A 144179-nucleotide genomic window follows, 5' to 3' on the forward strand; every position below is an offset into this window, starting at 1 on the left:
CCTTCATTTAAGCGATCATTCTAAACACAGATGGGTTTCCTGAAAGTTTATTGCGAAAGCACAAGGTAGTAATTAAAGGTGACTTGCTGATTGGTTTCCATAGCGCACTATTTCTTTCTTGTTTTCCTGAAGCGGGTGTTTTTGTTGCTTTTTTATTTTGCACTGACTCAAATAGGTCTTACGGCGAAATGAGATTCGAAAGGAAGCGACTATACCCTTAATCAGCTTTTGCCTAGCGTAAACTTGTGAAAGACGGAAACCTTCATCGGGACTGGACGTATTTATGAACGGTGAAAAAGTTCCTTGGACACTCCATGTCGTATGACGCCAGTATGTAAAAGATCTCTGATGACACATTTGGTGTTCCCCCAATAACATTAAAACTTGGCCATACAGCGTCCAAGAGTGATCCGGTTTAGCCTGCCACCTGGTTATGACATCATATTCAAATGCTCGCTCACAGTAACTAAGGATACACGATGATTATTTATTTATTTATTTATTTATTTATTTATTTATTTATTTATTTATTTATTTATTTATTTATTTATTTATTTATTTCCATACAGCCAACTGTGGACTACCGTTACACAAACTACTTGCCTCTCTTTCTTAGGCTTACACCTTTTTGTTTACATTGTAACCAACGGTTTTTCAACCTCGCGCTCCTTTCCGGCCATTCTTCCGACGGGGTATGATAAAAGTAGCATCTCTTCACACAACCATGTTGATAAAGAAGTACACAAACGCACACTAAGAAATTACTGTATCAGTCCTTATGCCAAAGCCTATGCAGCAGAATGTTTTAACCATTACTTGTTGACCAAAGTAGGTAACTGGAGCCTATCACCGGTACGCGTGCACTTCACTGAGTCAGCAACGTGGAGAAGTACAAGCCGAATGAGGGGAAGCGACTAGCGCCCTCTGCACAGGTATTTCTAGCACGGCAACTGCGCTAACGGCGGACAAGCCTTGACACCCGTTAGTTAGGCCAAGACCTAGAATTTATTCCGACGTGTATGACCAGCATCGAAACTGAAAAAATGTAATGTTATCACTTACAACGCAATGACTGTCGAAATATCGTTTTGGATTTCATATTTAAGCACTTGGTGGTGAATATAAAAACATCGCGCACACTGCAGAAATAAGCTGCGCAAGTGTAAAGTATGTTACAGTACGTCCTCAGGACGGGGGTGAAATATACAACATATAATAGTACGGCTCGACGAAGAGGGAATCATGATGGCCATCTTCTGATCACTCAGGGAAGCAGCAAGACAGGAGTCAAGTAGACATTAAGACGTTCGCAGGAAGTGGTGGTCTTGTAAGTCATCATGGAACACATAGTGAAAAGTGGACATGCAAGTGTAAATTATGTAATAGAGAATTTCCACGTGGCGAGAAGCACAAGAACATAAAAGACACCTCTACAAACGTTCTGAGGAGAAGCTATTCAAGGACGAAATGTGCAGGGGTACGCTTTAACAAAGAAGGAATCTCAGCCCCCCGTGGTGAAAACTGCACCAAGTGTCAAGAATGTAATAATACGTTTTCACGAATTGTTGATCTCGAAAGACACAATTCCATTCACTCGGAGGTGAGACTACACAACTGTACAACACGCAGTTATACGTTGTCACGAAACAAACTAGGAAATACCCTATATAATAGTGTTTCTCTGTACCTGCTCACCTGATGAGTTTAAACTGCGCATTGTCACTGCGTTGCAGGAAGCCATAGTTTAGGGAATTTACAGCGCTATTTATTTTATATTTGTATTATTTAACGATCTGGTTAAGTTGTTTTCCCAGCATTAACTCTGCTGTCAGACATTATTCATAACTGACTTTTGTTAGTACTGTTTACAGGAGGTCCGTTTAGATCGAAGGTTATACCGGAGTGGTGGAAACAATTGTGGAGCATTAAGAACGTAAATGCTATTTCACTGCCATGTGCTGCGTAAAATACAACATTTTTAGCTAGGTGGCAACCACCTTTGTTATGGAGATCATGCTCCCAAGGCGAAGAGCACATATTTTAGTGGCATAGTATGACGACGTGAATGGTCAGGGATGCTGTAAAGAAAGAAATAATCTCTAGACTCCCTCTTCAAAATTTAATTCAGCAAGTATTGAAATTGTAATTAATTAATTATTTAATTGATTGATTGATTTCTTCAACACTGGTGTTAAAGAGTAATGTGGGCTGTGAAAATAATATCCTTCGATACCTATTGGTTTCAACTTAGAAGGCCTTCAGTTTGAAACAAAAAAGGTGAATTAAATATTATCTTGTGTTTTTCCTTGAAGCTGCTATTGTTTGATCCTTGGAAAAGAGGTTAAGAAATTGGAATACTACATATGTGTGTAGTTATGCAGCGGATTTATTCAGACTAGATTTAGGAACATATAAACAGTACATAGAGAATATCTCTCTATAAACTTATACAAGACATTCCATTCTTGCTGATTTTGCTTATCGGTGGGTTACTTCCTGCACGATTTGAATCAATGACCAACATACTCCTGCTCCAGCTCTGGCTCTCTTCTGTACCAAACAATACTGAGACATACTCTTCCCCAATGCCAGCATGACTTTCTGCTCAGTACTGAGGTCCAGTTCCAGTGGCCTTCATGATTAACTCTTGGATCTGAAACAATGCAATAGGTGTTAATCAACATGGGCATTATTCCTTTTATTCAGCTTACGTAGGTTATATCCTTTTCAACTATGGTAAAAACGTAAATTTCACTAATATTTTGTAGATGATCAGGTAAAGATAGATCAAGACAACGAATATTATTTTATGTCGGCTTCCCTCGTGTATTTTTCGACACTATTTTATTTACAGAACTGCCTCCCAATGGAGGTAGCCCCAAAGATCTCAGAATACCCACATGACAATATTAATTAGCATTACAATTATAATTACAACATTAAAATATAATAATATGATGTAAAATTTCAAACAACACCTAGAGGTGCGGATTAAAATGGTAATTCAGAATTTCACAACTCTTCGTTAGTACTATAGTGACTATCTCATGTCGTACGGAAGTTGGAATGTGATTTTTTCTTTATCCACCTACTCAGCTTTTTGAAGACAACATCGAATCGGATAGAAGGGTTAATTGATATGCCATGCCTAGTGGTGTTAGAATATGCAATGATATCAACTCTTCTATTAGATCATCTAACGAAACGCATGGAAATTCTTCGTGCACTTGCCACACTTTCTGTCGCAAAGCATTAGCGATGTGATGGTGTGAATTACGTAATAATGTTCCTCTATCACAGAATCCTAAGACATGTCCATGTGACTCGTTCTCGGTGCAGTGCCTGCACCGGGTACCGTCTAAGGATCTGTCTGGAATGGCCCGGAAAGCCGCCACGTTTGCGCTCATTTTAAGGCAGGTGATCCATTCAGATGTGGATAATCCAGCTTTGTTAGAAATCCATTTGTTAGAGTCAGATACGTTTGTGACTTCAGTACCGCTACCTCGTCCAGGCAATGTCTTCCAAGTTTCAGATTCGCGAGTTATTAGATCTTTACGAAGCTTCTTAACTGATGTTTTCGATGAAACTTCAGGTTGAGGAAGACTAAGATGTTTACATGAAGCTTGAAGTTCATCTTGAAGTGGGCGTATGACATTGATATATCGATTACTTGCTTTAATTGAGGAGATACATACGTCACAGTGTTGTAAAAAAGGCCTCTGATGTAACTCAAATAAATTCAAGGCTTCTCACATTCTTGTTACTACACAGCATACTATTGCGAATATCAGCAGGTAAAAATAAACATTACTTTGACAAAGCTTCGAATTAATAAATCAGCGTTCTCCAAGAACAATTTTCGCAGTTGATGTAAGGGAGCCATTTGCAAGGAGTAAACAAGCTATATTTATATATTTATTTTCTGGTGAGCGCGTAACATTGGAGAAGACACCAAAACCTCCAAGTCATTATGTTCCATAATTATTTCACCCGGATTAAATTTTACTTCATCATTAAAAGTAACTCCCAGATATTTTACGGTTTCATTAAGTTAATGAAATATGTCTCATGGAGTAAAATGAGTGCCTCCTTTCCTTAACAATTAAAAATGATTTCCTGTTCGTTGAGCTTCCCTGTATTTCAGAACTACATGTCGCTTCTCTAGTACGAATCTATCAATATCGTTAACAAATAGGTCCGACGTTAATGGACGGCCTCTCTCCACTTCAGCTTTCACGATTGTTCCAACTTCTGCAAATTCACGGCACCACTTCCATAGCAGTTGGCAGACTTCACTTCCTTTCCGTTTACAAAGATGTTCCTCCTGATAATGCTGACAGGTTCCACGTAGTTTTATCCAGAGGAAAAGGATCACCACTCTGTCTGTAACTTCACTGTTTTGCAACTGTATCACTGACTTGTGAACTTGCGCAGCGAAGTAATGAATACCCCTAGACAAATAAACCACTAATAATAATGTTATTGATCTTACGTTCTACTGACTACTTTTGCGGTTTAAGGATACGCCGAGGTGCTGGAATTTTGTCCCGCATGAGTTTTTTCACGTTCCATTAAATCTGCCGACACGAGGCTGAGGTACTTGAGAACCTTCAAATACCATCGGACTGAGCCAGGATAGAATCTGTCAAGTTGAACTCAGAAGGCCAGTGCTCTACCATCCGAGCTATTCAGCCCAGTAAATAAACCACGACAATGTAGCATTACCCAGTTCTCCGCTGAACAAAGAGATTACCTTTCCATCACCCAGCGCACCCCACAGAGAAGCGGGTTAGTAAACTACGGTACGCATGCAAGCAACTAACCTCAGTCCAACTACTGGTATCAAGGAAAGCTGTTCACGGGTTAAAAACAAAAATTGTATCAAAGTTACTTACGTGCCAACAAGAAAAGCCGTATTCATAATATATTATATGTGTCATATCACCGATTCACAATCACTGACAAATTTACACAACGTAAACTTTTGTACATAATCCACATATATAAAGATGGGTGCATGTATGTGTGTATGTTCCATCATAACTGTAGAACGCATGGGGCAATCTCAACCAAACTTGCTATACACATCACTTACTATCAGGAATAGGATACTATGGGGGTTAGGCACTTCCAGACCTTTTAGGGTAGGGGGGACAGGTAAAAATAATCGGAGAAAACCAATATTAAGTGACAAGTCCATAGCTAAGCTTTCGGAGTCGTCCAGATGAATAGTGAGATCCCGGATGCCCTTTAAATTCAAATTCATCCCTCATCGGCTTTGGGGAGGGGCAGGAGAGGACAAGGGGTCAAAACGGAAATGTGAAAAATGACGGTGTTATGAATGTATGTGTGCAATTTCCTGCATAGTTCTCAACCTAACCTGGCACACAAATGAATGACTATCAGAAAACAAATGTATACTGTGGGGCTAAGACACCCTTAGCACTTCTAGGGATGGACCTATGGAGAGGGTGTCGTGTAATACATTAATCGAAAACAACCGATATTAGGATTGAACCCATAGTTTTCGGGGTCGTTGATTTGAATAGTGTTATTCCAGACGCGGTTCAAGTCCAAATTCATCCCCCATCGGCATGGGAGTAGGGATATAAGATATGAACAAGAAAATGTCCGAAATGACCGAGAATATGGACGTATACGTTCCAGCATAGCTCTCTTCGTGCTCATATAACTTGCTATCTGGAAAAAAACTCTGGGGTAAGAAACCCGCTAGTGGTGAGGGTGGGGAGAGGATGACATTTAAAAATAACCAGAAAACGACTGATAGTAGATAGTTTCGGGGTCACTAGGTTGATTAGTGACAGTCCCAATGAGAGTCGGAATCGTGTATATCGCGGCGCGTAAACACATGCAGTTGTCACATACTGTTGATATTTATTTGAAAGGATCGACCATTTCCCAGACAATTTGGGCTGCCAAAAGAACAAATGTTAACGCCAAACACAATAATCTCAAACTAAAATTTAAAATTAAACACATAACAATAACTCTAAAACGAATAAATAGTTCTTAAAATATCAGTCACCATCACAATAAAGAAATCTACAAAAAATCACTTCACACCTAATTAAAAGGTACCTAATACAAATCCAAAAATTAAACATTCAGAAAAGTACGCGGGCAGTGCCGGGTACTACAATTAATATAATATTACTTATACCTTGTATGCATTGTTTAGCCTCTGTGGTGTAGTGGTTAGTGTGATTAGCTGCCACCCGCGGAGACACGGGTTCGATTCCCGGCTCTGCCACAAAATTTGAAAAGTGGTTCGAGGGCTGGAACGGTGTCCACTCACCCTCGGGAGGTCAACTGAGTAGAGGTGGGTTCGATTCCCACCTCAGCCATCCTGGAAGTGGTTTTCCGTGGTTTCCCACTTCTCCTCCAGGCAAATACCAGGATGGTACCTAACTTAAGGCCACGGCCGCTTCCTTCCCTCTTCCTTGTCTATCCCTTCCAATCTTCCCATCCCCGGCCCCCGCAAGGCCCCTGTTCAGCATAGCAGGTGAGGCCGTCTGGGCGAGGTACCGGTCATCCTTTCCAGTTGTATCCCGACCCAGAGTCTTAATCTCCAGGACACTGCCCTTGAGGCGGTAGAGGTGGGATCCCTCGCTGAGTCCGAGAGAAGAACCGACCCTGGAGGGTAAGCAGATAAAGAAGAATATGAAATATACATTCCTAAGCGTATGCGATAGAACACTCGACGTATGGTAGGATGGCGATGCACGCGCATTAGATTGTTCACCGTAGTCGTAGTAGCACACTTCGGTACTCGCGATTTTTGTCACTCATTGAAATCTAGAGAAAACTTTAAAAAACCACACACACACATGAATGAAGCTTGACCCGTTATGCTTCGCTTCGTTCGCTATATATACTGCAAGTGGACAAATAATCAGAACATTTTCTTATTGAAATCTCACATCCAATATTTAGATTCATCAAAAAGTAGAAATGGGATTTCAGTACTTTATATGATTATTAATCGATATATTGAAAATAGCAACTGGACTTTCAGTTTTGCATGGAGTCTAAATTGCTGAGACAAGGCCTAGCAAATTTTTATTTTTTAAAATCACAGGTATATCAGACTGATTGGAACCATGATCGCCGTACTGGGAAGCTAGTGACAAAGCCATTCGGTTAACACCTTCACTGCAAATTTACTGCCATAGTTTAAATCAGATGTGTGACATACAGTAGCATACATAAAGACACTTGGAATTTATTGCGACATGAATGTCCAACATCGTAACTGAAAACTGTACGGTCAGCAGTCTTTAAATGACGTAACAATAACATATCTGTGTTAACAGCTCTTAACTTTGTCGCTTGAAACAAGCAAACTGCCGAAATATTGCCCTGGATATCGAATTTATAGAAGTGTGTTTAACGAACTGGTTGAGTTGTTTCCGAGCATTCGGACGACATTTTCAGGAGGTTCCTGTAGATCGAATGTTTTCCGGATAGGTAGAAGTAATTATTGGGAATTAAGAATTTAAACAAAATTTGCTTTTTCTGTCCATGTGCTACATAAAGTACACAAAATATGTTGTCAGCTGTGTTTTATGGAGATAATGTGCCCAAGATGAAGAGTATGTATGTAAGTGTCAAAGTATGACGATATGAATAGTCAGTGATGTCGGAGAGAAGGACATAAATAGTGAATCTGCAGACTCCCTCCTCAGAACGTAGTCCATCAAGTAATGTAATTTTAATTGAATATCACGCATTAACTGAATAATTGAAAGTCAATTCTTGAGTCCCTGGCATGTGTACCTCCAGGAAGTATTTTGTACTTAAAATGTTACAGGTCTTTAATTTAGGTGACCTGAATAAACAAGAAAAGGTAAACAAGTATGTAAGCAAAAAGCAACGTATTATTTTTTAATAACGAATAATTTGTTTTAAAAAGAAATTGTTTAGAAAGTTGAGGCTCCCAAATTAATTGCCATTCCTCAAATCTGACTTTTTTCACTTCGTTCACAACAGTTTCAGTTGGAGGATAAACCTAAAATACGTGAGCTTTGGATGAAATTTTGCCTCTTAGTGTCATATTACTTTAGTGGATAAAAATGTTAGGCGAGAGTTTATAAACAAATCACGTTATCAATTACATTTTACAGCATTAGATTCTTATCTGAATTTAGTCCCCTGGAGTAGGCTTTTGTATTTCATTTTTAAATTATTCAGTGAAATAGTATAATTAGGTCTAATCTTATGATTTTAAAAGAACTTAAAGTATGACGACATTATTATCCAGAGAAATCCAACTCAAAGTTTTAAAACTGTTTCAGAAGTCTCCTGCCTCCTATAATGTTCTTTCCAATGCTGTAACTTATTATGGCTTTTTTAATATTCCTCTTAGCTACCTTCTCTATATTTTCTGCTCTGGGATGCTTTGTAGGTGATACTTCTTTCTGTTTTAGATCTTTAACCAACACCACACCGGCTCGAGTGTGTTTAGGAATACTAACACCCAACTGCTTCAGAATTTCCAATTCCACACCTAGGATACAATTTTATAATGGCAAATACCATCTATAGCACAAAACCTCAATGTTTTCAGTCCTACATTACAATTTTTGGGGGATATTATCCATATAATACCATTCAAACTCTCATTTCGATTTTGCGTTTTGCCATGGAAAGAATGCCTTAGCGTGTCACGATCGGTTAACTTGGAACATATTGGATTAACAGCTTCAATTATATGATCAGACAGTCTATTTTGGGTTTATCTTTATCCATTTTGCTAGTTGCCACTGCATTTTTTGAAGTAACACCTACTGCCTTCACATTTGGGGCATTTGCAGTGCCTCATTCCTGACTGTCCATTTTCAGGTTTACCCTTATCCAATGTGCTAGTTGCCACTGCTTTCTGGAAGGAACATCTACTAGCTTCGCATTTGGGGTATTTGCCATGCAGTGTCCTAATCCTGCCTGCAACTAAATGATACAGCGAAGTCTATAAGGCTTCAGCCGTTTCCTCCACATTATTTGTAGAGCTCTTCAGGGCTATTATAGAATATTTTTGCATTTTATCTATAGTACTGATGTTGCCACCTAGACGTTTCTCGTTAGATAAACCGTTGAAGAGCTCTTCCGACTCGCTTCTGGTAATGAACAGGACGCTCCAGTTTTTCAATATCTTTACCATTGTGTGGTCCATATTAATTACTGTTTTGTAGCTCTTAGAATCTCCATCGTCGAGGTACTGAGTTTATTCCAAGCCTCTACTTTCCTTTGAACGCAGAAAAGTACTTCCTGCTAGTATAGCCAGTATAGTTTCGACAACACAGAGAACTGTACTCTGCCTTCCATGTGAAGTATGCTGGAGATTATTTGTCATCAAACACGTGCTTTCTACATAAAATGTGTTTCTTCATCACTTCTAGGACCAGAATGTTACACGTTTCGCTCATATTACGGTAACAACTCCAACAAGTAAAGTTCCATCGGCAGACACTGCACAATCCCCTGAGATCTTAGCCAAATCACATGTAGCACATAACATTGTCTCTTTAGGTAACTGTGTCATCATTCCATTGAAAACAGGTATGTGTTTATCATGATGATGACGATGATATCATCATCTTCATCACAGGTTGATTCTGGCTTTCGTAAGGTCCAGTCATAGCTGTGATCTCCATACCTCTCTCTCTCCCTCTTGGGCCCTTTTCTTTACGTCTGCACACCTTTCCTTTCCTTTCCCAATGTTCTCTAAAAGCTGGTATCTCCCCTTACCCCTTCCTCGTTTCCCTTTCACCTCCGCTTCCACCGCAACTCGTAATAAGGAATCACGTCGTAGATTATGTCCTATCCAATTTTACTTTCCTTTCCGAACCACAGCTAGCATGCTTCTCTCTTCTGCCACTCTCTTCAGCACTTCCGTGTTAGTTATTCTGTCTTCCCAGGTCACTCCTTCTATTCTCCTCCAAATCCCCATCTTCTATGTTCTTCCATTCGCAACTTGCAAGTGTTTATAGTAAGTATTTTTCTTAGGAGGAGGAGGAGGAAGCAAGTTCGTAAATAAGAAAATGTTACCATCTCACTGTGGCCACAACCTCTTTCTCTAAATGCACAAACTGCACTCCTATTCACTTCAAATGTCTTGTCCCTTCTCACACTTCTGTACATATCTGGAGCAGTTCCCACAAAGTGCAAAGTATGGCGACATGAATAGTCAGAGATGTTGCAAGGAAAGAGATAATAGATCTCAAGCTTTTTCTCCATGCCAGCGTGTCATTCTACTCAGTAGTTAGCTCTAGTGGTATTGATGATTAACTCTTGGATCTGAAACAATTCATCAAATACTGTAATTTAAATTGAATGTCATGAATTAATTGGATGATTAAACGACATTGGTGTTACAGATGAATGTTATTCTCTGATACTTGCTGGGTTCAACTGAAAGAAACGTAAAACCCATCACTTTATCAGAACATTACAAAATGAAACAATTACGTATTCTGATACGTTTCTCTTTAAAGCTAATATTGATTTGTCCTTAAACTTGGAAAAGAGGATAGGAACTTGAATTCTACGTTTGTATATATTTATGTGCAGATTTATTCAGACTGTATCCAGGAACACATAATCATATAAACATTTATATAACCTAATTTCTTCCTTCCTGATTTTCCGTGTTCATGGGATATTTTCTGCGTGGTTTGAGTCGTTGACAAACATTATTCTGCTCCAGTTCGGCCTCTCTTCTGTTTCAAAAAATATTGGGCCATGCTCTTTCTCTATTCCAGCATGACTTTCTACTCAGTAGTTAGCTCCAGTGGGCTTGATGATTAACTCTTGGATCTGAAACAATTCAATAGGTCTTATCAACATGAACATTATTCCCTGTGTTCAACTTACTTAGGTTATATCATTGTTAACTACGGAGAACAAAGTAAGATTTACTAATATTTTGCAGATGATTAAGTAAAGACAGGTCAAGTTAATGAATGTTGTTTTGTGTCGTCTTCACTCATGCATTTTTCGATACACCACAAAAGTTAATAAACCATTTCTCACGGCATAAAATGAGCGTCTCATTTCCTTAACAATTGAAAGTGACGTCCTGTTCGTTGAACAGCCCTTAACTACTTATATTACAGGCTTACACCTCTGTTTTCTTGTACGAATTTATCAATGTCATTAACGAATGGGTCTGATGTTTATTGGCAGTCTCTCTCTCCTTCCCCTTTCACAGTTGTTCCAACCTGTACAAATCCATGGCACCACTTCCGCATCTTTCCCTCTACAAACACATTCCTCCTGTAAATGTTGACAGGTTCCGTGTATTTTTACCTCAAGAGAACGGATCACTGTGTAGACTCCGTCCCGTCACTCGTTCCATAAATTTACAATGTTGTGGCTGTCACTGTGCCAAGGTTCAGGTTTACCGACTTGTGCACCTGCGCACACAATATACCGGTAGGACTACAAACTATCGGGCACTTAAGTTGGAGCGAGCTTCGTTTGTTTATTTTTGAGACAGAAACTGGTGAACTTTTCGACTTACCCTCGTACACATGCATTTAGTTCCGAGTTCCGAAGGCCTCGAATTCGATTTTCGGTGGGGCTGGCCCGAGGTCCACTCAGTGTACGTTACAACAACTGAGGAGCTATTTGAAGGCTGGATAACGGCATCGGTCTAGGAAGCCAAGAATAACAGCCGAGGAGATGTATGGCACTGACCTCGTGCAATTCCGTAATTTGCAGGCTTTCGGGCTGAGCAGCGGTCGCTTCTTAGGCCAAGGCCCTTCTGAGCTATTGCGCCAAAGAGTTTGATTTTTGTTTCTATATACAGCATAGGGCAGTTGCCCTTCGAGACCGGTTGCGCCAGCGGGTTACTATTACGTCCAGTCTGTGTGCAAACTGACAAACGGTGGGCAGAAATGGTTAAAGCATTAAGTGCTTTGAAGCATACCGTGAAAGGTAGACTTGGGTAGTTCTCTGGAAGTGTGTTGTCTTCTCATATTACGAAACCGCTATTTGCTACAGTTGAGATTGCCATGTCATAGGCATTGTCGATAAAGAAAAACGAAAAAGTGAGTGCAATTGAGCAGAAGTCCAAGAGACACTGTTGTTTACGACTGTCCTATTTCTTATTTTATTTTTACAACTTGCTTTACATTGCACCGACACAGATGGGTTTTATAACGACGTTGAGACGGGAAAGGGCTAGGAGTGGGAAAGAGGTGGCAGTGGCCTTAATTAAGGTACAGACCAAGCATATGCCTAGTGTGAAAATGGGAAACCACGGAAAACCATCTTCAGGACGGCCGACAGTGGGGTTCGAAAACACTGTCTTCCGAATACAGGATACTGGCCGCACTTAAGTGGCTGCAACTATCGAGCTCGGTGTCCTATTTATAGAACGACACTTCATTGCACTAAAATATAAGAACCGTATTGAATTAGGTTAATACTCTTAAAAGTGAACTTATTTTGTGTTAAAACTTCGATTTTCACTATTTCGCTAGGGAAGAAAGTTGGTAAATAATGGATAACGGTATTTCTATCTGTAAAGTCCAGGATCGGCCAAGCCAGAGATACATCTACATCTAAAAATTAGACTTCTGAGTTGTTAACGTATTTTACACTTTGGTCTATGGAGCTGAGACTGCTACCATAAAGAAAAGAGAAATGGACAGATTAGATTCATTTGTGTTATGGACATACAGAATGATACTACGGATCAACTGGACAGGTAAGGCCTCAAACGATGAGGTAATGAGGCGAATGGAAATGTTTGTCCAACCCTTGTCCCGTTTCCCTACGGGGTCGGGTATGAGGTGAGATGAATTTGTCGTGGCGGTTTTTTATGACCGGATGCCCTTCCTGACGTCAACCTCATCAGAGGAGTTAATGAGAGATGAAATGAATGACGTGATATATGATAGTAGGGAGAGGGTGAAACCCGGTGCCGGCACATAGCCTACTCCTGTCGAATAGCACCAAGGGGTCTGCTCAAGGCTTAACGTCCCCATCCGACGGACGAATCACCATCAACAGCGTCATATGCCCTCACTCCATATGAGCACTGCGGAGAGGTTTGGAATTTAATCCAGGCTTTTGGCACGCAATCTAGTGATTAGAAATTGTATACCACCACCTCCCCTACCCTGCCGGCCAACATTCTGATGGTGAAAATTTTTTCGACCAACGGGACTCGAACCGGCTAACCTCGGTGTCAGACCGTTTTAGACTTCAGCGCCTTAACGATCATGGCCACCAGGCGGGCTAATGAGGCGAATGGAAATATGAAATATTAAATACTGTCAAAATAAGAAAGCTCCATTACCTCGATCATGTGATGCGAGGAGAGAAATATCATCTGCTGCAGCAGGCCATTCAAGGGAAGATACACAGCAATAGAAGACCATGAAGAAGACACATTTCTTGGATTGATAATCTGAAAACTTTGTCCAACTGTTCACTACTGAACTGTTTCGCGCTGTATCATCTAAAGCAGGAATCTCTACGATGGTAGCCGACCTTTTAAGGGGATATCGCACTTGAGGAAGAAGAAGAAGAAGAAGAAGAAGAAGAAACTTAACATGTACATCATAACCCATTCTACCTTTGGTTCCACTTCTTGTCTGTTATGAACGAAGGTATCACGCCAAATGTACTTGTCGTGAAAGTTGCTATGTGAATAGAAGGTAAACAGGAAAGGAAAGTAGCCCGAAAACTATTAACAATATTCCTAAGCAGAGGGGGTTTGGAGAAAGCTTTTAATTGATTTTGCACGCATTTACACAACGTTTCAAAACCGATCGGTTTTCGAAAAATTTGCATAGCATAAAATCAATGATAAATGTTGAACACTCTTAGTTTAATTCGTTTCTTGGTAAGACAATATATCTGCGGATTTTCGTTTTCAAAAGTGCAAAAACGATTCATCATTAATGATGTGACTATACTAAGTGTGATTCTTTCCCCGGAAATTCCACAATCGACTAAAATACTGCGATAGTACCTGATTTCAAGAACTACAGTAGGGCACCTAACAAAATCCTACCATTGACAAGTACAGTTACTGTAGACTACGGAGTACTACGCTAGATAGCACCAATGCTGCGATGGTACCAAATTAAATTGTCACCAATAGATATAACAGTTTCATAATTATATTTTTTATTGCTTCCCAATGTATAGATTGTCGAACATAACAAAGCATACCATATCAACAATGATTAGTAAGAACAAATAGCAGTAGTAGTTAAAGTGATAACGAATTGACCACTTGATCGCTAAAATTGAGACATCTAAAAGTATGCTATTAGGAACTCCGAGTTTCGCAGATGTTTTCCACAAAACGTTGTAATTATTCTATGGCGCCGATTAACAGTCCAGTAATTTTAAACGCTAGAAATTATGTAGGAGATATTTTGAAATATTCTATTGTTGGCTCATACTTGGTCGATCCCCTCAGACTGGGTGGAGCTCACTTCAAATCTGATGCAGTTATATCCACGGTCACAGCGCTGTCCTTTCAGGCGGTCGATGGCGATTATGTCGATCCGTCTGTTGCTCCCTCCTTTGGCAAAACATGGAAATTCTTCATACACATCTAGGCCTTGCTGGGAAAGGGTTGTTGCGGTCTTTGTCCGGATTAGGTTTTGACTGTATTTCTACGGAGTTCCTTTTTGGACAAGAATGAGAAATTAGCTACTAGAGGTACCTGGACGCTCTGCTGCAAGTACAAATCGCAATGAATATTTTTAAAAAGTCCAATGACAAATTACTATTATTAGTGCAACGGGCCGTGTTTTATCCTCCTCTTCCTGTCTCCAAGAAATCTTTTTTTGGCACTGTATGTGTGTTTTGTGTGGGTTTTGGGCCAGTTTTATGACCGGATGCCCTTCCTAATACAAACCCTATGTAGATGGCTGTAATAATTGCTGCATAGGTCTGGTAGTGTGGTGTGCTATAAATAGATGGCGATGTGTATTAAGACGAACCAGCGAGGGAACTTAAGCTCCTTGCAGAGTCTCCCAAGCCGGACAGATCAAACGTGATAGGCTAGACTAGGATACCTTGTCCACCAGGTTGGGTGTTAATCTTGAGGCTACCAACCCGATATTGGACAAATAAATTATTACGACACACAACGACAGGATTAGGCGGACTGATTATGGAGGAAGCATGGTGAAAATCGTGTAGATTGGGCTACAATTGTCCAAGAGGGCAAGGTTCCGCTTGGGATGTAGTGTCGAGGAGTCAGTTAATTAAAATCCTTGGCAGGCAAAGAATAGAAATCCTGAGCCTTATCAACCAAAGACCATTATGCTGACCATTCGGCCAAGGAGCTAGACCGTGTTCTATAATAATAAACACACCGGACATAAAATGAGTCACCCCGATGAAAGAGCACACAGGTCGCTTTGGAGCGATGCAGATGGCGTTGAAAACGAGTGGTTATGTGACCCCTGAGCGCTCACATATAACCATGGAAGTGATGTGGTGTGTTTGTGCCAGTCGGTAGTATGGAAACTGCGTATCAAGACGAGTCAAAGCAAAGATGTGCCAGACCAGCAAAAGTGGGTCTATCGTGTCTGAATGTGCCTATATCCACAGAGTGAATGAAGTCGCCCGATTTGTTGTTGTCTCAACGCAGACTGTCTAACACGTCTACTGACAATGACGTATCACTCGTGACCATGAAACAGGCGTAAGAACTGTAGTCGTAAAATGATCCTAAAGGACAGGGACCAGAGAATCATGTTACACTCTGTCAATGAAAATGGGTTTTAAATCCGTCATGAATAGTTGCTGTCAGTATGTGAAGGCCCATCTCACCCAGTTTTTTGGTGGATGTTGCTAAGGGAACTGCACAGAATGAACATGAGCTGGGTATTCATAAAAGCCATTCCTCACAGCTACACGTCTTCGTTGAGGCAAACAACACTGAACGTGGACAGTAGCTGGCTAGAGGCGCGAAGTGTGGTCCGACGAGCCGCGATTTTGCCTGTCTTCAAATTACGCAAGCCATAGACTCCACCGATGGTTTAATAAGGCGTTTAACCCGCAGGGCGTGTGTGGAAGGTGTGGTTCAGGTCGGAGCTGGTTCTGTAATTTTTTAGTACTACATGACTTGAGCCGTGTGATTCAGGTCACAATAAACCTTAACCAGCATGTTTATTTCGACATTTTCCGTGACTGAGTGTTAACCTTCATTCAACATCATCATGAGTATGCTGTAAGCAGTCCCATTTTCTAAGATGACAACAGGCGTGTTCACAAGGCTGCACGCATACCTCACTGGTTTGCGGAACACACCGACACTCTGTTCACCGCCAATGGCCTGCTAAATCCCCGATCTTAATCCCATAGAAAATTGCGTGGGACTTTGGAACAGTAGGTGACAAGCAAACATGAGCATTCCCACAATTTGGTGGCTGTACGCGATGTCACCAACAGCGGATGGCTGCAACTGGATATGGCATACGTGCGGAAACTTATAGACTCCCTTCCTCACCGAAACAAGTTGGTTATCAAAGTCGTAAGCAGTGATTCACGGTATTAGAAGGACGTCTCTAGGGGGTTTCTATTTTTTCCGGTGAGATTAATCAAGGTAAAAGGTAAAAATGTGCTCTCTAAACCGCGAGGTGCTGCAGCTTTTTTAGGCGCATTCACAATGAAGATGAGCTACATGTACAATCTTAATCACACACTAGTTTTAAATCACGGATAGTAACAGAAATCGATCTCGGACCTATAAGGATGGCAGCTAATACCGCTAACTGTTGTTCTACGGAGGCTGGTAATAACCAAGAAAAAAACAGGTCAATAAAGTTTTTCAGATTGAAGAGCCAAAATATATTCAGTGAGTTATGAACTCTATCATACATTTTTCTTTTCTATCAATTTATTTAACATTTGTTCTATTTAAAGTATCAACACACACGTTCTTCTCCTAAACACTAGATTTCACAGCACTTCGTATTACACCAAGTATCCGAGTTACTTTAATTTTGACTATTATTGACCCGGACGGCAACGACTCCAAAGTAACCTAGATTAATGTTGGTTTAGTATATTCGCAGCAAACCACCCGATCGAAGAAATCACCCCAGTGGGGTATCATTTGATAATTAATCATGTAGCCCTATCTCTCTCGAAAGTTTCCCTCAACACTATCTGAAAGTTTGATGGTAAAAATTAATTTGGACTTTCAAGAAATGTTTAAGCGCACTTTGTGGAAACAGTACTATCTCAACCGAGCTCGGTAGCTACAGTCGCTTAAGTGCGGCCAGTATCCAGTATTCGGGAGATAGTGGGTTTGAACCCCACTGTCGGCAGCCCTGAAGATGGTTTTCCGTGGTTTCCCATTTTCACACCAGGCAATGCTGTACCTTAATTAAGGCCGCGGCCGCTTCCTTCCTATTCCTAGGCCTTTCTTATCCCATCGTCGCCATAATATATATCGGTGTCGGTGCGATGTAAAACATATAGAAAAAAAGTATTGTCTCATTGAGTAACAAAGTACTGACTTTGTATACGTTTCCTTTTCTTTGAGCCCCAACTCTGTACACACACATGCCCCCATCACATACACGTTTCCCAGCCCGGATACTTCGAGGAGTTCTGGAAATGATCGATTTCTCTGGAAATCTTGGGAGGTATGAGGTTCTCCGGCAGCTTCTAGGGAGTTTTAGTTTCTAGGGAGCGTTAATGTGGCTCATTAATTGTTACGTTTTTCCAGTTTTTATATCTACCCTTCAGTATCACCACCATTCTACTTCTGTTAGATAAAATTAACATACTTTTTATATCGCTACACTTTGACTCCCGTTAGATAGAATAAACATTGCCTGAATTGGCACAAAGGTAAATACAACTGAGCGAACAGATTTTGTAATAAGTAACCTCAAATGTCGGACAGTGCTGTATTCTCTTTCTCGTACTGTTGCTAAAATCCAGAAATATTCCTGCAGTAAATAAAGATAACCTTAGATAATTACAAAAGACCGAATTTATTTCAAACTCATCCTGAATAGGGAAGTTCTCTCAATTATACTTCACGTACAATAGTTCACAAAATAGTACAATACATAACTTACTTTATTCTGCTCCCTTTCTCCCTAAGGAAGTTAAAAGTCAGACCCTCTCCACAGAAATGTGCGAAGTCTCGCACATGAACATACGACGGCTAAGCTCTTGAGACAGATCCTCTACCTTCAGCTGTAATTACAGAGATAACGAGTAGGCGGCTCACCCGCACATTCTTAAGAGATCCCCATTAGGCCTATGTGTCAACCTCCCACACGCAGAGCTCTTTATGCGACAAGAGTACAGAAACTGATGTCAATGGTATGAATAGTATGGTGTTTAAAATACAGTAATAATAATAATAATAATAATAATAATAATAATAATAATAATAATAATAATAATAATAATAATAATAATAATCACATAATGCCACCACAATCCTCTATTTGTAACCAGATCTGTGGCTTCGTTTAGTTCCATACCTCTTATCCTTAAATCGTTAAAAACTGGTCTAACTATCGTCGTCTTGATCTGCCTTTGTTTCTCTTACCCTCCATGGTCTAGTCTATTATTCTTCTAGGAAGCCGGTTAATGGGTACAAAAGTAATTCTCCACTCTAGGGGAGTAGTAGAAGCAAAGCGAAATATCAAATCTCCGTACAGGCCATGAAGGCCCTTGTAGTGGGAAAAATAAAGGCCCCGTTTATTCAGTCTCAGTTAACATTTAACTGCATGTTAAAACAATTTAACAGTGAACTTAACCAAATTAACATTTAATCAACATTGGTTAAAACTAACAACCTGTTAAACTATCAGTTAACTTAACTGCCTAGGTTCAACCAGTTCAATTCTCTGTTAGCTCAAAATATGGCAGATGCATTAGATGCAGAAATTCTGTATTTTGAATATTTATAATATGACAGGCCTTTTCTAGAAAGAGTTAGAAACAAAAGAGATGATTTTCATACAGTTGTTTCGGGTGCTTGGTCGTATGTTTACTAACGTCAGTGTATCTAAATTGAATTCACTACAAATGTTCTGCCAAGCGTTACTTTTAGCTTTGAGCACGGACCCATTAATTTGCTTACTTTTTGTAATAGGTATATACTTTGAACCTCCCGAAGGTATCACCACCTTGACGAAGGCGAAATATATTTTGCCGGGTGTTTATTGGAGGCTTGCGTGGTCACATGATCCTTAGAGCTCTGCCGGCGGGAGCGTCTGCTCCTGGTAGGGCCACTCAAGCCGGACAGGTCTAAGGTGATGATTCAGACTAAGAATGATACCCTGGTCCTCCAGGTTGGGGGTTCAGCGTAGGGTTAACTCCCCTACCTCGTAAAAAAAACTGTTACGGATACCTTAAGAATGAATAAAGCAGGAATGAATGGAGGCAGGTGATAAAGGAGGCCAAGGACCTACAAGAACTGTAAGGCCGACCAGTAAGTAAGTAAGTACATACTTGGAAATAATTTCCAAAAGAACAGAAATTTGAAGCACGCATTTTCTTCAAAGATTTTATCATATTTGTCTACAGAGCAACTGAAAATTCACAGCCAAGACAAAAAATTCTAATTAATGTTGACTCCACGTGCCTTGGTTTATAGCTTATGCAAACAAAAGCGCATCGGAGTGCGCTCAATAACTGCATGGTTCTGCCACTGCCTTCTAGATTATCGCTGATCGTTACTCTTTTGAGAGTTAACTAACAGTCCCCAGGAAATGTTTGGATAAACACAAGAATCTTAACATGCTTCTAAATTGTTAACGCTATGTTTAAAAACAGTGTGTTAATGTTCCTTTAACTGAGATTGAATAAAGCGGGACAAAGCCTTCAGATATTAAAGAAGATAACTGTTTGAGTTGGACCAGACATACAGTATTTAAATGAAACAAAGGTGAATGGATAATTGATATATTCTCAATTTAACGGTCATAAACATTTTGCCGTAAAATCATCGGTGGTGTTATAATTAATTGCTGGAAAATAGCTGGAACATTTAAGTGATGATAGACCTTGTCTATAGGCTACACTGTAGAAGTATACTGATATTTCTGTGTTAAAGTTACATAAAACGCTCTACACCGAAAATGAGATTTTGACAACACAAGCTGAATTTCAGGCTCTACAGATGTCCTACTAACACGTCCAGTCCTTGAATATACCAAAATATTAGGGTTTAATACTTTTGTATCGTTTACAAAGGAAGATAAAGTATTACGTAATACGAAATCTTGTTCATCTATATACAAAATACATGCTATTAATATAATATTTTAGTAGCACAAGCGGATAGTTTGACAACACAAACAGCCTGTTCAGACGCTAATTTTGTCATGCTGTTCCATTTAAAAGTGTGGCCAGGAATTACTCTTCTTAAGAATATTGATAATAAATTTACGGTAGAATGACTATTACAATTAAGTTTATGATGCCTTAATTCTCATTAAAATTAGTCTCGTCTAGCCGAAAGTCACCTTGTCAGTAGGATAGGGTGGTTCTCCCCATGTCCGGCCGTCTTTGCCCCTAAGTGTTAATCTTCTAGTCACTTTTGTTGTAGCCTGAGTGAGCCTCATGGCCGTATGCCTCTCCAAAAGTAGAAATTTCATGACTAAATGTTCTGACTCCCTGATAGGGAATCAAACTCGCGCCCTCTTGGGTAAACCGAGGTTCCTAAATATCCTGCGTTCCTTTTTTTCATCAGATGACTGACATGTCCCTGTATATTCATGATCAAGGTTTCTTATGCATACAATACCTGAATTTTAACAACTGTGTTGCAGAGCCTGAATTTGGTTCCTATGCTCATTGTCCTTTTGTCGTACGTGTTCTTCGTGAGATGGTGTGCCCGGTCTTATCTTGACGTTAATAGCTTCCTCTTCTAACACACTGCGCTGGATCACATCACCCAAATATCTGAAATTCTTGACTCGTCTTATCTTCCCATACTGAGTGATCATACAGTCTGGTCTTTCACTATTACAAGTTCTGTCTATGGATGAGTGATGGAGTATTGGCCTTGGAGCTCCAAGATCGCGGGTTGAAGCCCAGTAGAGGTAAATGTATTCTGCAAGCGCAGGAAAATTCCATTCGGTGCTACGTGTCGTACGATGTCGGCATGTAAGATGTCTCTGGCGGAACATGTGGTATTTATCTGAGAAAATGTGTTATCCCTAGAACTATACTCCGGAGTCATAGAAGACCCACTTAGAAAATATAATTTAGACAACTATTTGCACGCATACGTTTAACTTCCATGTTATTTCTCCTTTTATTGATCCAGAGTGTAGTATTAAAATAATTTATCCTTTTAGATATAAATTCGATTGTTATGTATTACAAATGAAAAATGGGTGCATAGTTAGCACATTATTACTATTACCTAAATAAACGGTTTCCGAATTATTAGCTTCTACTCATGGATATCAACATAACACCGTTTACTTCAGTTTTTCTGATTACGATTTGATCCTGCCGTCTTTGCACTAACTGTTAATTCCATGTAGATGATTTCGGAGCGGCTGGGAGAACAGATCATGCACATTGTTTGTCTTCTCCTGTCTTTGTTTCTAGGATAGAATATGCATCTACTAGTTTTGTCACTAGTTTTTCAGTGGTGCTTTTATAATTCGTCTAGAAAACCATAAATGCGACTACAAAGTTATTTGGGAATTTTTGAGACACGCCCATTTTCATATGTTCTTAGTAGGAACATGCCAGGCCGTTTAGGAGTTTGTACTGTTCAGTACAGTACTTCAAATTACGTTCGAATGTCCGACTCGTTGGCTGAATAGTCAGCGTACTGGCCTTCGGTTCAGAAGGTCCCGGGTTCGATTTCCGGCTGGGTCGGGGATTTTAACCTTCATTGGTTAACTCCAATGGCCTGGAGGCTGGGTCTTTGTGCTGTTCCCAACATCCCTGTAACTCACACAACACACATAACACTATCCTCCACCACATTAACACGCAGTTACCTACACATGGCAGATGCCGTCCACCCTCGTCGGAGGGTCTGCCTTACAAGGGCTGCACTCGGCTATAAATAGCCACACTAAATTATTATTATTATTATTATTATTATTATTATTATTATTATTATTATTATTATTATTATTATCATTATCATTATTAGGTTCGAATAACGTATCGTTCTACTTCAACGTTTTTCAACTAAATATCTCACCTAAGTGGTGGATAAAGAGAAACATTCTTCAACAGAACATTGTTGCACAAACCACATTGTGGGGTCGTATGCAACCCAAGTAACTCACAATAAATAAAAGAAAACGTTCGATTTTTATTGGTACTTCAACCATCATCCAAACACTGAAGGTAAAGAAACAGCAAGCAGTTACCCTACAGCACGTTCGCGTGGATGATCACAGGATAGCAAGGTCAGTTATGACTCCCCAGTGTGGTTCCAGCGTTGAAGACTCAGTAATAGGTTGCCCAAATAGAGTTCTCGTTTCCATGTTATCTGATAGAGTAAAACAGACGATCGAAATTGGCACACATCCTGGGTAGATGGCGTCAAATAAAAATGCCTGCGTATTGTAATTGAGGCCAAATTATTATTATTATTATTATTATTATTATTATTATTATTATTATTATTATTATTATTATTATTATTATTATTATTATTATTATTATTATTAATTTTGTGACATGTCCTACTGCCTCCCCTGTAATTAGTCTACCCTTCTTGCACCTATACTGCGCGCCATCTCGCCCTTTTTATCGGAACGTTATTTTGCTATGATAAATTTTGTTTCCGGCAATGGTAACCCTTCCTGAATTGCTAAATGTGGCACTGTGTCAAATCAGCGGCCGGCCAGCTAACTTAAAAGACCAATTCATTTTCTCAATAAGTCTCTTTTCTTCATGTGCGGCTTCTTGGCCCTCTCCTAATAAAATTACATGGGGTCGGGACTTTGTACAGCCTATGTTTACGGTCGAATGTTTTCCTGACGTCAACCCTATGAGGAGGGATGTATTGACTGTTGGGTTTTTCTGTGGTGGTATGTGTTACGTGTTGCATGTACTTGAAGATGTGTGTAAAGACAAACACAAATACCAAGACCCCGAGCTTGAGGATTTAACCAGAAGTGAACACCTCTGATCAGGCCGAGAATCGAACCCGCAGCCCTCTGATCCGAAGGCCGCTACGCTATTCACTCAGTATTACGCCACTTGGAAGTGATTCATATCTCTTACCATAGCTTTTATTGTATTGTGGCAGGCAGAAATCCTCGTGCGAGGAACGGGCAATTCCACTAGCTGATCTATAGGTTACATCTTTTAATACATTGTTATATGAATATACGTGCAGCGCCAATTCTAGTGGATGTTGATCAGCAAATGACTTCATCTTTAATGTGGTGTTTTTTGTAAATAACTAGCAATTTTTCATTTTTCATACATTTCGGGGAAGGGGATCAGGAGGTGTCAAAACACGTCCTTGCTAAACACAGTAATAACCTAGAAAATTACATTTAGTATTGCAAACAGTTCAACTAAAATTCTGCCTCGTCTTGAAGAATACTGGTAACAAAGACCTGCAGTCATTGTTAGTGGTATTGGTAAAATATTATATAATTTTTCAAATGTAGGATCTACATTTACCTGAACCCTTTCGGGTGTACCCAGAACATAGACGACAGCATCGGCGATGTCCTGTGCCTCCATGTAGTTCTCGGCGTACATCTTATCTGATGTACTGTCTTTCATATTGTCCCGTTCAAATATCTCGCTTTTCACTAGACCAGGGCTGATACTCTGCAACAAAGAATATGTTCGATAACATTACAATTTCATTTAGCACATCGAAATAAGAGTCAATTAGTCTTTAGAAAACCAATGTTGATATAGGTTCATATTATTATGATATTTTGTACTGATATGAAAGCATATGCTATTTCATACAATGTCGAATTTCATATACGGTAACTATATTTTTACATTTTTATTATTTATTTATTTAATCTGTTTACCCTACAGGGTTGCATTTTCACTCGGACTCAGCGAGGGACCCCGCCTCTACCGCCTCAAGGGCAGTGTCTTGGAGTGTGAACCGTTTGGTCGGAGATACAACTGTGGAGGAGGACCAGTACCTCGGCTAGGCTCCCTCACCTGCTATGCTTAACAGGGGCCTTGTGGGGAAAGGGAAGATTGTAAGGGACATGCAAGGAAGAGGGAAAGAAGTGGCCGTTAGGTACCATCTCGGCATTTGCCTGGAGAAGAAGTGGGAAACCATAGAAAACTACTTTGAAGATGGCTGAGATGGGAATCGAAGCCCCTCTACTCATTTGACCTGCCGAGGCTGAGTGGAACCCGTCCCAGTCCTCGTATCACTTTTCAAATTTCGTGGCAGAGCCGGGAACCGAACCCGGAACCTCCGGGGGATGACAGCTAATCACACTAACCACTACACCACAGAGGCGGACATATTTTGACATACTAAGCAATTAACTGAATAAAATAAAACAAAATGCTTAATCGAAATTTCTGTCATTTGGGCGCCAGAGTTCTCCAAAATGAACCCCTTCAACTTAAATAGAGTAGACCGTGTATAGTCTATACTGGGTTTTGTTACATCCGTTATGGGTCTTACCTAACACTCTGAAAGTGACTAAACAGGTAGGAACTGCATCTAGATCCTCCAATTTCTCCACCGACTGCACCCTCAAAATATTCACAACTGCTGAAAGTCTCTCTAGCCTACATAAAATGATGCTCTAATGAAAGCAACAGCGAGGACTAAACTTCTACTTTTAGTGAGCCCGGTGACCAATAATTAATAAACAGGTACAGTTATTGCCCTTCACTGTTTGTGAACGTCAACACAAACTGCAAAATCTCAGTATCGACCCATAGTATTTTGAGATGACTTCATACAGCCTATATAAATTTACTGATTCTAACACTTAGTTTAATTATACTTCCTCTTGAGCAAATATACGCTGTTGATCTATGCCCTGAATCCGGGCCATAGATTATTAAGCAGTTCTGCCCTTGATCACATAATTATAGCTATCCAAACGTTAATTATTGTCTACCTCGGTAGGCTTAAGCATGCTGCAGAAAGTCTGAGAAAAAGACATTAGGTTATCTCCGACAACAGGGTATACAGATATACAAGAAATGCAGAAACACAAGGCTAGCCAGAATTGGTGGTTGAAACATCATTCTCCAATGAGAACCGGACCAGACCGGTTGAATAATTATTAGAAAAGCAATTTGTAGAGTAATCTGTTAGAACACCCTAATAATAATAAGTACACCGGACTGGCCTCAGTCATGCTTTTATATAGACAACATCTTCCTTTTCTTCCCTTTTTTGCTGGAACAAGTAAATGGAGAGTACCAGGACGAAAACTATGCCCTCTTAGTCATCTATTTCTGAGAATACCCGATGAGTAGGAAAACAATGTGTATTTACTGCACTGGCGGGGAAAGAATAATCCGTCATGGAGGAGGTATATTTCTCCAAGTCAGAAATTAAATCCCTTAATCCGTATCAGAAATATTTAGGGTGCAAGTTTTCAGTAATTCACCCTGTATGTCAATTTCTCGCTAAAATTTCCAAGAGCACGATCGCACTCTTCTTGCAGGTGCCTAATTAAGAACTAATGACCAAGAATTGTTTATATCTTACGGAACGAAAACAACGCGTAATTATTCAGAATAGGTCGTCCGAATGGGTAATGAAATTTTCAGGAGTACCACAAGGCTCTGTACTTGGACCACTTCTCTTTGTTATCTATATTAACGATATATCGACACGGCTAAGACACTGTAAATACCACTTGTATGCTGACGATCTGCAGATCTATTACCATTCCAAAATTTCAGACATCAATCAAGCAATAGGTTATATGAACTCTGACTTAAATAATATCTGTGCATACGCTCATGAAAACTGTATTTTAATTAATCCATCAAAATCTAAAGCTATTATTGTTGGGCAGACGAAACAAATCAGTGCGGCAAAAAACAAAAACATTCCTCCACTAACTTTATCTGGTAAAATTATTCAGTACGAAAACTCGGTAAGAAATCTTGGTGTAATTATAAACGAGAATCTTAACTGGGGAGAGCACATTACAAATATCTGTAGAAAAGTGTACGCGTCCCTTCACCCACTAAAATATCATCAAAATATGCTGCCACTAAACATGAGAATTAGGCTTATAAATACTCTTATTCTCCCTATATTTTCCTACTGTGACGTAGTACTAATTGATGCCACGAGAGAACAACTAAACCGATTACAACGTGCTATGAACTCGTGTATTAGATTTATCTTTTCCTTACGCTATGATGTTCATGTTACCCCTTATTATCGACATTTTTCCCTTTTAAAATTTGAACAATATAGAAACCTCCACGTGGCAGTATTAATCTTTCGAGTATTAAAAGAGAATATCCCATACTACTTATCTTCACAACTCAATTTCCTATCCTCTTTCCACCAGCATAACACACGCTCTGGCAGTACACTTGCTATCCCTCTCAGCAGGTCAGCAGCATTCAGCCGTTCCTTTGTTGCAAATGGAGCTAGAATATGGAATTCTCTCCCCCACAACATTAGAGCCATACAATCCTTAAATTCCTTCAAGTTGTCTTACCGTGAGCATCTCCTCGATGTGTGCTTAGGGTATTTAGTGTCAATCAACTTTTAATTTGTAACGATAGTTTAAGACATGACTAAGAATATTTATAGAGTTTATGTTATTTTGTTTCATATTTTGTTTCTAGTTTGTAATGGTAGTTTTAAGATAATATTATGAATATTGCTCTCAGATGTACAAAGTTAATGAAGTGTGGTTAAGTGTAAGAGAGGACCATGAGTCCTAACTTCGCCACTACAAATAAAGGCAAATATAATAATAATAATAATATGTTGATGGAGCCACAGCTTGTTGTAGGACAAGAAAATATTTGCGAAGCAGCTGGTTACAAAACACCGTTTTAATTTTTCAAAAGTGTATGTTGTATCGGAGTTGAAAGCTTCTTTCCTGACATCCACTCATCTTCGAGATCTTCAATATATTTGATGGTGTAAATGTTAGTCTTGTCAGTTTTTAGCTATCGAAATTTTCATTATATACATCATGGTCAACATCACGTTTTGATGATCTTTCAGAGACCTTGCATAGTATACGCCAAGTTCAAGCACTGATAACTTCGGAACAACGATGCGTAGTCACAAGCAATACGTAATGATGGAAATTGATCTCCTGTGGCTCCATCAACATAAAAAGTTCTTGGTCATTAGTCGTTAATTAGGCATCTGCAACAAATATTAAGATGTGACCTCTCCCCGCCTAAACCAAATTTAACAAGTTCAATGAATACTCGGCGCGAATTTCATTATCGGCGTATTTATCTTGGCGTAAAGACCAGTCCAGACTCATCCGAACTGAGAAAAAAGCATATTTTCCGGACAAGTGACGTGAAGGGGATTATAATTTTTCAGTTTTGGACCTATAAAATTTACCTAATAAAATTAGACCTTTTTTTTTACAATTTGCTTTACGTCGCACCAACACAGATAGGTCTTATTGCGACGATGGGATAGGAAAGGCCTAGGAGTCGGAAGAAAGCGGCCGTGGCCTTAATTGAGGTACAGCCCCAGAATTTGCCTGGTGTGAAAGTGGGAAACCATGGAAAACCACCTTCAGTGCTGTCGACACTGGGGTTCGAACCAACTATCTCCCGGATGCAAGCTCACAGCTGCGCTGAGTCCGAGGGAAAACTGGCCCTGTAGGGTAAACAGATGAAGAAGAAGAAGAAGAAGTAACGCATGTGGACGAAATACTGATTTACTTTTTGCAAGTGGAAATAGCACCTTTAGACAGTCACTTCTCAAATATGAGAAATACTGTATTTCATATGCGATTACCAAACAACCCTGGGTGATGGAGAAGTCCACGGTGGCTCCCTAGTGTAGGGGTAGCGTGCGTGCCTCTTACCCGGAGGAAACAGTAGGTCCATTCAGCCTACGTGATTAGAATGATTAGAATGATGAGCTATCTCACGGTCAGATAGCGGCCCCGGTCTAGAAGGCCAAGAATAACGGCCGAGAGGATTCATCGTGCTGATCACACGACACCTCGTAATATGCAGGCTTTTCGGGCTGAGCAGCGGTCGCTTGGTAGACCAAGGCCCGTCAAGGGCTGTAGTTCCATGGGGTTAGTTATGGAAAAGTTCTGGAAATATATTTGAAATTATCACAAAAATGTCACTTGGATTCACCCACTGTTTCCCTTTTAACGTACGAAAACTTCAGTTTTAGTGACCAGTGAATCTCATTGGAATTTCCGTTAAATTATCATTACCACCGTTATAGTAACCATCAACTGCTTTTCTGTTCATTACTTTCTTGCCTTCTTAAACTGATGTTATTATTTTTCATTTATACAACTCCGAAGTCTACCTTTGTCCACGGGTTTATTTTCATTCCAAGGATGGTTAGTGTGCACTTGTATCCCTATACAGCATGATTCAGCCGCCCCTTCCACTGTAGTTCTATGCAACCCACTATATTCATTCCCACAAGAAGAAGTCTAACGGCGTTAAATCCGGTGATCTGGCGGGCCAAGAAACAGGGCGTCCTCGTCCTATCCATTTCAGTGGCAGTTCCTGATTCAGATGGTTACGAACGAGCAAAGTCGAATTGTACTGATGTGTGGATTATTACGAGCTGCCTCCAGAACGGCCTCTTCTGTTTCACCCGATGTAACGGGTCTATCGCGGATTAGTGGCTGGTTGGAAATCACGCCTGTTGCCCTGAGGCGTCTTTCAACACGGCGGAATGTCGTAGCAGCCGGGTATCGCTTGTCAGGAAACCGTTCTTGGTACAGACGTAGTGCCTCGCACGCGTTTTGTCTTGCTTCCCTATAAATGAGGAGCATGTCAACGTATTCCTCTATGGAAAACATGCCGAATGACAGCAGAGATTACAGTACATTCAGACCCAAACCAGCGGAGCATGCGCAATGCACAAGATGAATAACAGCGTCATTCTACTGTTTGAATGTGGCAAACGTGGACCTGTGATCACGTATTCAAACATCATACAATCATGCAATAATATTTGAATGATGCAGGATTGTAACCGCCGCTGGCACATTCCGTCGATTGCTATGCTTTTGCTATTTTGCTTTACGTCGCACTGACACAGATAGGTCTTATGGCGACGGTGGGAGAGGAAAGGCCTAGGAAGTGGAAGGAAGCAGCCGTGGCCTTAATTAAGGTACAGCCCCGGCATTTGCCTGGTGTGAAAATGGGAAACCACCGAAAACCATCTTCAGGGCTACCGACAGTGGGCGATTGCTATGCGAACGACTAACCACATCCGCTACGCTACACTGCTGGATGCATGTTCGTAGTACGACGGGAGCAGAGTACATACGCCATCCGGTTGGATGTTTAAGACATTAATGACTGCACTGTTACCTAGTTTTATGCATTGATTCCCCTATTCGTAACACCCGGTCACGAGGCAGGACACATTAACATAGTTGCATGGTAATAGGACGTTGCTACTTGTTTCAAGGCGCCATGTTTTGCGAACGAATGACACAACATTTCTCTAGAGTTCGGAATCGTGTGAAAAATGTGCTCACTGAACATTAGTACCATACAGTAAGCCTGCAGGGGAATAGCACCCCCATAACCATGGCATGTTAGTTGGGCTGCAGCAAACGATATTGAAAGGGGCTGCTGAATCACACTGTGTACTACTGTTCAGATCTATTGTGGTATCTGTGTGAAATCTGTGTTTCCTTCTCCGAGTAAAAAGAGTTCTGGGCTGAACAGTTGATCTACGAACATCTCTTTCCAATACATGGTCTGAACACGAACCTGGAACTGGAGATCCGTAAGTTAATGTTAATGAAGCAGTTCTCAGGGTGCACTTCCTTCGCCGATAATGCCTAAAGCAACATTAAACACGTAGCTTTGCGTTACAAATGCCAGAACCCTGGTGCCGATTTAGCGAGCGTGTCCTTTATCTGGAGGCCTCGATTTTAATTCCTAGTCAGTCCAGGGAATTCTGGATGTCTAGAATGGTTTCACCCACTTTCGTAAGACCAACTAGTTATCTGATATCATCAGGCTAATAATAATAATAATAATAATAATAATAATAATAATAATAATAATAATAATAATACTGGCGTGTTTCCTCCGGAGAGGTCAGCTGCAGGTCTTTCGAGCTGACACCCTTCGGCGACCTGTGCATGAAATCTTTTATTGAAGACGACACACTTAAGATGAAATATCTTATTGAAGACGACACACGCACACAGTCCCAAGCCTCGGCAATTAACCTAGCCAGGAATCGAAACCAGGTCCCGCTTGGACCATAGACCAGCTTGCTAATCAATTAGCCGCGTAGCCGTACGTCTTTATGACCACGTGGAGCTCTATTATTTGCCGGCCATGTAATTGGGCAGCAGTTGTCCTGGCAAGCCCCAAAAGTGTGCTGCATATGCCACGGCTTCTTTTACTACATTACTAATGAAATAATGATAGAAGAAGGGGATCTTTTATAGAGAGTGACAGCGTACAATATGTAAAGGCACTTTCGAAAACAAATGTTAAACTTGACTATGAGTATGGCTTGATTCAGAGTGAATAATTACCGTAACTCTAATGCGGGTTCCAAGTCTCACTAGCTCCTTCCTTATGCCTTCAGCGAGAGCGGTGACTGCATGCTTGCTGGCGCTGTACATGAGAAAACCAGGCCTGTTGGAGACAATGTGACCTGCAACACTAACGCAGGGACAATTACAATTACCTCTCTATTATCATACACAACGAGCAAACAAATAACTCATGAGTCGTCAGATATCAGTCCGCATTGCTATAACAGGGGAACAAATATGAATATGAAGACTAGCTTCTTAATTCTTACAACCTTGTGGTTACAGGAAACAGAAACACATGTATAAGACTTTCCTTTCCTCATTCCTATACTAGGATTCAAACTGTAGGAACCTTGATTAATGAATTCAAATAATACAATTAAAAAAAGGGAAGTTCAAATGTTAAAAGGGTGGTTGTCGGGTGAGGTTTAAACCTATTAACAGCACTGCGTACGCCACTGTTTATGACGTGAAGATGCAGCCTCATAATTAGTTTTTCAAGCAATATTACAATAATATTTTGAATTTAAGTGTCTATTGTTTGTTGATTTGATATTTTTTCGAGATTTACCTAAAGGAACAGTTATCTCCGAATGGAAACAATTCATGTGTAATCTGTTGTGCTATTAAAAATGGTGTTTTACAATTTGGAGAGAGTCCCTGCGAATATAAGTAGCAATGCCCTCTAGTGCCAACATACTAATTCCAAAATTGTGATAGAAGTTCAGGCAGAATTTTGATATCACTTCTTCATCACTGAACAGCAGCCCAATCACCTCCCAATTTTGAAAAGGGATGTTGTATTTCTCCTCTAGATGTTTAAAACACAGTTCGTAGGGCCCCTTCTTTTCAGCATAAAGCAACACAGGCCAATATTAAATATTACTATTTGAATGTCTTTGTTCGTTTCTCTCATTGAAAGTAACACGACCAGAAATAATAGACTAATAATCTAATAGTGATAGGAATAGTAATGATAAAGAACTTCGGAATTATTTGAATGCTGAAAATGTGAACATGAATTCTTATTAATGTTCAATCCCGAGCGAGTAGGCCATGCGGTTAGGGTGGCGTAGCTGTGAGTTAGCATTCGGGAGATGGTGGGTTAGAACCCAATCGTCGGCAACCCTGAAGATGTTTTTCCGTGGTTTCCAATTTTCAGAGCCGGCAAATACTGGGGTTGTACGTTAATTAAGGCCACGACCACTGCCTTCTCAATCCTAAACCTTTTCCATCCTTGCGTCACCGAAGATTTGAACTGCGTTAGTGCGGCTTGGATAGGAGCCTTGCCGGTGAACCGCCTTGCCACGCTTAACCAGGACCTCCGTTAACGCCTTGCCGGCTCATCAACCCTCTGTCGCGCTAATATTATACGGATTATACGCTCATGCCCTCTAGGTAGTGAACACCTGAATGCTTTTTATTAACTGGATTTTCTGATTTCAAAATAAATAATAAATAACGAGCTTGGCCTGCCAACACGATCGCTGCCTAGCCAGTAGGTCTACAGATACTGGTGCGCCACATAGTCGGGGCGACGACACCCACAGCCTGCTTTCTTAGCTTTCGTGACCGGATCTGCTGCCTCTTGTATTATACAGCGCCTCAGTTGATCTTAGGAAGACGAGTAACCTCTGTTCCATTCCTCTATCTGTAGACCACCCAGTAATGGAATGCCTAGCTTCAGATTACGAAGCAAACACGCTACTCCTGCTCCACAGGGGTGGCCATTTTCTGACGGCCGAATTCAGAACAGAACGTCGCACTGACACAGGCAGGTCTTTTGGCGTCGATGGGATAGGAAAGGGCTAGGAGTGGAAAGGAAGGGACAATGGCTTTAATCAAGGTACAGTCTGGTATTAAAATAGGAAACCTTGGAACTATCTCCAGCGGTACTGACAGTGGACAATCGACAAAATAGAAAATCTGAAAAATTACTACCGTTTTTAAGGGTTCTGGTTACGGAGATGGTTGTCTGCGTTTCCAGTTCCGTCACTGGCTGATCCATGTTGTGTTGCATAGTTCATGACTCGGCACCGTTGAACGTTACAAGTGAGAATCTCTAGCGCTTGCTTTAATTAGGACAGAATTAAGTAATGTGAATAATTAATTCATATTATTTCGCAAATATTTATATCATGATATCCCGTCTATGTGTATATATGTCATCTCAACAAGAGATCCTAAAGTCGAATATACAGCCTCTTTGATGGGGCTGTAGTATTTAGTCAAAAACATTTTGGAAAATGGACACGTGTTGACACCACACACGCTAGTACAATAAGCTTAATGGCTGCAGTACATTCAGAACAATTCTGATGAACCCTAGTGTAGAAAAATTCCCTGAATTAATGAACCATACGTTGAGTTATTAATTATTACATGCATTTGCCTTGAGTGTCCTCTTTTTATGACCGAAACTTTTTAGTAGGAATGAATGTTAAGAAAACGTACTCTTTAACTCATATGCTATTTGTTTTACGTCGCACTGACACAGACAGCTCATGTGGCGACGATGGGATAGGACAGGGCTAAAAGTGGAAAGGAAGGGACTATGGCCTTTAATTGAGGCACAGCCTGGTATTAAAATGGAAAACCATGGAAAACCATATCCAGCGCTACCGGAAGTGGGCTTCGAACCCACCACCTCTCGAATTCAAGCTTATAGCTACGTCATCCAAAATCAAGGCCACGGTCTCTTCTTTCCCATTCCTAGTCCTGTCCTTTCCCATCATCGCCATAAGACCTGCCAGTATCTGTGCGACGTAAACAAACAAGAAATATCTTAATAATAATAATAATAATAATAATAATAATAATAATAATAATAATAATACCAACTCTTTGGTTTAGGGATAGGTGCCACCCTTTAATCTGGAACTTACATATTCGATTCCCAGCTAATCCAGGGATTTTACTTCTCGTTTGAGAGCCTCGTCAGACCAGCTAAGGGATGTTGATACGAGACGCAGCGGGCAAGTTCAAGAAAGCCAAAGAAAAGACTCAGGATTTCATTACGCTGACCATGTTGCATTCATAAGGCCTGATGAGTTATTATGCCACAAATTTGCTTTGTATTACCATTATAAGTGTTTAGAATTCTTAAGATCGTCTACTAAAAGGAAGGAAAATTAAAATTGAGAAAAACTGGAGATAATTTTATGTCTCCCCATTCGTGGATTAATTAAATATGTATGTACCTTCGACTGTACATCGCTTAAGTGGTTCTAATTTTGTCTTACCTGTTAATGTGTATGATGTGGCCATCGTTAACACCTCGAGACCTCATGTCCTTAACAGCCTCTCGGGTACATAAGCTGAGCCCAAGTACGTTCACATCCAGCATGTTCCGCCAGTCACCGAGCTCTCCATCTGAAATGCAGCGTTCATCAAACATGTTATTGTATGTGTACCTAACATATCAATAATGAATGAAATTATATAAAAGCAAATTGTAAGGGAACTAACTGTTCGTATTTGAGAATAACAGATTTCAATGAAACTAGCGTGAATGATCAGCTAACATATCCAAAATTCTGTGGTAGAAATAATTTCACTGTAAATTAATGCTAAAGTTATAATTAATTGCTGAAAAATATCTGGGTGGCTTGGTGACGATGACGTAGAATGACTTAGCGAATGCACTGTAGAGATACATTTATAGTTCTATTTAAAATTAGAGAAATACTTTATACTGAAACTGAGATTTTGACGACACGAATAGAATTTCACGCTATACAAGCATACTCTTCCGAACACATAGTCATAGAGTATATGATTATGCAGTAGAATCTCTGTTAACTGAAACATTCTTAACGGAAATACCATTTAACCAAAAAGAGCAAAAAATATTTTCTTTTAAAACGAATTAAAGAAATATTGTCTCGTATGTTGCGACAAGTCCGCCTCTGTGGTGTAGTGGTTAGCGTGATTAGCTGCCACCCCCGGAGGCCCGGGTTCGATTCCCGGCTCTGCCACGAAATTTGAAAAGTGGTACGAGGGCTGGAACGGGGTCCACTCAGCCTCGGGAGGTCAACTGAGTAGAGGTGGGTTCGATTCCCACCTCAGCCATCCTGGAAGTGGTTTTTCGTGGTTTCCCACTTCTCCTCCAGGCGAATGCCGGGATGGTACCTAACTTAAGGCCACGGCCGCTTCCTTCCCTCTTCCTTGCCTATCCCTTCCAATATTCCCATCCCTCCACAAGGCCCCTGTTCAGCATAGCAGGTGAGGCCGCCTGGGCGAGGTACTGGTCATACTCCCCAGTTGTATCCCCGACCAAGAGTCTGAAGCTCCAGGACACTGCCCTTGAGGCGGTAGAGGTGGGATCCTTCGCTAAGTCCGAGGGAAAAAGCGAACCTGGAGGGTAAACAGATGATGATGATGATGATGATGATGATGATGATGATGATGATGTTGCGACAAAGTGGATACGGAATGCTTGGACTTTGACCTTCACCTTGACTGCCTCCTTCCCTTCTTTACTGCCAACTATATTTGTGATGTAACGAATCAAAGCCTTGGTGTTCTGTTAATGAAACGGTGACGTGATATAGCGCCTAGAAAACGATGCGAGAATAAAAAATAACCAAAATGAAATAGACGACTCTTCAAAGGAATGAGTGCCTAGTATATGCACTATAGAGCATCGGTTTCTTCGAAGTATGTGCAGTAGCTTGTATTCGTTAAAATAGTTTGTTAACATTATATGTGTATTGTCTTCATTTGTGTTCACCTGCAAAGTCAACAAACGTTTATTAACCTAAGAAAATTACATTTTAACTATTATCCGAAATTTCAGTTAACGAAATCACGCCCCCCTTTTCTTTGTTCCGGTTAACAGAGGTTGTACTGTATAAAAATATTAAGGTTTAATACTTCGTACTTTTGTTCTGAACTTAACATATCTTCGGTATGCAGCCTACTAATATTTTAAGTCCGCTGTTATTTATACAGTGTTTCTGTCAGTTACCATGAAGATTGCCCTCGTTGATGACCCCTGCGTTGTTGATGAGTACATCTACGCCACCCAGATTCTCCTTGATCCAAGCAAAAGTCCTCAGAACATCATCTTCCTTGCTGACGTCACCCTTCACAGCATGCAACTTCCCAGGGGCGCCTTTCAGTGATGCTGCTAGTTCCTGTAAATAGTTCAAAATTATCAGGTAATATGTTGCAAGACTCTGTCATTCTTAAGTTACACAATATATTGCGATGAAAATCGTTACTGATAAATCCAAAACAAAAGTGATGGAATGTAGTAGATTAAGGCCAGGTGGTGCACGTAATGCAGTATAAGGCTTAATGAAGTAGGCTAGAGGTATTTTATTACCAGGGATGTAATACAAGCAATCACAGAAGAAGTATGCAGCAAATCGTAGGTTATCAGCAAAAAACTGCCTTCATGCAAAAAATCTTCTCACCGTGGATATACATGTCTGTCATTTATGACGTGGCACTACATGGAACTGCTTCAGAAAGAAAGAGAACGGAGGCCCTCGATATGTGGTGTTATAAAAATGCTTTAAGATCAGGTGAGTCATTCTGATCACAAATGAAGGGGCACTGAACCGAAGAGACAGCAGTTTGGCGAATTTCGACTCGAAGGGGAGATAGGTTGTTTGGTACGGCTCCTTGGCTAAATGGTCAACATAGTAGCCTTAAATTCAGGATGCTCCGGGTTCGATACATGCTAATCATTCAGCCACGAACCAGAAAATAATAATCAAAATAATACTGATAATAATAAGGAACCTTGTTTTTATATTCAGATGGTTTTCAGAGACGCTGGAGAGCCAGACATTTTATCTTTAGCGAGAAAGGGAAGAGCTACGACGGGTTTGAAATTGAAATATTCCCTGTGTATCGCAAGTTTTGTCGACTTAAGTCAGATAGGAAATATGAAAATGAGGAGCCTGCACAAGTATTTAGGTAGAAACAGTATCTGATTCAGCTAACAAGGGAAGCTTTAGTTACGACTTCGCAGCTTACCTGAAATTTCATTGACAGAATGGATGTCATGTAAGGATATTCTGCACGAAAAATAATCTGCGAGTTTTAATTGAAAGGTCTCGAAGCCGAGGCTGGAATTGTCGCGTGAAATCGCGGCTTTCCAGCTGCAATGGATATCCCTGACAGCTTGGTGACTGGATACGGTGCGGTGGAAGGAAGTGTTATGAGTCAGCTGAGCTCTGCTGTTCGATATCTGCTGTTTTCTCGGAGAAGAGATGATAAAGAGCTGACTAATTCGGTGATTCTCTCAGATTATTTGTAGTGTGCAAATAACCTATTACACATTATCCGGTCCTTACAGGGGTTGCCAAAACCAACTGACATAATCGATATTTCTTACCCTGCGTTTTTCCACATATTCCGACGTCGATTTCGTAAACTTCCAGTTATAACTCGTAGCTAACTTTTACTAGATGAGTATTTCATGGTCGCTTTCTCCCTACTTCAAGCCCACCGTAGCCTTAGTTAACGTACATCCCCAGCATTTACCTGGTATGAAAATGGGAAACCACAGAAAACCTTCTTCAGTGCTTCCGACAGTGGGGTTCGAACCCATTATCTCCTGAATGCAAGCTCATAGCTGCCCGACTCACTCACTCGGTTCCGCTGATGGATCCCTGGAGTTTTGCGTATGTATGTATCAATGCTAACGGAGGGCATTTTGAACATCTCGTATATAAGATAAGATATGCTGGTACATTCTGTTGCTGTGTGTTTCCCATTATTAATGTCTAAAGTCATCCTTCTGTTTTTATTACTTCATGTTTCCTTGAAAACAATGTTTTAACATTTTATTTTCACACCTTGTGATCAGTACAGGCCATTGGGAATTACATGTGAGGGAAAGGGGGGGGGGCAAAAAATTGTACATACAGCAGAAAGTACCCTGAAAGGGTCAAAAACTACAAAATGTTTCTTAATGCTCTCGGAGCAAATTTCGGCAGAGAGGTAAAGGTTGAGAGTTTACCAACTTAAGTGCGGTAATAATAGTTTTTTGAGATTTTGATTCAATACTATACAATAAAACTTCTATCAAAGGAACAGTATTAATAATAATGTTATTTGATTTACGTCCCACTAACTATTTTTTACGGTTTTCGGAGACGCCAGAACAATATTACACATGTATTACAATTAATTAAAAGTACGACGTAATTATGCAATTAAAAATAATTATTTGTCTAAGCCTAAAGCCGCGTATACACTTGAGCATTCGCCCCACGGTTACTAGACTAGACTAGTAACCGTGATTCGCCCCGTATGAGCGTGCGTTGCCGATACGAGAGCGCACAATCACGACCCGCATGCCAGTCTGTTGAGCAAGTTTCCACTGTGTTCGGACCTCGTGTGGACCGAAAACACAGTCTGTGTTTAGGTGTGGCATATTGTTTTACATGACCTGAGGCTACAATGGTGAATCGAAAATTGATCTCTCCAGTTATTGTTATATGTATTTATTGCATTCCTTGAAAACAAAAAGGAGAAAGCGGTGGTGGCAAAGAAAACTGTACGAAGAGAGATTATTTTAAGGTATTGTAATAGAACTCCTCCTTGGGGTTCCACAGAACGGGATACTTGTGGTAGTACCCCAGGAGGATAAGAGAATTATCCTGGGACAATTCCATTTCAACTTGAAATTACTTTCACACTCTTGCACGAGCGAGATCGCATATGCATAGGCGGAAGCAGTCGGCTCATACTGTTCGGGCTACCCCACTCGTCATCAACCGTCCACACTGAGCACGAACGGAGCACGTGCTCACTTTGAGGTACCGACAACATTCGGATCGGGCTGAGGCATCCGGATCCATTCGGTTCGCCCTGTACTCATCTGAGCAAAACTGGGCAAACGCATGCTCATTCGGGGCGAATGCTCAAGTGTATACGCGGCTTAAGAAACTAACCGACACTAAAGGGACCGCCAGACTGACGAATGCGCAAGGCAAGCGGGTGAATTATACCTCAGTGTCCGTAACCTTGGCAAAAAATGCACCCCAGTTACCCTTCCTCAAAGCAAATGCGAAGTGTCCACTACTTGCTCCGTTGCTATACAAACCTGTTAGCCGCGACGAATATTTTGTGCGTATTTCCGCTAATAATTTTGTTAATTAGCTGATAAGACAACAGGACTTATACAAATTGCTTGTTTTAATAATTCCTAGTTCCAGCCGGCTAAAATGGAATAAAAATGTGATGTTTGCTCCACGAAATCGCCGCTACTGTTTATGATGAATAACCAAATGGATAAAACAATTTCCGAATTATTTCATTTCATATGTACTTTTATATTCTTCTGCTTTTCCCAGATATTTAATAAACTGTTCCAGACACATAGCAAAGATATTGTACAAAGATATTGGACTATCTAAGAAAAAGAGAGATCATATTACCCTACACCTCGGGGTAACATGATCCTCTGAACTAAATTTGCATATGGTATATTATGTGTTGTATTTACGTTATATAATTTTTTTAAAAACACTCAATAATAGCTAATATGTGCACCTACACACTGTAATGGTTCAAATCCCGTTACAAGATGATATCTGTATTTTTATTATTGTATGATTTTATCTGTATTTTATTATTATTATTATTATTATTATTATTATTATTATTATTATTATTATTATTATTATTATTGTTACGGAGTTTTTCCGTGGTAGGTAGAGGTGAAAGAAGGTGCGGGTGTGAATAGGTCTCCAGCTACGAAAGCAAAATTAATTTAAAATTTAACAAGGTTATATTTTCTTTTTTAAAACAAAGAAATAACAAGCATGGCAGGTACAAAGTAGCAAATCAAAAAGGGTAGTTACAATATTTACAGGATTTGGGCTTCGCGCCCTGATTTTACACTGCTTGGGCAATCAGCTCAATTTTACCCCAAACACGAGTTTTAACAGAGGGGCAGAAAACCCCATTCATACCTAGGAGCCCTTGCTCCAAATTACACAGAAAAGCCTCCACGAGGCATACAACACTTAATTTTCAAAAGAGCCACTCGCTCTCAAAATTTAAACCAAACTCCACCTTCAAGTTGTCCTCACTGGACATAGACACAGGGGTAAAATACCCAACCTACTGAGGTCTATTAAATAAAAATGGGCAATTACATGACCTCTAAAATAACAATTTGAGAGGAGGCGATCTTGCACTCCTAATACACTTTGATTAAGACCTACTTGGCACTAGGCCGTTAATACAAGGGCTAATCCCATGCTAAAGAGGTGACTTAAGAAAAGAACAATTTGTTTTACATTAACGAAGAATAGGTGGAGAAAATAAGTTCACCTCAAGACAATGTGAGTGGGAGCTCGAGAGGGTTAGCACTCTCTATCCCAATATGCAGCTTAAAAGAGAAGAAAAGATCGTTACATTTTAGGAAAAGGTTACATGGAGGAACGCTTCGCACCCGCCCCGAGAGTTAAACTGCTGAGCTAGCAAAGAAAGAATTTATTAATCGGCCATTACCTTATTGCTGACCGCTGCCGAGGAAAGAGGCGCTTCCCGCCTCCTGCTATGTACTTTCTACACTGAAAGATGGAACAGAAGTGGCCCGGAGACCCTAAAATCAGCAGTTTATATCCTCTCGCGGAAGGTTCTATGCGTTAGGGGAATGAAAACACCCTCCCACAAACTTTTTATTGGCTCGGGTACAGAAACATATCCAAGTTGGGGGAAGATACATCGGATTGGTCGGAAATAACTCAAAGAAATTCAGGATTGGTTAAATGCAAACAAGGGGAAAGAGAGGGGTATACAGCCAACTTAAACAATAACAGAAAAAATTTTAGCAAAGACAAACATTTGAAATAAAAATTTCTCCAAAAAAAAATAGTTCTTTGACTTCGCACTAGGTTGCACTATTGTTGATCTTCAGTAGTGTCCTCTAGAAGAGAAAGTTCACACTTCTTACTTCAAGTGAAACAAAACCACATCAAAAATGACACAGTTCAAAAACTCAAAATTTTCCACGTGGTGACATCTTCTGAGAAAGTAGAGAATTAATAGCGTAGATAAAGTTCAGACTTCCTCCAGCAGAGGAGTTTCAACTGGCGCACATTTTAAATTAGCGGAGTGGAGGTGTACCGCCCGGTACAATTATTATTATTATTATTATAATTATTATTATGTCCGTACTATTATGTTATCTGTGATATTGTTACTATTATTGTAATTATCCGTTTTATTCAATTCGATTTTGCAATTGCCTGTTGCTTGCAAGATTGTACTTAGATGTATGCATATATACGTATGTGTAGAATAACACTCAATACCTGTACAGTGAGAATTGTTGTATATATCAGAGATTGGAAGTGACGTTGTTATATTGCTATACCACTGGCGATTCTGCCAAGTCATCGCCACTCCATGGCTACGGCATCGTATTTATTTAGATATGCGCTCAGAGAGTCGGCCGGCCCGGGGCTATTTCACCACTGGATGTAATATCTGTCGCGTAGGTGGGAGTATGTCATTGTTATTTCTGGAGATTACGTAGCTGTGTCAACCAACGTCTATATAAGGTGGGTGCATATTGTAGCGTCAGTCATTAGTTATACGGATGCAGTACAGTGAAGAAGTCTACTAGATCAAGAGGCCTTAGTTGGTCAGTCAACCAGTGTGAACGAGAGATGGTGAAGACTCAGTGAGCCATTAATTATTGGTCATTGAGAGAGTGAGACCAAATGGTTGGTCCGTCACTTAGTGGAAGACACGGACGCAAGGGCTTACCATGAAGTCAGAGAGGGCAACCCAGGACCTACCAAGAGGTAATACCATATTGACTTACAAAGAAGTCAGATGAGATGGAGAAGAAGCAGTCACAAGGATGTATCACCAAGTTAGGCGTGACACATCTACAGTAAACACCAGATCAAAGGAATACGTCGTAATTACACTAAAATTGTTGAAGGTACAGTCAAGTGAATCAGTGAGGGAAATATTTCGTATAAATTGTTAAATGTCCGGTCAAGAAGAATTCAAATTCATGCCTAGTTTCTTTCAGTTGCAATGTCATGATTTCATATTCTCATCTGTTTTATCGCAACAAGACTCACTATTTTTTATATATTATTTAAAGAATATATATTGTTCTATCAAACGAATTCATAGTTTTATTTCAATGAGAGTAAAATATCTTAACCTCAAAATTAATGGGGAAACCGAACGCCAATCTCCTTTTCCCAGAACTTATATGGTATGTTGTCAGAAGTAAGCTTATTACCCCACACCCTAGAGATAGTCAAGAGTCTCATTCTATTATTGCTGTACTGAGTGGCAGCTGGCGCCCTTCAAATAACGTATGTGTAAGTAAGCAGGTAACAAGTAAGTGTGAGTACAAGGTTCGACGAGTGTGCATTTTATTTCATGAATGTTAATTTTCATAATTTCCATTTTAAATGCAGATATTTAATATTTTTCAGGTTAAATGCAGATTTATATGTTTGTAAAATTAGTCAGACAGTTAGGAAAGTCTCAACACGTATATAATTGTTTTTAACGTACTGTGATATTCGTGCATTTTGTGCACAAATTGACCATAGAGGGATCGTTTTGCCATGGTCTCCCCTGCTATGTAGAGTTGTAGAAAATTATTTCTATATGGAAATATAGCGTTTCTGGATCCATGTCCATATAACATATTTTGTTTTCCTATGAGCGGGGAAAGTGCCCTGGAAGTTAGTCCATACTTTATTGTTACATCGTCTATACTCTCACAAGTGTCCGGCTCCATGGCTAAATGGTTAGTGTGCTGGCCTTTGGTTACAGGGGTCCCCGGTTCGAATCACGGCAGGGTCGGAAATTTTGACCATAATTGGTTAAATCCCCTGGCACGGCCACTGGGTGTAGGCCTATGTCTCGATTTCATAGTCATTTCATCCTCATCACGACGCGTAGGTCGCCTACGGGAGTCAAGTCAAAAGACCTGCACCTGACGAGCCGAAGTCTTCAGACACATCCCGGCACTAAAAGCCATACGCCATTTCATTTCATTTTTTTACTCTTACAAGTAGTGGGACATAATGATTATTATCTGCAAGAATGGTGCCTGGTGTGTATCCTATTAGTGATTTTTGTATTTATAATAAATATTCAGTCTCAGAACCGTTTGTCCCAATCACTCACGCTAACCCTTCATTGATAAAATGAAACATTAATCTAAGATGAAAGATACTTGTTTGTCAGGTTCAAGCGAATTATCTAGGATAAATAAGATATTCCGTAATCAGTGGATAGGATTAGACCTACTCTTTGTTTTAAAGACATATAGCTTTCGGGGAGGCTTGGTGCAGATCATTCGAGTTCATGGCCGAGTTGAGTGGCTCAGACGGTTGAGGCGCTGGCCTTCTGACCCCAACTTGGCCGGTTCCAGCCTTAGCTCGGTCCGGTGGTATTTGAAGTTGCTCAAATACGTCAGCCTCGTGTCAGTAGATTTACTGGTACGTAAAAGAACTTCTCTGGAACAAAATTCCGGCAACTCGACGTCTCCGAAAACCATAATAATAGTTAGTGGGACGTAAAAAGATCATTCTTCTTCTTCTTCTTATTATTATTATTATTTTCGAGTTCACGCCGTACAGGTAACCTTCAGGTCTGTGAGGATGGCGCCCTACCTAAGATGAAATCTATTCGTAACGATAGGTTCAGTTGCATTTTTATCTTTTAGTAAATTATTCGAAAACGGCTTAATATTATGTTAACTCTTTCGGTATCAGATCGTTATACTAAAAATTACTGTCAAGACAATTTCAATTATAAGCCTAATACATTGTTTGATGAAAAACAAACTTCTACTGAGAACTCATATGATAAAATGCAGTGTTCTTGTAACTCAGCTCCGAATTAATAATAATAATAATAATAATAATAATAATAATAATAATAATAATAATAATAATAATAACAATTTGACCTCATCTACCATACCCAGACCTCTTGGTATGTCGCCATTAGACTGCCTGTGTAACAATTTTGACATTCCCTTTTACTCTAGTACCGGGCGAGTTGGCCGTGTGCGTAGAGGCGCGCGGCTGTGAGCTTGCATCCGGGAGATAGTAGGTTCGAATCCCACTATCGGCAGCCCTGAAGATGGTTTTCCGTGGTTTCCCATTTTCACACCAGGCAAATGCTGGGGCTATACCTTAATTAAGGCCACGGCCGCTTCCTTCCAACTCCTAGGCCTTTCCCATCCCATCGTCGCCATAAGACCTATCTGTGTCGGTGCGACGTAAAGCCCATAGCAAAAAATTTTACTCTAGTGGAGGGCAGAGAAAGCGCAACTGTGTTGGGCGACGTATGGCTGAGAGTTTAAATTAATTTGTGTCTGTTAAACACCAAATCTTTGACATTCATTGTACTACATGGAGTGTCGACTGATCATCTTTCCGCCCTTGAAAATTCGGCTACCTCTGTCGGGTTCGAACCAACGATCATGGGATCTAGAAACTGACATTCTACTTCTGATCCACATAGGAAACTAGCACAAAGATGAATAGAGATCATGAATTGCATTCAACACAATAATTGTTACTCGATAGCATATTTGACAGACGGGGATGAAACAGGACTGTCACCAGAAGATTCAAAGTCGTAACAATCAGTCGATAAATTACTTTTTGAATTTTACTTTCTGTATTATGGAGAGAGAAAATTTGTGACCTTGCATGTATATGAAGGATGATTTTGAGAAACGCTCAACGGATTTAAGTAATTATTTCACCCCCAGAAAGTGTATTTCTATATATAAAATCAGACTATCAAGAACGAATCCAGTTTTTTAAAATCAGTCGGAAAAAATTGCGTTTAGTACCCTTAAAATAGAATGAGCTGTCTGAGCTGTTAGCCCTGTTAAAAATGGAGTCCACCAAGTGCACTTAGAATTCAATTTTTTGCAAGTAGGGACAGGTATCTACTCTAAGCTAATCCATCCAGAGCCAGTGAGGCTTGTACTAAGTTCAGCAGCCATTTACAAATTAAAATGCGGTGCAGATAACATCCACAACTTACATTTCCTTGCATTTTCTTTCTAATTCTAGCAGTTTCCAGGAAATTTTTCTGTGATGTCCAATAAAAGGATAACGGTTAAGCTGTTAATATTATCAGACAATTAGTTAACATATAGAATTTAGAATCATGTTTCATATTAAAATATTCACATACATTTATTTTGTAACTATTTGTTAAACAGCACTTCGAGCAGTAGGACTAGGACGTTTGTTCGTCAAGTACGATACAGCTGGGTGGATCAAAATCGTTATTTGCATCAATTAGTGATGCATCTCCTACATTCGTTTTTCGCTTTGCAAGAGAAAATTTACGGTAGAAGATAGGGGTGAAGAAAGAAAATGTGGACCAAACCATCGGATACACACCGCCTGTTCTCTCAGCATTACAAGAAATATTTCCTGGCTACGGGAATTAACACGCTAATTGATATAGAGCCCGACGAGTGAAATGAAACGTGTCACAGGTTGACGAGATAAGTTATTATAGGATTGTTCACTATTGTTACAAACAGTGTTCAAATCTAATTAGGTCTGACTGCAACGTAGGTGAAGCCGTGAGAACTGTTTGCACGGTATGCAGCAAAACAAACAGTACTGGAATTACAAACATGCTCTGAACATCAAACAGTATTGAATGTTGCCCCTGCAACAATGGATGCAGCAAGATAGAGATACAGCTTACACCACAAGGAAGTCACTTGGCTGTCTGCAACAACGCTTTGGAGGTCACATTTTCCGTACACTTCCCACTACCTAGATCTCATCCCTCCCCTCATATGCCTAAAAATTGGGCATGCTGGAAAAAATCAGTTTTCTGGTCAGATGACTTACCTAGAAATGTTCCTGAATTATGAGAAGGGATACAGTCATTTTTCGTGTTCTTACGTCCACCTGTGTTCATCAACATGTTCGGCAATCTAGAGGACCGTTACGAACAGTGTAGAAAATACGATCGGGCACATTTTGAACATATGCTGCATCGACGCAGTTAGATACACGTAAGATACACCTTACAAATTATGATGACGAATTTTGATGTTCATATATTCAGCCATCACGTTCACTTTCAAAGATTCGAGCAAAAACATTGCTAACAACCGTAACAATATACTCAGGGTTCAAACACACATGGTTTGCAATATGTCCTAATAAAGGTCCTTATATACATTCTGTCAGACATTGATCTTACAAGCTATCCATATATCATTCCAGCGGCGTGACCTGTGGCCGTTTGATGGTAGATGGTGAAGATAGTTTAAAAAGTTGTATTCTTAGCTCATTCGGGAGATAGTGTGTTCAAACCGCTCTGTTAACAGCCCTGAAGATGGTTTTCCGTAGTCTCCCATTTTAACACCAGGCAAGGCCACAGTGTTTCCTTCCCATTTCTATCCCTTTCCTATCCCATCGTCGCCATAAGACCTGTCTTGTCGGTGTGACGTAAAACAAAGAAGTATTCTAAGCAGAGGTTATCTCGACTCAATGTTGTAATTTCAGTAAAAGAGGGATTGTAACTATAAGTAATTTGTTTAATTGCTGCAGGATGGAGTAGTTCTGAAAATCTGAAGTAGTTCTCAAATCTTCTTCTTCTACGGCTTTTCCCACACTTGTGGGGTCACGGGTGTGAACTGTGTTTGACGGCCGGATGCCCTTCCTGACTCCAACCATATATGGAGGTTTGTATTCAATACTGCGTGTTTCTGCGGTGTTTGGTAGTGTGGTGTGGTTGTCTGAATATGAAGAGGAGGGTGTTGGGACAAACACTAACAGCCATTCGCCGAGCCAAGTATCAAGCAGAAACGACTTAAATCCCCGACTTGGCTGAGAATCGAATCCGGGACCCTCTAGACCGAGGGGCAGTACGCTAACCATTCAGCCAACGAGTCGGACAATAGTTCTCAAATATCTCTGTTAAAACTAGACCAGTAGGAACCTTGCAGTAAACAACAACCCAATACATGGCAAACTTCACGACACCCTACCCAGCATAAATCACATCATTTGCAAAGGTAAATCATATCAATGTTACCTAGTAAGCTTTCTGAAAGAACCATGTTTTCATTACCAAGGTCACAAACCCACCAATCCATCCCGAGAAATATACCTATTTAGTTTTATAACCTTATAAAATGGAACGTAGGACACCACTCGCGTAGATAGCCTCTGCCATTGGCTGAAATTTACATAGTATGATGTCACTCCCAGAATTCGACACAGATAGACGTCATTACCAACTGCGACACATTCAGAACGCCTAAATCGTTTGTGATAAATGGATATACACAGCTTCGTTCGACGTACAAGCTGTAAATAACCCAATGGTAGTAACTTTTTTAACACCTTATGCCTCACTTCCCTCCGCATATATGGTGGTGAAAATGAAACGTACCTTAATGCCCTCAGCTGGTGCCATTTCCAATGAACTAAGTACGTACTTCCCTGGAAGGGAACGGACATCGCATAGCGCGACCTGCCGGAGTGATGCGAGCCTTCTGCCCCGGGGAGAAGGACTCTAAGTATTATCCAATAAATTGCAATTTCTTTTCTCATACTATTTTGCATACTAAGCCTAGATTGATAGCGGATATATTTACGAGTTTAGACTTACAATACAGTTACGTTGTAGGGGTAGTGAGCCTGCTTATTACCCTGAGGCCACGGGTTCGATTCCCGGCTATGTCAGGTATTTTTAGCTGCAGCTGAGGGCTGGTTCGAGGTCCACTCAACCTACGTGATTATAGTTGAGGAGCTGTTTGACGGCGAGATGGTGGCACCGATCTAGGAAGCCAAGAATAATGGCCGAGAGGATTCGTCGTTCTGTCCATACGACACCTCATAATCTTCAGGCCTTCGGGCGGGGTAGCGGTCGCTTGGTAGGCTATGGCCTTTCGAAGCTGTTGCGCCATGGGATTTGGTTTTATACAGTTACGTTTATTTATTTATTTATTTATTTATTTATTTATTTATTTATTTATTTATTTATTTATTTATTTATTTATTTATTTATTTATTTATTTGCTTTACGTCAAACCGTCTTACGGTGACGATGGGATAGGAAAGGAAGGAAGGAAGGAAGGAAGGAAGGAAGGAATGAAGGAAGGAAGGAAGGATGGATGGATGGATGGATGGATGGATGGATGGAAGTGGCCGTGGTCCTAATTAAGGTACAGCCACAGTTGCCTGATGTGAAAATGGGAAACCACGGAAAACCATAACCAGTCCTGCCGATTATTATTATTATTATTATTATTATTATTACTATTATTATTATTATTATTATTATTATTATTATTATTATTATTCACATTTCACTCGCCGTGGAGGTTCGCTGGTCAGGAGACCGGCTGTTGTCAAGTTCTAAGTGCTGCTGTGATAGGAAGGTTCTTGTCATGCGTCAGGTGTTCAGAATGACAGCCTTTTGCATTTGTGGAAGTGTATTGTTGATGTCCATGTCCTACAAATTTTACGGCGTTACCATGGAGTAGAGGGGAAGAAACGGCAGGTCCTAGGCATCCGGACAAAAATCACACCGGAAAAAAATAATTTTACAATGTATTCTCAAAATTATATTTTATTTTCATTGATTATTTTATCTTCTAAAAAGCTACAACAACAACAACAACATCAGTGCAGCAACTTTTAGCAATGATAAACAGAGATAACAATAAATATTAAGAAGGGGAGATAACAACACGAGCTCTAGAGCTTAATAATTAACAATCGGTCGTGGGGAAGAAGAAGAAGAAGCTCTAGTTCATCTTTCGTATGTGAGGGAGAAGTGAGGCTTGAAACTTTACTAACAATGTTACCCTATAAAATGGCAATCGAAACTTAGACTTTGTTTGTTCAAAACAAAATGACATATCAGAGGGGGATCAAACCCACAACTTCAAATAGTTACATATCAGTAGGTTCACGAATCCTGAACTACAACTTCAATTTTCGATGGCCGAACGGGCTAAGGTCCCTCTTGTTACATCCAAAAGCTTAGCAGCTTTTACACCACGTGGCACTCGTTGTCCTTACTTAACAGGGGAACCACTACACAAAATATGGGTCGGAAGAACCCAGAAAAACAGAAACCTGAAGCTCAGACTCGACGGCCAGGAAAGGGAAAAACAAAAGGTTAACAAAAAGGCTGAGAACTAATGGAATGCTGAACTCACTCAAGCAATCCTGTGACATGACTTGTCATAAAACCTAATGGGGCAGAAGGCCCGTTGACACAGAGGATAAGCCATACTACTTTGGTGACTAGGACAAGAAAAAAAAGAGTTCAAGACCGAAACGCAAGATAGCCTATACATTTAGAATTTGGGACAAATTTAGTCACCAGAAAGCAAAACATATAAGGGAAACGAGGCTACACACACGTACATCCTTAAATTATATGTTACCCACAAGGGGAAATAACACCGTCCGCATACAGCCTAGAAACATACATGAGACAAAACTGACTACAAAACGAACTGAAAATGAAGAAGCCCTACCTTAAAACTAAAGTAACCGCAGCACACCCTAACTGTTACATACTAGAGGAGAACACTAGTTTCTTCCCGTTGCCACATGCTATGTTTACATATTAGTTCAAATAGCTGCCTACCCTACTGCTGCTCCAACCAGTCCATTGTCTTCTGGGAGGGAAACCTCACTCATCACTTACAGGGATGAGATGGGCGCTGATTGGATAGTTTGAAATGAAGAGGCAGTAGGGGCAACTTAGAAACAAATAACTTAAGCCATCTTTGTGCCAATCCGTAAATCGGAGGAATTCTCTACGAAGTTCAACACAATTCGAGTCCCTAGATGGCACACAAAACAAAAGTAGTGACATCTATTAATGAACTTGAAATTTAAGTACGTTTTACTTAGTTCGGCTTGTCTCCGTGAGACTGGTTTCAGGTGTAAGAAGAGTTGGCTACAACTCAGAAGCCGTACAACTATTAGGCCTACCATAATAATAATAATAATAATAATAATAATAATAATAATAATAATACATTATTGATTTTACGTCTCACTAATTACTTTCATTGATGTGCTTTGTTTAGCTAAGGGCAGTGTCCTGGAGCGTGAGACTTTGGGTCGGGGATACAGCTGAGGAGAAGGACCAGTAACTCGCCTAGGTGACCTCACCTGCTATACAAGCATATTTTGATGAAGGTAAAGCAGGAAACATACTGAGTAGGTGCTATGTCCTGAATATCGGACTGACTGGAAGGATTTTAGCTTTAATCCTTATGTGAATGACGAGGACTTATAAATTATGTATGATTGGATTATTGAACTAGTCAAGCTCCTTGACTGCTCAGAAGGTTCTGGGCTTGGTTCTCGGCTGGGTTGGGTATTTTAGCCGTGTTTGATCAATTATCTGGCTCGAGGATTGCGTATTTGTGTTTGTCTCAATACACATAACTTCATACACAATACACACAATATTCCCCGTTGGGTTGGGGATTTTAATCGCTTGTGTTTAATTCCTCTGACACGGGGACTATGTATGGGCTCGTCTCAGTGCTCTTGTCTTCATATACATACAGCATACCATGCTACCATCTACCGCAGAAACACGCAGTAGTGAAAACATCCCTCCTAATAGCACGTGTGTCATGAAGGGCATCCGGCCGTAAAACTGGCTCATATCCCCCATCAACCTCCGATCTCAATACATCGAGAAAATACCAAAGAGAAGAAGAATGATCAAGAAGTGATTTGAGTCCCAGCCAATGTGTGTGCAAGTTATGAAATTAAATTGTCATGGCTGAGATCGCGATGTCAACAGTCACGTAAACTGCAAGCTTGCTTTTATAATAATAATAATAATAATAATAATAATAATAATAATAATCATGGTTTTACGTACAACTTAGCCTTACTACCTTCGCTGACGCAGAAGTGCCGATTTTTTAAAATACTGGAGATCGTTTACGTGCCAATAATAATATTTCTTGCCGAGTGCAGCCCTTGTAAGGCATACCCTCCGATGAAGGAGGATGGCATCTGCCATGTGTAGGTAACTGCGTGTTGTTGTGGTGGAGGATAGTGTTATGTGTGAGTTGCAAGGATGTTGGGGACAGCACAAGCACCTAGGGCCGATTCATAGTCAGCACTTATACATAAGTGCAACCCTTAAGTAATAAGGGATCACTTATAATAAGTATTCACTTATATGAGTTTACATGTAATAGATAGCACTTAAAGAGCACACTCACTGATACAGTAAGTATCACTGGAGATGTGGCAATGCTGTATGTTATGCCCATGCTTCCTGGATCGTGTAGTTCTGGCTACCGAATAGTGGGATGATCAATTTTTTGTTTATCGGAGAACATCGCGCGACTGCGCGCGAAATTTTTTAGGTTTAAAGATCGTCTATATTGTATTTGGTTATCAGAATGGAAAACAAAACAGCGAGGTGAGACGGCACCTGCAAGAACATGCACATAATATAGAACAAGCAGACCGACACAGTTTCTTATCAGAATATGAATGACATGGGAAAAACTTGTTGTGGAATGTGCAAACAACGAAAATGCCCCGAGTCTATTTTTTACTTCTTAATATAATATGTTTATAGTTATCCAGGTACTCGAACCTATACGCATATTCATCCAAATGTACAATATCTATCCTTACAACGCTTTTAATGATTTGACAACAATATCCGTAGCCGTTACGTTGTAATACGCTAATTATTTCCCCAATAAAATGAAAATAGTATGTTTTGATGTGCGATACCATAATCTCAGAAACTTCTGATATAATCCGGCAAACGATTGGTTGATTGACCTGATATAATTAGCACAAATTAACGTTAAAATGAATGGTGGTAGTGCAACACGTTCATTTTTCTTATAACTCAGTATAGTTCTTTACTATTCCATAGGCCCACAGTCTTGATAACTTATCAACTTGTAACACGTTTCCAGTTAATTAAGCGAAATACCGGTAATGATGATGGTGATGTTAATAATAACAATAACCTGAAATTAAGAGGTGGCACACAATCTCAAAACAATATCTTCATTGAAATGAAATGGCGTATGGCTTTTAGTGCCGGGAGTGTCCGAGGACATGTTCGGCTCGCCAGATGCAGGTCTTTCGATTTGACACCCGTAGGTGACCTGCGCGTCGGGATGAATATGAAATGATGATGAAGACAACACCTACACCCAGTCCCGTGCCAGAGAAATTAACCAATGATGGTTAAAATTCCCGACCCTGCCGGGAATCGAACCCGGGAACTTGTGGCCAAAGGCCAGCACGCTAACCATTTAGCCATGGAGCAGGACAATATCTTCATTAATGGCGAGATGGTGAGTCCTCTAGAGGTTATGTTCACTCTCTCAATCAAAGGAACAAGAATATTCATAACTCTCACTTTACTAAAACGAAACCTTCTTTAAATTGTTGGTCTCATTACATATCGACAGGATTTTCCATCTCTACTGTGTGCACGGAAAGCATTCTGTGAATGAAATGCAACATATTCAGCAACATCAATATCTTCCATCTTGCTGCAACATAAGTGAGTCACTTAACCTTTTCCATCCCATGCCCGAATTAACTCGGATGTACTCATGTCACCTGTTGTCCCAAACACGAGTTAACTCGGAGTTTATGCAATGCGCTCTTCTTCACTTCCGAGTTAATTCTGTAGTTTTGTTGTTCATCGCATGCTCTGTTCAGACGACAGTCGATTCCTAAATCACCTTACCGTGTTTTCACAATAATGATGTGCCTTGCGTTTTTCTTTCATAGCTGTCTTTTGAGATGGGTGCGCAAAACAGTAAAGAAAGCATGAAGGAAGACTATATTTTAAACATTTTAGGGGATGATGATGAGTCTGACTTTTATGAGTATAGGGAAGATAATTTGCAGTGAAACAAGATGTAGACATTTAACACGCCATTGTCAAGTTCTGGCAGAAAAGCCAAGAGAAAACTATTGCTAATGTTGTAGTTTCATGACTGTTCAATAGCTGTGTAAGTATTTAAAGCCTATTTCAACCATTGTCGAAACATCCAGAAATATCAGGTATGGGGCATGAGTAAGGCTGAAAATAACTTGGGAGTGTAAAGGTTAAGTGAATGTGGGAGGTCCACTTATAGCAATAAGTGGGACACTTAAGTAGGTAATATGAAATGAAACCTTGCTTATAACGGCCACTTATTTATTAGTGTTGTCTATGAATTCGGCCCCCAGACCCCGGGCCACTGGAATTAACCAATGAAGATTAAAATCCCCGACCCAGCCGGGAATCGAACCCGGGACCCTCTGAACCGACAGCCAGTGCGCTGACCATTCAGCCAACGAGTCGGACGTTTACGTGCTGATGAGTCTGCTTACAATATTGGCGTAAGTCTGAACCCTCAAATACCGCCGGATTGAGCCGAGAAAGAATCCGCCAAGTTGCGCTCAGAAAGCTAGCGCTGTACCATCTGAGCCATTCAACCCGCCAATAGTGTATTTCAGGTGCTCTTGGTAGTCTCAACTTGCAACCTTACACCTTTATTCAATAAGGTTGCATTGGATGTATTATAGAAAACATCCACTCAAAGCCCAAAGCAGCACTTTTTCCTGACGCACTTGACAATAACACAATCTCCCTTCGGAACCACTAACAAGGTATGTGTAAAGTCGTCCTTGGCTGAAATCAAGGTGACCTCGAGTTTACCATTATGACGTAACGTTGCTTGGCACAGAGTGGGGAGAGTTAGCTTCTCTTCTGCTCGTGAGTGTGCCGGCACTGGAGCAGCGTTCCATCTACTTTCCTCGGTAAACTCCCTTCCGCACTTCAATGAACAAAATTGTACACCCATGACTCATTGTTACACTTCATGTATCTGAACAATAGTAGTACTGAGAGACTTGGAACATAATAATATTACTACTACTACTACTACTACTAATAATAATAATAATGGGCGCATGATTAGCTCGGCAGCTTTCGCCGGGCTGAGTGACTCAGACGGTTGATGCGTTGGCCTTCTAGCCCCAACTTGACAGGTTCGATCCTGGCTCAGTCCGGTGATATTGAAAGGTGCTCAAATACGCCAGCCTCGTGTCGGTAGATTTACTGGCACGTAAAAGACCTCCTACGGAATAAATTCCGGCACCTCGGCGTCCCCGAATACCGTAAAAGTAGTTAGTGGGACCTAAAACCAATAACATTACTTTATTATTCAGTGGCTTCCCACCCGTGAGGCTGAGGTTCGTATTCCGGTCGATCCTGGGTTGAGATTTTGATCTGCAAAACCACGTGGCATCATGAAGGGCATCCGGCCTTAAAGGTCCTACCAAAACCAAAATCACACTGGGTTGCTCCCATTGTTGTATGTGTTGAGAGAACACAAGGAAGTATTTTCATCGAAACCGGGCAAAACACATGTGTATGAACACTCATTTTCAGTGCTGGATAAAAGTATATTCGCTGGACCGAGATATCCGATACCACATAAGTATGCAAAAGCAGTAGACAATCAAATAGAAGCCATGTTAGAGGATGGTATTATTGGAGTTTCGAGTAGTGAGTGTGTCAATCCTTTATTGATCGTGCCTAAAGCTACAGGTCTTAGTTGTAGTAAGATTATTAGTGACAAGTATGTTCAGGAATTAGGCACGCCTATGAGGTTATTATCGGATAGCGGATCTCAATTTACATCGAAGAAGTGGAAGGCTGTGATGACAGAGTTAGGTATCACACATGTTTTTTCCCCAATTAGGAACCCACAAGGGAATATGTGTGAACGCACGATGAAGGAATTAGGTAGGATGTTTCGATCTTTAGTTCATGACAAGCACACTGCGTGGTTTGGTTCTTTAGCGTTGATTGAGAAATGGATAAACATGGTTCAGCATGATAATACGAAATTCACCCCATTAGAGGTTCATTTTGGCAGCAATCCAAGGAATGAGCTGACAAAAGTACTAGGTATTACACAGGAACCTCAGCGGGACTCTCAGATATATGTCAGATTAGCGAGAGAGAATTTGATTAAAGCGGCTGAGAAGCGTAGCAAACAGCAGAAACGTCAGGTGTTAGACGAATTTCAGGTAGGAGATTCTGTTTTGTTACGTGTTCCCATGCTCTCGTCCAGTGAAGAGAAGGTGACGAAGAAATTCTTTTTGTTGTATCAGGGTCCATTCCAGATTCATTGTCGGGTTGGTCCTTGTGCATACAGATTGAAAGATGGTAATCGTGTCATGTTGGGCACTTATAATATTCGTTCTCTGAGACGATATATTTCTGCGAATATAGAGTAATGTCTCCCGAGTGTTGTTTTGATAACATTAAATGTACTTGAGCTGGAAAACGTGAATTCATGTATAGGTTGTGAACCAAGACCTGACACCATTGTAGAAGCCATGAGTAACTTAACTGCAGAAGGAAATTAATATAATAATTTTCTAAGTAGTAATGTTTTTGCAATGAAAACAAGAAATTGCTTGCGGCCATCTAAGAGAGGTAAGCCACGTGTGATTACGTGTGTGTGTGGTGTATATATACTATAATCTGGAACTGCCGAACACTTTGATGGTGAAGTGCAAAGATAAGAGTTATTTACCTGTTGTTATGTTGTAAATATTATGAGTGTTGCTGACAAACGTTCGGAAGAAAATCGGCAGGAATTATTACTAATGTTATCTGGTATCGTTGAAACAGACACTCTACAGTGAAATACAAGATTTGATTATGTATGTTTCTTTATTAAGTGTTTGTAAGATGTAATGATGTGTATATCAGCCGTTTTGGTGTAGTGTGTTATTTTCATACATGTTATATCTGTAAATAACAGGAGGGCGTATGTAACCGTCCAGGCTTCTCCAGCCCTACTAATTTAATATAACATCATTTTACGCGATATCATTTGATATCAAGTTTATCCGCCATCGGCAATTATTCGTAATAGCATATGTATTCTACGTCAAGCATTTGTAAATAAGGTTTTTGCAATCATATTGCATATATTATAACATCATTTATTATTGATTATTATATTATGAAAGATAGGAATTTATTATGTATTGGATTTGGTTAATATGTTGAAATATAGTTGTTGTCATTTCATCTCATATTTGTGTATACGGAAACGGTTATTCTTGAGCGTGGAAAATTACATGACTCATGGGTTTAACTCATGAGCCAAGGCTAGTAAACAGCGACCCGCGCGCGAGGCTTGCAAGCTGGTCAGCTACATCATCGCCACGCCTACTGGACTTGTCAAGAAAGAAGAGAAGGGGAGTTGATAATTCAATCTTCGAATCAAATACTTCGTTGTATATGAGTTTTGAGATTTAACTGTTACCAAGAGTGGGGGTGAGCCCGGATATATAGAGATTCTCACCACGAGAAGCACATCCTAACTACAACTTCTGCTCTGAACTTCTACGTGTGAACATCTACTGTGAACGACGTTATTGATTTTTGAAACAGTGTGTGGTCTCTCCGAGACATAGTTATTTTGTACAATGTGTTGTCGCTTTGATACAGTACTCAGCTGCGGGAATGTTATCGGATCTGCGTGAGACGAAACAAGCTTACGGCTTGTGTTATATTCAGTAAATCTTCTGGACGAAGAACTATGTTTAGTTCAAGTCCATGGAATTTGGTACAAGTCTGTACCGTATAAACAGTATAGCTCAGTTGGATTGAGATTTCTACTAACATGGAAAAATTCATATCTCTGAATTTTCTCCTCATACGATCAACGCTGATCAGTTTTTACAAGTATAGGGCCAATGTCTAATTTAAAGACTAGGCAATTAGGGAGTGCTAGTCCAGATAGCCCGTACCATATCAGAGGAGGAAGGAAGGATGTCCATAGAGCAAATTCTACATCGAGAAGAAGAGAACGAGTAACCACGGAAACCAGATGACTTCAACGGAAGCTGCAATTGGTGAGCTTCAATTAGATAAAGCAAGCAATTAGTAAATTCAGTAAAGTAAATTCTAAATTCCTCCAATCTTTAAGGAACTTTTCCGATTCATCTCATTTTTTTGTATAATAAATTCATTTGTATTTTATATTGCGTTAATTTTCTTTCTTAAGCGATACTTAATGGTTAATTATTTAAAATCCTACCCCTGTGATTTAAGTATAAGTCTCTATGCTAGTAAACATAAATTTTGGTTTACAGTTTTGTTTAAAACTGTAACCCTGGCGCCCAAACATCACATAGAGAAATGGGAAACCATGGAAAGTTAATTGTTTCTATTTGCGTGGCAATTTGTGGGCAAGCCACATATAGTTCATTTGATATTCATGTGTCCCAAGGTAATAACTTTCATCTCCCCTAGTGTCTTGATGAGAAGAGCGAACAGTTACAATGTGTTGTGTTTTTATGCCTTTATGTACAGGTTAGTATTATAGTGTGTGTGATTTGTGTAATATATTGTTAAATTGCATGTACATTATAAGACATGGTCTGGCAGAATAGCAAGCTTCTTAGCCTGAGTCACGCCATCTAAATAAATAAATAAATAAATAAATAAATAAATAAATAAATAAATAAATAAATAAATAAATAATGTATGTACAACTCGTCCGCCTCTGCATTGTAGTGGTTAGTGTGATTAGCTGCCACCCCCAGAGGTCCGGGTTCGCTTCGATGAAAAGTGGTATGAGGGCTGGAACGGGGTCCACTCAGCGTCGGGAGGTCAAGTGAGTAGAGGGGGTTTCGATTCCCTCCTCAACCATCCTGGAAGTGGTTTCCGTGGTTTCCCATTTCTCCTCCAGGCAAATGCCGGGATGGTACCTAACATAAGGCCAAGGCCGCTTCCTTCCCTCTTCCTTGTCTATTCCTTCCAAACTTCCCATCCCCCCACAAGGCCCCTGTTCATCATAGCAGGTGAGGCCGCCTGGGCGTGGTACTGGTCATCCTCCCCAGTTTATCCCCCGACCCAGAGTATGAAGCTCCAGGACACTGCCCTTGAGGCGGTAGAGGTGGGATCCCTCGCTGAGTCCGAGGGTAGAACCGAACCTGGCGTGTAAACGGATTACGAACGAACGAATGTACAACTCACAATACAATTGCACATCGGTGAGGCGTCGCTAGTAAATGTTTTTCGCGGTGGGTAGGAGAACAGTGGAACAAACTGCTAGGTCAGTGAACCGAGTACAGTCCGGCTCCATGGCTAAATGGTTAGCGTGCTGGCCTTTGGTCACAGGAGTCCCGGGTTCGATTCCAGGCAGGGTCGGTAATTTTAACTATAATTAATTAATTTCGCTGGCACGGGAGCTGGGTGTATGTGTCATCTTCATTATCATTACATCCTCATCACGACGTGATACCACGTGACGGGAGTCACATCAGAAGACCTGCATCTGGCGAGCCGAACTTGTCCTCGGACACTCCCATCACTAAAAGCCATACGCCATTTAATTTTCATTACATGAGTCTCGCGTTACCGGCAGGTGAAGATGAATTATAGAGAAGAATTTGTTAGTGCTACAGACTACATAAGAATGAGAAAATATAAATACACGGGACGTTAGAGTATACTAGAGGGCGATGTTAGAGCGAAAGGAACTATAGTATCACCAAGACTGACCAATTAACTGAGCAGTCATAGATTCAGTGCGCTACAACAGAGCTGGATGGCAGAGCAATGGACGTAAACAAGCAGTAGTTCCTGGCAGAGCCGAGTGCAATAATATTTTAAACACGACATATGTACAGTATACAATTTCCGTAGGTAGGTACGTCCTCAGTTAACATAATAACCTAGGCGTCACTGAAGGAACGTACTAGAGAAATAAGAAGTGAGGTACTCGTAGTTTGCAATTGTTTTCCCACTAAGACAAGCGCAATGAAATTCCTCCGTCAACCGACTCTATGAGCGATAATTTTACAATATTCAAATCAAGGCTTCTTAGAGTGCAACCTTTTTCTTCTCTTGCTATTTGTTTTACGTTGCACCGACACAGACAGGTCTTATGGCGACGGTAAGAGAGAACTGGATGAGGACTGGGAAGGAAGTGACCGTATCATTAAAGGTACAGACACAACATTTGCCTGGTGAGGAAATGGACAGCATCTTGAGGGCTGCCAGCAGCAGCGTTCGAACTGCCTATGCCCCGAATGCAAACTCATAGCGACGTGATTCGAACCGCGCAGCCAATTCGTTTGGTATAGGGAAAGGTACAGTTGGCATTGCTCAAATTTCCGTCACTTTCATGTTGTTTAAGGTGTGATTACCCAGCTACCGCGGACCACATAAGAGAAACTGAAATTTTATGGACCCTTCCCCCTCTCAGAAAATGTGTTGCAAACTCGTTAAAATGAAGGCAGAATGATAATGCCGATGTCATCAAACACAGTCTAGTGTGAACAACGAAGCTACTTTTGATCAATTATCTGCATTTTTCCTCTTCTACTACTTTTCCCACACCTTGTGGGGTAGTGGGTGCGAACTGTGGCTCTGTTTTATGGCCGGATGCCCTTCCTGACGCCAACCCTATGTGGAGGGATGTAATCACTATTGTGCGTTTCTGAGGAAGAGGGGGGTGTTGGAACAAACAACCAGTCACCAAACCAAACCAAACCAAACCAAACCAAACCAAACCAAACCAAACCAAACCAAACCAAACCAAACCAAACCAAACCAAACCAAACCAAACCAAACCAAACCAAACCAAACCAAACCCCATGGCACTACAGCCCTTGAAGGGCTGCAGATTATGAGGTGTCGTTTTGTCAGCACGACGAATCCTCTCGGCCGTTATTCTTGGCTTTCGAGACCGGGGCCACTATCTCACCGTCAGATAGCTCCTCAGTTCTAATCACGTAGGCTGAGTGGACCTCGAACCATCCCTCAGGGCCAGGTAAAATTCCCTGACCTGGCCAGGAATCGAACCCGCGGCCTCCGGGTAAGAGACAGGCACGCTACCCCTACACCATGGGGCCGGCTAACAACCAGTCACACGCGATGAAAATCCCCGACCGGGTCGGGAATCTAACACGCGACCCTCTGAATCGAAGACCTCAACGATGATCATTCAGCTAAGGAGTCGGACAACAATTAGCTCTGCAGTGTAGGGCTTAATTTCTGATCATTTCAGTATTAGTCACTCTCAACTTTAAGTTTATTTCTTGATTTCAATTTCGTGATTTCAGACACATAAGGAAATTGTTTAAATTTGTTTAACGTCACACCGACGCAGATAGATCTTATGGCGACGATGGTATAGGAGTGGGAAAGAAGCGGCTGTTGCCTTAATTAAGGTGTGTATTAACCAATAGCAGTAAAAAAAAAAAAGGATATCCGCATTTGATACTAAACGTATTTCCTTCTTGGCTCATCTCACAGGAACAACCACTGCATTCATAGACAAAAAAGGCAATGTTCTTATTCTTCAGGAACAAATTTCAACTTTAAATATAAAGATGATAGTTCAAACTCTGGACATAACCTGAGATCACTGCCGCTCCCCCCCCCCCCCCCCCCCCCTATTAAGCCCATTTTCCACCGCTGTGGTTAGTGTAACAGTGCAGGCACAGAGCGCTAGCTCAGCATTGTTTCAACTTGCCACTCAGCACTGCCGTCTAATTATCCTCAATTACTGGGAAGAAGTAATCAGAATGTAGACCATGAGGGAGTCTTACCTCTTTGCTCTGTATAGGTACGATATTAGAACTTACTGTGAAGTGCTGGTAGGTCTGTTTCATTACTATAACTTAATGTATTTAGCTCATGGCTTTTAAAACAGGAAGTGTTCGAGACATATTCGGATCGCCTGGTGCAGGTCTTTCTATTTGACACCCGTGGGCGACCTGCGTGTCTAGCTGTGAGATTATGATAATAAGTTAGGGAGAGAGTGAAACCTTGTTACGGCACGTAGCCTACTGCCGTCGAATAACACCAATAGGTCTTCTTAAGGCTTAACGTATCCATCCGACGTGCGAATCACTATCAACAGCGTCATACGCTCTCACTCGATATAAACAAGCTCTATCTGTCAACGAACAGTCTCCTGTGGATGGACGCATATCTTCGCGAACATCTAACATGTGTTTCTAATAAATATTCATCTTGGCGAATCGTAGAGGCTGGGATCTGACAGAGGTCTGTTTTAAGACCTCTTCTCTTCTATGTTTATATAAAAGGTATCACAGCTGCTGACACCACTTATACCCGGACGATGTACAATTATACTTGCACTGTGAACCGGAAGGACTCTAAAACAACAGACACTTTCAACGAAGTAAAATAAATTTGTAACTGGAGTGACCTCCAAAATTCTCAAGCAATCGTAATTTCGCACCGGAAAATTCGCTCCAAAATCAATAATAATGTGTCTCTTTCAAAATTTTACCTGCGTGAGTCGGTCAATGCACTTAATGATGACAAGAAATAGTGGCAATGGTTCCTGTTTCGAAGAATAATAGAAGAAGAAAAAGAGTTTGGTACTGGCCAGTAAGACATGCGTATTACTTACACAGATTACTGTCGGCTGGAGTAATGTGAAGATCTCCTTTTGGTGACTTAATTTTATTGTTTTTTCAATAAAATCTGTATTCTGGCGCTCTTCCCACACCTGTAGGGTCGCGGGTGCGAACTGTCACACACATGTAGATTTGGCCCTGTTTTAAAGCCGGATGCCCTTTCTGACGCAAACCCTATATGGAGGGATGTAATCACTATTGCGTATTTCTGTGGTGATTGGTAGTGTGGTGTGTTGTCTGAATATGAAGAGAAGAGCGTCGGAACTTATCCCCGAGCCAGAAGAATTAATCAATCACGATTAAATCCCCGATTCGGCCTGGAATAGAACCCGGGACCTCCTGAACCGAAGGCCTAAATGCTGACCATTCATCCAAGGAGTTGGACTTCAATAAAATGTGTATTATATTCACATAACTTTTGAATAGTATATTTATATTTTAATCTAGAACAGTCAAGTTTGTAAAATCGGAATGGTCTACTTTTATGCTTAAAAATAATAGTTTTTAACACACCTGTTAGAGTAGTTTCTAAAATTTCCTTTTACGAATAAAGCTATAACTTCTACTTAGAACATAATTAGCGCAAGTCCCACTCCTCCCTCAATAATTTACAGCTAACGACGCCGGTGATGTTCAGCACAGTAATAACAACTCTCAAAGGCCACACTTCCTTAGGTGGGACTTGACAAACCCCAATATGTTACTGAATTCTGAACGATACATTTACAGCATGTTTGAAAATGAAATGCACGGATACTTTCAGATATTCATTAAGAATCTTCTTAGTGATTTTTACCATTGTAAAACCGAAAAAATCCTGAAAATATTCTCAGTGTTTTTGCAGTTTTCCCCAGTAATAAATGAAGATGACAGTCACTACTGGTCAAGTAAAACTAACAATGTGGATAATTAGGTAATAATATATCGTTACAGGGTTCTTCAAACTTGAATGTTTATTCATTGCAATCGAAACAAGAGGTACAACCCGATGTTCACTGCATATCGGTCGCTGGCAAGACGAACACATGAGTTTTACCTTCCGATCATTTGTACGGGGACAGAAGGAGCACCTCTGCTTATGACCTAGTGCCTCAAGTGATGGGAAGTTTGGATCAACCTTCAAAATATCACTGACTGATAACGGAAGAAACGTCGCTAGTGTGGTATATCTGGGCGTTCTTTTAGGAAAGGTTCAATCAGTCCTATACCCGGATTCTTTAAACACTTTCTTGGACTGTTGTAACTCTTCAGGGTATGCCACGTTGATAAGCCGGCATTGATGCTAGATTGATAGAGCATTATCAAACTCAACAAAATATATAAACTCAACCAGAAGAGTCACGCTGGTGTCCGACCAGCCCAGCATTTGATTGATCTCCCTACGATGGAGCTGCCGGTTAGCCCTTGTCTGCACAGTGCTATCAACTTAATTTATGTAGAAGGGTAAGGACATGACTCCCCTATTACCCAATTCGTTATGAAAACAAAATTCGCCAGTGTCTGAGAACAGTTTGACCGTTGTGGTGTAATAGTGATAATAGCATATGGCCTCCTGAGAGGCCTGAGGCAGGTCTTACTGTCGTTCACGGTCTGTAGGTGACCTGTACCTCTATGAGGGTGGGGCCCAGTGTGAGATGAATTCTAATGTTGAAGAAGGTACAAACACTCCCCGAACCGTCCGGGAGTCGAACTCGGGACCCCTTGGTTCCGGTTGCAGCTCGTTCCACTGTGTTGTCATTACGCTGAGATAACATCTTGGCGTAAAGGTTAACGTGTGAGCGGTACCATTTAGCCACGGTGGCGGACAAATTTTTATCCTCATCCCGAGGTGGTGCAACTGATTTTTTTCGGGTACACCCGTAATTGAGGTAACCTGTATGTATCGATTTAACCACCTGCCAATCATAAATTTCTGATAGAACCGTGAATCGAACCCAGGACTCCGAGGATGACAGTTAACAGTGCTAATAACCATTCCACTACGGAGGTTGTACTTTAACGAAAACAAGCATGATATAAAGATGCTAAATTTTGATCGTGATGGACCCACACCAGTTAAACGGAAGAAATGCATTCCTGCCTGTTTTACCTACATACAGATTTTATTTTATCCTCAGCTTCTGCTTGGCAACTGTGATATTCCCCAGGGTGTGTCACGTGCTAGGAGAGAGAGAGGGATGCCCTTTGGTTGTCAGCCAAAACAAGTGGCCGCCCCATCCCGGTTCGGTTCCGGTCGCAGCTCGTTCCACTGTGTTGTCATTACGCTGAGTTAACATCTTGGCGTAAAGGTTAACGTGTGAGCGGTACAAAACATAGCGGAACTGCTGGGAAAAGAGAGGCTTGCACACCAGAATTAGAACAGCCTGGAGGAAGTGGAAGTCAGGCGACAAGATTCCGGTAAACCGAAAAGGACTGCTATTCCACGTGGCCTTCATTTCTCACTATGTTTATACCTCGCTTGCCTATGTTCCAGCACATTACTGGGATATATTCACCGCACGAGTTATTGTTAATATCCTACGTCCACGTCAACGCATAAAGAGGACTTTTAAGGTAAAATTTACTGTCGCAACCGAGGGAGATAGCTGCACAGTACGGGTCGTGAAGCTGTGATATTGCATTCAGGACATGGTGGATTCGAACCCAACCATTGGCAACCCGGAAATGGCAAACAGTAACTGAGATACGCGGTGGCTAACAAAAAACTCACGTGAACAGAAATACTAACTCACATCTTCAAACGCTGAAACGAGAATACGGTAAAAGAAAATTAAATTGCACAAGCGGTGAACTAATAGTACATGCATATTAACAAAAGTATTAAAAAATGAAGGTTTGAGTATTAGAAGGGAAATGAGTTTAAAATGTTTCCTTATGTATTTTTTCAGTAAAATACGCCGATTTGTTTTACAGTTAAACTTCTAAGCCTTTGAAATACAAATTCTTGGTTTTCAACATTATCTCTTGTGCAAGATTACAAGGGTACTGACTGTAAATAATACCAGTACATCATCTAAAGTGACATATCTCTAAAACCAAATGGAATTTGTACCAGCGAACACGAAACTGGCTTCTGGAATGATTTCTTTGCAGAAAAGGAAAGCACGAAGAATGGGGAGTACACAGTCACAGATAAAGACCAAAGGGAAGACGTTGACTCAATGGAAACATTGGACATTTAAGAGCTAGAAACCTATATTAGTTATATTAGCACCGGGCGAGTTGGCCCTCCTGTTAGGGGCGCACAGCTGTGAGCTTGCATCCGGGAGATAGTGAGTTCGAACCCCACTGTCAGCAGCCCCGAAGATGGTTTTCCCGTGGTTTCCCATTTTCACACCAGGCAAATTCTGGGGGAGTACACTAAGGCCATCCTTCCCAATCCTAGTCATTTCCCATCTTCCCACCGCCGAAAACATTCTTTTAAACCACCAGTAATAACGAAATTTTAGGCCTATATACTGTAAGTTTATAGATCTAGAAAGATGTCCAATAACTTCGTTGAATGTATTTATTTGATGAGAGAAAGTAGACTCCTGTAATATCAAGAGCGGTATACGAATGTATGCCAGTAGCCTAGAAGTAGGCCTACTTTGATTGTAACATGCTGATTGTTCACTTGTAAGTAACGGTGTGCCAGAGCGGGACTGAGGAGGGTGAACTATTGTTGTTATGACTTATGTATGATGTACTCTGATTCAAAAATTTAGTGGTCTTTTACAGGCGAGCTTTTATATCGCGACATACATACAACTTCATTATGGACTACCGACTAGGGTCGCGTGGCTGTGAACTTGCAATCGGGAGATAATGGGTTCGATCCCCGCTGTCAGCAGTCCTAAAATGGTTGTCCTAGATTTCCCATTTTCATAACCGTGCAAGTGCTGGGATCGTGCCTTAAGCAAGGCCATTCGCACTCCTAGTACTTTGCTATCCCATCGTCGCCATATGACCTATCTAAATGGCAAAAAATTCATTAAAGACTGCTTTGCCTCAGTGTTCAGTGTGCAAGCCTCTGTGCATTAACTGTGCGTCTCCACAATTCTTTGTTTTCTGCTAGCTCTGTGGTCCCGTTTAGCTTAGTTCCACACCTCCCGGCATTAAATCTTTAAAGTGAAGCTAACTCCTCTGATGCTAGGTAACTTATCCTCCTCCATTCACCTTACATGAGCCCGCCACTGAAGCCGATTTATACGTACACCTTTATCTATTGAGTTCTTTCCTACTTCAGCCTTTTATCTCCTCATTCCGATTACTCTCTTGTCATTGTTTCCACCTGCTTGTACCAGCAATCATTCTCACTATTTCCATGTCCGTTACTTTCAACTTATGAATAAGATAACCTGAGTCCACAGAGCTTCACCCCAACCCCCCGTACAGTAACATCGGTCTGAAATCAGAACAATTTCTTCCCGCAAGACAATTCTTTCTCACAGAATACTGTCGATTACAACTGCCAGCTCATTGTATTAGCACTGTAGCGCCTTGGTTAAATTTCGCTTAGTATACTACCATCCTGAGAGAACACACATCCCAAATACTTGAAATATTTACACATATTTCACTTTAGTATTCCCTACTTGGCCTTCAGTCCTTAAGGTTTCTTTCCTACAGACATCACTTTAGTCTTGAAAATGTTAATTTTCATATCATACTACATCTCCTTTCCAACTGCAAGATATTAGATTGCAGGCTTTCAGCACAGTCTGCCATTAAAACCAGGGCATCAACACACGCTAAAATTCTTTCGTAATAATATTTGTCGGTTTGATGTCCCAATAACTATTACTTTCTCGGTTTACAGAGACGCAGGTGCCGGGATTCTGACCGACAGATGTTCATTTACGTGCTTGAATATCTACACAGACGAGGTTGGCGTATTTCAGTATCATCGAACACCATTGGACTGAGAGAGGGCAGGCATCGCCAGCTAGGGTTCAGTAGGCTAGCACCTTCGACTCAGCTTAGCCGATATTCATAGCTCTTGTTATACTCTTTAATACGTATTTGTCAGTTACATACTTTGTCAATAAACTTGCGTAGTTCTATTATACCGCCTCTGTGGTGTAGTGGTTAGTGTGATTATCTGCCACCTCCGGAGGCCCGGGTTCGATTCCCGGCTCTGCCACGAAATTTGAAAAGTGGTACGGGGGCTCTAACGGGGTCCACTCAGCCTTAGGAGGTCAACTGAGTAGAGGTGGGTTCGATTCCCACCTCAGCCATCCTGGAAGTGGTTTTCCGTGGTTTCCCACTTCTCCAGGCAAATGCCGGGATGGAACCTAACTTAAGGCCATGGCCGCTTCATTCCCTCTTCCTTGTCTATTCCTTCCAATCTTCCCATCCTCCCGCAAGGCCCCCGTTCAGCACAGCAAGTGAGGCCGCCTGGGCGAGGTACTGGGCATCCTCCCCAGTTGTATAACCCGACCCAATGTCTCACGCACCAGCACACTGCCCTTGATGCGATAGAGGAGGGATCCCTCGCTGAGTCCGAGGGCAAAGCCAACCCTGGAGGCTAAACAGACTAAGAAAGAAAGAAAGAAAGAAAGAAAGAAAGAAAGAAAGAAAGTTCTATTATGTTAGCCCATCGCCATACGATTATTTTTCTTATGTGTCTATTTCCAGTGTATGAAAACCGGAAATGCTTAAATGCGTATTTTGGTCAGCGATATTCGGAATTACCTTAAATTCTTACCTTTAATTGAAATATTTTAGTATCGTGATAGACATTCTGCAAGAGTAGAATTCATTCTCGAATTCCGACAGAGGGCCACGTATTCAACTGTCTTGTCTTAGAAACGTGAAGGTTGCTCAACTTGTTATCACATTTCTCTGAGACTCCATAATCTCCACTATCTATGACAAACAAATTGACTAAATTCTTTCCCTGACCCCGCGATGATAAGACACCTTGTTAGTAGCACATGTTCCACGAACAATATTACACGCTTTAGAAGCAGCGTGGATATTTGAGAAATGGTAATAGGATAATGGCTACTGAACACAGCAGTTCTGTCTGTGATCAATCAATCAATCAATCAATCAATCAATCAATCAATCAATCAATCAATCAATCAATCAATCAATCAATCAATCAATCAATCAATCAATCAATCAATCAATCAATCAATCAATACTGATCTGCATTTAGGGCAGTCGCCCACGTGGCAGATTCCCTATCTGTTGTTTAGCTAGTTTCTTCTTATATAAATTGCTAATAATTTGGAAATTTACTGAACATTTCCCTTGGTAAATTATTCCAGTCATCCAGTCAATTACTCCCATTCCGTCCGCTTCCGTAGAGTAACGGTTAGTGTTATTAGCTGCCGTCCTCGGGGGCTCGGGTTCGATTCCCGGTACTGTCAGAAATTTGAGAATGGCAGGAGGGCTGGTGTGTGGTTGATATGGTACATGCAGCTCACCTCCATTGGGAGTGTGTCTGAGAAGGGCTGCACCACCTCGGGATGAGGACACGAGTTTACTTTACTCCCATTCCGATAAACGAATATTTGCCCCAATTTGTCCTCTTGAATCCCAATTTTATCTTCATATTGTGATCTTTCCTACTTTTAAAGTTTAATAATGGCATTTCATGCCATTTCTTCACTGACAGCTCGGAACATACCATTTAGTCGAGCAGCTCGTCTCCTTTCTCCCAAGTCTTCCCAGCAGAAACTTTGCAACATTTTCGTAATGCTATTCTTTGTCGGAAATCACCCAGAACAAATCGTGCTGCTTTTCTTTTGATTTTTTTGCTTTTCTCGAATCAAGTTTTCCTGGTGGGGGTCCCATACACTGGAACCATACTCTGTTCTTTTTATTTTAGACTTTTTTCTGATACATTTTTCTAATTTTTCTAATTCTTCCTTTGTGTTTCATGAAATTTCTGTTTTTAAGGACGACACACACACCCAGTCCCCGGGCCAGTGGAAATAACCAACTAAGGTTAAAATCCCCGACCCGGCCCGGAATAGAACCCGGGGCCCCTTGAACCAAAGGCAAGCACGCTAACCATTTAGCCATGGAGCCGGACAATTGGTGTCTTACCAGAGACTTGTATGCAATCTCCTTTACATCCTTACTACAGCACCTAAACACCCTCATAACCATGCACAGAGATCTGTACCCTATATTTACAGTTCCGTTTATGTGATTACCCAAATGAAGTTCTAGGTACTTACAGTGATCACCATCAACAATGTAATTAAAATTGAAAAGACTTTTAACCCCGTTTATCATCATACCATTGCTTTGTATCCATCTCACAACTTTGTCGAGGTCTCTTTTCAGTTGCTCACAGTCTTGTAACATATTCACTACTCTATACGGTATACTTTTGCATCCATCTCTTGGTACAGGCCGAAGAAAAGCGTAGCTTCCACCGAAGTCCATGGCTGTGACAATATGGAAGCTGCTGGGGTGTTGGTGGTGTTGAGTAATGACATTCGAAACACCACTAGTGCGTCTGATTGTTATGAAATTTGTTGTCCATAAGTTTAATTGTGCTGCAATAACACTTTCTGGCCTAGTGAGGAAAGCATTGCCAAACTTCCTCACTCCTCATCTTGCCTAGTACGCCTCATTTTGGTGCTGCCATTGGTGTTTGTGGTTTTCCTATAACTGCATAACCTTTGGTGGTGCTATTTGAGGATCCTACCAGCCTCTGGGCTGAAGACCTAACAGATATACAGTATAAAACTTATAAATTGTATCCGTTTTAAATATATGGTAACACCTGTACCAGTCACTGAACCGGAATGAGTTAAGAAAGTGACACACATCGTTTAGGACAGTTAGTAGCGATCGTTGACATTTAAAATCGTTCTAAAAATTCTAAAAACATACTTCGACTGGTAAAGTTTAGATAAACCTCTGTGTGTTAACTAGCAAAGAAAATTTCCTAGACTTGGGCATTTAAACATTTTCGGGCGATCTCTTGATGAGCCATGATGTGTACAGTGGAGGCTTCCTCGCGCCGCGTGTATTGAACAAATGAAATTAAATGAAACTGTGAAATTATTATAATAATTTCGTCTGGCTTTTGCTAGCCTGGTGCAGCCCTTAAAGTCAGACCCTGCAACGAAGGTGGATGATATCTCCAACGTACGGGAAACAGCGTGTAATTGTTGTGTATGGTATGTGGGTTTCAGGACTCTTAGGGATATCACAAATACCCAGCCCCCGAGTTGGGGATTCAACCATTTAAAGTTCATATCGCTGAGCCAATCGGAAATCGAACCCAAGGTCTTCTGAACCGAAAGCCACTACACTGACGATTCAGGCGAAATTATTATAATGGCGTGTGGCCTCCCAAGATGCCTGGTACTGTGGCTTCCTAATAGGAACTGCAGCGCCGTTTCCCTGGAGGTGAAAATGGGAAAACACAGAAAACTATGCTCAGGACAGCCGACGGTAAGGTTCGAACCCACGCGTCCCCCGAATATAGACCTTTGGCCCCATAGATGTAGCGCGATAACACGCGTGGTTGTCCGGCGCCGCGCTGTAGGGGGGCAACGCGTCCACCTCTCACCCGGCGGCCCCGGGTTCGATTCCCGGCTGGGTGAGGGGTTTTTGATTGCAAAGATTAATATACCTGGCCTGGGAACTGGGTGTTTGTGATGTCCTTAATCTTTCTTTCCTCACACACAACATTCCACACTACCGCCATTCCAGTTACACGCAGGTTCATAAAATATGGTGCCAGTAAGGGCAAAAGATCCACATGAGTCGACGCACGGTCACTCCTCTCAGTTATAATAATAATAATAATAATAATAATAATAATAATAATAATAATAATAATAATAGTCTAATAATAATATTAATAATACAAGGAAGAAGAAGTAGAAGTGTAGCGGGTTTCGCGCTTGCAACCTTGGGTATGCGGCTCCACCCGATCAGCTTAAGGAATCAGAAACGGTGACTGTAGGGGGAAATTGTTGTATGTCCGGCGCTCCCTTCTCGCTCCGTCAGCCAGCTGCAAGCGCGCCTGTGTATCATTCTGCTAGCTTCGACGCGCAGCCCTCAGTGCGCGTGCCTGACCATCGAGTGTACTATAAATAGGAGCTCCCTGCCTGCTCAATTGCCCACTTCCCCGGTGTCCAGCTCCAGAATACACCCTACGTCGAGCACGGAGGCTACTCCTCTTGAAAATGTGCTTCGACCAGGTGGACTGAATTTCTGGCAGTACGAGGTTTCACCTCTGGTCACCGCTCCCTTACCTGTTTCCGCTGCCCGTGTACCGTAATTCTTTTACAAGCCATTTTCATTCCCTAATTTACGCAAGCTCCCTTAGTTTCGCTAGGTGGAATTTCTTCAATCAATTGAACTTGCTTTTTAGGAATTCAGGCACTTCAACAAACAAGGACTCTCAAGGACATTTATGTTAGTGTGCCAGATAGTTTTCGACTATCAACGTGTCAATTCACAAAGACTATCTTTTCAAGATAGAAGTGTATATAAAGACTGCAAACCTGTACATATTGTATAAAGACAAACTTTTCTCAAGATTCAATATTCCTTTTTGCTTCAAAATAATTTTCAGTTATTTGTGTAAATATCATAAAGTGAAGCAATAAAAGTTGTGTTTTGTAAATTTCAACTTTGGTTACAACAGAAATTAACTTTAATGTCATATGATTCTGCTAAGCCGGCCACATGGTAGCGTGCCTGCCTCTTACGCGGAAGCCCTGGGTTCGATTCTCATATAGCGCTGAAGTGTGACTGGCACCTTGCCACTTCAGCCACGCTCGCCAACCAGGGCTTAGCTCTTACTCTAGTTCGCATTAGCGGTTTATGGATTATAAAGCACGCAATAAACAGAATGTTTGTGGAATAATCCCTCCGTCTTGGTGTGAGGGGAGCATATAGTATTTTTTTTCTATGTAAGTCTGCTTCATTTTACGTTGTTGACATACTAAAGTAGCAAACAGAGCAATATCTGTTTTAAGGGCTATCATTGTTAGATGGGTTGCATATCCTCATGAATTATAAGGGGCTGGGGGACTACCCAGTATATATCGAACTAGCTGATGTACCCGTGCTTCGCTACGGAATTCTACATTGTATACAGAATTCTATTAGATATAGTGTACACGTCGTGTGTAAGATTTTATTAAATTGCGTAGCTCGTAGCGTTACCCCAGAAACACGACGGGGAAGTCGCTATATGTAGACCGGTTTAGAGAATTTCAAATGTAATGGCAGGCCCCCTTGCCTACTGCCAGTCAAAATCGAGTTGGGCAGTTTTTATTATAAAGGCAGACACCACTCTCCACCCGCCTTTTTTTACATTATCTTAAACACTGTAACTGTGGTATTGCTAAAGTCTTGAAGGATCTGCCAATGGACAAAAAAGCAACATGATAAAAATATTTACGCTGTAAAGTGGCTTTTAGTGCGTGCCTGCATAAGTAGAAATTGAAATGAAAAATTATTAATGATTAATAGTAATGTTTTATTATTGGGATATACCGGTATATGAGATAATTGTCCTGCGTATAGACATCGAGTAAATTGGGTCCCTAAAGAACAGTTTGTTTCCAGACATATCACTAAAATTTGTGACAACTACTCGGAGATTGTTAAGAATCAGGAAGTCTGTGAATGAGCGAGAGATAAAACGATCTCTGTTATGAAAATGAAAATCCACAGCCTGTTTCCAGTCATTTGACTGGGTCAGGAATGGACTGAATGAAGCCCCATCTAGCGGCAAGGATAGGAATTGTGCCGGCTGCCGAAGCCTGTCGCACTCCTCTGGGGCAATTATTAATGGCTGACAAATGAAATGAAATGATATTGGAGAGTGTTGCTGGAATGAAAGATGACAGGGAAAACCGGAGTATCCGGAGAAAAAACTGTCCCGTCTCCACTTTGTCCAGCACAAATCTCACATGGAGTGACCGGGATTTGAACCACGGAATACAGAGATGAGAGGCCGAAGCGCTGCCGTCTGAGCCACGGAGGCTATCTCTGTTGTATTATATTATATTATATTATATTATATTATATTATATTATATTATATTATATTATATTATATTATATTATATTAAAGCAGTAACTTGCAGTGAACCTCCATGCTATGATAGCTGACCGAGTGGGTTTTTATTTCTGTTTCGTCATTTGTTCAATCTATTCATGTTCCTTGCCAATCACAGGCATTCAAAATAAGATAGACTCACACGCAGTGCCCTTGTACTGTCCTCAAATTGAAACGGAGTTAGTTGTATATTATGGTTTTACTGGGAAACGTAAAGAAAAGCCGACAGTGTGAGTGGGCGCCGTAAATCACACATGCACGTATGTAGCGGTTCTTGGATTAAATGCTACAGCTTCCGCCATATTGTGGCTTATTTTATAGGCTCAAAATAAGGACATCAAACTCAAAACCTTGAAAGGATGCGTCAAAACAGAAACATCATTTTCTCGGAAATTATTATAATTATCATATAGTTACCGGGAAGGTCCATTGATGGTAACCGCTGCAGAAGATGTAGTGAGACTGAAACATTACCTCACGTCTTGGGTTCCTGTGCCTTCGGTGAAGCTCTTCGAAACACTAGACATCACAACATCAAGTCATCCATAGCACAGACGCTCCGTGAGAAAGGATTTCAAGTGCATGAGGAAGTCCGTGGCATTGGAGTAAATGGCAGCACGAGAAGGATAGATACGATCGCAATTAAAGGGAAGAAAGTATATATATTATACCCCACAGTAAGGTTTGAAATACACTCCGACCAACCAGAGGAAACGGACCGAGAAAAGAAGTCTATCTACCTGCCTACAGTGCCGTATTATTATAAGAATAAATACGAACTGGACGATATAGAAGTGAGGGGTCTCATAATCGGTGCGAGAGGGACAGTCCCTAAGAAGACGATAGAACTGATGAATACCTTTAACATCAGTACCAAGGAGTTCATAGACTGGGGGCTGAAAGCGCTCAGGTTCTCTTTCTATATTCAGACACCACTTATATTTCCCAGACTGAGACATAATTTACTTATACATTTATTTTTATTTTTGAATTAAATTGTTTGTGTATTCTTTATCTTTGGCAGCCTCCGAGTGGAGGAAGATTTTGAAAATAAAACATATTTATTTTCTGGCAAATCTAATTTTAAGTACACTTGCTTTGCTCTAATGTTTAGTAGGATTAACTGTTCAGGAAACTTATTCACTTATAAGGGTCCCAGAAGTATATTATCCTATGACTTGTTTCACATTTTATAACCATGCAGGACCCCCTTAAGATACACTGTAATGGTAAGTAGCCCATGTGTTAACGAAATGTTCCAGTTATATGCTTCGCAAATTTTAGCACTGTCCGTCAAGTAGTTTTTACATGAAAGAAACCAAGACACGAGACCAAAGATAAAGCATGCGCCCAAACACAGCACATCATTTTCTCAATAACTATCACTGATACGAAGAAAATTCATACACACATTTTTTCTCGGAAATCGAATTTCAGGTATACTTGGTGCACTCCATTGTTGGGTATTCAATTTTAAGGGTTGCAACGTACGCTTTCCTCTGACTATCCTTCCACTTAAAATATAGCGTGATAGTAAGTAGCCTGTTTATTAACCAAAGGTATTAGCTATGAGCTTACCAAATTTGAGCGCAATCAGTCAAGTACTTTTTAAAAATTTAATTTCTTGTGGCTGTTTCTAGCCGGGTGCCGGCCTTGTATGGCATACCCTCCAATGAGGGTGGGCGGCATCTGTCATTTGCAGGTAACTGCGTGTTATTGCGATGGAGGATAGTGCTATGTGTGGTGTGTGAGTTGCAGGGATGTTGGGGAAAGCGCAAACACCCAGTCCCCGACCGAAAGGGAATTAACCATTTAAGATTAAAATCCCCGACCCCGCCGGAAATCGAACACGGGACCCTCTGGACAAAAGACTAGCACGACAAACATTTAGCCATGGAGCCGGACAGTTTCTTAAGTGAAAAAACACAGGCAGGCAAACATCCAAACTTTAAGAATAATTACTGCTGCCATTTTCTTTCTGAAATCACGGTTCTCGCGGGAACCCTTTGATATTCCGCGATTATACATAGCCTATGTTACCTGTAATGATATTATCTTTCAAGCGGTTAAAAAAAAATTCAAAATCTATCCGGTAGTTTCTGAGATATTCCGTTGCATATATAAACAAACTCACAGTCTCTCTTTATAGTATAGACTAGCAGATGTACCCGCGCTTCGCTACGGAATTCTACATTGTGTACAGAATTCTAGGTGAAGTAGTGCATACGTGTGGGTAAGATTGTATTAAACTGCATAGCTCTTTACTTTTCTATAGTACCAATAACATGGGTGCTTAAAAATTAAATTTCAGGCGTCTCTCCCTAAACTACCATATCATCAAGGGCGAATAAAATTATTTATAGCCTAGACTGTAGTTCCTTATTCCCCGATTTTACATACCGATTTTCATTAAATTCTATATACCCATTTTCTAGTTGCTTGGACTTGGCAACAACCATTCATATTAATTAATATCTCTGTTATTATAGCCGTTACGATAAAAATGTATAAGACATAAATTATCGGAAATTTAATTCTCTATAACTTTTGTATTTATCGATGTTATCATTATTAACATAAATATTGGAGAATTAAATTTTAGGTCTTCGCCTAAAGTACCATTTCACTCAGTGTGAATAAAATTATTTATGTCGTAGATTGTAGTGACTCACTGCCCGACTACACATACCGATCTTCATTAAATTCTCTTTCATTTTCTCGTAATGCACGGACAGACAGACAGACAGACAGACAGACAGACAGACAGACAGACAGACAGACAGACAGACAGACAGACAGACAGACAGATAGAAATGAAGGAAAATTAAAACGTGCATTTTCTTGTTGCTGTGGACATGACCGATACAGAAATACCATTCATTTTAAATTCTGTGAAATGTACAGACGAAACTCTTATTTTATATGTATACAATATATGCGTGAAAGTTTACTCAATACCTTTGGTTATCTCTCCGGTCAGTTGGATTACTTTAGCGCTGTACAAAACTACCTCGGCGGACAGTGCCGGATTAAGGTGTTCGGGGGCCCTGGGCTATTTAAAAATGTGGGGCCCCTTCTTCGTAACATCACATAAGACTAGCATACTGAAGTCGTTATAGAACTACTTCCACTTAAATTGATGAATAGGGAAGTGCTGAAATAGACTACAATTTTTCTTTATTTTTCATATTTTACATTTGTCTCATCATCACTATCAAATCGACATCCAAAACAGAATTTAACGTTTTTTGGCATCACTAGGATATTTTCTATCCATTTTACAAGAACATTACAGTCGTAACTTACGAATGGCTCAATCATTAGAGGTGAACTGGAAGTTCTCTTCCTGATACAAAGATATAGTATAGCATGCGCATTCCACCGTGCTTCCGCTGTCCCCTCCCACTAACTTCCTAGACATCTTCCCCCCTTCCACCTCTGTCCGTACTCGCAAGCTGCCAGATTTAAATTTTCGTCAACAATAACCTTTACAATAATTACAGTGCGTAAGTAGCGAGGATTCGTGTCTTCAAACGGTAATTGATTCTAGCAGTGATGAAATACTAACGCGGACAGCTGATAAGAAGGAAGGGAGAGTGCGTGTTCGATATTTTCCGAGTGTAAATATTCATATAGGTGGAGCAGCAGGCCTTTTTTATACAATTTTAGGTTCGACCAAAGGCCGGGGCCCCTTGACACGTGGGGCCCGGGGCTGCAGCCCCTTTACCCCCCCCCCCCTTTAATACCGCCCTCGCAGAAGATTCAGCCACCATGGTCTACCGATGTTGGGATAACAAATAATGGATAGTACCCATTTCAACCAACAGATGGCAGCACTCATCTTGTTATATTTATTTTTGAGGGTCAGACCGTTTTTGCACACATATCGTGAGATAACTATTTTCTTCTTCCGCATTTTTGCGGGTGTGAGCTGTGTCGCACATGTAGAATTACTCACGATTTACGCCCGGATGCCCTTCCTGACGCCAAACCCTATGTGAAGGGACGTATTCACTACAGCGTGTCTCTATGTTGCGTGGTTTTGTGGCTGTTGTGTAAGGAGATATATAATGACATAAACATATGAATCCAGTCTCCGAGCCGGAAGAATTAACCGTACACGTTTAAAATCCCCGGACTGGCTGGGAATCGAATCTGGGACCCTCTGAAATCGAAGGCTGCAACGTTGACTATTGAACGAAGGGGCTAGACCCTTGAGTTAAGTGTATGTATGTTGAGTCATCAGCGCGGCATCTACTTGAATCCCCAATAGTTCTACCATCAGCTGTCATAGATTAACTAGGCGACACTGAAAAGGCTTACTAGTGAAATGAGGGGTGAAGTTGTTTCTCGTTGCTTTCCTCGCTGAGCCAGAATGTGCTTTTGCATATACAGTAAGTCTGCCAAGCCTAGTGAAATGCATGCACCAACCCACCTTACGATCAACACTTGACACCATTCATAACAGGGGCTGGCCTCATAACAACAGTGTTACCAGTAAAGTACCTCAGGCCGGGCTGAGTGACTCAGGCTGTTGACGCGTTAGCCTTCTCACTCAACGTGGCAGACTCGATCCTGGCTCGGTCCGGTGGTATTTGCAGGTGCTCAAATACGTCAACCTCGTGTCGGTAGATTTACTGGCACGTAAAAGAACTCCTGTTCGACTAAATTCCGTCACCTCGACGTCTCCGAAAACCGTAAAAGTAGTTAGTGGACGTAAAGCCATTATTATTATTATTATTAATATTATTATTATTATTATTTATTATTTATTATTATTATTATTATTATTATTATTATTATTATTATTATTATTATTATTATTATTATTATAAGTACCTCAGTCCCATGTTGTCAAGGATGAGGCTGAGAGAGATAAATGAAAGTAAAAGCTTGACCTAAGCTACACCAGATGACGCAATGCCCCGTGAATACTGTATCTCACCAGAGATGGCTCTGGGTAAGAATTAACTGTACTGGAGGAGTATATTGTACGTACCTTAACTTTGTCGTCACGGCGTGCAAGTCCAACCACTTGCATGCCACTTTTGACGAGTGAACTAGCAGTTGCTGCTCCTATGCCAGAACTGGCACCTGTTACTAATGCCACTCTCCCAGACCAACGCTCCATGGCTACTGAAGAATGACTGGCTTGCGAGTTGCCTAGCATAAACAACCAGGGGTGCCCACGCTGCAAACCAAGGTCACCGTACACTCAAGGCAAGATAAAAAGTTGTCTACTCATGCAGTTCTACCGGTTATAAAGGCAGATGAAAGATCTCAATTCACTCATAAATATAACACATCTGGCTGTATGACAAACTGGCTTAGTACTAGCGTACTTCATGAGGAAAGCAAACCGAGGTCATCTGGCACTACGAGATAAAATCTTTATCGCTTAACATATCCAACAGGTTTTATTGATAGATATATCATGTGGTACTGAATTCCCTTCCCATTGCTTTGACTGTGGCTTTCGTACTTGTCACAGTCCGAATATTGAAAATGATACAGAGCTTCAGTTTTGTAGCAATCAGCGGAGAGCTCCTTTATGGAGAGACTGTTGACACGTAAGAGAATAGTGAATAATACATTATTTTATCATCATAAACAGTATAGGCGTATACGGTAACTTGAATACGTACATACCGAGCGAGTGGCTGTGCGGTTTGGGTCACGTAGGTATCAACTTACATTCGGGAGATAGTAGGTTCGAACCCCTCTGTCGGCAGCTCTGAAAATGATTATCCGCGGCTTCCAATTTTCATACCACGCAAATGAATACGTGTTGCCACCATTATGGAATAGCTCGCTGTTTTTTTTTTCTATTTGCTTTACGTCGCACTGACACAGATAGGTCTTATGGCTCGATGGGACAGGAAAAGCCTAGGAATGGGAAGGAAGCGGCCGTGGCCTTAATTAAGGTACATCCCCAGCATTTGCCTGGTGTGAAAATGGGAAACCACAGAAAACCATCTTCAGGGCTGCCGACAGTGGGGTTCGAACCCACTATCTCCCGGATGCGAGCTCACAGCTGCGCGCCCCTAACCGCATGGCCAACTCGCCCGGTAAGCTCGCAGGTTTAGTGATGAAAGGTCAGACATACTCGCACTGCATGGACAGAGAGGTCTACACCGATGAAGAAAAGGCTTAGGCTTCGGCAGACAAGTTGAAACAATTTGTTTACCTAGTACCAAACCTTTTAACGATGACTTAGAAAAAGTGGAGGAAGCTCTGCTCGAAGCTGATGACTCCCTACTCGCCTATGAAATCCAACTTCGAAACTCCTGCGGAAATAACGTCAAATATTGAGAGGCCAAAAACTGAAAAACCCGAGGCCCCAGCGGGGTTTGGGTAACCACTTTTCAAAAAGTTCCCCACTTCTTTAACGAAAGTATTAATTCTATTTTCCGCTACAAGTATTTTCCAGCCTGCTGTAAAACTGCGAACGTTACTATGTTACCCATACCGCAGTCTGACCGTACGTTCCAACAGAACTACAGATCTATCATTTCGGAGAATATTTTCATATCCCATCCCCAGAACATTATTGACGACCTCAATGTGGAGCTAAACGAAGATTTCATCTTCAGAAAAGAGCACGCCATGACTCATCAACTTTTAAGACTGACAGAGGATATCACGAAAATTAAACAGATACACAATAGTTTGTTTCTGGATATCTCACGAGCCTTCGGAAAGTTCTGGCACGACGGACTTATTTGTGAAATGAAACAGTTTGGGTTTCCGGCTCACTTGATCGCTTTTATTACTTGGAATATCTCAGTGGAAAAGACACTATTTACTGCCCACACAATCGCTGCAGGCATGCCAAAGGGCAGAATGATTGCTCCTAGTTTTTTCAGATTATTTATATCCGACATGCCAAAACCTCCGAAGGTTAAACTCTACCTTTATGTTGATGCTGACGATACGGCTTTGTCTTCTGTCTAGTGTCAGGCACCCAGAGTCCAAAGCTTCCTCCAGGACAGACTCTCCACACTGGAAACCTGGTTGGAGCAACGGAGAATCAAAATTAGCGTAAATAATTGTCACGCGACATAATTCACAAAACGATCGTTAAGAAAAGGAAACGGTCTAAATTTCTTTGGAGAAGTTATCAGATGGTCCGCGAGTCCTAATTGGAACATTGCCTCCAATAATTACATGAATAAGGTGCAAGTTATCCAAAACCGCGCACTTCGCCTTATCACAGGGGCTGTTCAGAACACACGAAATGCCGACGACCATGACGAGTGACAGATCGTTACATTAAAGGAGAGACGGGGGAAAATGACTACCAAATTTTACAATGTGTAAGTTGCCTATCATACCAAGGTCCTTATAAACCAAGTAGGAAACTACGAGACCCAAGGTCTCAAACACGTGGTGCCAAAGGTCATCCTTATGTAACAGTGCCTAGCGCCACGCCATACGCTAGCCAGCCATGACCTAATTTACTCAAATGTGCCAGTCATCCATTAAACAATGCAAGTCAGGGAATATAATATTGAGATAAGGCTCTCAAGACTGGTACTGGTCGACAGACCACAATTTTCGCGGCCCCATCGAAAGAAATGGGAGTCTGCTTCTGGTATCCACGATTTACAGCTCCACCTAATAAATCTTCTCATTTCGTATCCTGATGGGGCATGGCTAGTCTCCCGGTGGATAACCCCCTCTCAGGCCAGGAGATGTGTTGCGGTGATTTGAGATATGGGGAAGGGTAATGGGAAGCGGCCGTGGCTTATAAAAAGAACTGTCCCGGCATTCGCCGTAATGAGGAGAAAGGAAAACGACAGAAAAAACATTCTCTGGACAGCCGATCGTGGGTCCAGCCCCACGCCTCCCGAATGCAGAGCTGTAGAGCCGATCCTGCCGCTAAGTTGAAGCCACTCTGCTCGGTTTGTTAATCCTCCAGCAGGCGCGCCTAAACAGTGAAAATGCAACAATACATGTTATTTGCACGCTTCAAAACTTTTCAAAAATTTGATCCGATTACACAAGCACCTTCTAATACACAGGCACTGCGCAAGTTCTAGTATACATGTTCCTGTGAGTCACGGTGTCATCTCCCATATCTTCATCAACTATTTTATGGAAGGAAGACATTTCATCTTTGATTCCTCTTGCATTACGTTTGGGATCAGGAAATACTTTGACATCATTTTTGGTTTTGGTTTTGCATACCTTTGAAAAAAACAGATTTCCTCTACCTGGTGGTTTTGTCTTTTACAATGAACCTACGTTCGTTTTCACTTCCTTCTAAGTCAGATCCGTCCTCTGAAGTGAGACCTTCCTCACATTTAGTTTCGTGATCACTTCATATTCCTCACCTGATTCTGCGCTGTTCAAGTTGTCTTCCACTGGCTGTTCGTGAAGTAATTCGGCTATTTCCTCAGGCGCCAATATCCTAAATAAAAGGAAACTATATTGTAATTAGAGAAACAATAATAAATTGAGTGTTTTAAACGGTGACGTGCTTAAGAGTAGTCGTAAATAATGTAGTCGAAATACTTACTCCATCGGGCGCGCGGGGTAAATTGTAGCCCGCCTGTGACACGTTCGGAATTGAAGCTACAAAACAGCCGTTCTTATGCACTCACGGAGACTCCAAACTATCACATTCAGCAACTAAGGTCACGTTGGAAGAATAGCAGACAAGCAACCAATCTTAGAAAAGCTACAGTGTTGCCAAGTTGAAAAAATTAGCAGTTGTGTACTTTATACCCCACGCGCCTGCAGGAGGGTTAATACTACTTGCTAAACCGAACCAAACCTGAGGATTCCACAGCCCCGAGGAGCCAGGGCCCACAAAGCGGCCGCTGTTCCGCCCGAAGACCTACAGATTACGAAGTGTCGTGTAGCCGGCACGACGAATCATCTCGGCCTTTATTTTTGGCTTCCTAGTATCTCGCCGTCAGACAATTACTCTCTTGTAATCACGTAGACTGAGTAGATGACGAATCAGCCCTCAGATGCAGGTAAACTTGCCTGACATGGTAGGGAATCGAACGAGGGTCAAGAGGCGGGAATGATACCCCTACAAATAAGGGGCCGGCTAAGATTACCGACTAACCTACTAAAAGTTTTAATTCCGTACCCTGATAGGCCGGTGAGGAGAAGGTTAGGATGGAGCGGTCGTACCCTATAAAAGGAACTGTCGTGGCATTCGCCTTAGTGAGGTGAATGGAAAACCACGGACAACCATTCTCAGGACAGACGAGCCGGAATGCGGAGCTCTGTTTCAAATTATAGCTTCTCGATGATCGTTCTGAAACTACTACAGTGCTACTAAAATGTTTTCCTCCTGCAGAGTGATGCCGTCTCTTAAGCTAGGAGATGTGTTGCGGTGGTTTGCGGCGCGGAACCCTACAAAGTGAACCGTCCCGGCATTCGCCTTAGTGAGGAGAATGGAAAACCTTTCACAGGTCAGCCGACGGTGGCATCAGACCACTCGGCTCAGAATTAGCTGGCTCTACTGGTGACTTCCCTCACTTCCCTTGTATTTGACCTACACTATTATCCTTTAAAAATGCATATCTTGCTGACTTAGGATCATTACCTTCCTGTCCAAACAGGTTATTAATGACTCGTTATTACGTTGTGGAAAATGGTTCTATAATAAGTGCCTTGTATCATAAGATTAACGGAAAATCCACTCTATTGCTCCATTCTATGTGCAACTTTGCCCAGTTTACTTGCACCTATATGTTTCCCTTTGCAGCGATTATACTTCATGCCTGGATTTTAGTTGAACATGATGAAATACCAAATCTCCAACAACTTAGTTCACGAATTATAGGTTGGGACGCTGCCTGCTGTCATTTCTTGATAGATACAGTACTTTTCCATCCATCTCTCGGCACAGTGTAGCTTCCACTGAAGTCCCAGTCTCATCCATGGCTGTGACAATATGGAAGCTGCTGGGTATGGGTGGTGCTGAGTAATGACGTCCAGAGCACAGCCAGTGTGTCTGAGTGTCATGAAAGGTGTTGATCATAGAGTTAGTCGTGCTATAATAGCACTGTCTGGCCCAGTGAAGAAAGCAATGCAAAATTACCTCACACCTCGTCTTACCTAGAACGCCTCATTTTGGTACTGTCACTGGTTTTTGTGGTTTTCCTATAACTGCATAGCCATAGGTGGTGCTATTTAAGTATCCAACCAGCCTCTGGGCTGATGACCTAACAGACAGACAGGTTGGGACGAAGAAGAAAGGCTATCTGCGCTACTTGAACAAATGTCATCAAATTGAATTATCATGTTCCTCATAGTTTATTGTTTAATTTTTGTTTTATGTGAATGACGTCACCTCCATATGCACATACGTTTCTCAAATTTTGCCAAGATGCCATTAAGCGACATTGAACTTATATAGTCTTGCGCAGGTTGATTATTCTAAAGTTTAACATTGTTAGAAGGGTCGCTTCTTACATCGAATATGAACTGAAATACGGTGCCTAACGTCGTGATATTGTGTTTGTATACTCCTCGGTGCAAAAGCTTTCCTCGTTGTATTCACGGAATACTTATCTTACTATAATAAAAATATTGCTTTCGTACCATTAGGGGCCCATGACCTAGCTGTTAGGACCCTTTAAACAACAAATATCATCGTCATCATCATCATAAAATACTCCGTTTACCTCACCAACTTAGTAAAGGAGTTACTAATAAATCTAACCTTGCTGCTCAAGTATTACCAGAAATGGTAAAAGATTCCATTACAATATAGCGTCATAACATTTCGTGGTGCTGTCTGAGGGTCGAAGCAGCCTCAGTGCTGATGACCTAGTAGAGTGCCCTGAAGTGATAACGATTGCGGACAGCATTTCTGCAAATCTGTTTCAGAGATTTACCAGCGTAACCAATCAACTGTATCACAACCCTGACCTTTTCGGAATTTAGAAATGTCCTTAGAGAAGTAATTGGGACAAGTGTGCAGACAACATTGTCAAAACAACTGGACTGACTTTTATTTTATATCCTAATCACCAAATTATCTTTTTATAGTAAAAATGTATACAAAAATACTGGTTCCTTATGGCAACGATAGGATTACAAGCACTGATCACATTTCTTACTTTATTTTAGATATTTTCAGTTCATTTAGCAGTCTTTGTCACAGTAGCGCGTTATACTGATATAATATTCGAACACTGTTAAAGCCATGAATTAAAACTTAAAATTTTTTCAATTCTCTTCATACGCAAATATTTTGGTCACTACGGTGCGGTTGACACAAAGTGACGGACGAATGCCGCTAGTAGGCTGATCGTAACCGATTGCAGTCTGACAGTGACTACGACTGTGACTGTGACTATTTGCTTCTCGGCATCCTCGGCATGTTTTGTGAGTTTTCTGACCACATCCCGGAAATAATTTTGAAGACGTGGGGTGGCGGATGCATATAGTTAATATAGTTTGTTAACTCTGACGTCTGTGGCTTAATTACCGGTTATATATTAAATGTCGTCCATGACTCCAAAATGTGGTGCCATTGCTGCTGCAAAGAATTATTGAATCGTTCGTGCACATTTAAATAAAATGATGAGCGTCAGTGGTGTAATGTCTCTTAGCGGATTAAAAGCGACTTACGGTAGCTCGCCACTATCTCTTGGACACATACACTTCACACACTTTAACGACGTAGTTGCCTTATAATTAATTATCCAGGTTATAATATTGCACCTGAATTATCACATAAATGTCCGGATCCATGGCTAAATATTTAGCGTACTGGCCTTTGGTCACAGGGTTCCCGGGTTCAATTCTCGGCATGGTCGGGAATTGTAATCTATCATTGGTTAATTTCGCTGGCACTGGGGCTGGGTGTATGTGTCGTCTTCATCATCATTTCATCCTCACCAGGACGCGCAGTTCTCCTACGGGGGTCAAATCAAAAGACCTGCACCTGGCGAGCCGAAGTTGTCCTCGGACACTCCCGGCACTAAAAGTCATACTACATAACAAAAATTATTCATAATTGCATGAGGACAAGAGCACTATATTTCGTCTTTAATTTGTCTCCGAGTTGCGAAAACGAACGAACTGCCTTTATTCTGTCATTTCGGCGGTCGAAATTTTCATTTTTGGTTGGTTGAATGTTGCCTACGGAACGTCTGACGTAGTGGTAGTGGGAGTTAACCACTGTGTTAAGGGGTGTTGGGTATCTCTTTATCCGTGTCTTACATCAGATATCCTCAGGGTGCAGCTTCTTTATTTCGCCGTTTCCGGTCTTTCGTGAGAATCTTCAGTGAGAATTGTCATCAGGATGCTCATCAATTTTTATCGGAAGCTTTTATGACTTAATTGCTGTACCAAACGTCCCTATAGCCTTATACGAAGGATAATCTTGAACGTTTCCAATCTAAAATGTTGAGGACATAGGTCAAGTTAGGTATCATGCCTGTATTCTTGAGATGAATACTGCTTGATATTTAATAAGACATGCTCGTAGCTTATTTCTCCGTTCTTTGCTGCCTTTAAATTCCGGTATATTGTAATTAATTTATTTTTCAATATCTCCATCCACTTCCATGGCAAAGATATCATGAAAGATGTCCTCGTGATCGAGAGTATTTGGTTCTAAGTTTACATAGTCAGCTCCCAAAATGCCATTAGATTCTGCCTGTGTGACATAATTTATCTCTTCCTCATTATTATCTTCCGGATTAAGCATATCTTTCACTTCCTTCATCTCTACGGAATTTCACAATATTTCCTGCGAGATCAATTATTGTATTCGTCTCTCGCAAAAATATCTGCCCCAAGAATAATGATATAATTATTTCTAGCCATAACAATAAATGTGTGAATATAAGTCGAATTTAAAATAATTTCCAAGAATGTCTGCGATTTACAGGTAGTAGTTTTGGCGGGTATAATTTCTCCAATTTTGACAGTGGAAAAGGGAATCACTGGTACATTTGCTCTCTCCTTTGTATAATTATGCAGGGCTCTAGAAATAGTGCTCATACTGGCTCCAGTATCCAAAAGTATCATTGCATTTGTAGCATGAATTTTGACTTTGAAGATAGGTAATGGGAACTTGTGCAGTTTCTTGTCTCACCGCAACCGCTAAAAAGTCCTCAGGCTGCACCACCGAAGAACCTATCTGAACAATTACCCTTTCATAGTTAACGATGTCAGGCTGCGCGGGGTACTGGTTGTCCGATGGAGATGTAAATGTGAAGTTGGTGTTTTCTTGTAAGCACTGTCTTAATTCTATGAAGATGAAAAGGGGCTTAATGGTCGGTTCGCTTTGTTTACTTGGCCTGTGGAACGCTGGAATTAAGTACTCTCCACCGCAGTAATATCAGGATCCAAGATTTGGCTGTCAATAGCATGTTTTCATCTATCCTGTTGACGATGGCTGTTGTCCAGTTCTACGATATATTGTCTCCTCTCTTGGTATCACTGGTCTGAATTCCAGTCGTACTGTGGCTGTCGATAACCTCTTCTGTAGTTCCATCTTCTTCCTTGGTCTCTGTAGTATGGCATATTCCTTCCTCTCTCTTCTAAACTGTTTCTTTCCTTATAAGGACATCCCCTCTCGTATTGTCGTCTTTGTCTATAGCAGTATTGGTAAATGAAATGGCGTATGGCTTTTAGTGCCGGGAGTGTCCGAAGACATGTTCGGCTCGCCAGGTGCAGGTCTTTCGAGTTGACGCCCGTAGGCGACCTGCGCGTCGTGATGAGGATGAAATGATGATGAAGACAACACATACACCCAGCCCCCGTGCCATTGGAATTTACCAATTAAGGTTAAAATCCCCGACCCGGCCGGGAATCGAACCCGGGACCCTCTCAACCGAAGGCCAGTACGCTGACCGTTCAGCCAACGAGTCGGACAGCAGTATTGGTGATACCGTGGATTGTCAGCTGTTATCATCCCGTCGCTGGGTTGGATCACTCCTCGGTATAGCTTCAGTGTTGTTATTATTAGATTTGCTGTTACTATTACTATTTCGATTGCAAGTTTTGACTGCGTAGGCTCGACTTTCCTGCGGCTGTCTGCTCATCCAAGGCGGGTTAATATTAATGGCATTATCCAGCTGCCTTAATATGGATTCAGCCTGGACTGGGTTTTCTACCTTAGGGGTAATTAGCATGCGTTGAACGTCTGGCGAAAATTGCTTTCTTATGATTTGAAACATTTCATGATCAGAGGACGGCGAATCTAATTGTCTCAATTTTACGAGCTAATGTAAAAAGTACTCCCTATATCTCGTAGGCAATGTTGAGGTATACTTTCTTGAATAAAGCTCTATCTTAAATTCTGTTGAGAAAGCAAGCACCAAAATTTATCCAAAGAGCTCTTTCGAAGTCTCCGAAGTATTTGAATAGTCTCTGAACCCGTAATACCAAATTTTTGCTGATATTCTAAATACTTTTCTACAATACGAAGTTTCTTCTCCTCTGGTATCTTCATTTATTTAAAGTATTCCTAAATATCTCTCTAAGGTAGGCCTTAGGAGTTAGTTAAGAATTAAGTTTCTTGGGTTGGTCCTCAGTGGTTCGCAATATATTTACTATATTTGGGGTACCCATGTTGCGTTGCACAGTCCCTGTAGCTCCTTGTTACCTCTTATTATTACATTATTACATTACATTACATTACATTATTATTATTATTATTACATTTGGTGTTTACCCGACAAAATTCATTAAATCTCAGCCATAGCCGCCCAAGAGAGTTTCGGTTTACTCGGTCTGTCATCTAGTGGGGGCCTAGAGTAAAACGGAACGTCGAAATTGACGAGCAGACAGCCAGATGGCGTCAAATTGAAATGTCTGCACACGGTAGCTGAGGCCATGTGATTATTATTATTATTATTATTATTATTATTATTATTATTATTATTATTATTATTATTATTATTATTATTATTATTATTATTATTATTATTATTACCAACAACTTCCGGTAACTCAACCGAACTAACAGGTTGATTTTGTGGTACAGGCTCTGTTTTATCGCCTGCTGTATGGAGTTTTGCTCGTCCACCAATAATTTTACTAGGGTACACACAATTCCCCCTGAGTCCGATTCCTTGAACCCCATGATCTATAGCCTTACTTACCTCATTCCGGATCGACACTGAGTACCATTTCCCCTTACGTGGTTGCCGTTTTCTCTGCTAATTCACCTATTTTGGAAGATAGGCCGTGAGTAATTATGAAGGTTTCAGCTTTTAAGGTCGAAAATTCGTTACTTAATTCTTCCTTATCAGCTACGAGGTGTCTAATATTTCGTTTAAATTTTCCTCTAATTTTTTGGAGATTTTGGTTATTTCCTTCCTAGTTTCCACCTCTACGGCTCCTATTTTATCCTGTACTGCCTCGATTCCTTTCGATAGCTCTGCTCCCTGTTCTTGAATCATGGATATAATTTGCTTTACGTTTTCATTAAACATACTAATTTTACCAATCAGTTGTCATTGCATTCATAGTTTAACATTTGCCAGCCTCTGAATTTCGTCCCTTGTTTCTTGACGGTTACCATTACATGTCTCCATTAATTTGTCTTGGTTAGCCTGCAATTCCTTTTGAGTGCTATTTGACTCCGAATAAAATTTTCTTCTAAACCTTCCACGCATTGTTTGAGTTCAGTTGTTACTTGTTCACTGAACTTTAGTAAAACAGTCATCTAATTTAGTCTCAGTTTGGTTTGTTCTCTCATTCAGAAGTTTAGCTTGATAAACCTCTATCTTACTTGTCAACTCAATTTGACTACTTTCTAATTTGCTAGTGGTGGCTTCAAGTTTATCTGTCAACTCCGGATTGCTGGCTTATAATTTCCTAGTTGTTAATTAGAACCACTAGGAAATTACCTATTACCAGTCCAAGGTAAAAGAAGTATTGAATTTATATATTTTGTAATTAATGTGGCGGTGATCAGTGTATTGTCCGCGTGTAGTGTAGAATGATATAGAATCCCCACGAAGAGGATTATATTATTAGTTATAGGAAGTACAAATTGAGTTCACGTACCTAATAATAATAATAATAATAATAATAATAATAATAATAATAATGGTGATATTCCACGTCGGAGTTTGGAGCAATCAAGTTTAACTCGATCGGGATTTGAACGTTTTCATCTAGCATAAGGGATGAACTTATATTACGAGTATCCGTGTCATTTTGATATTTGTTTCTAATAATCAGAAGTATCAGACACCTGTCGGTGTACATAAAACAGTCAATTCTGGGGAAGAAATTCAACCGTATACTTATAATATCAATAATAATGATGGCGATAATAATAATAATAATGGTAATATTAATAATGCCAGACTAAAGACGTCTCTATTGAAATTTCCTTAGCTTGAGCGTATTATATAAATATTGGTTATAGTGTTAAATTTTGTCCATAATAGTATAAATGACCGATTATGTGTGCGAGTTAATAATAGTAAATTTATCATGACGAATAATAACTTAGCTGAGATAGATTATGATTTTCTGGTAACAAAGGTATAATTTTTGTGCATAGTGAATTTATGAGAGAAGGGAGTATAATAATAAAATGTAGGAATTTATAACGGAAGATTTTTAACTATCCACGGGTTTGAAAGGTAGAAACAAACGCTATCGTGTAAGCAATCAGATTTTAATTGTATTAAAAGTAATGCCGTGTTGGTAATATGCGGGTTCCATTGCTAACTTGCAAGATATAAAAAAATAGATGTAATACAATAAGGAAGTCCGTTTGGAAGATTGAATGAACAATCATAATTATAAAATGATATCTCGAGTGTAATTACTAGGGGAAACGCGCGAGAAGAGGCCGGAAGAGCCATGTCGTGAAGAAAATAAATAAGACTCGTCTTTAAGGAATAGGAAGACGACATGATAATTCAAGGTAATTAGCTCGATGAATCGAAGCACAAATCTACGTGGTTAAAATGAAAAAGTTGATGAGATGTGTTGAATACGCAAATAATTATCAGGGATAACGAGATGTAAAAAGGAATAACAGATGAAGTCCTTACTTCGAAGACGAAGGTGCTGGTAAACATTTATTAGAGAAAAATGGACCAGTGAATACATGAGATACCTAAACAAGGCGGCAATGAGGTAGGAACAGTGTAATGTTTGTTAAATTGTTAAATCATGAGACGAATGAAGTAGAATTTTAGGAAGATAATTTATGGTTAGATTGCCTACAGTTGAACCTCAGTGAATAACTGAAATAAATTTTTTAACTTGCTACTTACAATAGCTTAGTTGATTGCGCTTTCAAAAATTCCAATGTCGAAAGCAGACTTAAATAAAGAACTTACTACTATACGTTCGATAGCCAGGTTTAATTGTTATAATAAGAGTTTCATTGAACGTATTATCAACAAATTCAGACATCGTTCTAAATCTAACTTAATAAAAGGCCTAAATTATTCTCGACTTTTACATTCAATCAAAATATCTACAGCGTTACCAACATATTCAAGAAACATAACGTCAACATGCTTTTCACACCAACAACAGAAACGTGGACATTCACCACAATTCCAACCTGGTCAACAAATCGGACCCTTTCACTACGTCAGAAGTTTACAGGTTTCAGTACAGGGACTGTAACAGTTCATATATAGGACAAACTGGCAGGAGCTTCAAGATCAGATATGCTGAACATCTCAATGCAATTAAATACAATAGGTTTTCCGCAGTTGGTCAGCATATAAAAGATTATAAACACAAATTTAATGGATAGATCAAGATTTAACGATTTTAGACACGTTGAACAAAGGTCTCCTACTAGATGTCACGGAAGCCTGTTACATATATCAATAGTTCAATCCTAATCTCAACTGGAACGATATTTTCGAAAAGCGCAGAATTTTATTTACTTCTCTTATTTCAGTTCTCAACAGTGCTAAACTCCCTAAAAACGACTTGCTTTTTCAGATTATACGTCACACGTTATCACGATATCCTTCCTAACCACGTCCACCTGACTCCGCCCCCTCCATCACTCCTCCTCTTCCCCTTCCTGACCCACCCCATTCCATCTCCTTAACGATGTTCTACGCTTCCAGCAAACTCCTCCCACTTGCTCATTGCCACTTTCCATGTATACGTAAGGCCGTTCGAGGTGAGTCTCCTACTTCATTTTATAGTGTTTTGCCCTATTTCCAATATTTCATTTTAACTCTTAACTTTCTTTTCATACTTCCGGTTCCGAATTGGTTCGAGAATTTTCTGGCCACGTATCTACTTTCTCCTTGCCTGCAATATGTGATCCACTTCTTTGAGTACCTCATAATTGACGGCTTCTTTTTAAGAGTTGATATTACAACCCACCATCAAACTTACTTATGTTACATTATTATCAATACACTGTGGTAGGACTGTAAACTACGTCAGTTTTTGGATGTCCATGTTTAATTTTAACCCAGTTTTAGCAATGCTACGTTTGAGACTTTTTAACCAATCCAAAGTGATCATGTCTCTAAACATTTGTTAATATCTTCACTTTCATTTTATACTTTGACCAACTTGTTTATATTCTATTAAGCATCATTTTTACTTCATTCTATTAATGTCACTTATTACTAAGAGTCTATTATATGTACTACATATTTGTATATCTTTGTTCATACGACCTTTTTCAGCTGATGATGGTGTACATAGACACCGAAACCGGTACTGAATAGAAAATGTTGTGATCATATTAACAACATATTATGCATTGAAAAAAGGTGGATCAATCAAATTTCCTTCGATTGTTTAGAATTACATAAGGTCTGAACAGCTGAGAAATAGAGGATTATTTCAGTTATGGGAATCATATATTCCAGAGACGAACGTGGTTTATAATCTAACTGTAAAATTTTGTGTAATTAGTGTGTAATGTAGAATAAGCTTCAAGAATAACGTGTGAGAAATTGATACGTGTGATCAGTGAAATAAATATGCATCCTACTGGAGTATTCTACGGTTCCTGTACCATGCTTGTGGCCATTGCCATGACCTAACTTCGTCATGGAAACGAGGGCTGACTGAATGCAGTAACAAACCGGTGATCTGGCGCAAAGTAAATAAGATGTTGAAATTACTTTTTTGTAATTAATGTAACGTTGAGCAAAGTGGTGTCCGCATTTTGGTTAGAATGATATAGAATCCCGTGAGGAGTATTATATGATTAGCTATGAGAAGTGTAATTTGAGTTCACATAAATAATAATAATAATAATAATAATAATAATAACAATAATAATATTCCACGTGAGAGACTGGAGTAGCCAAGTTTAACGATCGGGATTTGAATGTTTTAATCTAGCATCATGAATGAGACAAGATTGCGTTGATGTCTGTCAGTTCAATTTTGTTCTGATAATCCGAGATATCCGATAGCTATCGGATTAACTATAACAGTAATTTTTGAAGGAGATTTACCACCTTAATAATAACAATACAGTAATGAAGTCAGGTAAATTTCGTCTATATTACGAAATCTTTGTAGTTTGCGCGTTCTTGGTAATAATCGGTCACAATTACAATTTATGTCCAAAATAAATAAATAACCGACTATGTGGATAAAGTAATAATAATAGTAATAAATTTATCATGAACGTACAATAAATTTAGTTGAGGTAGCGTATGATTTTCTGGTAGTAAAATTATTTGATTTCCGTGTAATGAATATAATCGAAGTGAGAATGACAACAATCCTCTGTCAGAATTTATAAGGATTGATTTATATCCGCGAATTTTAAAGATAGAAAAAATGTATTGTGTAAGCAATCTGATTTGATCATAGGAATAGTAATGCCGTGTTGGTGAGCATGGATTCCAATGGTAACTAGCTGGAGATGAATTAAATGAAATGTATACGGTAAAGATGCTCAACTGGAAGATTGAAAATACAATCGCAATTATGAAATGATATCCCAAGTGTAATAATAGGTGAAATGCGCGAGAAGAGGCCGGAAGGGCCATGTCGTGAAGAAAGTGAGGGATAATCGTCTTTAAGGAATAAGAAGACGACATGTTTATTTAAAATAATTAGCTCGATTAATCGGAGCTCAAATCTACGTGGATAAAAATGACAAGAGTGTAATAAAAGGTACACCAGTAATTAGCAGGGAATGACAGATGGAGTCATTATTTCAGAGACGAAGGTGTTCGTAGGCATTATCATGGAAACAAATGGACCAATGAAGGTATGAGATCAATAAGCATGGTAGCAATGAGATATGAAGATGTGATGTTTATTAAATTATTGAATTCTGAAAAGAATATAGTATAATTATGGGAGGATTATAATTTATGGATTGATTGCCGACAGTAGAACCTCAGTTTGAGCAAATATGTAAAAGTAAATTATAACCAGCCAAGTGACAATATTATAAACTGATAAACTGTAATCTAATTGGTGTTTTATTGACGTGGTAACTTTCGCTATTTATCATCGACCATAAGTGTAAATATTGAATTACGCGACCAAAATTAACATACTCATGAAATTTGTAGGAGACATGAGCTTTTGGTATATTTAGTGAGATAAAGAACAGGGTCACTAAAGATGCCAGTTAACAAACCGAAGTTGCTGTATCTGACACGCTGATAGAAAATATAGGTCACTAATATTTGTGTTCTAATCAATGTAGGAGGTGCGTGAACGTCAACTAGGTTGTAAATTCAGTGTAGATAGTGTATTTAACAATTGTGTGCTTTTGTTTATTTTATTTTGATGAACACTAAGTTTGACAGAGTTGTGTATATTTGTATATAACTTCAGGGGTTATTTGATCCTTTAATTGAGCTATATTAAGAAAGGACCACCTGGAGGTCATTGTTATTAAATAGCACAATTTCTCTTTATCTTAGTGAAAGACATCGGAAAATAAATTATCCCAACCATTAAATGTAATAGAGAAAATATGTCATGTCACTGAACCGACCTTGAGAAATTAAATGTCAAAATGAATGCCACAACGTGGTTTGGTTAAGTGTGCTGAAACCTGCCGCACCAGCACATAACATAATAGGTTGTAATTAGAAGGGTTGTTAAGTGTGATCAGCGGTATAATTTATATATGTGTAGAAAGACGAGTTAAGTGTCCAGTGATTGTCACAGTGAGCAATTTAAAATTATATTGTCATGACTGATACAGTAAATGGTTTCAAACTGTCATTTGTACAAATTTTATGACGTCCATGAAAGGCAAAAACAGGCCATTGATAACAGTGTGTGAGTAAAATAACACTAAAATGAATTATGTTTAGAGATGAGAGTGTGTGTTCATGGGCGAAATGGTTTCGCACGGTTATCAGCCTGTCCCCCAACGACTCTAAAATCGAGGAACAATGGACGCATCAATCCTGAGGTAAGTTTTTACGTGAGCGGTGGGTATTATTTCTCTCAGGGGCTTATGCAAGTATACAGGAAGACAACCGACACACATGCCATCAACAGGGTACAATATTTCACCCGGACAGTCGGGGGCATGGGTCTCTGCACTAAAGGCCTTTCACAGGTCCTTTTACCAACGAGAACAGTTTGATATTTAGAAACGCCACAGCTAGTCAAAGGTGTAACGATGCTGATTAAACGAGGTCGCGTATGATGTCAAGTTGATAGACATCGAAGATGACGTGAAAACATGGCTACAGTTGAAATTCTACTGGGCGATAAATTTACTACATCGTGGATTTAGTCTAATAGGATGAATAATTCCGATGATTATCTGATGGCCTACTGTGAACTTACAATTTCACCATTTCGTATACCAGATGCTTGTATTTTATCATGCCCGTCGTTCCCAATTTTACATATTCATGATATTCAGAACATATGCTATACTAATGGATGAAATAGTATTATACATGATCATGGATGGTTGGATATATCTATTCTACACGGAAAACAACTGAGATATTCAGGTCGGTCACATTCTTTTATTGAATAAATCCGTATGCTATCACTTTGACAAAACTAAAAATATTAAGTGGAAGGCTAAAAGATAAAAATGTTAAGAATAGGAATAATTACTCTGGCAATGTCCAAGCCCGTAATTGAAATTATCATTCAAGTTACTCCCTAAAATAAGAGGTAATAGTTATTAACATGCTCTTATTACAACGTAATGCAGTGGGAAATTGTTAAGCAACTCTCATTGTTCTATTACACGAACACTTGTTTATATCAATCTTTAATTTGCTTTCTTTCATTTTCTAAGAGATACGTTGAATAATATTAGTTGAAATTCGAAAATATATAGTCATTTTATCATATAAACATGATCAGCTTCAGATTTTGAAATTACCCTGTTATATATCACATTTACCAAGTCACATAACTTTCCATTATTCAGATTTATTTCCGTAACAGTATCCTACCTAATGACGTTTTTCACGCAGTAGAATAAATGAAATTGAATCTAATCTAACCTAATAAAAAAAAAAAAACATTTCCTGAGTAGGTCTACACCCATGAGAGACCAAACCCATAATGGTGTGCGCGTATGCCTATGAAGATATATCTCCCTAATGAAGCAATTAAATGAAACGCCAATTAAAATAACGTAAAACCAGAGGGCAAGAAAATAAAACCACATTAGACAAATGAAACAAATAAAACAACACACCTCTGATGCACACTACAACTAACCCAGAAATAAATACAATTAAACTATAATTAAACAAATGGCAGATGTCCTTGTAGTTATATACGCCCTTTAATTAATTAGTGATGATAACATTTTAATCTCATCTCCGTATTAAATAATCTGGCCCATACATAGCGGCAATAATCAAATAATGTGCTATCTTCAGCCGAGACACGGGATTAACAAGTAAATGACCCTACAGTTGGGCTGGTGGTGGCTTATAAATTATAATTCATGACCTCGGTTCCGTTAAAATGTTACTCAACGTGTCCAGAATTGTGGAATATATGTGTTCGAGCCCTCTGTTGTATGGGACATGGACGCGGGATATGGGGTAACTCCTCACGTTAGGATGTATGCAAATGTAAAAATAAGTATAACGTAACACAGTCGATTGAGGAACGTCAAACACGCAGACTTAAACTAAAATATGTCATAAACTCAAGAAAATCTCACATATGATACTTCATTACTAAATGCACATAGTTCAAGTTTAGATATAATCTGCACTTTTGATATATCTCGAAGAATCTGTTGCTACCAACATAAGAATAATCGTAGTTTCTATCAATACCCGGTATTCATTGGCACTTTACCGTGTCCAATATATCACTCAAACGAAAACCAACAAATATATATGTGCCAAACACCGATCAAAAATCCAACACTTCGCATGTAATTTACCAATGTAATATATTCCGAAGACAATTCAACAAGAAACACACACCTGAATTATAATAGACAGACATGTTCTAGGCTCCGATCCCTTAATATCTGTCTGGATTAACACGTAACATCAAATGCACCTACCGACGAGTTTCTCCCATGTTACTACTTCATCCCAAGTTAGGCCTAAGTAAATAATAGGTAAAAATCACGAAAATCACCACACGCTTCACCAATAACCCATGACATTATCTATTATTCAAACTACTAAGATAGAAATACTACCATAGAATAATCACACGCACGCCAATAAAAATGACAGATTTAAAAAGCTAAACTCGGATAAATACACACCGAAATATTGTAATTTTTATTATCACTCACAATAACACGTTATGTGTTTGCCCTCTTCATTGCTTCGATTACCTCAGGACACCTGAGGTTTTATATATTTCACATCCTATATCTACTAAAGCTAAAGAAAGAAAACAAGAAGAAAATTATTTCGCAATATGATTACAAAATAGGTTACTGACTTGGTTGTCAGGGTCCATGTTGCACTTGGCTTATGTTTCCTCTACATTGTCACGGGATATACGGCGCTTGGGGTTCACCCTTACATCTAGAAGCACATCATCTTCATTTAGACCGGGTTATGAACCAACGTGTACAATCTTCTCCGGAATGAGCCTGAAACATTCTGCCGTATGTTACGCTTTCATATACTCTGATCTATTAGTAGTAGCTGTCACTAACTCTTCTATTCAGTTCCAATTTGGAGCTTTAACACCGAAAGCGTTTACTTTTAACAACAACAATTACTGGTTTCCTCTACTTTTTCAACACAGCCAAATAATAGAATCTATCTTTATAATATTACGTCTTCTCTTCTCTAATATCGTCAGAGTATAGTTTCAATAATTTCGACATACGTGACGCCACGAGCGTACTGAAGTAGCTTAGATATTTTCCTCATCCATGGCCTCAATCACTTATTTTCATTGGTTTCGTCTAATATAATATGCTAATTACATCGTACAGAATATTCAAGATAATACTAAATTATTATTATTATTATTACATACATGATTAAAGTGCCATAATATTCTAATAGTCCAAATCTCACTGCTAAAACTTCCCGTCCGTAGTATCTACATCCCTGCCGTCACGTACAACTGTATCAAACAAGAAGCCCTTTCAAGCCCGGCGCCATGTTTAGTTTTTTTGGGGGGGGACTTCGTCGTGTTCGATTCCTCCCTCGCGCCTGCATTCTTGCTATTTCAGTTAGTATTTTTAATTTGCACCATGGGAAAACGGCACAATGTAGATACTGGTTTTCAAGGTGTCCGTCAAGTCATCAGCCCAGAGGCCTCAAATTAAGCTGGATTCTTAAGGTATTTTCTGAGACCACAAGTTTCATGGATCTCCGTTTCTCCTCTTGTCCTCAAACCGTGAAAGCCACGATATTTCTCCTCCATTCACCGGTAATATGCATTCCTCATCTGCAGCAAAATTGAAATTTTTAACTGGAAATTTTTTGTTATATTCTAATTATTCCTCAGTGTCCCGCGGGTGTGAAATGCTGAACTAAGAGTTTGTGATCTGGGAGTTCAGGGTAACCGCAGTTGGAACAGACCAGTGCTGGAAACCACAAGCCGTGACCGTCAGGGGGAATTGGAACTTAACTGTAACCACGTTCAATTACCAGAGACCCTTTGTGGTCCAGCTGTAAAGTGCTACTCATCTTACGAACACGAGTTTCCCTCAGCTTCCTCTTAGACATCTTTTCTGGTAGACTAATTGAACGGAGTGTCAAAGTGAACGGAGTGAACTGGTCGAAGCGCTCTCCAGTGATGAAGCTCATTTAAAGGTCTCAGATCCCAAATCTTTATACTGAGTGCTAGGGATATAATTTAAAGGACAGTGGATGTACAAAATAAACTCACATAAAATGTTGGGATGGATAAACATTTTTAAAATATGTAGTAAGATACACCCGTCGAGATATGAAGAGTGACTCTTCGATTAATATACTCTTGAATGAGCTTATAGAGCAATCGTGGAATAATTTCTCATTCTTGTGAGTTACTTTTAAAATTATACCATGTATGACCTTATACTTACACTTTTGTAAATGTCACAGCCCCGCGTGTCTTTGCTAATTTCTTCACGACATTTTGCATCTACACCCTTTCATTCATCAACATCTGCGTGTTTTGTTTATAAATTTTAAAAATTCGTTGAATTTATTAAATAAAATTCTTTATTCCTCTCATATAGAAAGTTTCTATTATTCATTCTAATAAAGAAATTCCATCCCTATCTCACGCAAGCTAATCTCAACTCACTTTACACGCAAAACCATGTTACACGATTAATTCATGGAACCAATCAATCGCGTACACTTAGGGAAATGTGTATTCAATTTTTCCTCTTTAGACTGTGAGAGTCAACCGGTATACACTCTTAATGGAGCGACAGTTTCCTTTCGAACTTCTGAATTATTGGCACCGGATATCGTAAACTGTTTGCACCAGAGCCGTGAAAGTGTTATTACTCCGAGATACAGACCTGGTAGTGATCATTAAATGCCAAGTACCTATAACTCTGACTCGCTCACAAGGTGTAAAATAAAAGTTGCGTTCTTTAAAAGTCGGTTCAGGACTATTTACAAATAACAAGTTAGCTTGAACTCGACGTCCGACGGAAATTACATCCATTGTTGAACTTCCGCACTCAGCTGCAGTTCTAAATCCTAGTCCCTTTGGGCAGCAACGGACCTTAAGGCGGTATAGATTCGTGTGCATGAAAAGTGATATTATGTACGCTAGCACTTAAAAACAGGGATATAAGGAGTGAAAGAAAATAAAATATAATTGGACAACTTTAACAAATATTTCGCTAACATCTATTATGGGTTTCAGTAGTCGTTCCCAGAGGGGCTCTGAATTATGGAATATGAGTTGTCGACCACGGGGCCCCTAACTTTCTCTGACATCGCTTACACTTATTTCTTTCAACCTTCCTGGTTTCATCTTTCCTATCTGATCTTCCATCGTCAGTTATTTTCTTCCCACCTCGCACGAGGTCAAGGGTATCACCCATTTTCACACGCTTCGTGGCTCATTCCTTTCATTTACCGATTCCCCCATTCATCGGAGGACCTGTCCTCCTTTACTTTCCTCTGATGAAAAATAATAATAATATGGTTTCGATATTTTGATTTGACGCCATTTGAGCTGCCTGCCTATCAATTTCGGCACCCCGTTTTACTATTACCAGATTGCCGAGAAATGGATGTCAGCGGGGTGATCTATTGTCGAGTTTTAATTGTGTCGGGTAAACTACAGATGTGTCACTAAAGACATTTCACATGCCAACATCGTACCAGGTGCATCTAAAACATTCGGTGAATTACACCATATAAAAAAGAAAACAGAAGTCACGAAAATATTTTTAGTACATTCCATTGGCCACAATACACTCGTGGCAACGCGTATACAGCTGGTGGAAGTCTAACTTCATTTCGACTCAAAAGGACATGTTCTTGATAAACAGGTGAAGATTAAATTTGCCTAGTTCCTTTGAATAAATTAATATTCAATAATTGTGTCACACTTCACGTATACTGATTTTTTTCATTATTACAATTAAACTTAAGTACAACAATTCACTCCAATATATAGTACTACTTAACATTAATATAAAATCATATTAAAATAAAATAATTTATAACATTATACAAATGATGGCTAATTTAAAGGCTAAAATTTTTTATACACTTACAAATAATCTCTATTCTAAAGCCTATCCCTTAAAATATTATGTCTAATCAACAACTAACGCATAAATCAGAACATTACTATTACATCTTCTTCTTCTTTATCTGTTTACCCTCCAGGGTCGGTTTTTCCCTCGGACTCCGCGAGGGATCCTATCTCTACCGCCTTAAGGGCAGTGTCCTGGAGCTTCAGACTCTGGGCCGGGGGATACAACTGGGAAGGATGACCAGTACCTCGCCCAGGAGACCTCACCTGCTATGCTGAACAGAGGCCTTGAGGGGATGGGAAGATTGGAAGGGATAGACAAGGAAGAGGGAAGGAAGCGGCCATGGCCTTAAGTTAGGTAGCATCCCGACATTTGCCTGGAGGAGAAATGTGAAACAACGGAAAACCACTTCCAGGATGGCTGAGGTGGGAATCGAATCCACCTCTACTCAGGTGACCTCCCGAGGCTGAGTGGACCCTTGTTCCAGCCCTCGTACCACTTTTTCAGCTTTCGTGCCAGAGCCGGGAATCGAACCCGAGCTTCCGGGGGTGGCAGCTAATCACACTAACCACTACACCACAGAGGCGGACACTATTAAATCTTACGAAATTAAATTCATTTCTTGGAGAATCAGATATCCTTAAAACCGACTAGCATTTTATTACGAACTCACTATTATTGATAACGATAACACATCAACAACATAACAAATAAGCTCTTTTTAACTCGGAAAAATTGTAATCTCTGTTCTAATTTTAATACACCTTGATACATAAAATACAATATCCAATCTATTTCCTCAAAAATCATTTTCAAAATTTTTCAAATTTCTCTCATCAAGGCGCCCTTTTGTTATCGATCGAAGGCCTTATGTCCCACTTCTTTGGATGCCCGATATATCAGCACAATGTGTGTCCTTTCCTTTAGGCGGGGAAACAAAAAGAAGTCACTAGGCGCCAGATCAATGCAGTACAGTGGATGTTCAAGACGCAGCGCATCATTAAGTGTTTCCTGTCCGTACCGAAAGCGTTTGAAAAGATCGTAAACAGATTTAATTTTTACGGATTCTGTTCCGTACAATTTCACCAGCCAACGATTTCTGAATTTGTAACAAACCTTGATGTATGCGCGTTTCTCCACTGCACTATGACACGAGTCTTCACGTGCACTACGCTCATTGACCGCAGTAGACTTATCTGCTTCGGCTCCGTGTGTTCAACGGTACGTGGCGCTTCTCGAGATGTCTCTCTATTCACATGCGCATGCACGCAGTGTTACCACATTTTGTCATTGCGATGTCGGTCCATTCACCGTACCTTTTAGATAATACAACATGCAGTGAGAACTATTTTCGTCATCTGTTTGTCACACCAATACAAGTTTATGCCGACGTTTGGAAAGAGAGTGCTAGGAACGAAGCAACCATTACCTTAATTGATATACAGATCCGGCATTTGCCTGGTGATAAGGAGGATTTTAAAACAATGAACATCGCTACCTTTCAGTAGCTGTCATGTTAGATTAGGGAAAAATATTTTAAGTAATGATCTCTTATTTGTGGGTTTGACCCTGCCTGCTGTAGTCACTAATTGAGGAAATTCTCATTCTCAGGATTTCTATGCCTGAGAAGGATAATCGGTGCCATCTTCCGCTCCCAGATGTTCGACGGTAATGCAGGTGACTCCAGGTTTTTCAAAAGCTCTGTCGTGTAGTTGACAGCCTCATCTGTATTACATTTCGTATCGATAGACTTGTAAATTTGCAGAGCACCGACTAATTCTTGTAAAAGTTGCTTGTTGATGATTATGACAACTTCATTTCTGGGAGCAAGAATTGCTCTTTGACACAGCTATGCGTGGTTGGGGAAATGCTTTACCCACCTATGGCAATTATGACAGACTTTTGCGGGCCTCAGATTTGGCTGGGCATCACATACACATACACACAGACAAACACTTCCGGATATCACGGACTGAACGAAAATGGCTTCCTATGCCTTGACTGATATATGTACTACAATTCCTCGTTTATTATTGTCTATAATACGCACTCTATGTTTCCTCTAAATAAAATAGTAACATATAAGATTGAGTTTGATCAAAGAAAGTACGGTTCACGTATTCATTTTAAGTGAATGAAATGAATATAGGGTAAATATGAAAGATCTATCAAAACGAATATAAATGATTCATGAATGCAGGTCCTTACCTGTGTGAAGGTTCATGTAAGAATACGCCTATGTTAAGAATTTCAGATCTCTGCATGCCATAGATTCCGCTGGGCATCGCACACATACACACAGACGAAATACATATTGCTATCACGAACTGAATATGGTTCCTCGTGTTGGGGACTGAAAAGGGCTTCCTACGCCATGGACGTAAAATGGTTCCTTGACTTGTTTTACGTATCTTATTGTAACCGTTCAATACCAGGCTAATAGTCCTATCATGAGGCCCAACAGGTAATATATGCCGTTTTCCGTGTCATTCTACGACACATTTGGTCGTAATGAGCTTTTTTCGCCCAGTCCGAGATACGAGCGGCGCTGCGCTGGTTCGGAGGGCGAAGCTGTAATTACGCGCACAGAGGGAGAGCGAGTTCATTACAGCGAATCCTTGAAATTGTGCTCTGTATTCGCCGAGCGAGATGAACAGAGCATGCCACGCGGAAAGAAAGCCTTGTGTGTTCTATGATCCAAAGGATGACGTAATCATCCCAATTTTTTATTTAAATAATATCTCAGTAGGGTTTTCAGCCGTACCTCGAGGTCCAACGAACACGAGTTCGATACCATATGGTATCGACGGCCTTAGATCGACAACAGGAGAACTGTGAAGGGTCACGATTTCAGAAGTCATTAAGTGTGTGAGTTATATCGTATGTTGATGTATTGACAGTTGATTGCTTCATTTTTCATGTGTTCGTATTTACGTGGCATATTATTGTATGTTAATTCGTCATGGTTGCTACTAAATTACATTTATGCTCTTCGTTTTAATACCAAATCGACATTGTAGTATATACATACAGGGTGGACGGAAACAACGTGAACAGAGCATGTCAGCGTTAGAGGATTAGTCATGCTTAGAAATAATTTGAAATGAATAATTCGATATCTCGTACCCTTGTCATTTTTATCAGTTCCTGAAGTGAACCAGTTAGATCACTTCGCGGGCGAGTTCAAATAAGCTTTGCGCGGCGCTGTTGCTAAATATGTACGTGGCTTAAGACCAGCATGAGAGTACCAGTCGCAGAATTAAACTTCGCCAAGGGAGGGGTTTGAATACAGACCCACAATCTGACAGACTGCGCCATAGCTAGTACGCTACGGTGACACTGGCTGAAACCAACAGTGTGTTTGTGTTTAATGCTGATTTTACGGAATTACCCTTTTCTATACCATTTTCGCCATAAGACATGTCTGTGCTGGTGAGACTTAACAAAATAAAGAGTGTGAAAACGGGAAACCACGGGAAACACCTTCAGGGCTGACGTCAGTGGGGGTTTAACCCACTCTTTCCCGAACGCAAGCTGACAGCTACGTAATCAAGCCGCGTAGCCTCTCATCGGGTCGTTTTTTGATGAATCGGGGAGACCTGAAAGACGCAGCGAGGAAGATTAGTTTTAAGGAGTTCCAGGCATATGAAATGAATTAGTTCTGTTTTACTCAATCTGTTCTTTCACATAATTACAATGGGAAAGAATAAGCCTGGGGATCATGAGTAGGCAATGTCTACATATGACATACTAAATAATGTGCCCTATATGCAGTTTATGAAGTCATTTTCCTTATGGCAGGTCACACAGCAGCTCTTCTGTTTTCTGTTGTTCGTTTTATGGTAGCTTCATGCTATTTTGGCACGCTCTATCATATAGTTTCTTCTCCAACTCTTCTTTTTCTTCTTCCGTTCTCCATTTATTTTAGTACATCTTCCAACAAATATTATCTTCGCAGCCAGTGCCCAAGCCACTTCCTCTTCCTCATTCTGATGACATATAAAAGTTTTCGCTCTTTACAATGTCTCTCTCATTTCTTACGCTTTCCACGCAGATTGTTCTCTCTATCCTCCTTTACAACCACATCTCAAACGCTGCCAGTCTCCTGGCTTCATGCAGCACTACGTTCCAAATTAAACACTTTGTCAGTCTCTACCTCAGACCAATGTTCAAACACTCACAGATGTGTAGCTTCTTCCTGTTGAAGATATCCTTGGTCATGGCGACTCGAGTCCTCATCCCTATGTTGTATCTCATATCCTCCATCCTGATGTCCTCTTGGTTTGTGTTGACATGTGCCTTATTAACTTTTGCGCTGATGAGCTAAGATGTACTACATTTTCTTTATACATTGTGTTGTTGATATAAACGTATTTTTTGTTTTTGTTTTTGTTTGTGAAACCTGCTCTGTACGGCTCATGTGTAAAGATCTCTCAAAGTTTCACCGTGATCCTATTATTCTATGCGAGATAGTTTTCTTGTTATAAGTTATATATTCAACGGGAGGTTATTCTTTCATCGTGGCATCCAGCGGAGTTTGGTCAACAGGTCAATAGGTAAAAGTGGGAAACCAAACATGTTTGAATTTGTTGATAACCTGCGTCTCCTTTCTGAAGCACATAGTGATATGTAAGCTAACCTCGAAGATTTGGCAGAACAGCAAACAAGTTAGGTATCTAGATCGACCTGGGAAAAAGAAAAGATAAGTACATTTAGGATTTACACCACCAAATCGCATCATTTACTGATAACAGTTAAGATATCGAGGATATAGGTGGTTTTACTTACTTGGGGAGATACACAAAATTTGTCACAACGTATCCGTGAAGTGAGTAGTGCTTTTGTGGGACTCTATCTGGTATGGCTGAGTAGCAGATATACGATCATTCGATGCAATGTAAAACCAATTTTGATGTACGTAGTCAAACCGCGTAGCCTCTCAGTAGGTCGTTTTTGAAGAATCAGGGCAATAAGGAAGATTCCTTTTTAAGGAGTTCCAGGTGTATGAAGTGAATTAGTTCTGTTTTACTCAGTCTGTTCTTTCACAAAATGACAATGGGAATATAACTAAAGTGATCCCCTCCAAACAGCACACCATCACCCACACGATTTTGAACACTTACTAGCTAGAAGTGGTTTCCATTCACGAACTCTGGATAAGGATAGAGAAAATCGAAATATCCTTGCAGGTCAAGTGGTGGAAATGGAATGGGTTGGGCAGGGAAACGAAATGAAATAGAAGAAGGCTTTGGGCAGGATCCCAGAGGAGAAAAGGAGGAAGGAGAGACCCAGACAAGATATTTTCACACTGATGCACTGGAACATGGAAAGGCATGGAGTAAAGAGGTTGGCCATCAACAAGACCAGGCAGCGATGCGTTGTTGACGCCCCCTATTCTACAAGGAACAACAAGAATAAAAGCAAGTAAGAAAGCCATTCGATCAAACAGAAGAGGCGATCATTAGAGAGATAGAGATGGTGGAGGCTAAGAAAGAAAAATGAAAGAAAGCGGAAGAATAAGATAATGAAATGTCTATTTATATGCTGAAAATGTAAAAAAAATAGGTTAACAAATTGATATTCAAGTATGACTATTTCTAACAGTATTACCTCATTTATTTGTTCATACATACGCCTTTATATTTTGAAATGGCTTCCTAAAGAGAAGATGAGAAGTTCTGACTGTTTGTAGAGAATGTAATGGTTGCAGCCGGAAGAGACCATGCCCAAGAGAGTATTGTGATGGCCATCGGGAGGAAAGATAAAAGTTTTGAATGGAGAGCAAATAATATCTCTGCTTTTCAAACTGCTGAATTGAAAATTATTATTACTACGAGTTTTATAATTATGAGAAACTCTGTTCTTGCGTGAGATGGAGAAATTAAATGAGAAATCTTACAAGAAAAAGGAATTGTTAGCAAAAATTAATTAAACTTGACAACATTTATACGTGTCGCGAAACTTTGAACAGTGAAAATCTATTTTCTCACCTAGTACAGTAATTGAAGAGACGTTTCGCAGGTAACATTATTAATACTGCCAAATAATCCTTTCGACAGCCCCGTTATCTAGGGTTAGGCTGCTAGCATCTTATCTGGAGGCCCAGAGTTTGATTTCCGGGGAGAGGCCTGATAACCGGGTAGTGCAGTAACTGGCTTCTCACCAAAGCAGTGGCATTTTGAATCCCAGACAAAGAATATGGGATTTTGAAAAAGAAAATTCTCGTGTGTGATTTGAATTCCATGTAAAACTGGACGTCCCATGATTATAGTACGATCACGATATCAGCAGTCACCTAAAACTACTAGCTTGCTTCCGTAAAAATTTTATTTGCGGATGGTCTAAGAGATTTTAATCTGCACGTACGGCTGTAGCGGTTTTTACTTTGACTCACCATCACGCTGACCAGGACATGCAAGCTGCCTGACTGGGCAGCGGTTGTCGTCGCAGGTCAATGACCTTATGGGCTGCCACGCCACTGGGGATAGTAAACAATTCTGAATAAAAGCTAGTTGCCTTCGCCGGACAGATCACGTAGCTCTTAGTTTGGTTTCGGGAGATGATGGACCCGAATCCCACCCTTAGTAACACTGAAGATGGTTTTCTATAGTTTCCTATTTTCACATCAGGCAAAGTGGGCCATGTCTTCCCCATCCTACCATCGCTGAAAATAAATAAATAAATAAATAAATAAATAAATAAATAAATAAATAAATAAATAAATAAATAAATAAATAAATAAATAAATAAATAAATAAATAAATAAATAAATAAATAAATAAATAAATAAATACATAAATAAATAAATAAATAACCACCGACCTGCATTTAGGGTTATCAAAGAACGTGGAAATCTGCCGAACATATCCCGAGGTAAATTATTCCAATCCCTAATTCCTTATCCTATAAACGAGTAATAATAATATGAACCATACAGTTCATGGACCAATAGTATGGATTTTAGTATTAGATATTGGGATTACCTAAGACCACCAAGGAAGTCATTGTCTCATAGTTTATTTCATAAAAGATTCCAGAAGAAGCGTTCTCGTGGGAAGAGAGCTAGAGCATCATTATGAAAATTTCCAGAGCCTCATTAAAGGGATTTATGTCCCAAGCCAAGCCTCTTAATGAAGATTGGGGACGCTCCCCGGATCCCGGCAAACTAACTTTCGGAGGGAAGAAGGAATTAAATTAATATCTTTGGTTACGAAAGAGATGCATTGGATCTGATACAAGAATTGCAACCTGCAGAATTTATGCTAAATTTTGATATGCAATATAGCTGTAATCATAAATGGATTCGTTAAGTAGGGCACTTGACGTGCTTTGTGCGGGAAAACTTCGAGTCGCGGGCGCGCATATCCTACACGCGATCAAGCGGCGTGGCTACGCCAACCTGATTATAAATGCAAGGCCGCCTGGCACGTCAGCCTCATTCTCTGACCGTAAGGCTGCTTGAACGAAGTCGTCATGCTGCGAGCCGGCACCTAGAACAACGTTTTATCTTCGAGCTGCACATACAACTAGCACTACTGAATCTGCCAGAAATTACCCCTGCATCAAGCCAGAACGAGCTTCTACATCATCATTGCGAGGAAGCCACAACGGGAGCTGAAGCCGGCACGACATCGGGAATCGATCCAGGAACGTGGGGCGTACCTGATCAGTGCGACGTCGAAGGGGACATCTTCCAACCATCTAAGGAGCTGCAAGAAGGATTCACGCAAGATAGAATGGCTCCAGTCGTTCGCCAGTATCTGCTGCAAGCGTCGCTGTTTGTCATTGATGTGGTAAATTCAGTGGTCCACAGGAAGGGCCGCTCCGTCATGTCATCAATCATATAAGGTCAGAGCTTTCCAATTCTGTTTCAAGCATGTCATTTAAATTTAGATAGGAACAGGGGGGCCGTCAGCCAACAGGTTAGTTTATGGTAGGAAAATTCTTGGTAATAAAGAGCTAGGCCTCAAGCTCGAACCCCGTACATTAGTGTAGGTAGTAGGTTGTATATTCCTTGTTGGTGTGATTATATTTCATTTCGATAGTATTATATTAGTGTACGTGCAATCTTCATGGGTCAGGTCGAACTCCCTTGGTCATGTTAGGTAAGTCTGACAGGCAGGCACTGTTTATTGTGTAGCGTTTAGGCATGTGTCCCGACAGACGTAGGTTGTGTATTTGATATCAGGATTTACCCCGTAACTCACCTATCTTTACTGACTGGGTGAGCGAGTCCGTATGTTTGAGAGATGTGGGCATTATGCATGTAGCTGACTGTATGAATTGATATGAGAGAGCCCCAGCACAGATTAAGAGTGTATTAGATGCATTTGAGATGCCTTATTATGGCTATGTGATTATTGCTTACTGAATTGTGCCTTTGTATTATCAAGGATGAGCCAATTGGAGGCGGAAATGAGATTTGTTGTATTGCTGGTGATATTGAGATGAGGGCGTGTAGCCCATGTGTATTTAAAAGAGTGCCTTAGCAGACAGATTATGTGAGGTACTTTGAAAAGCGAAGTTTCTTAGCACTCAGCTACAAGTCAGTCAGCTGAGCTCATAAATTGTGTGGACCGCTGCCTGTCGAGTGCACTGCTGGTGAGGGTTGTTGTTGTGCCTGACGTCACACTCTTGAAACTCGGTTATATTGCTGTCTGCAGCTTGTCGAGTGTGTAGAGGGGAGAGGACGACCTTGATGTTTTGACGCAAGGAGAGATTTTAGTTCTGTTTGTTCTGCTTTATTTTAACACTTGCCCGTGTGATATTGACCCCTTGGACAAGGTGGTTGTGTTCCTTTGATATTGTTTTTTTGTATATGATTATTCAACGCCTTGTTCTTCATTGGACCAGGGATCGAGACCGGGTCAGGGCACTGTACATTATGTGTTTATATTTGTTTGCACCGGGGTTCGATGGTACGAGGCATAGTAAAATTTTATGGGGAGATTACTGTTAGATGTGTATTTCAGCAGATCCATTGTCTCTTTATTTCATTACTTAAATAATTGTACCATGCTTGTTACAGCAAAGCTGTTTCGTGAAGGCAGTGAACTGGTAGTCATCGGCTCAACATTATCTTTGCCCCAGTCACATTTGAAAGCTCTTTTATTTGTAAATAGTATTTTTATGTAATAAATCCCTGATTGTAAAACTTTGAATGCAGCGATGTTTTCTGTTAGATATTTTTTTGGTAGGATCTTTCTCTTACCCTGCATCATATCGTATCCACCTAAGTTATCTTTTATGCCCTCATTTTTCACCCTGATGCCCTGATTCATGTTCTACTGAGCTGCGGATTGTGGATACGCCTGTAAGGTAAGACATGTGCCGTACATACATCTTTTCTTGGATGTATGGGTCACTATGGTGTTCTTGGTTCGAATTCGGCATTAGCCTGACGAGAATCAAAACATTATAGGGCACAAATAATATAATTGTATTTACGTCCACATAACTACTTTTACGGTTTCCAGAGACGCCGAGGTGCCGGAATTTAGTCCTACATGAGTTCTTTTAGGTGCATATAAATCTGCCGACATGAGGCTAACGTATTTGAGCACCTTCAAATACCACCGGACTGAGCCAGGATCGAACCTGCCAAGTTGCGGTCAGAAGGCCAGCGCCCCCACCGTCTGGGCTAGTCAACCCGGCTATAAACGAGTGTTTGACCCAGTTTTTTCTCTTGAATTTCACATCTTCATAGTATTTTCCTTCATACATTTAACAACTCCATTCAAGATTATCCGTATACTATTATCATTCCGCGTCAAATCTCCACTCACAGCTCGAAATACACTGTTTAGGCGAGCAGCTCTTCTCCTTAGTCCCAAAGTCTTCCCAGCCCAAAATTGGCAACATTTTCGTAACACTACCTTTTTTGTCGGAAATCATACAGAACAAATCATCTTGCTTTAAAATCGTTCGTAAAGTGCCTTATCTGTGATTCTAATTCGTTACTCATCTCGTTTACATGTAGGAAAACGTAAAGGTCCAATAATAGTGCCTTGTGGAGTCCCCTCTTAATCATTACAGTATAAGATAATGCTTCACACACCAAAGATGATGCACCACAATACCACTAGTAAAATAAATATCTGAATAATATGTTACTTTTGAAGTATCTCGTTCGCATAAGAGCAAATAAATTCACAGTACAGAATATAAACGTGTTGTCAACAGCAGCATCCACTGAACCAGTTTGGCAGGCAAGGACGAAACCTTTAAATTTTCATTCAAATGACAAGAACTTCACGTGTACATTCAATATTGTGTTGGTTTATTCTATGCACAATATGCTTAGTAAATCTTAATAAACTCAGAATGGAAATGAAGATTATAAGCGAATAACCGTTTTAAATTATCTAGGATCATGAGAAGTTTCTGGGGTGTTGTCTCGAGATCAATTATTTGTCATGCTCACAATCATATACTCATGCCAGCGTAAAGTTTCTTAAAATATGCACTTAACATGTTAAACATTACTTTATTAAATGACCTAAAATTAATAAAATGCATAATAAAATGTATGCAATGATGTTAAAACATTAATGTTCAAAAAAACTTCAGAAAAAATAGGTTAGGCACAAACTTATCAATTAGAAAATATAGGTCTTTTATCTGGAGGCTGATCGAAGACAAAGATTACACAATACAATGAATGTTGGTTGGAAATAAAGAGTTTGAAACGAACTCGAATTAATAAATTAACTATTTGTGGAATTAAAATCCACAGAAACATTTTAAAAACTATAAAACGTTATAAAAATTATAAGAAACAATTTGAGAAATTAATTTCTACACAATAGTAAATTCACAGGGGCTTGCAGACTGAACGTTGAAAGGCATAACAGTCTATAATGATGATGTATGTATGTATTGTGACCGTTCGTGGACATGAGTGGTTCGGAAAATTATAAATTTCTTCAGTTAGACCTCGGCTAGAATTCAACGGTTTGCATGAAAATCCACTTAAAGGCATGGCCCTTCGACGAGTACCGGTCACATCTCATCATACATCAGCTGAGATAAATTAATTCTACGTCCTACCTAATTATATATATATAGGCTCTTAAATTATCATAAAAAATTATCATAAAAAATCATAATAAAAGTTTGGAAGGACATTCAGTTTAATTAATTCTAAGAAAATATAATAATAGATATCTGAATAGTCAAATTACGAAGAAATATGATTAATACAAATTCTATCACACTCTGTTGGTTCCATACATTCATCTTTAATACTTTACTCAATATTAAATTCAAACTTTTGGATAATTGGTGACAGTCTTTAAAATGCTTTTATCATAATGAAATTATTAATCACTCAAGAAAATCGGCCAATCATCAAGTCTTTCACTTTTGTTCATTCATTTGGATCACTTTTGCTCATAGTTTGCCCTCCCTGTTCTATCTATTCTGTCATTTAAATGTCTATCTAGCTAACAGACAACTTGAATTCCCTTGGCGGTTAATTCCCTAACGTAGTATAGTATCATATCTGCTAATTGACCAGGACACAAGTAATTCCATAGATAAATAATCACAGGGCCGTTACACTCATCAGGATGTTCAGCGTCGCCACACCTGGAAATTAAAACTGCTAACTACTGACATATACAAATAGAATAATATTAGTAGGTCTGCGCCGCAGCAGCCTCTTCTCCATATCTGCTGAAAATAATTCTGCTGCCCAAATAACTACATCAGGCAATACTTCGGGTGCTAATACACAGTAACAGGTGACATTAATTTAAAATACTTCCTTGTCTACTGTTCGGACGTGTTAATTATCGAGGATCCTAACTATTCGTCCGCTAGTCTATTTATTTACTCTACACTGTACCACAATCTTATATTATGATGAATCCTATGCGCTCGACATTAATTTCTTCGAAATACCTTCAAATTTCAGCATTACATTACATTGTTTGCATATCCAACTCTTTAAAATACGCGGTGAACATTTCATTTAACATCATTATCCTAAACTCATTAACCTTCTCGAAGATTAATCACGCTACCGGATCATGCAATTCAACAAATCTCATTCACAATTATAACCGCACCAAATATCATAACATTCGACGACTCTGTACTCGCCATACTTCATCAAAATATGCACCACATCTGCATTATTACTCGAATATACAAGCAAAGGTATCGAAGATCCTTAACACCGCGCATATGAACATCGCAAACTCACAATAAACAAGCACTTCATTAACTCATTCTGCTGAGCGAATTATTTGAGAGGATCACAACATTAACATCACATACATACACTCATTCACAGACTTACCTGCAAACACTCGATATTACCTTGCCATGATTAACTTCCACAATTATTCAAATAGTATAAGAGCAACGGATGAAACATCATCACGCCTATCCCCATTAAACGCTAACGATAAACCGAAATCCTATCTCGTTAACGGTCAGACCAACACTTCACAAAATAAACAACGACCGATACGTTAGGTTATTCAAGTCGTTTTCTTATAAGTCACCTGCATGTGATGACAAATCTAATACTACAATAAGCTACTACGAATAGAACAGGGCAAGACAATACTTGGGTACTTAACGTTTGGACACAATGACGTTCATCCCATCCTTCAGGTTGTAACATTTCTGGACATCTGTTTTTATGTTATTTCGGTCATCCCAGCAGAGCTCGGATCCATCAGGATCCCAGTTTATCTTAAGCGCTCATCTCCGTCTTATTGATGTCCTGGATCATAATTATTAACAATCTTGTCGTTCTCCAACCCTGAAACTTGTACACATTATATTAGACAGAGTTTAAACAGACTTTACATCCACACTTTCAGTTACTGACACTCGCCTGCATGTATCGGCGCCGTATAATCAGTTATTACCCTCCTTTGAGCTATATAATATCTTAAAATTCTACTGGTTTCCTCAATTCTTCAGAATACGTCAAATCTACTTTCAATATCGACCTTCTATCTGCTTTCCTTCATACATTGTCAAGGGAAAAAAATGCCATTTAAATTATCTCACAACAATAATTGGTTCGCATTTCATGATTCATATAAAAACTGCTATATTATGATCTCCATTACACATGTTTCTGACATTTGAGGAACTTTTACATTACAGTCACTCCCTTCACTCACAGAGTTTCGCAAAGGAAAACATTCTACCATTTATTTATTCTTTCAAACACATATGATACGTCACTTTGCACACGCCTTCTTGATGATTGACCTTGCATTGCTTTAAGTTATTCCATGGCCTCCGCTGTGACGTTTCCCGGACTAAATGTTATGTATGACATTTCCTCTTCACATCTGTCAACACAATTTCTCTTTACTGGTCTCTGTTTGTATTTCAACTATTCTTAACTCAATCCTCAATATACCACGGGGTTCTGAGCTTGATTTTCCTACTTCATTCGATAAGATTCTCTATTAATGTGCGAGTTGTCTCGGTTTTTTATATTTTTATACGTGGTTGGACGTATACACTGGACGTATTCCGGCGATTTATGTACTTATGTGCCGCTCTCATTGATCTGTTTATTTTATAACTTTCAATGAATCATACGCTCTTGACCTCGGTTTCATTGAAAGGTTATAGTATGTATGTATGTATGTATGTATGTATGTATGTATGTATGTATGTATATATGTATGTATGTATGTATGTATGTATGTATGTATGTATGTATGTATGTATAAAATATACATATGATTCAGAAACAAAGACTCGAAAGAATTAGACTACCTACAATTATATTGAAATGTTTTACTTCAATATTTGTTTAACTAGTAGTTAGAAGACTTCAGACGTAATTTCAAAAAATAATATGGTAATGTGGAAAGAGAGACAAAATTACCTAAAGAGGCTAAAATCTCCAAAATAGGACCGAACAATTCTCCAAAATTAACGAAAATGCTCTTAACATGTAAAAATTAAAAAGGTGAAAACATTGCAAATAATGCAAAGAAAAAGGATATACTATTTATAATCCAGGTGCCATGAACAGAATTTTCCAGGTGTCGTAGTTTTCTTTCTTCAATACTTCGAATTTCACGCAGACTACATTCGTTTCTTGGTGTGCGGCGATACTTCGATCAAAGAAACAATCCTAACCTTGAGACTTGCCTAATTTGCGTGCGGGACAGAAACAAGCTTACTTACGGTGCGTTGTATTTTTTAAATATCCTGGGCCAATAAACTCTAGTAAATTGTGGCAAGTTATTGCGCAGTAAATAACACGATCCTATTAATTCTTTTAGCAAGGTATATTCAGAAATTAAGTAAGTTAGTTACAATTTATAGGACAATGCAAAGTCGTGAATGTTAACATGAAACAAAGGAAGCATTAAAAACGAACTTCAGTGTGAACTATGCCCTTTGGTGACGTCGGTAGGGAATTGTTCATGAAATAAGTGGCAGAGTTGGATCGCTCTCTAGATATTTTCCACTATTTATTTATTTAATTATTTATTTATTTATTTATTTATTTATTTATTTATTTATTCATTTATTTATTTATTTATTTAAGTCATTTATTACAGAATGAGCAGCTCAGCTTCAGTTCGTGTTTGTGCAGTATATTCAAATTAATTAAACAGTATAATGCCAAAATGGACAAACTGAGCAATATCTGCATCTTTGACTTAGATTATTCGAGTAGAAGTTTAAAGCATAAGTCAGTTTGAAATATTATAATACATGTTAAACAGATAGGTAATGGTGACTAAGTTTAAACAAAGATAGTGAAGGAGCCATTCTAACGCGGTCAGTAAATGCATTATACATAATTACAGAATAGTATCACGAGGATTTATTGTCAAATCAATCAGTACTTATGACTGTAATATGAATCGTGTTACCACCTTATGTATTATTCTGTTCTGGTTGCAGATGTAGGGTTAGATTGTGTCAGTTTATGTTTTTATCTGATAAACCATAATTACTGAAGTCCTACTATGCATCAGGGGCTGCCTGGCCGAGGCGTGCTCGGTTCGCCCGGAAGGACATGGGTTCGAATCCCCGTCAGGAAGTCGTAAAATTTAAGAAACGAGATTTCCACTTCCGGAGGTGCATATGGCCCTGAGGTTCACTCAGCCTACACCAAAATGAGTACCCGGTTAATTCCAGGGGGCAAAGGCGGCCGGGCGTAGAGCTAACCACTCTATCCCACCAAGTGCCGAGGTTAACAATGGTGGAAGCCTTTACCTTCCACTCCTCCAAGGGCCTTCATGGCCTGCACGGAGGTGACTTTGCTTTGCTTTGCTTTGCTTTGCTTTGCTACTATGCATTGTTATAACTGATTGCATGTTGAACCATTCAGAACCATCTCTTCGACCAACCACCGGGCAGTTTATTGGTCCGACCATTTCTGTGGTTAAATCTACTAGTGTTTAAAACTGAAATGGCATCTGTCTATCTGTTTTCCGAATCAACATGATGGCTATGGTGTTAAAAAGAGTAGGTTCAAGGTCACTTGAGTTCTAAAGAATGTTTTCTTTCTCCAATAGCTGTAGGAAAGTCTGGTAGCCTTCCTGTCGCGATAATATTGAGAAGGGTGTCGGCACAGAACTACCAGTACAAAATATGTTTCTAGAGGAAGTGGTACAGTACTTAACATGGAAAATGCATTAAAATCGGCTTCTCTGAATGTCTTTTCAATGAACTTGTTAAAGTGTTAAAGTTTCTAAAACAGTAATTTTTAAATAATTGAAAATGTTTAAAATAGAGTGTTAAAAAAACAGAGTTGAAATGATTTCTTTTTGTGAAAGGCTTCTAAAAGCAAAGACCAGAACTGTGAACACAATTTATATTAAAAGTGAACCAATTAAATAAATCATACTTAAATACTGTAGGCTTATATATATATACATTATATGCATTGTAACGTGACGGGGTGTTAAATAAACATACAGCAATGATAGCGGTGCAATTTTAACTAGGATATTTTTACTTAAAGCATTACACAGACACACCAGGACTATAATTGAGACTACACAGTGCACACTGTCTCACTACTGTCGCCTATACTCTAAGTTCACAGTTATCCTCGGTGTACGCTGTTACAGCCACTTAGTTCACAGCTCGCGTACAACAGTCTCACAATCCTGTATGTCGTAGTCTGTCCGTACACTCACAGCAGTCTTCCTTCACTGCCCTATCCTGATACACGGTCTAACTGTCTTACACTGCACGAGCGGTACAACGTCCACTCACGGCAGCTGGACACGGTAGGCTAAATTCCCCAGCGACAGACAAAACAAAACGAATACTCACTTCACGGACAGAACTGCCTCGTTGCACTGCACTGAACCACACTGAGGCTAACACACACAGACTGAACCACTGACTGACAGTTACTGACTCCTCTGTCCCAAATACTGAACATTTTGACTAACTAACTGTGATCTCCACGGGGGAGTACTCAGACACACTACTCCACCAAGTGCTCGTGAACAGCATTCTCTCGATAGCGCACACTCTCTGACTGAACTGAACCACTAGAGTTCGTCCGGCCCACCTTGGGACGTCGGCCCTTCCGGATACTACGTGAAACAAGTCCCTAGAGTACTCTCGAATCCGAATGATTTGGGAGGCCTCTAGTGAGATAATGGAGCGGTGGTGTAGAGGGCTGGCCTTACGTGGGGAGCCGGTGTGGTCCCTAACTCGGTGATGTCACTCGCGGCCGGGGCCAGTCTAACTTGCTCCTCCCCAGGTCTTGTAATACAATGACGAACATTGACAAAGTATATTTGTTACTGTATTAGTACTACTACTGGACGTTAGTTTTGAAGGCCTATCTCTATCAAGAGAGCAATTCTTTAATTATTTTTTTTTTTCGTAGAACGGTCGGTGGTCTCTTAAAACAGGTTTCACTGTATTGAAAGGAAAAACTTATCTGGTTCAGTTCCTACCATTACATTGCTTCTTTTATCCACAGAAGCACAAGACTGTAAAACTCGCTTGCACACTTCTCTACCCCATTTCAATCCTAATGTGATATTAATTTGCTATTAATTCTTTACTCTACACTATGCGTTATACTTTCTATATTGTGGACTGCCTTCCATGTTTCAAAATAACTTAATATTGAATATTGTTCGTATTATTTTTACTGTACCTGCGTTCTGAACTTTCTTTTGAGCCATCAAATAACCGCGCAGATATTATAGTGTTTTTGAACGTTGCTTTCTAATATATTTATTAATTGATTTTAGAGTTAATTTTTACCATTTATTTTCATCTACAGGTAATGATAATGTTCAGTACTGCTGAGAGAGCGGAATTACTCAAGAGTCTGCCCTGTGATTGTGAGTCTAATATGAATGGAACAATATGTCGTAGTTTATGGCCCATCTTGTTCCACGTGGATTCTCTGTTTCACATACCATTCTATAACTAATTAGTGTTACACGTTAAACTGACGATTTACAGAGTTAGGCCTAAATAATTTACCGTTGCTGCATATCAGTTTTTGAAGATTCTGTTCCGGTCGTCCAGCCGATTGTTTTACTACTCTTAACCTGAGAGTACTGGGTTTAAGGACAAATTAAACAGAATATGGTTTACATCGTATTTACGTAAGATGATTTGATGTCCTTCGTCTTTCACAAGTAAGGCTTCAAGACATGACTGTATTCAAGAGAGAGTGTCGGAAGGAACCAATGTGTACAAATTACTTAATCATCAAATACTTGGAATCATTTCTATCAGTTTACGTGTTTTGTTGCAGAGTAAATTACATTATTTTTTGGAAGAGCCACTGATGATATCGACTATTTTTAAATCGAGGAATTGCGAGAATTGTATGTCTTCATTGCATTGGTCTAAAACCAGGAAGGTGCGAGCGTACACCAATACGATGCTCCCTTTAAATGTAACATGATTCTGTCTGAACTAAGTAAAGTATTTGATGTATTCGGAGAACAAAATGATTCCAGAATCAAAAAGGGGAAGCACAGGAGTTGGTTTAATAATAATAATAATAATAATAATAATAATAATAATAATAATAATAATAATAATAATAATAATAATAATAATAATAATAACAATAATAATAATTTCAAAATATTATAATAATAAGTAAACTAGAGGAACGGGTGAACGGATTGTTTCCGTGAAGATTGATAGGTCTTCATGCCTACTAGTCCAACAAGTGGTGGAACATTCGAATTTAAAAAGTGAAAAGAGGTTTAATACAGTATGTAAAAGTAGGTGAAATCCTTATTGTGATGGGAGACTGTAATACAGGTTTAGATGAAGGAAGAACAAATATGAAATATGACAAAGAAAGGAAAGAGGAGACTTGCTCTTCAAATTCTGAACTGATGACAAGTTAGCCTTCGATAACAGTCTAGATACCATAGCATGGATTTTATATAAATTCGGATAAAACCTGGAGACAATGAGACATGTCGAATAGACTTCATAATACTTGGAAAAATATTCAAAAACCAAGAAATGAATTGTGAGACCTTTCCATATGCATACGTTACAAATGCATCTTGATTTGATGACAGAATGTGTCGTAGGATGAATCTAGAACCAGCAAAGAGATTCCCGTTCTGTTTTGATTTCGAGTGTACATTAAACGTGTTACAATTCCATAAACTTTGAAGGAAATTAGTTTAATGTGGGTGTTTGTTTGAGCAGCCACTATGTATGTTCTGAGTTAACTATCCTAAGTGAATACGCTGTTAGGGATATAGATACAATGATGAGGTACTGGAACCTAATGTGAGATTAACCAGACTTCATAGCTCACAGTGGATATTCCCACAGATGTCGAACGTAAACAGCTGATATTCAGCCATTGGAGTAGCTAGCGATATTTACAGTTATTTTTCCCATACAGGAAAAAGCATTAAATCTGTCATTCGCTACGGAGGACACGTTAAGAACTTCCTAGTGCTCCTCGTGGGGAGTGGTAGTTTCAGTGAGGAGTAGTAGATATTCCTGGTCGCTTAACTTTTGTTTATACTTTTTAATATGTGTGGGTTGAAGTGCTGGCTCAGTTTAGCCCAGTTTATGCGTCCTGGGTTCGAATATCAGTGAGTTCATTCAAGTGGAGACTTATTTCACCGTTCCATAAAATGAATACCCTTTCCGGTTCATTGTCGAAGTTGCACTGCATCAAAAATCTACACACTGCCTTTCCTTGCTGGTCACTTCTTCGAGGCTATCTGCGAGAGATCGCTGTTAACATGCAAGTTAATATCAATCAATCAATCAATCAATCAATCAATCAATCAATCAATCAATCAATCAATCAATCAATCAATCAATCAATCAATCAATCAATCAATCAATCAATCAATCAATCAATCAATCAATCAATCAATCAATCAATCAATCAATCAATCAATCAATCAATCAATCAATCAATCAATCAATCAATCAATCAATCAATCAATCAATCAATCAATCAATCAGCCGCCGAGGTGGCAGATTGTTTATTACTAACAAACTGGAATGATGGTATATCCCATTTGTACGGTACCATTAATGATCTCATGTAGAAATAACCGTCTGCATCCGTGTATAATGCCCCTGCATTATTTATTCAAAGCAATACATGTATTTACAATAGGTGTTCCCTGTTTTAAAATGTGTGCATGATATGGTTTTATACAAACCTACAACAAGGGAATCAAGCGGGGTTTGAACCATGGATCCTCCCGTGTCTTAACCAGTCGACCTATACAGCAGTGTGCATTGTGGTCACCAATAACCAATTATACGAAGTACCTTCATTCCTTGCACAGTATGAGGTAATGGTCCCAACTTCGAAAATCACAATGAAATTCAACAGCACAAAGTTTTGTTTGCCAATATCTGCCGTATTCATCACCCAATCCTGGTAATGTATTAAGAATGAAACTGCAGATCCGTGGAAACTGTACTGTGTTGGACGATGTTTCGGTGACAAGGTGAGTTACAGACCACAGACCACTCCAACCTAAATTGGAAACCACTCTCGAAGTTAACAAGGTGCAGGGAAGAGAGTTTCCACCATTCAAAATACCTCTGCACATACTCTACACAAACTACGTCTTGTTACATGGATCTTTTGAAATGAAGCTAAAGTACGTGATACAAAGGTTTTATTTATCCACTTCGTTCGAGACTCTTCTCTGGATAATGGTGATATGAAACCGAGACCGAAATGTACGAAATGGAATTCTGTTCTTAAAATGGATTATTTTGTATTGTGAATTTGCTGTCATTAAATAGTATAAAATATTATGTAGTAAGGGAAATTACATATAATGGAAGACTTAACTGCTTTTTGCACAATTCTTCCTCAAAATCATTACCTTATTCTTTCTTATTCAAAGTGGTAATATGAAACTCAGTGTCTTCCATCGAATTTATAATGTCATTTAATGCAGCGTATATTTAGCTAGTTAGTGCCCTAATTCAGAAATTTTCTTACGGAAATATCTCAGTTTTCAGCTCGACTACTAATATATTTAATTCATGAATATAAGTTCGGAAAGAATATTTTAATGCACAAAATAATAATAAATAACAATAATAATAACTTAATTACGAAGGTCACCTAGACGAAGCTTCTGGGATATTTTTCCCAGTAGATAGTATTCTCAGTGATAATATTTCCCGTGGGACAATTTCACAAAATAATATTCCCAAAACATACGTTTTCCGAAGTACATTATTTAACAGATTTCCCAAGAGAAAAATTCCCCGACGTATACATTTTAGAGAGGTAATCACATTCAAGTCACACTTTACAAGACACATTGTGGCTATTAGATCGAAAGTACGTTATGATCTGATTTCTCTCTTTGTATTAATATTTGGCAATCAATCAATCAATCAATCAATCAATCAATCAATCAATCAATCAATCAATCAATCAATCAATCAATCAATCAATCAATCAATCAATCAATCAATCAATCAATCAATCAATCAATCAATCAATCAATCAATCAATCAATCAATCAATTAATCAATCAATCAATCAATTTAATCTACCCATCTATCTATCTATCACTACTGATCTGCGTATAGGGCAGTCGCTCTTGGGCCCTATCAGTTGTTTATCGTTGTTATATGAGCACCTTGGGCTAAGAGAGAGATTTCTAATGGTACCTCTTATGAAGGATCGGAACTGATAATTACAACATAGTCAAATTTTCAAAATATCTATCCCAATTGTCAGTGTTCACAGTTTGTTAAGAAGGAATCCATACTTTTCAGTGTCAACTCAGTTAAATGTATAAAAGCTTTTCAGTTTGTCGAACAAACAATTTTACATATAAATATTAAACCATAACATAAAAGCCACATTACTAAACACTAATGGTATAGTGTAAAATTTAACTTGTGTGTTCAACAAACTAAAATGCTTTAAAGTTACAATGTTCAGAGTCACGCATTGACAAAATGGATCCGAGTTTATGCTTCTCGGAGTAATCATAGCCCATCAGAAATGTGCTCCCTGTGTGGTGTACGAACAACCTGCATTTGAACATTTGGAGGACATAGGTAGCGCATTGTCCCGGGTATCTTCTCAATACGAGCATGTAATTGTCGTGGGTGACTTCAATACACACTATGGAAACTGATGACGAATCCCGGCAGCCAGTAAACATAACTACGTTGTGCGATATGATCATTTTGAAAAATCTCCCTACACACCACAGCTGCACGTCACACACAAAAGTTGACTGAATGATTGTGATGAATACTGATAAAGTTCTACAACATGAACAGATATCTGTACCCGGAATTTCAGCTCGTAACTTGATATACGCGTTCCACTCTCTAAAGCAGGGCCTCTCAGGGTGCATGCGCGTGGTGCATGTACTGTGCACGGTGCAAAAGACGACTTGGCTTGGTTGACCAGAGTGCAGACCCCCCACTCCTCGATTTGGAGCAATAGCGCTTACTCTCTCTTTCCTCGCGCCTCTCTCGCTCGCTCCGCCTGTCTCCCTCTGCCCCACTTGCGCCGTAGCGCTCCAAATCCGGGCTGCGTTGAGCCGAGTGTAGCCGAGTAGAGCCGAGCTTAGCCGAGTAGCCCAGAGACGAAGCGTTGATCGGAACTATACCGAGCGGCACCGATGCACAGTGCACGGAGCTCTTGCGCCTCGCTCTGCACGCGTGAAGTTTTGGGCGTTTGAGAGGCCCTGCTCTAAAGACACAAAATACCAAGGATTGTCACATTCGGAGACCGCTTTTAGAGTTGACAACATGCTAACTCAAGAAGCATTGGATGTTCCATGGCAGCATGTAATAACTATTGACGACACTGACATTAAATAAAACACATTTTAGCAATATTCGATCGCACTCTATGACCGAAACGCTTCTCTGAAAACAGTTTCGGCGACATGAGCCCCTAGCATCGTGACTAAGCTCGATAGTGAAATAACTAATGGCAAGAATAGATTCCGCTCGTAGGAGGTTAAGGATGAACGCACAATGCATCAGTATTCATACGAAATTACGTCGTACGAACACGCGCGAATGTGTACGAACAATCCCGATGCTAGTAATGCTATGCGGGTTTGCACACTGCACACGAGATAGTCGTGCGCAGATGCGCGTTTAGATACTACGTCCGATCTCGTTTCGAACTTTCTGGGATTTTGCCGGATCTTTACGTAAGAACTCCCGAGCAATATTGATGTTTGTAAAGTTCATAATGATAATATAAGAACGAAAATATTTGTGGGATAGTAATGATTGTAAATATCAGTTGCGTGATTACCAACGCAATTACCGTATCTACGCGAATAATACCCGCATATTAAAAAGAATTGAGGCACGAAATCGGGGTGCGGGTTTTATTTGAGTCAATGTTGGATTTATTTTTTCAAAATCATCCTTCCTAAAGTTAGGGTGCGGGAATTATTTGGTGGCGCATAAATACGGTAATGGAAAAAATATGTAAAGAAATGGATATGCCTGCTGAGTAGTAATTACGTTTTTTCATTTACACTTGAAGTAATGCACATTTCTGTAGGAATATATACAAAAAACGTTTACAAGTTAGGTTATGCATTATTTCTAGGGCTCGAGTTTCCGTGACATAGCCTATACTGGTCTCTTTCTAAAATTTACTTTATTCTGAACACATTCATTGCTGTAGTGAACATTATGACACGGTTTTTATTGGCCATGTATTTATACTTTATTTTAACATGTCGTATTTAATCAAGTGTTATTTGCATGCTGTGTGACGATAATGCGATCAGATTTTGTTCGAGTTCGGTTATTATCTTCCCAGATATGATGGAATTCCCGTCATTCTTCCATTTTCAGAAATATTTCATTAACCTACTCAGTTCTACGATGCCGTCTTCTGCGTCTCAGAAGATTCTCCAACAGAAATAGCTTATTCATGTTGACAGCGGAAGACAAAAGCGAATATTGCACGATCATATCTGACGAGCTCGCGACCATTGTGCGCGTTCATACGTACGACTATGATTGCTACAACCTACGCAAGACAATATAGATGATTTTAAAAGGATACGAATTAGGACATCACAATTAATTCGCAGTGCTAGAACCAGACACGCGCATACTTTGTCAATACAGAATAGAAGACCTGCTATGGTATGGAAAGAACTAAGAAACATGGGAATAGGTAAACAAAGAGACAAACATTCTATTGACGTACCCCCGGACTCACGTAATACATATTTCATCCACCACTCCTGGACATACAACTGAGAGAGAGAGAGAGAAGAAACATGAAACATTACACAGCAAACACAACTCCCATGCACCTGACAGAGAATTCTTTTTATTTTCCTCATGTGACTCCGTCGCAAGTTAAGCAAGCCATAGGGTTACAAAATTAAGTCCAAAGGGAGAGACAACGAAGGAACAGAACTTGTTAAGAGAATACTTGGCATAATCATACCTACTATAACTCACATATTTAATCATTCACTAATGACTGTCACGTTTCCCTCCTTATGGAAAGCTGACGTTCTCGTCGCGCTCCCTACAAGATCACCACTTGAATATGCTACTGACTATTGACCAGAATGTATCATATCGGCTCCTTCAAAAGATCTGGAATGTATTGTACACCAACTACTTGCAAACTCAGAGTTTGCTATTCTTGACGAGCATCAGTGTGATTTCCGGAGCAACCGCTCTGCTACGTGACTACTTAAGATTACGGACGACATTCGCAAGACAGTGAACAAAAGACAAGCTAAAATCCCAGCTCTACTTGACTTCTGAAAGGCATGATACGGTACTTCCCAAACTATTTAAGCTTCATTTTTCGACAAACAGTCTCCAGTGGATGAACTTATACTTCCGCGGTCGTCAGCTGTGTGTGTGTGTGAGAAATAACGATTATGACTATTCATCATGGCGATCCGTAGAGGTTGGTGTCCCATAGGGGTATGTCTTAAAACCGCTCCTGTTTATTCCTATCAACGATATTACATCATCAGTTAGCAGCTGTAGACACGGCATGCACGATGACAATGTACAATTATAACTGTACTGCCAACCGGAAAGACGAACTGTTGAAATTAAACATTTCAATTTATAACTGAACTGACATACTGTTACCCACGACTTCGTTCAGAAATCATAAATAACTTCACTTTACCAGAAATTTACGTAAAAAGCGTCGATTGAGTTCAGTGAATCCGTCAAAGCTCGTGGTATTATCATCAGTAATAGGAAATGTACTACGAAACAGGTAATTGGTCTGAATTACAGTTAGCTGAGAAATATTTTACTCACAATTAGAAGTTACTTTTTCCAACAAATAATCAGTTAAATTAAGATTACTTCACAGAATACCATTCTTAGGAACATTTTTTTCGCATGACAAAGTTCGTAAGGAACTTCGTTTGGTGTTTTGTTTTGCGTTGAGTCGTTAAGTGGCAATCATCACTATGTGGGGCTAAACACGATATCTTGTAACTTATGTCGCGCCCTCTAGGGTGAAGATGAACTATTAAAATTCAAGGTAAATTTTGTGTGTTAAGGTTTCCTAAACTGGAATGTTTATTGTTTGTTTTTGATGTTCAAATATTATCAACACTTCTATCTCTTCCCGCCAACTTAAGGCGTTGGCCAAAGAAAAAATTTGTACATTTATTTATTCACCAATGATAAAATTTTGATGTTTATTTGAATGAAAACTGGGAGTGTGTCAGGGCCTTCGCCCAGAGTTTTCTGGAACTTTACCCTCGGCTATAAAAGCTGGCAAATTTCACACCAGGTGATCTTAGTGATCGCTTCAGTCTAGAGTGCGTTCGTAACGAAGGCGAGGGCCGCCTCATTCACCTTCGGGAGGTCCGCCAGCTCAAGGTAATGGCAGATGCTGTTTAACATGTGATAGTCTTTCAAAGCTAGCTCGAGTGGAAGGTTTAAAATCTTCAGTAATGTAAATTTATTTTCTGAAATATAAATTGATATCTTTAAATGTAAATGTAAACAAGTCGAGAGAACTTGACGGAAATCAGGGAATAGAGAGTGAGGTACGCTCGTGTAATCCCTCTCAACTTCATCTTGAGGTGACTATGAATTTGTAACCTTTAAAATCTATGTTGTAATTTCTGTAACTTAAATATTTCTCTATCTAGTCACCTCCGTAGTATAGGATTAGCCTCTGTAACGTCGGGCCGTAAGCCCAAATAGGGTTTTAAATGGTTCTGTAACTTTCTAGGAGTGCACGAGTTCGCCTCCTTACCACTTCGGTTTTTGGCCAGTAACTTTAAGTTTTGTTTTTATCGAAGGCCATGTAGAATGGGTACTTGTTAACCCTGATGCATTTCATGTTAAAGATATCAGACTGTTGAGCGTTTCAGACAGTGAATAATGTATAATTTTGTTAATTGTAGGTTGCGCCTATGATAGCCCTGGAAAGTGTAAATGGATAGAGCAATGATGCTCTTCCTGTTGACGTAACAGGAATGGGGAGACCCGTCTCCTTGACTGTTGATTGAAAGGAGCAGTAGTGCTCAGGTAAAATTGTTATTAGAGAGCTTCATGCTCAAGGTTGCTAATTCGTTATTTGTTGATTGTTCTGATTTTATGAAATTGTTACCCTAGCTTATGAGCTAATTTTTGTATCTGAATTGTGAAGTCTAACTTTTGAAAAGAAACCAAAAAAGAGATAAAGAAGTATAACTCCAATTTTAAGGTTTTGAAATAATCTTCTGCGTGTTTTATATCCACCCTTTCATGCCCGCACCTTCTTTCACCTCTGCGTTCCAGAGGATCCCCGGAATAATAATGATAATAATAATAATAATAATAATAATAATAATAATAATAATAATAATAATAATAATAATAATAATAGAATAACCGTTGCTGCTCAAACTATCCCTGCCCCATTGGACAACGAATCCGAACGTCGTGCATCATTGAGTAACATCCGTTCTGAATTAACTTCCTTACCATTGAAACCTTTACCTACTATGTCACCCGGGTTTAGCAGCTTGCCTCATCCATTGGCAATGTTGCTCAGAGGTATCTTTAAGTTTTCCGTTAATACCACCAGTGATGTAATTTCATTTTTAAGATTTCTAGTGGAATTTCAGGATCATGCCCTTGTTTTTTCTCTTTCTCCATGTCAAATCTTGCAAATAATCTATCCGTATGCTATTGGTATTCTCTCTGATAAAATCGTAAGAGCCATTGCCGAGCAATCATCTATTGAGGATTTCCATGCCCATTTGCTAGCTAACTTCATCCCTGCTAGGGCCAGGTCCTCCCTTATTCAGAAGTACTATTATCGTGTACAGCGCTGGGATGAAAACTTGGCTGATTTCATACAGGACATTAAGTTTTATACTAGGGTGTTTGCCCTTCATTTTCCGGAAGATCAGATTGTACAGGCTATTGTAGAGGGAATTTCACCTCCCTATAGGTCATATTTGTGTTTCGCGGCGTGCCCGCAAACTTTCTCGGAACTTGAAGCATTGGCCGTCTCAGCGGAAGGAGTTAGATACGCCGATTCTTTGCGTGTCGCGAAAGAACCCCCGCCTTCCATTAGTAATACTCGGCCTCCACCTCGCCGATCAGTCACCCCTCGTAAATGTTATGCTTGCGGGTCGCCTGACCATCTGCGCAATAAGTGTCCTCTGATCAAGTCTAGTAGGGCAAATAATGGAGCGGGTTCATCACAAGGCTGTTTTAAATGTGGGGCTTTCTCACATATCGCAAAGAATTGTCCCAATTCGAATAGCACCCCCTCCTGCTCAACTTCTGGTGTAACTTCCAACAACAATCAAAAGTGACTAGTGGCTGCGGCTGAGTCAACTAATTCTGCTTCCCAAGGCTCAGCCCCTGGCAAAAAGGTCGAGAATTCAGGGAACGATAAGTCTTCGAATACATCTTTTGAATGCCCCAAAGAGTGTCTTAGGATTGCGGCGGATACCCCCGCACCTGTTCCTTTTCTTAAGATTGAGTTAAATAACGAGCCTATAACAGCTCTCTTAGATTCAGGCAGTGTTTGTTCGATTATTTCGGCTGAATGGTATTCTAAATTGAAAGCTGTTTGTAAACTACCTGACTACGTCTCATCTCCTATTCAATATGTTTCGGCTAATTCATCTCCATTAGAAATTCTAGGTTCCGTACTGGTCAATATTCGTATTTTTAAATTTACATGGAAAATTAAATTGTTTGTGGCTAAGCACCTGTCTTGCCCCATCATACTGGGAGCGGACTTTATTTCTCACACTGGTCTTGTGCTCGATCTTCAGAGTAAGTCGTGCACATTCAAATTTGCGTCCAATTGTAAAATTCCCTTGTTAATGTGTAATTCTGTGTCATGTTCATATATTTCGCCTACCCAGGATGAGATGTTGTTAGACGTTAGACATCTACCTGAGGAGCAGGCTGATAGTATTCGTAAATTATGTCAGTCATTTCCAGAGGTGTTCTCTGATACTCTTGGTGTTACTGACCTTATTGAATACAAAATTGAGGTCACGGATTCGATTCCTGTCCGTTTTCCACCTTATAGGCTATCTCCACCTAAAATGAAGGCTCTGAAAGAAATTATTGATCAGATGTTGAAGGATGGTATTATTAGGCCCTCTAAGTTGGCGTATTCATCGCCTATTTTTCTAGTCCCGAAACCCCAAGGAGGCTTCAGGCCTGTCATTGATTACAGGGCTCTCAATCGGAAGGTGGTGTTGCAATCTGTGCCCCTTCCTGACCTTCATTCTTGCTTTTCATGGTTTCGTAAGGCCAAGTTCTTCACTATCTTGGACTTGAATCAGGCCTATAATCAAATTCCCCTTGCCGAAGAGTCTAAACACCTTACAGCGTTTGCCGCGGACTGGAATTTATACGAATACTACCGCGTGCCTTTCGGGCTCCCCACGGGGGCAGCTGTGCTCACTAGGCTACTAGATAGGGTCTTCTCCGACATCAAATTCGAGTACTTATATCACTACTTAGATGATGTCGTCGTATTTTCAGAGACTTTTGAAGAACATCTAGATCATCTGCGAGAAGTTCTCGATCGCCTTCGTAAGGCTGGGTTAACTGTTAAGTTGTCCAAGGTTGCCTTTGCTAAGCCCTCTATGTCATTCCTAGGGCATATTGTGTCACCCGATGGGGTAGCAGTCGATCATTCTAGAACACAGGCCATCCGTGATTTTAAACCTCCCAAGGACATTAAAGGCATCGCCAGGTTTATTGGTATGGTGAATTTCTTCAGAAAGTTCATTCCTAACTTTGCTAATAGAGCGGCGCCCTTAAACCTCCTTCGTAGGAAAGGCATCAAATTCGAGTGGGGACCTTCTCAACAAGCCGCTTTTGAAGATCTTAAATTAGCGCTTTGTAATGCCCCTGTCCTTGCTATGCCTGATTTCTCGAAGAAATTCATTGTCCAAACCGACGCATCGTCGTCAGCAGTAGCTGCAGTCCTTCTTCAAGAGACTGAACTAGGGAGGCGACCCATCGCCTATGCGTCTAGGACATTGTCGGCTCAAGAAGCCAAGTATTCCATCTATGAGCTCGAAGGTTTGGCAGTCTTATTCGCCTTAGAAAAGTTCCGTCTCTATCTGGAACACGTCAAATTCGACCTGGAGACAGATAATCAAGCATTAAGCTGGGTCTTAGGTAGGCCGCGTCGTACTGGTCGTATAGCCCGTTGGGCCATCCGTATTTCTGCCTTCCAATTCAATGTCAGGCATATCCGAGGTACCGAAAATGTTGTCGCTGATGGACTCAGCCGTATGTTTTCAGACGACGTTGAGAACCATGAACAGGTCGACAGTTCATCACCTCCCGAGTCCATGCTATCTGAGGTTAATGCCATCCTAACAGATGCTCCCATGCTTTTTAGGGATATCGAGAAATACCAACGTGAAGATCCGACGCTGGCTCCGATAATGGAAACCCTTTCTTCTGGGGAACATGTTGTCCCTTATGTTCTGAGGAATGGTGTTTTATGTTGCCCTTCGAGGCATGACAAGATGATGAAAGTTGTCGTTCCAGCTGTTCTGGTACCTATGATCTTCAAGTATTATCATGAGTCCCCACTAGGAGGGCATCTGGGTATCTTTGAAACTCGTGAAAAGATTCGTGAAATGTTCATCTGGAAAGGTATGGACGGTGAAATCCGTGAACTTGTAAAAGCTTGTAAATCTTGTTTACTCAGTAAACCCACCATGTCCACCAAGGTAGGCCTTTTGTCTTCGCATCAAGCGTCGCGCCCCATGGAACGCCTGTATATCGATTATGTAGGACCCTTCCCCCAGTCAAAGGGTAATGCTAACAAGTTCATCTTTGTGTGCGTAGATGGTTTTACCAGATTTTCTTGGTTATTTCCGACTAAGCTGGCTACCGCTCAGTCTACCATTACCTGCTTAAATTCTATTTTTGCTTCTTTTGGTCCGTGTCAATATATTGTATCTGATAATGCTAAGGCTTTTACATCTAATTTATTTCGTAAATTCTGTTTTGACTTATCAATCTCTCATGTAACTACTTCTGCTTATTACCCTCAACCATCTCTGGCTTAACGGGTTAACCGTAATCTCAGGTCCGCACTTATTGCCTATCATCATGAGGATCATTCCAGGTGGGACACGTCCCTGCATTGGATAGCTTTTGCTTTGAATTCGGCGGTTCATGAATCTCACAAGTTTACTCCAGCTTCTTTGATGTTCAAGTTTGTTCCCAACTCGCCGCTCTCTAACCTCTGGTCTCTGAATGACATTCTACCCGAGACAAGAGATCCGGATAACATTAAAGATCTTTGGAAGAAGGCTAAAGCCAATCTTAAAGTGTCTCATGAAAAGGTTAGGGAAAGGTATGATCGTGGACGGAGACCCACCCCTTTGAAGGTAGGTGACCAGGTTATGGTCAAAAATTTTGTTCCCGCGGGCAAGCTTGCCCCCAGATTTCATGGGCCATGCATCATTCTCGATTTTCTCACACCGGTTACATTGTTAGTAAGCAATCCAGCCACCGAGAGGATATTTAGGGTTCACCTGTCCCAGGTGAAACCGGTGTAAATTTTGTGTCAACTTGCTTCATATAATTTGATAGGAATATGATGGTTATATATTTTTTTTTTTTTTTGAATTCCACTCTTAAGGCATTCTGCTCCTTCTATTATATTTTATTTTATATGTAAGCATTTCTTGTAAACCTCCCCGATTGTTAAACTGCCATCCTGTCCTTGCCACGGCCATTACCACGCTCCCGTCTCCTGCTCCAACACACACTGTGGCTTCATAATATTAAATGCCATGGATATCTACACGCCGCTGGCCCCTCAACCTCTCCATAATGCCTGTGCCCTCAAAAAAGATGATGGTCCAACACAATTCTGCCGCCTAGTTTTATGTTTCAGTGCCCCCGCAGCCGCGCGGCGCTGTGCCGCGGCTGGGTTCGAGGACGGGCCCCCTCGGCCCCAGCGAGGACGACATGTGCACGGCGAGCCGGAGCTCTCCTCCCGGCCAAGGCTGATGTGCAGCGCACAACCTGCTACTTGCCCGCAGCCTGTATATGTTCACCGCGGGCGCGGCGTGCTTCAACACCCTTGCTCCCCTCATAGTGCGGGCGAGCGGTATCTCAGGGTACTTGAGGGGTCCGAGCGGCCTCATTTGGACGCAAGCTGCAACGGCCGGTCTGGCCATCCAACTTCATTAACCTCAACTACATGAACAGTTACTATAAGCAATGACTACACTTGGGAAACCAACAAGCAATATTTGGTGGACATTGCAAAATTCTTCATCACTTTTAAGTATTAAAAGTTTATCTTCAGAATTCAACTTCTACAACTTAAAGACTATACTTCTCCTGCAACAAGAAAATTTTGAAACCGATACAAACCAAATTAAGAAAATCTTATAATTTTTTTTTTGTTGGCAATCAATCTCCATATCTACATCAAACCTGGGACCTGGTTTCATATATCACCCCTGGTGGAACTTTTGGGGGGGGGGGGAGGTCTGTACCAGGCGGTACACCTCCACGCAATTAATTTAAAATGTGCGCCAATTGAAACTCCTCTGCTGGAGGAAGTCTGAACTTTATTGACGGTATTAATTTTCTACTTTCTCAGAAGATGTCACCACGTGGAAAAGTTTGAGTTTTTGAACTGTGTCATTTTTGATGTGTTTTTGTTTCACTTGTAGTTAGAAGTGTGAACTTTCTCTTCTAGAGGACACTACTGAAGATCAACAACGGTGCACTCTAGTGCGAAGTGAAAGAACTGTTTTTTGGAGAAAATTTAATTTCAAGAGTTTGTTCTTTGTTAAATTTCTTTCAGTCATTGTTTAAGTTGGCAATATTCACCCCTTCTTTCCCCTTGTGTTGAACCTAACCAATCCCGAATTTCTTAAATTAATTTCTATCCAATCAGATGTATCTTCCCCCAACTTGAATATGTTGCCGTGTCCTACCCAATAAAGTGTTTGTGGGAGGGTGTTTTCATTCCCCTAACGCCTAGAAACTTCCGCGAGAGTATTTAAACTGCTGATTTTTGGGTCTCTCGGCCACTTCTGTTCCATCTTTCAGTGTGTTAAGTACATAGCAGGGGGCGGGAAGCGCCTCTTTCTTCGGCAGCGGTCAACAACAAGGTAATGGCCGATTAATAAATTCTTTCTTTGCTAGCTCAGCAGTTTAACTTTCGGGGCGGGTTCTAAGCGTTCCACTATGTAACCTTTTCCTAAAATGTAACTTCTCTTTTCATCTATTCTCTTGTAAAGCTACATACTGGGATAGAGAGTGCTAACCCTCTCGAGCTCCCACTCACATTGTCTTGAGGTGAACTTATTTTCTCAACCAATTTTTCCGTAATGTAATGTAAATTGTTATTTTCTTAAGTCACCTCTGTAGTATGGGATTAGCCCTTGCACTAACGGCCTAAGGCCAAGTAGGTCTTAAACAAAGTGTATTAGGAGTGCAAGTTCGCCTCCCCTCAAATTGTATTTTAGAGGTCATGTATTAACCTTCTTGTCATTTAATAGACCTCAGTAGGTTGGGTATTTTACCCCTGTGTATATGTCCCTTGAGGACAGCTTAAAGGTGGAGTTTGGTGTGGCCTGGGAGAGGCTTAAATTTGAGAGCGAGTGGCTCTTTTGAAAATTGTATATTGTATGCCTCGAGGAGGCTTTTCAGTGTAATTTGGAGCAAGGGCTCCTAGGTATGAATGGGGTTTTCTGCCCCTCTGTTAAAATTGTGTTTGGGGTAAAACTGAGCTGATTGGCCAAGAATTATGTTTCTGACTTTTGAAGCCCCAAATGGGGTACCTATGTAAATGTATTTTTCAATCGTGTTTCGGCTACTAAGTACCTGTTCTATTTGTTGTTACCTAATTTTGCAAAGAAAATATAACCTTGTTAAATTTTAAAATTAATTTCACTTTAGTAGCTTGAGACCTATTCACCACCCAGCACCTTCTTTCATGCATAACTACCACCAAAACACGGTAACAATAATAATAATATTAATAATAATAATAATAATAATAATAATAATAATAATAATAATAATAATAATAATACCGAGCTCGATAGCTGCAGTCGCTTATGTGCGGCCAGTATCCAGTATTCGGGAGAGAGTGGGTTCGAACCCCACTGTCGGCAGCCCTGAAGATGGTTTTCCATGGTTTCCCATTTTCACACCAGGCAAATGCTGGGGCTGACCTTAATTAAGGCCACGCCGCTTCCTTCCAACTCCTAGCCCTTTCCTGTCCCACCGTCGCCATAAGACCTATCTGTGTCAGTGCGACGTAAAGCAACTTGTATAATAATAATAATAATAATAATAATAATAATAATAATAATAATAATAATAATAATAATAATAATAATAATAATAATAAAAATGCTCCAGGACACTGCCCTTGAGGCGGTAGAGGTGGGATCCCTCGCTGAGTCCGAGGGAAAAACCGACCCTGGAGGGTAAACAGATTAAGGATAATAATAATAATAATAATAATAATAATAATAATAATAATAATAATAATAATAATAATCATAATAATAATAATAAATTTTAGTAAATAACAGAAGGAATGATTAAACTTATAAGAAAAAGAAGGTTACAATTCTCTGGACAGTTGTTGAGGGTGGATAACAGATAACGGAGAGCATCTTTGAATTCTTCATGAAGAGGAAGACAGCTGGAATGGTTTCGAGAAGTGAGGTTGGACTTGACGTAGATGGGGGGTTCCGAACGATTGTATCTTGGACAGAAATCAATTTAGACAACTCGTCATAAATTTCCGCGATTTCCAGGAGATTGGGAAATCTCTAGTGAGAAAAGGAATGTCCTATACAGAAGAGCGGAAGAAGAAACTAGGAGAAAGAATTGTTTTTGCTAGTTGCTTTACGTCGCACCGACATAGATAGGTCGTATGGTGACGATGGGATAGGAAAGGACTAGGAGTGGGAAGGAAGCGTCCGTAGCCTTAATTAAGGTACAGCCCCAGCATTTACCTGGTGTGAAACTGGGAAACCACGGAAAACCATCTTCAGGGCTGCCGACAGTGGGGTTCGAACCCACTATCTCCCGGATGAAAGTTCACAGCTGCGTGCTGCTAACCGCTGGCCAACTCGCCCGGTGGGAAAGGATGTATGACACTGCCAGAAAGTGAAGGCAGAGAATGCTAAACATGAAATGTAAAAAGAAGTATTTAGCTACCTTCCTGTGCTCCTGTGAACAGATTCTATCACGATTTGACCCAATGGTCCCATTTAAAATTTCTCAAATACGTGAGCTTCGTGTGGATAGATTTACTGGTACGTGGAAGGCCTTTTGCGGGATAAAATATCTGGCACGTCGCCGTCTTTGAAACCAGTCAGGGGTGCGTAAAACCATACTAATAATAATAATAATAATAATAATAATTATTATTATTTTTATTTTTATTATTAATAATATGATTGTGAATTTCTGGCCAACTGCATGACCTAACCTTTGGCAATACCTCTGCTAGGTTATGACAAGTGGTAGGGAAAAGGCAGTACTATTGCCTATATCCTTACAAATGCTCGAGCTCCCTTGAGTGCGGGCTGTCAAGACCAAGATACGATTCTACAACCCCGCCGAGTAGTGCAGTAAATCTCATTTATTTCCACGAAGAATTTGAATTGTGATATTTCCGCTGCGGAACTGTACACGTAGAATAGAATCTCTGTGCAGTGTAAAGTGCCATCTTTTGAAGAAAATATCACTTCATCGGTGAAGAGGATTTATCTTGACCTCAAAGTTATTTGGACATTACTTCCAACATTTAACCGGAACATTAACCTTACTTTTAATTTTTCTGAAATTTACTTCAGAATTTAAGAGATTTTACTGCTAAGGTTCGATCATTCTCGACGAAAATAGAATGTACTCTCTAGTCCAATGTGTCCAGTTCCAGGGAGAAACTGGTTCGTAATGAGGAGAAGTTTATTAATTAATTTATTTTATTTAACGTAATTGTCGAAGGTAGATTAAATAAATCTTAATAACGGAAATGAATACAGAAAGACAAGGCCCACGTAAGACGTGGAAACGAAAGACTCCCTAGGCCTCATGTGCTCTAATAGAGTCGGAATCGGAGAAGAACAAGAGTTGACTAAGGGAGGTCGAGTAGGATAGAGGAAAGTAGAAGAGCGCGCCACAAGCAAGTGGAAGCAATGCCAGAACTCAGCTAAGGGCCTCGTGGTCGCCATCCCACGCTCCTTAGTTAAGAGCCCCTGGGCCTCCTTTAGTCACCTCTTAAGACAGGCAGTGTATACTCTGGGTGTTATTCTACCGCCCCCACCCAGAGGGGATCAGATTGCCAGAAACCCGGGAGAAAGTACCAAATCATTTTATTGGGAAGTTATTTATGATTCAATTCGTATTACAAAATCGCGTACCGAGCTCGATAGCTGCAGTCGCTTAAGTGCGGCCAGTATCCAGTATTCGGGAGATAGAGGGTTCGAACCCCACTCTCGGCAGCCCTGAAGATGGTTTTCCGTATTTCCCATTTTCACACAAGGCAAATGCTGGGGATGTACCTTAGTTAAAGCCACGGACGGTTTCTTCGCGATCCTAGCCCTTTCCAATCCCATCATCGCCATTAGACCTATCTGTGTCCGTGCGAAGTAAAGCAACATGCAAAAAGAAGAAAAAAAAAAAAAAAACAAGAAAAAAAACGGGCGTGTTAATCTATTTCAAACACACAATTAGAATTTGGTATGTACACTTCATATTTTGGTCTCGTACCGAGCGAGTTGGCCGTGCGGTTAGGGTCGCACAGCTGCGTGCTTGCATTCGGGAGATAGTGGGTTCGAAGACCGCCGTCAGCAGCCCTGAAGATAGCTGTACCGTAATTAAGACCATGGCCGCTTCCTTCCCCCTCCTAGCCATTTCATATCCCATCGTCGCCATAAGACCTTTCTGTGTCGATGCGACGTAAAAGAAGTTGTATTTTTGTCTCGTACTACGAGTTTGCCTCGGGTTAGGTGTATAAAAGTCTAATGTAAGTTCAGTTCAAATTTTGTCTACCTACTGTATTTGTTCATATGGCCGGCCCCGTGGTGTAGGGGTAGCGTGCCTGCCTCTTACCCGGAGGCCCTGGGTTCGATTCCCGGCCAGGTCAGGGATTTTTACCTCGACCTGAGGGCTGGTTTGTGGTCTACTCAGCCTACGTGATTAGAATTGAGGAGCTATCTGACGGTGAGATAGCGGCCCCGGTCTAGAAAGCCAAGAATAATGGCCGAGAGGATTCGTCGTGCTGACCACACGACACCTCGTAATCTTCAGGCCTTCGGGATGAGCAGCGGTCGCTTCGTAGGCCAAGGCCCTTCAAGGGCTGTAGTGATGCGGTTTGTTTGTTTGTTTGGTTTGTTATTTGTTCATATATATGAACATCTCGGGGAAGCTGCTTCGCGGAATTTCTTGGAACACGGTATTTGGGTTATGTGTTATCCGTAGAGTGCACTAGGCTATGTAATATTTGATTAAATATTCATCATCATCATCATCATCTGTTTACCCTCCAGGTTCGGTTTTTCCCTCGGACTTAGCGAGGGATCCCACCTTTACCGCCTCAAGGGCAGTGTCCTGAAGCTTCAGACTCTTGGTCGGGGGATACAACTGGGGAGTATGACCAGTACCTCGCCCAGGCGGCCTCACCTGCCTTGCTGAACGGGGGCCTTGTGGAGGGATGGGAAGATTGGAAGGGATAGGCAAGGAAGGGGGAAGGAAGCGGCCGTGGCCTTAAGTTAGGTACCATCCCGGCATTCGCCTGGAGGAGAAGTGGGAAACCACGGAAAACCACTTCCAGGATGGCTGAGGTGGGAATCGAACCCACCTCTACTCAGTTGACCTCCCGAGGCTGAGTGGACCCCTTTCCAGCCCTCGTACCACTTTTCAAATTTCGTGGCAGAGCCGGGAATCGAACCCGGGCCTCCTGGGGTGGCAGCTAATCACGCTAACTACTACACCACAGAGGCGGACTGATTAAATATTAAGGGGACCATAACAGAAAATACCAAATTTCTCCGTCGATATTAACTGAGTCAGAAAACTGTACGTTCTAAAAGTCCTGTAAAATATAATTTCCAATCAGTTGTGTTTTGTGCACTTTTACTTTAGAATGGTAATATGTAAATATTTGTAGTTAATTCATTTTCACAAAATTCTAAATATTTCTGGAAATATTTGTTTCATCTGTACAAAAATCATTCTGCAGTGATAAGTGTCGAGGTCTATGGAAAATAGTCAGGTACAGCAATACAAAAAGCAGTGAGGCATGGCTGCTGTTTGACCCCTCTCCTTTTTAATATTTATATAGAATAGACAATAAAGAAAATCAAAAAAGAAATTTGGAAAGGGAATCTAAATCCCAGGAGAGGAAATAAAAACTCTGGGATTTGCCTATGATATTGTTATTTCATCTCAGATTGCAGAAGATCTGGAGAAATCGCTGAACAATATGGACACCATACTGGTGGAGATTAAGATGAAAATAAATAAATCCAAATAAAAGTAATGGAGTACAGTCGAAGGAATTCAGTGATGCAGGGAAAATTAGGTTAGGAAATAAAGTCATAAAGGAAGTAGATGAATATTGATACTTGGGTAGTAGAATTACTAATGATGGAAGAAGTAAGGATGTCATAAAGTGTAGACTAGCACAAGTAAGGGAGGCTTTTCTTAAGATAAGAAATTTGGTCGTTTTGAATCTTGACGCAGGAATTAGGAAGACTTTCGTCTGGAATGTCGTATTGCATGGAAGTGAAACACTGAATGGAAATGGACAGGAGTGTTTTAAAACGTGAAGTACACAAGAATGCTGAAGGTGAGATGGTTAGGTCGAATCACTAATGAAGAGAAGGTAATGAAACTGCATCAACCCAGTCTATCGAGTAATGCCCCGAATAACAACATCATCATCAACAACGACAACAACAGACGGTGAGGCGCTGGTCTTCTGACCCCAACTTGGCAGGTTCGATCCTGACTCAGTCCGGTGGTATTTGAAGGCGCTCAAATACGTCAACTTCGTGTCAGTAGATCTACTGGTACATAAAAGAACTGCTGTGGGACAAAATTCTGGCACCTTGGCGTCTACGAAAATCATAGGAGTAGTTCGCGGGACGAAAATCTAATAACATGATTATGTTATTAACAACAACAACAACAACAAGTAACATACCTGGTTGAATCGCAATATTGCTCAAGATATGTTTTTGGTTGCATTAGTAAAGATGAAACTTAACTTGTTGTGTTCATTCTTGTAGGAGACTGGTAGCCACTCAGTTTACTTTGGTGCGGTGAACGGTAAGCTCTTTGTTCCTGAGATGACAATCCGTGGCTACTGTGATCACCGCAAACACCGTCTCTTGTATTGTGGTTCCCTCTCAGATAAATTGATCTATTACCTCAGAGCTAACGCGAGCCTTCCGCTTGGTTAACCAATTATCAGGGCAGCATCAGCTGAGAAGACCGCTCTAACAGAGGCAACAAAAAATACCCTGTTCTTTCATTCTGAACGTTTACTACTTCTAGATCTTCAATTGATGGTGATGGACAACTGCAGACGTAATATGAGGACTGATGACCACGAACTGAGCGAATTGTACCTGCCTCAGCTGAACACATGAATTGAGCGACTGACCAGAAGCTGCCCCCAACAAGCCTCGAACTGAGAGAACTTTATATGAACTGAAAAATATTAATTGGCGTTAGTTTGTTAGAAACCTGCACAGTGATGAAGTGCAGTTTATAAAAGTCAATCTGTCAATCTCACATTTTTCAAATGGACGGATTTTATTTGCAATAAATCGTTGTTTATTTTTGGTTATCTTGTCTTCCCTTGAAGAAGCTCCATTTAAAACGCTGTTCAGTTTTAAGTACAAAAGTGTCGATTTGAAATTTAAAGTAGGGGGGAATTTTTTTTACAGACAACAAAGAACCCCGGGTTGTGGAATAGCGGGCGTAGGGGGGTTGGTTATCCACATCAAAAGTCAAAAAATGCTACAAAATTGTAAATTTTTACGTTCACTGAGCAAATTTCGACAGAAAGATAAAGGTTGACATGCTGCCAACTTATCTGTGATAATAATAGTAATTTTTGAGATTTTGATTCAATATTATACAATAAAACTTTCACAAAAGGAACAATATTACACATGTGTTACAATTACATAGAAGTAAGACGTGATTATACAATTAAAATCATTTAGTATTTGCCTGCACACTAAGAAAATAAAGGAAACAAACAGACACTAAAGAGACTGCCAGACTGACGAATACGCGCATCAAGCGGGTGAGTCCTACCTCAGTGTCCATCAACTTAGCAAAAAATATCCTCTGCTTCCCTTCCTCACAGAAGATGCCAAATGTCCACTACTTACTGTGGCGCTAATCAAATAGGTTAACCATGACGAAAGGCATTTTATGAGTATTTCCGCTGAAAATTTTGTTAATAATTAGCTGATAAGGCAACAGGGCTTGTACAAATTGCTTGTTTTCATAATTCCTATAATTTCTTGTTTTAGCCAGCTAAAGTTGAATACATATGTAATCCGCTGTACCGTTAAGTAGGTGTCCGTTTGACTTCTTTCGAGGTCTTTGAAATCACAAAAATGATCGGTGCAAAGAATCATATCGACGGCCTAGTTCTAATACAACGTATCTGACAATGCTGTCCTATCCATTATTTTCCTTAATAGTGGCCACGCCTCCCAGCCAATATATGCAGTCCAGCAGAACAATTTTCTTTGTATTCATTTTCCTATGCAAACGCAAATGTTGTTTGTATGACGTATTTATGCGCTGCTAGAGAATACTGTAATTTTTCCTGTACACGTAAGCATAGGAAAATTAACACAACGAACGTTATTCTGAGGGTCTGTAACATATATGCATATGTGGCTGGGAGGCGTGACCAGTCTTAATTATTATAACGGGTAGCAACAGCATTGTCACACACGTGTTATTAGAACTAGGCCGTCGATATGATGCATTGAACTGTGAGTGAAACATTCACAAGCGTTGGTCGTAGGTACATACTGAATTTTCCGCCCAGTTGGAAATAGGAAATGGGGCTTCATCCACGTCATCTGCAGGAACTCCCATAAATATTCGATCACTCTGATTTTTGACAAACTTTTATCGGGTAGTTATTCTTACACTATAATGATAACTATAATACAACGAAACATGTAGAGAAACATAATAACACGTTCTGCAAACATTTCAATGAAGTCAAACTCTTCTGACAGTCATTTCTATTTTTGCTAGTTGGTTTAAGTCGCACCGACACAGATAGGTCTTATGGCGACGATGGGACGGGAAATGGCTAGGAGTGGGAAGGAAGCCGCCGTGGCCTTAATTAAGGTACATTTGCCTGGTGTGAAAATGGGAAACCACGGAAAACCATCTTCAGGGCTGCCGTCAGTGGGGTTCGAACCTACTATCTCCCGAATACTGGATACTGGCCGCACTTAAGCGACTGCAGCTATCGAGCTCGGTCTGACAGTCATTAAAACGCCATCTGTCGTACATTAAATAAAAACAATAATTCCAGTGCTGCCTCAAAAATATTCGGCCACTATACAAAAAGTAACATAAACTCGCCTAAGTTACAACAGTGTTACACATTAAGTACTTTGTAGGTCCACCTTGATGTTTTATGACCTCTTCCAGTCGATTCGGCATAATGGCGATAACATTCTTGATATAATCAGGGCTTAATTCCGTCCAATCATGTATCAGTCTCATCTTCATTTCTGTGAGGGATCTCGACGGCCGCATTTGCAGAGCTGCCTTATTTTACTCCACACATTCTCGATGGGGCTCAGGTCGGGTGATTGTGGTGGAGTCTCCAAAACCTTCGGGTAGTTGTACAGCAGCCACTCTCTGACAAGGTACGACTTGTGCTTGGGGTCGTTATATTTGTAGAACTTGAAAGTATGCTGTATACCAAGTTGTTCCGCAAATTGTCGCAAATTGTTTTTGAGGATAGCCAAATAGCACATTTTTATCAAAATATGTTCATTGAAACTCAGTGCACCAACCTCGTTCTATGCAACACATCCCCACACCATTGCACTTCCTCCATCATGTTTTACCGTTGCTGGTAAATTACTTGTTTTCAATTCCTCGTTACGTTTTCGCCAAACTGATTGCTTTCCATCGGACCCGAAGACGTTGAACATTGACTCACCAACAAGTAGCGCGTCCTCCCACCAAGCACTGGGTTTGCTTACGTAGGATTTTGCGAACTCTATCTGTTTCTTTTCATTTACCGTACTAATATATGGTTTTCTCCTAGCTCTTGTCCCAATGAACTCATTCCTTTGCAGTGCTCTTCGCACGGTTTCAATACCCACTTCCTTTCCACACTCCTCTAAAAGAGCTTCTGGCAGTTTCGGGGCACTAATTTTCGGATTTCGCTTCACATTCCGAAACATATACCACTCCTCTAGTTCTGTCAGCCTTCTTGGTCTGCCTGTCTGGGGAACTGAATCAATTGTCTTCATATTTGAATCGTCTTATTTTATCTCGAACTATTGTTCTGATTATGTTAATCTTCTGCTATATCTTTTCATGCGATTTACCTCGAGCATGATGGAATATCTATTACTAGCCTATGTTCTTCAAACGTGGTATTGTGTTGTCTTTTGCGCCCCATTTGATGGCAGTCCGCAACACTGCAGCACGACGTGTCTTGCGGCACCGCACTACTCAACTGAACGTTTTACAACACTGTCTGCCCTGTCGCTGTCAACGAACACAGCGGAAATCCCGACCTTTCCGGGTGACCGAATATAGATGAGGAGTGTTATTTCACCCATGTGCTCAATGTCCTTTCTTTTACAGCATACTGTACATCAGTGCTCCGCGATTCTTCTTCGGTATAAGCAACCACATGTAGTTCCATTGCTTGAACATATTTGGTTTCATATTCTGCTCATGGTTGCGTCATTGCCATCACTTTTTCGCGGATTTTATCTGTAGCCAAATTTTATGGGAGTAGCTGTATGCAATACTCCATAAAGCACTCTGCAAAGTTTGTCAGACGGTTGAACAATTATGAGGTCATAGAAAGCTTCTCTAAAGTTTTATTATTAATAATAATAGTAATAGTAATAATAATAATAATAATATTTTCTTTACGACCCACTGACTATTTTTACAGTGTTCGGAGACGCCAAGGCGCCGAAATTTAGTCCCATAAGAGTTCTTTTGCGTGCCAGTAAATCTAGCGGCACGAGGATAACGTATTAGGGCACTTACCTGTTGGGGTCAGAAGACCAGTGCCTCAACCGTCTGAGCCACTCATCCCGGCTCAAAATTTTCAGGGTCAAGATAGGTTAGTCCAAAACAATAACGTAGCCATTTTTCTTCTTTATTATTTGTTGACAGGCCTAACTGTTGTATTTTTCCCTCCACCTACAAAAGGATGGCTGGTAAGTGAAACAAACAAGCAAGGACTTCTTCATAAATACATTTATTTATAAAAGGAATTACTTACGAGGCCTGGGCAAGATGAAATCGGCAACAAATGAGTTTCACTCCTGGAAAGGCTGCAAGGATCGCTCGCTCAAGATCTACAACAGCTGCTCTTGGTTCGAAACTCATTTCTCTCTTGTGAAATTCTTCTTTAACCAGCTGACGCATATCAAAATAATAATGACATCCACGATGTCACATTTACGCAGACGACGTACAGCTATTCATCTACGCAATACCGACAGACGTTTCGACGACAATCGAATAAATTAACATGATCTAGAAGCCGTAGGCAAATTATCTTTCCAGGATGGACTCTATTTAAACATGAAAATAACCCAAACCATGGAAATTGCACATTCAAGATTAATTTCCATTTACTACCGCATGTCCACCCCTGACGTACGACTTCAAAATTAAGTTTTTGCACGTTTTGCTAGAACGTAGAAAACCTGGGAATAACCACTGACCAGCAACTCTCGTGGTCAGACCAGGAAATATCTATGAGTACACGAGTTGCTGCCAAGTTGCACACCTTAAAAAATTTCAAATTTATTTTTCCTCTCAGTTTAAAGAAATTGTTCGAAAGTCTCGTTCATCCAATGTTCGTCTATTGTGATGTAGTTTACAAAGACGCAAAACATGAACTCCGAAAAAAATTACAAAGTGCACAGAATGTCTGTGTAAAATTTATACCGTATGTAATTTGACATTTTTTAAAATATGTTACCCCAATCTTAAGTTGATCTCGGATGGCTACGCCTTTAATACAGACGCAGTGTACTAAGTGAAATTGTATCAAGGTGCAACCAAGCTAATGCAGCGAGTTCGCATTTGCGATTAACGATATTCTGTAATAATGACTTGAGGATTCGCTAAAACTTTCCCTGGATGTATTTCAACACCTGGAGATATCTGTGTTTTTCCTAACTATGTGCACAAAATAACAAAGAGTATGTAACATGGAGACCTTCCATCTTCAAATATCACTACATTAGTACACAAATAAAATAAATATAGTGCGGGGGTGTGATATTTGCACCATCAAAAATGTAAACAGGAACACACGACGTTTAGAAGGCATATACAGTAGCATTGTCTTATTATTTGAATACGCGCACTTACAGTGCCGACTACTGTTCCAAAGTGATAGGATCATCCCCATTTCCTTCTTAGGAATACCGTTTGCTACAATTACAACGTGGTCTATCTTCTTGTGTGTGTGTGTGTGTGTGTGTGTGTGTGTGTGTGTGTGTGTGTGTGTGTGTGTGTGTGTGTGTGTGTGTGTGTGTGTGTGTAGGTTATAGGCCAAAGGTAAATGAGTCTGTAGTCACAATTTTGGTACTTAGAGCAGGAACTGTTTCCAGTCTATAAAGAAGATGATTATTCTCCCGGAAAATAGCAATTTTAGGTCACCCAATGTAGTAAACAATTTCCTGGTGTTAAAGAAAGTAAGAGACAAAAAGAGAAGTTGCTTTGAAGACCACAGAATCTAACTACCTAGACAGGATAAAACTTACTAGGAAGCTTAGTGCTGGTGGAACAACTCTGGAATGACTCTTACAGGATCCCACTATCGGTATCCACAAGTCTACATTATACAGGGTGGTTAGTCAGAGCAACATTTTGAAATACAAGGAAAGAAAGACGAGTATGGAGGAGTATCGTGTGTCGGTAACGCGTAAGGAGAACAGAGTTAAGTGGCCTAGAGAGTATGTAAATAGAAAGAAAGAATGGAAATGTGTGATCATAAGTGGTGAAAAGTAATTCAATCTGATGGTCCTGATGCTGGTCACACCACACTCATAACTCACAACCTCAGGAAAGATATATGTTCTAACAGACAGCAATAAGGATGTCTCTGACGGTACGGGTTGGTTTCTATTATACATCTGTATTTACACTGACTGACAGAGCAAATGCAACACCAAGAAGGAGTGGTTCGAAAGGGATGAAAGTTGGGGAAAAACAGAGACGGCACGGACGAATAATTGATGTTTATTTCAAACCGATATGCAGGTTACACAATGCGCACGGCATCGACTCAGTAGGATGTAGGACCACCGCGAGCGGCGATGCACGCAGAAACACGTTGAGGTACAGAGTCAATAAGAGTGCGGATGGTGTCCTGAGGGATGGTTCTCCATTCTCTGTCAACCATTTGCCACAGTTGGTCGTCCGTACGAGGCTGGGGCAGAGTTTGCAAACGGCGTCCAATGAGATCCCACACGTGTTCGATTGGTGAGAGATCCGGAGAGTACGCTGGCCACGGAAGCATCTGTACACCTCGTAGAGCCTGTTGGGAGATGCGAGCAGTGTGTGGGCGGGCATTATCCTGCTGAAACAGAGCATTGGGCAGCCCCTGAAGGTACGGGAGTGCCACCGGCCGCAGCACATGCTGCACGTAGCGGTGGGCATTTAACGTGCCTTGAATACGCACTAGAGGTGACGTGGAATCATACGCAATAGCGCCCCAAACCATGATGCCGCGTTGTCTAGCGGTAGGGC

General features: G+C 40.2%; 1 protein-coding gene across 2 annotated transcripts; it reads right to left on the minus strand.

The window, feature by feature from the left end:
- Positions 1 to 2366: 2366 nt before the first annotated feature.
- On the minus strand, positions 2367 to 77426 carry LOC136874043 (farnesol dehydrogenase). 2 transcript variants are annotated; one of them, XM_067147541.2, is made up of 6 exons: positions 77172 to 77426; positions 35644 to 35812; positions 33917 to 34046; positions 30672 to 30801; positions 23644 to 23796; positions 2367 to 2653 (listed from the first exon to the last, which is right to left on the minus strand). In XM_067147541.2, the coding sequence occupies exons 1-6, from the start codon at positions 77340 to 77342 to the stop codon at positions 2606 to 2608; spliced, it is 801 nt and encodes a 266-aa protein (XP_067003642.2). In that variant the 5' UTR covers positions 77343 to 77426; the 3' UTR covers positions 2367 to 2605. The 2 variants fall into 2 exon arrangements, with proteins under 2 accessions (XP_067003642.2, XP_067003643.2); XM_067147542.2 differs by lacking the exon at positions 2367 to 2653 and adding an exon at positions 10567 to 10833 and having other exon boundaries at positions 77172 to 77410.
- Between the last annotated feature and the right edge of the window lie 66753 nt (positions 77427 to 144179).

The sequence above is a fragment of the Anabrus simplex genome, chromosome 5 (assembly GCF_040414725.1).
Source record: "Anabrus simplex isolate iqAnaSimp1 chromosome 5, ASM4041472v1, whole genome shotgun sequence".
Taxonomy (NCBI): Eukaryota; Metazoa; Arthropoda; class Insecta; order Orthoptera; family Tettigoniidae; genus Anabrus; species Anabrus simplex.

Coding starts and splice junctions, on each gene's coding strand:
- LOC136874043 (XM_067147541.2), bottom strand. CDS start 77,342: ATGCTAGGCAACTCGCAAGCCAGTCATTCTTCAGTAGCCATGGAGCGT. Junction 30,802..33,916: donor CACATCATACACATTAACAG/GTAAGACAAAAT, acceptor TCCCTGCGTTAG/TGTTGCAGGTCACATTGTCT. Junction 23,797..30,671: donor GAACCCGCATTAGAGTTACG/GTAATTATTCAC, acceptor TCTTTGTTGCAG/AGTATCAGCCCTGGTCTAGT.